The sequence below is a fragment of the Centrocercus urophasianus genome, unplaced genomic scaffold (genome assembly GCF_019232065.1).
Source record: "Centrocercus urophasianus isolate 14NV4802_14NV808 unplaced genomic scaffold, USGS_Curo_1.0 seq_23, whole genome shotgun sequence".
In the NCBI taxonomy this organism is placed as follows: domain Eukaryota; kingdom Metazoa; phylum Chordata; class Aves; order Galliformes; family Phasianidae; genus Centrocercus; species Centrocercus urophasianus.
This window is the reverse complement of record NW_024884789.1, coordinates 6,697,907-6,838,425: the sequence shown is the minus strand read 5'-3', so window position 1 is coordinate 6,838,425 and position 140,519 is coordinate 6,697,907. Positions and strand designations below refer to the sequence as shown.

At 49.4% G+C, this 140,519-nt stretch overlaps 4 protein-coding genes across 6 annotated transcripts; 2 read left to right on the top strand and 2 right to left on the bottom strand.

The window, feature by feature from the left end:
* Positions 1-51,704: 51,704 nt before the first annotated feature.
* On the bottom strand, positions 51,705-54,224 carry LOC122163300 (apoptosis-enhancing nuclease-like). The gene is made up of 4 exons (XM_042824470.1): positions 54,145-54,224; positions 53,241-53,848; positions 52,639-52,839; positions 51,705-52,345 (listed from the first exon to the last, which is right to left on the bottom strand). Exons 2-4 carry the CDS (start codon positions 53,823-53,825, stop codon positions 52,145-52,147), a joined length of 987 nt encoding a protein of 328 aa, XP_042680404.1. The 5' UTR covers positions 53,826-53,848; positions 54,145-54,224; the 3' UTR covers positions 51,705-52,144.
* Positions 54,225-69,443: 15,219 nt separating this feature from the next.
* DET1 (DET1 partner of COP1 E3 ubiquitin ligase) lies at positions 69,444-82,935 on the top strand. 3 transcript variants are annotated; one of them, XM_042824598.1, is made up of 5 exons: positions 69,444-69,528; positions 70,133-71,244; positions 74,166-74,356; positions 76,011-76,202; positions 79,923-82,894. In XM_042824598.1, the coding sequence occupies exons 2-5, from the start codon at positions 70,162-70,164 to the stop codon at positions 80,110-80,112; spliced, it is 1,656 nt and encodes a 551-aa protein (XP_042680532.1). In that variant the 5' UTR covers positions 69,444-69,528; positions 70,133-70,161; the 3' UTR covers positions 80,113-82,894. The 3 variants fall into 3 exon arrangements, with proteins under 3 accessions (XP_042680532.1, XP_042680534.1, XP_042680533.1); XM_042824600.1 differs by having other exon boundaries at positions 69,446-69,528; positions 70,136-71,244; positions 79,923-82,935; XM_042824599.1 differs by having other exon boundaries at positions 69,482-69,566; positions 79,923-82,935.
* A 7,970-nt stretch (positions 82,936-90,905) lies between these two features.
* MRPS11 (mitochondrial ribosomal protein S11) lies at positions 90,906-94,363 on the bottom strand. Its single transcript, XM_042824003.1, has 6 exons — positions 94,308-94,363; positions 94,100-94,192; positions 93,891-93,980; positions 93,199-93,328; positions 91,707-91,772; positions 90,906-91,248 (listed from the first exon to the last, which is right to left on the bottom strand). The coding sequence occupies exons 1-6, from the start codon at positions 94,358-94,360 to the stop codon at positions 91,141-91,143; spliced, it is 540 nt and encodes a 179-aa protein (XP_042679937.1). The 5' UTR covers positions 94,361-94,363; the 3' UTR covers positions 90,906-91,140.
* A 65-nt stretch (positions 94,364-94,428) lies between these two features.
* On the top strand, positions 94,429-115,178 carry MRPL46 (mitochondrial ribosomal protein L46). The gene is made up of 5 exons (XM_042824522.1): positions 94,429-94,647; positions 94,910-95,105; positions 95,669-95,842; positions 104,711-104,874; positions 114,900-115,178. The coding sequence occupies exons 1-5, from the start codon at positions 94,429-94,431 to the stop codon at positions 114,915-114,917; spliced, it is 771 nt and encodes a 256-aa protein (XP_042680456.1). The 3' UTR covers positions 114,918-115,178.
* The last annotated feature ends 25,341 nt before the right edge of the window (positions 115,179-140,519 follow it).

Below are 140,519 nucleotides of genomic sequence, written 5' to 3'. Positions count from 1 at the left end.
CCTGGCATATCAGCTTCACAACTTATGAAGATTTTTCCTTTTGCTCCAGGTAGAAAAAACATCAAACTAGCATGGAAAATCACAGAACAAACCTAAGAGATTTGAGGGGAGAGCTAGATTTCATGTGGCATGCATGGTTTTAGGGCCTCTGCAATAACTGCATTTTGAGTCATGCTAACGACAAGGAGTGTGATCACGTTCCTGGTTGGAATCATTGTAACACTGTGCGTAGCTTTGGCTTGCATTCACATGTGAATATGCACCACATGTAGGATATAAAGGCTGCCGTTACCTCCTATCTAAGATACCTCCTTTTGCTGTTCTGCAGAACATCATGACTTTTGCTGAAACCATCCATGCTGTAAATGCACACAGCTGGTAACACCAACCACCCTCACACCACCATCCCACGGACACAGAGGTGACAAGTGGGCAATCACTTCCTATCTGGTCTTTGCTTTACAATGCATTGCATACCCTTGGTGCTTGACTGTGGAAAAAAACAACCTCCTATCCAACCTGGAGGAAGAGCTTCTAGCTTCATGACGGGTTCAGTCTTGGCCTCTTTTTGCTCCCCATTTTCTCTTTCCAAAGTTGGCACCTGAAAGTTTTCTCTGCATTAATTCCAGACATTGTGTAAACACTGTGCTTAGATTTACTTAAATGAGGCTGTTTCAGATCTAGCCTTCTTCCCAAATAGATTTCCTGTCTCATAAATTCAAGACATGCACAGCTTAGTTTTGCTAGGAAGGTGGAATCTCGACTTGTTCCTCTCTTGGAGGTGATCTAGGAGACAAAAGGGCAAATGGCATGGGAGAGGGCCAGGGACTTTCTGCTTACTGGCTGGGAAGGGGAGAGTCCTCCTACGAGCAGTGCAAGAAAACATTACTACTTGCCATAAACAATCTGCAACTTTTGAAATCTAACAGTTTCTTGGCAATTTTTTTTCCCCAGAACTCCAGATTTATTTAATTTTTTTGACACAAAACACTCTCTTCTTCCTCAGCAGATTGGTCTCATTTCCAAGGGAGGGAGAAAAGATTATTATTTGCTCCCGCTTCCAGATGCTCCAACACTTTGTGACTCTTTAGAGTGTGTATTCCTTGTGCAGGCAAGCAGAGAGTCTCCCGGGAGAGAAGGAGCCCTTCCTCTTTTATTCACAAGCCTCTAATCACCAGCTTACACCAAAGACTTCAGATACCCTTTTCAACAGCAACACGAGCCCCCAGCCACAGTGCAACCATGGATTTTGCTGCTGATGATGAAGGATTTTACACACCTCTTCCTATGCTGCAGAGGCTTTACCAACATGTTGGAGCAGGTTTTCACTATGAGCGTTAGATCTGGAGGCTCTGGGCCTGCTTTGCCTTCCAGCTGACAAATGGTACTGAGACCACAGACCTCACATTCAGACTGTAAAGATGGGCTGAGAGGTCAGGAAGAGTTTGGTGCTTCTGCTAACACTGGCCCTTAACTACTCACACATCTCTCCATGCTAGAAATGTCACCTTTTATATCAGGTCTCTTATTCCTGTAGCACAGCAGCCATCTAAGAGGTCTTTTGACAAGAGCTGCATCACCAAACCAAAATGCCTGCGATGTTATATAGATAATCTCTCCCAGGCACTATATGGGGTTTCCTGAATGGATGTTGAAAATCTGTTCAAATCTCCCTGTGCTGTGTCTTCACCCAGGTTCTTTTTCCTTTATATTGACCCAATATCCAGCTGACACCATCTCACAGCTCCTAGTTGCCCTTCGTCCCTGTACAGTTCCTTCCTTTTCTGTATGCTCAAACCTTTCACATACCAGGAGGCTGTTCTGGCATGCAGTGTCCTCTTCCCTCCCAGCCAAGACATACAGTGTGTGTTTAACTCAATTCACCTGGCTCAGTCAATAAGGGCTCTGTTTATAGCTCTATTCCTTTTGGGGAATGGAGCTATCTGCCCTGTCCCATCATAACAAGGGGATTTCACCACACTGGGGACACCGAGGGATGCTCAGCTCTCTTTTCTAGGAGCAGTCCTGCTGAACAGCATTTGCTTGTCAGGTCACTTAATCCAAACGATAACTCCTGCCTTTGGTTCAGCCTGGTCTGTGCTTTTGGGACAGAAAGAAACTGGGGATCCAGGCAGAAAATAAATCTTTCTCTTGGTTTTTGTTTGTTTCTACGTCAGTGATGCTTTTGAACCAAGCCAAACTGCACGGCAGAAAACAAAAGAACTGAAACAAGGATAACAGGAAAGTAGTTCCCAGCTGAGCAGTGTTGCCTGGTCCATGTATCAGAGACCTCAAAAGGCTTCAGTCCTTCCTCATGAAGCTGATGGGGAGTTGGAAGGGAAGGTGCAAGGTGACGAAAAGTGGAATTGTCCTGACTCTTTAGAAAGGCGCATGTGAACCTCTGGGTGATGCATTCATCCACCCAGCAGAAAAGAGGACCCTCAGTGAAAGGGAGGAATAACGAGCAGTGGGCTTCAGTTCCCTGTCTGAGATCCCCATTTTGGGGCAGTTGAAAACCACTCCAAGAAAGCCCTTCAAAAAGAAGTTTCTGAAATTAGCAGCAAAGATAAAAAGATTAATTTTTAGTCATATGGAACTTAATGTTCAGTCTAGAAACAGATCAAACTGTTTTGTTCTTTTGCTGAGGGAGATTTCAGCATCTTTCAGAAAACTGGCCACAACGAATGGCCTATTCTCTTTCAACACATGGTGAAATTAGCCTGAAGAATAGGAACATTGCCCTTTAATAACAGCCTGACTCTGTGACTTGAATGTATGTTGTGCAAATAGAAGACGCTCTCTCAACACACGGACAACGTCTTAATGGGCAGTGGGATGGTGATACCTCGGAAGCAACCATGATGACATGGCACTGAAAGAGAGAGTAAAATGGAGACAACCGGTCTCTCCAAAATTAGTTGCAGGCTGGGGTCAGTGAATGCATATCAATAATCTTTTCATTATAACTCAGACCTCAAGGCTCCACTGAATTGGCCCTTCACCGAGAGACAACAGATCCTGCCCAATAATCTTGCAACCTATAAAACATGCTGCTGACCAAATCTACAGAGCACAAATGTGAATCTGGGAAGACCACGAGAATCCTGAATCAAAACAAGGTTCTTACACGAAATATAGAGTCATTCCGTGAGGTGCAAGCTGTAGAAAGAAATTTAACCATAACACAAGTCACAGACATCCGGAGAGACAATGCTGTTAAGTCCAAATCTAGTTTGCTATGCAAAGTCCATACATCATCCCTTCAAAAAGAGAAAGTGAGGAATGGAGGAAACCAGAACAGCAATTAAATGGGAATACAAAGTTTTCTGAGAGGCAAATAAATTCCTGTGTATGAGACGTGGTTGAGAGGAGAGCCAAAACGTTGCCCACCATTTGGTGAAGCATTCTGTAAAGGCAACAGAAAATGTTGTTTTTCCAGAGGTATGTGGAACAGTTTGAAACCAACGGTACCCACATGCTGGGGGAACCGAAAGGCACCAACACAGATGCCCTTGTGGGGGAAATAACTGCCTAGCAAAGTGTTTCGAACCAGCAAACACGCTCAGACACTGACGGAACAGCATGCTGCACCATATTTTGTCTCAAACACAATGCACTGGCAAGAGAAATGGCAAAAAAGTAAAGCTTGTTTTATACTTTCGGTGTAAAAGACTCATTCAGAGACAAGTAATGATTATGATCTATCTTAAACAAGCTATCTTCCAATTTTTCCAGTAAGATGGGTAGATAAATTATCTGGTGGATGGATTCAGTTTCCACTGGACTCAAGAGAAATGTTGCCATTTAATCCTGAGGTTTGTGACATCAAACTGGGGTTCTGGTTTTAAAGCCTAGTCTAGACATGTAACTGCATGAAACAAATAGACAACAGGGAGAGCACTTGAGAGGAAGTCCCAATCCCCACGACTTTGCACAGAGCACTCGGCTTTCAGACAGAAGAATTAATTCCATAAGACAACACATCAAGGAAAATCCTGCTTGGCTCTTACACACTTACACAGTATGAGAACTGGATCTAATCATGCATAATGTTTGGCACTGTCACCAAGCAGTCTGCAGATTGTGGCAGTTCCGTGGCTGTGACAGAAAGGCGTTGTGGCATTAATGCTCATCAATCCATACCATTTGCATAAAGGAGGCAATGTTGAGTAAGACTAGCTGTTGAGCTTCATAACGAAAATATTCTCTAGCACTGAAGATGAGCATTCTGGCAAACGCAATCCTGCTTCAAGTTATGACTAAAAGGAAGTGTAATGGGAAGGTGAGGGGCAATGGCTGATATAAGTTCTGATCCCAAAATATCAGTCCTTGCAGACCCCAGCCTTGTCCAGCCAACATCTGGGGCCTCCACAGCTCTATGCTCTATGCAGCACTGAGGATGTTCAAAGCCATGTTGGATTGCTCCCCTTGGGCTGGATGCTCCATTCTTGCTCTCTCATATCAACGCATTTCCTACCATAAGGATGTTGCAAAAGGCAGTGAAAAATGTAAGTATTCCAGAGAGTGAAAGAAACATGCACTGCTGGCCATTAACAAAATTAGCAAATAGCTGAGCTTTGAAAGATATTGATTGTAAGTTTTGACAAAACAGCAACAGATGAGATTCTTACAGTGTGTTCACCAATAGTTGCCGCAAGATTTCTGGGAATGTCCAAATTGTTGAGTAAAAGTCTGATTACCTGATTGCCAAATCATCCACCGTATCTCAGAATTTAAAGATGCAAAAGGATGAGTGAGGAGCTTAATGGGATTTGCAGAAGAGCTTCTCTTTGTCTCTGGGCACTTGGCTGCTTCTGCAAAATGTGGCCTCGAGTCCCTAAAGCTACTTCTGGAAAAGGACATAATTTTATAAGGGAAATAAATCCAATCAGTGACACCATTCCCAATCAGTTTCAAAATATTATTGTTTAACTACACTAACAGCACACATAAGAGAGATATCAGTGAAGTATGGGGCACCACAGATCCAACAGAAAAAGTCAGCTGCATGTGCACTTGCAGCAGAGTTGGAGAATAGGAGAAACTGGCAACACACTATGCCAGAATTGAAGAGAAGATGCCAACCACTGTATCTCATTATCTTCTATTTCCCCAATATAGAGGATGGAGGCATGAGAAGAGCTTCAGCATTACCATGAGAAAGATGCCTGCATTTTGAGCACAAGTAGGCCTCCACTTTTTGTCTTAGATGCTAAACTGTGATTCTGAAGCTATCAAACACTCGCTGCACAGCAACACACAAACAGACCTGGGCACCCAAGAAAGAACGGGCTGAACGTTTTATCCATAAAGTACATTGGTTTACTCTGTAGATGGAATGGTGGAAGGAGGGTTTGTATTAGCCAAAGAATCCCTGCTTACCATCTCAGTCACATGCCTTATGTTGGCTAAAGGAGAACATGTGGTAGCTCTAGCAGAAGGAAGGACAGAAGAGTACTAATTCTTTGAAATGGAGTCTCTACAGGAAAATATAACTTTTCCAATAGAGGTTGTGGGTGACAACTGAGGGTTATCAGCCCTTATTTCTTCAAAAAGTTTCTGCAGGTAATGCTGTGCTGCCTGTCACCTGCCTTGGCAGTGTGGTGTCTGCAGAGCCCATCTCACTCAAGAACCTATCTTGCTTCTCAGGAAGGTTTTGCAACCCACACTGAACTAAGTGCTGTCTTGGTTGGAGTGGTAATTGTATTGTAAGTCACTTTGGGTATGACAGTGGGAACTAGAAGCACAGCCCTGAAGATGAACTGAAGTGAAAGATGAGTGGTGGATGCCCCCATCCTCGAAGACATTCAAGGTCAGACTGGACCAAGCTTGAGGACCTGATTGAGCTGTAGGTGCCCCCGTTCAGTGCAGAGGAATTAGACTATGTGACATATAAGGGTCCCTTCCAACTCGAATGATTCTATGATTTACTTCTCAACCACTGAGATCTTCATGCCTAAAAGTCACAAGCCTACCTGCCCCAAACAGAAAAGTGTGAAGGGATGTAAGCATGCCTATCATTGTCTGATATGGGAATAATTACGGAGAAGAAATGAGTACATGCTGCATGCACAGTAGTCTCAGACACTGCACCCTCCTGCTGGTGTATTCAGCAGCATTAGCAGCCCAAGCACCCTGCTATCTGAGGGTATCGCTTGCTTATCAATTACTACAAGGCAGCAAGGTATTATTTATACAATAAGTGCTATAGGAAACAGCAGGGTAATATTGAGAGGGCAAATACAATGAAGAGGAAGGGTGCAATTTGTTCAGCAGCAAAAGGATGTTCTCTGTTCTCCAAAGTACCATGCAGAATCAGGGTGACACTGAGATGCCAAGTATTGCGGGAGGACAGGGTATTATTTAAACCCCAGATACAATAGTATGGAGAGAGTATTATTTACTAACCAGACGGGATGCAATAGCAGCAGTAACTGCATGGTATAATTTCCAACAGGGGAAAAGACATCATTTGCAGACCAGTCATTACAGAATGGGAGGGTATTCATTATGGTGCAGCACTGAAGTATTACTTTGAAGCGGAGCACCATAGAGGCACAGGGTATTATTTATACACCAAACACCAGAGAAACTACTTTTCTGGGGTAAGTAACAGTGACAGTTAATCGTTTATACAAAAGCCATCCTGTAATTTCCAATATGTGAACTACGTGATTATTTCAACCTTGAATCTGTGGCACAGATGATGTCATGTTAATTACACTTGGGTCTATGGCTGCTGTATCACAGCACTGCTAATCCAGAGTAGTCCTCTGAATACAATTAGTTTGTGCCAGCTGGGCTGAATCTGCCCTGCCCCATGTGAAGGCTGCAGTGATTGGGGATTTCCAGGGCTGTGCTGGGGGTTTACCTGTGACCTGTTAGGATCTCAGCAGGAGCAGCAGGTTTTGCTGTGCATTAAGGCTGTTCAGTGCCGAGCCCTGCTCTCCCAGTGGAGCTGTGAATGAGCTCCAGCTGGAAGGGTTACATACCACCATTTGTACCTCTTTATCAGCTGCTGGACTGTTTTCTTTGCACAACTCTTTCCCCTCAGTCCATGAGTCGGGAGATGCTCACTGCTTATTTACTCTTAGTTCCCCCTGAAGAATATCTACAATTTCTGGTCACATTATTCCTATTTAAATTTCTGTCAAGTCAAACCTGTGGCCATCACAGACAATTTCTTTTGTCCTTTGGTAATTGTCACTACTGCTAATTACACATCCAAGTCCTCTGCCCAGCACAAGGGCATTTTAGAAGCCAATAGCCCATGGAAACTGCCAGCCCAGCTGAAAACAGCGTTGTGTCCAGGCCAGCATCCTGTCTTGGACAAGATCTGTATCACTAACATCAGAGCAAAGTTCTCATCATCGAAAAATGGGAAGAAAGTGCTGAGGAGGAAGTTTCTTTTTAACACTCGGCATTTAGTGGTCGCCTTATGCCTTGAAGCATGAATATTTACATTCCATACCCTCCCACTAATGTAAGCGGGGTTTATTGGGCTTGTCTGCCTTCAGTCGGGCCCAGCTTGTGAGCGCGGCCTGCTCCGCCTGGCCACAACGCTGCCCTGCCTGACTGCTTCCCTGCGGCACAGACCCCCCTAACAACAGGCCCAGGACAAGCAGCACAGACCTTCCTTCCCCAAAACGTCCCGTAACCCCAATTCCACACGACTTGCATCTGTCACAGAGCTCCGCACCAAGGTAAGGCTCATGGTCTGCTTCACCACAGCTTGCATGGCGGGAACAGAGAAGTGGTGGCTTTGGGACTTCACTGCACGACCCAAGTCCCTGCCTTTCCTTCTCCTTCTCTGGTGATGGGACCGTGTCCCCATAACGGGGCTCCATCTGAAACCGTGATGTGTCTAAGCTCACCCAGATGATTGGGTTTTTAAAGCAGGGCAAGGGAAGCTGAGAAAAGTGGCCTGCTTCTCTGCTGCTTGGCTGCTGAGGGTATTTCAGCAGCTAAACCATATGGAGGCTGAAAGAGCTGGAGATGTTAAGCCTGGAGAAAAGAAAGCTCTGGGGAGACCTTACGGTGGCCTCTCAGTATCTAAAGGGGCTGTAAGAAAGAGGACAGACTCCTTAGCAGGGTCTCAGTGGCAGTAGAGAAATAGTTTTAAAATAAAAGAAGGGAAATGTAGCTTGGAGATAAGGAAAAAGTTCTTTACAGTGAGGGCAGCGAGGCACTGGCACAGGTTACCCAGAAAGGTGGTGGGTGCCCCATCCCTGCAGACACTGCAGGTCAGGCTGAATGGGGCTCTGAGCACCTGATCAGCTGTAGGAGTCCCTGTTCAGTGCAGGGCAGTTGGACCTGATGGCCTTGAAGGGTCCCTTCCAACTCCACCAATTCTATGATTTTGGGGTACCCCATACAGATCCTGGCCTCTCTCATCATCCCACCCACCCTCTTGCTCCCTGATCTGTACTGAGCAAACACTGGGAAAGGAGAATATCACTCAAGTGAGAAGTGGAAATTTCTATTAAAAAATGGGAAAGCCCATCATAAAGAACTCGGAGGAAAAATCTCACCGGGAAGCATCTCAAAAAAAAAAAAAAATTAAAAAAAAAAAAAAAAAATCAGCACGGTGAACATTACAAATCCCCCACCTATTCATGAGGCCAACAAAAAGCTTCTTGAGCTCAGCACTGTGAGCCCATTGAGAGCAGCGCGGGGCATGGCACACACCCTGCCTTGTGCACACAGCAGCGCCCGCAGCCCCGCCGCGCACACAGCCTGGGCTGTTCAGACCTCGCACAAGGAAACACTGAGTTTTTAAAAGTAAACTCTAAGGTTTCCGTTGTTGCACTGGGCTCAAGATTTTTTTTTTTTTTTTTTAATATATATATATAACAGCTCCCTCTCTTTGCTGTCTCTTTCACTCTTTAAACAGCCCTGAATGCAGCGGGCCGCTCTGCAGCCGTTGCACTCTGGCTCCGTATGTGGTCCAGAGCTGGGATGAAGACAGCTTTTGTTGCTGCTGCTGGGAAGCTGCCTGTGAGCAGCACACACAGCCCAGCTTGTTCACACGTGGAGGCTCTGGGGGGAGTGGGAGGAGGAGGAGGACGCAGTATGGGGAAGGCTGGGCTTGCGGTGGAGCAGCCGTCCCACTGCCAGCAAGGAAAAGGGAGAAACAGGGAGATGGCAGAGGATGGTGGTGGAAAAGATGTCTCAGGCAGCTAAGAAAGGTCCTGTTGATTTTTGAACTGGGAGCAGCTGGACCTCCACCAGTTCACGTCCTTGCTGTGTGTAAGGCAGCGTGGGGAGGCAGTGAGGTCACCAGACCTGGGCCATTTGTGAATGCAGAGAGCGGAGGAGAGAAAAGACCTGCAGTGGAGTGAGTTTTGGAGTCCCCGGGGCTTCTGGTCACACATGGACGACACCATAGCGTTGAACATTTACAATCATTCATTTGTCTTTTATGGGATACCATCCAATCTCTTCTCCTCTAGAACCCCTTAACATTCCTCTCCATGCAGGTCATGTTTTATAGTGCTGAGCTGCCATTTTCTCCACTGGTGCTAGGTCTACAGCTTTTATATTAACGTCCTTGTCTCATTTCCCTCTGCCTCCTTCACTCCCTCAATTTCCTATCTCCTGGGATCTCTTTGCCCACCTGCCTTCCAACCCTCATGCTGCTGTCAAACCCCACTTTTGTCCACAATTAGAGGAAACATTAAACAGGAGTTCAAGCAGAAGAGATGGAGTTTTTCCCCAGAGACCACTGGAGCTGCTGAGAGCACATCATGGGAACATCTCTGGTCCAGCAAGGGCAGGAGGGATGCCTCTCCATGCTCTGACAGCATCTCCAAATGTATCAGGGAGTGGAAATATCTCCCTCTAGCTCTCCACATGAGCAGGAAAATAAAACCCCAAAGAACCAAAGCAAAGAAACAAACAGTTCAGCTTTCAAAATTTCCAACAGCTCTTCTTGGTGAGGTCTGAAAACCCACCTAATGCCCACCTCAATCCCCAGTCCCCTCTGCTCAACCCATATCCTCTTTCTGGAGGTTGTAGAAGCAAAAAAGCAAAGTGGTGAGGAATGCTAAGAAATTCCTCTCTCCCAAATGTTTCGTCATGGGATATTCCCTCCCTTTCCACATCTGGCAAAGTTATTTTAGAAAAGTAGGAGAACTTTTCAAAAGTGCATTTTTTGGCTCAAAAGTTTGGGTTAAAACGCACACTTTCTGCTACGTGCAGAGGGTAAGCTGCTACTTGGCACAAGGTTCAAGTGAAAAGTCTTAAGAAATGGTGAACGACCTAAAAGGAGATATTTCTGATGCAGAAAGGACAAAACTTTTTGCTCTGCCTGCTCTTGCAGAAAAGCTCAGCTATATGCAAACCACTGCTAAAAGCACAGAGGAGGAGGGCAGGTAACAGCCGGTGCTGGGCTCCTGATGCCACCCGGCAGGTCTGCCAATGCCGAGCGCTGCTCGCAGCCATCCACACACACGTGCTCCGCTGTCAGATCTCCCGGATCCCATCCCTTCTTTTCCTCCTCCCTCTGAGCCACCCTCTGTGTGTTCTCAATAACGATGCAATTACCGCGATCAGAGCAATAACCGGGAGAAGCATCACAATGCTTTAGGATGTTTGCAACAGTTCAGTTCAGCAGCAAGATGAGAAATGCCACGGGCAGCAGCAACCCATCACCCCGATGCACCGAGAGCTCAGAGCCGGGGTTGGAGGACAAGAAGAGGGGCAATCCCCGCTCTGTTCTCCCCACTTGTAGCACGGGCTGCACACTCTCAAGTCTCGTGGCTTGCTTTCCCTCCCTTCCCAAAGAAAAGTGAAAGCTCCATGCATAGCCCTGGTCCTCAGTGGTGGGTTTGCATTCTGCAGCCTCACAGCAGGGCTGGGGAGCACGCCGCAGTGCTGCTGGCAGCACAGCCCCATCACCCGGGCTGGCTCCTCAGGCAGAAGCTCTCTTTGCAGGAGAGCAGCTCTGCAGAAAACTTGCCATCAGCCACTGCACAACTTTTGGCATGTTTCTCCGCTCAGGGCAAGAACCAAAGCACTCAGAGCCTGCACCCCTAAAGCAGTGAGGAAAGAAGTGGGAAAGTTAGGCAAAAAATACTGAAGAGAGAGGAAAACACACCTTACCTTTAACAGTTCAGTGCAGTGCTTGGAGAATCTAAGTCCCATACACCTGGCAGAGAAAGTAGGTGTTTTTCGGTGCTCAAGATGGAAAGAGCTTTGCCACTTCTTGCTGTTGCTGTATGTCTTCTTTGCTATCTCCAGAGGACTTTTCCTGCCTTTTTTTTTTTTTTTTTCTCCAGTTCCCCAGAAGAAATCACAATTCCCTGTATGGTATTTCAGGTCCTTTCAGGCAGTGGCAGCAGCAGCAGGCTTGAAGAGTAAGTGCTGTGTGTGAATGGCAGAAAAGAGAGAGAGGGTTTCAGACCACATTAACTGCCACTGGCTGCAAGAGAGACCATCAAACTCCTGTCAGCCTCCTTAGATACCTCTTGAAGAGCTGGCACACTAAGTGTATTGGATCCTCCTCTGGATTTTAGAGGAAAGGTAGGCAGGCATCCAGGGGGCAGGGGGAAATAGGAGGGCTTAAGGACAGAAAAGGAAGCCCAGCCTCTTGGAAAGAGGGGAAAAAAAAAAAAATAAAGAAAAAAAAAACAGAAAAGAAAAGAAAGGGAGGGAAAAAAAGGGAGGAAAAAAAAGGCATTGCCAAAAGAAAAAAAAATGTACTGTAAATGGAGAAAGCTGAATGGGGAGTGGGGGATTAAATTTAGCCCTCTGGTTTGGAAGCAAACTACACAGAGCACCACAAGTGGTTGAGAGAGAAGAAATAGTTTATGCAATAAAAAGAGAGCACGGTTTATGAAAACTAAAATAAGATGAAGCTAATTAAGGAACCTGGGCAAATTATGCATGTCTGCAATGCAGTCAATATCACTGCAGTCTGAGTACAAATGAGCACATGTACTGGGGAGCACAAAGAGAGCAGAGAACTTAAGAACCAATCCTCTGGGCTCTGCTGGCTGTGGGGTGCAGAGGAGGGAACAGGTGGTGGAAGCAGTCCTGATGTGGGAACAGGGAGAAGATGCTCAGCGTTAGGAAATGTAGGACACCTGGTGCTTATGGATAACTGATATGTGATAGAAAGGCAGAGGAAGGAGGCTAAGAGATAGGGCTGTTTGTAGGCTGTGCGGGTAGAATTGTAGAAGGACTTAAGAGCTGGTGGAGACTGAAACAACCACCCCAAAACCTCAAGGAGAATCCTATAATGGAATTCTCAGCAGTTCTGGTGCTGTGGGGAGCTGCTGAAGAGGCTGTTCTGATTTTTTTTTCTTTTGTGGAGGGTGCTGCTGACTTCTTTGAGTAGAAGAAGCTGTGTTGGAGGAGAACGCAGTGTGTCTGATGTTACAGGCCTGCTCCTTGGCTTGTGAAGGAACTGGGGGAGCTGGGAGGAGGTGGGGAACAGCTGAGACCATACACTTGGGAAAGCCTACTCTGATTGAGGAACACTGCATGTCTCCTTTGTGAAAGCTGAGCATGGGCAGAGGACATGGGACTGAACCTGTGAGCAAAAGTAAAACTTGCACGGTGCTACATGGGGGAAGACCCCCATCCTGGCCCTTCTCTCCCTGACACAGTAGGGATGCTTCTTCTGAGTGTATTGTGCTCCAAAGCCACGAGGTGGTTTCAGGGCCCTGAACCTGCCTGGAACAGCAGGCATACTTCTGTTGGCCCTGCTCCATGCACCGAGCCTCACACCTGTCCTCTGCCTCTTTCCCTTCTTCTCTCTTTCAGTATGATCTTTAATATCTGCGCTTCCATCTCTTTTCCCGGTGCCTATGGGCTGACCTGGCCTGTTTTCACTTGACACTGGTTTATGATATGCTAGATTTCCCACCCTCCATGAATTATTTTGATACCATGTCTCATTTCATAGTCTGCTTCCTTGGCTGTTTCACGCCTAAACCTGAGGTTCATGAGCCTCTTGCTGCACTTATGCCCTCTCATGAAAGCAGGGCATCCATCGTCCTGACAGCAGTGCTCCCACAAAGCAGTGTAGGGACCCACTTCTTCCCAGGAGGACGTTAGAATCATTAAGATTGGTGATGTCAGTGATCTTTTCCAAGTCTGACCTTATTCCACCTTAGGAATTCACTAACAAATTTTGGTTGTGAATCTTCCCTTTGGATTGCTCCTTTCTTCAGATGTGAAAACTCAGTATTAAATCTTTTCTAGTGCTTCAGTGGTAGAAGGGCAGCGAGGGTAAATTCTTTGTGACCGCGAAACAGGGCAGGGCGTTTGCATCCCTGTCCCAAATTCCTGTGCTTTATTTCCTTCTGCCTTGCATGCCTTCTAGTGTAGAAGAACACTACCTATCAACATCAGATTTAATATTCCATCCTTTAAGGTCAAACGAGGGCTCACCACTGATTTAAAGGGCATTGGGACTGACTCAGGGGCTGCTGCCATCTCAGGCTGTGCTGGAGCATCGGCTGCCTGGGCAGCATAAAGACAGGCGAGGTGTGCTTCAGACAGAGCATGATGGCTTGTGCTTTAGGCAGGGCTCGGTATTTCCAACTGGGGTGAAAAAAAGGCACGTAGACAGGAGCTATAAAATGTACCCGGAGTGATTTTGTTCTGACTCATGTGTGCAAAGGACTCTGAAATATCTCGCGCCTTACCGCAGCCCTTTCTCCGAGTAACATAAAGTTCTGTTGGGAAATGTATACATTGAGCTGTTTTGCTGGGGATGGACTGGGAGCCCCGTGTACCCTCAGCTTCCACTGTGGTTTGGCAAAGAAAACCCCATGTGAACCTTTAGTGAGCTGAAGCCAGGGAACAGAGAAAATTCCCTTTGGGGCTGACCAGCTAGGAAAATGTGATGCTCCACACAAAGTGGTTCCTTAGCAACTTCGGGAAAGGGACAGGCATGGCTCAGTACCTGCTGGCTGTGCCTGTTGTGTGTCTGCATCAGGAGCGATTGGAAAAACAGCTCGAGACGTGCAGAGAAATTGTGATTCATAACCTGCGATTGGAACGGGTGGTGTTTGTTTGTTTTTAGACTGAGCAGAGGCTGCGTCCAAAAAGTCATATAAGTGGCTTTTAGTTTTTGTTTAAAGCAGGGGAGTGACAATTCAGAGGTCTTTGGAATACAGGTGACAAACCAGGGAAGTGCTTACAGTGAAATAAAGCTGTTACGTGTCATTATGAAAATCAGAGGAGACTTGTGTCTGTTCCCAGTGAGGCTCAGCCTTCAGGGAGAGCAAATATTTGATCAGAGAACAAACCCTGTGCCCAAGGAAGGGTGAATAATAGATTTGCCTCTTGAATATCCAGAATTTGCATGGTAGAAGCAGTTCTGGATGAAAACAGGCAGGAAAGGAAATAACACCAGACAGAAAAAGATTGAATCGGTATGGCTGATTACTATTTGCAGTTTTCCAAGAGCAATGAAAGGCAGGCTTGGTGGCTTTCCAGCCAAAAAATAACCCCAAGAACCAAAAAATAAGGAGAATAAACAGGAGAACAAAGAACAGTCAGAGGGATAAAGAATAAAACCCTCAAAGTGCATTTAAAAATGGTGAGACCTACCCACTCAATGTGATGAAGTTGCCCCTTCTTCACAACCACCAACTCAAACCATCTCACAGCCCATAGCTCAAACCTTCGTGTGCCCCTCGGAGTGAAAAGGAGGGCTTGGTGTCCTAGAAACGTTACTTCTAGAATTATTTAATCCTATTTAATGCTAACCAGGCACTTAGGAACTAGCAGGGGCGTGAGAAGAGGGTTCAGGATCCCGACTGATCCTTGAGAAGGCAGCTGAATGGGGCAGTGCACAATTTAAACATCTGTGCCAAGACCTCAGGAAAAGGCACTGGAAATCTGAGGGTAACCTGGGAGCTCTGAGCTTTTGCCTGAAAAGTACTGCCCATGCTTTTACAGAGAGCATCTGAAGGGCTCCTAGATCAGCTGTTGTGAATTCCTTATCTGTAGTGGTATTTGTTGCAATTGTCTTTTCTGAAGGTATGGTGGGCAGTGATGCTTGGGGTGAAGCTGGAAGTCACTTTGAATGCTCAGCTGTGTTTTGGTTCAGGTGGATAGAAGCTCTGAGCTCTCCTTTCCTCACAGTGGGGAAGCATGGAGTGGAGGATTCAGTGCCCAGCACTAGGAGGAGGAAATCTCTCTGGAGCTGCTGCTGGGGCACAGCAAGGACTGCTTTGAAGGGAACAGACTCTTTAGGAGGCTCTGTTGTGATAGGACATGGGGAAATGATTTCAAACTAAAAGAGGAGGGGTTAAAAATGGATATAAGGAAAAGGGTTTTTATGGTAAGAGTGGTGAGGCACAAGTTGCCCAGAGAAGTGGTGGGTGCCCTGTCCCTGGAGGGGAACAGGTTGGATGGGGCTCTGAGCACTCGATCAGTTGTAGGTATCCCTGTTCAGTGCACGGAGTGGGACCAGATGGCCCTTAAGGGTCCCTTCCAACTCAGATGATTCTGTCATTCTATGATTGCATGGGGCAAAACCTGAATGTCTCTTGTCCAGGTGCCTCACCATCAGTTTGGAATGGCACGTTTGGGTCCTGCGCTTATTCAGAACATGGTCTTAGGCTGGGGAGAGCATGGTGTGATGTATAAGGGTCTGCATAGCCCATGTCACTGCCTCATGGGTGGAACATATGGTCCTACCCTGGGGTTGCGTGGCAGGATGAGCAGCCAGAGGGATGGAAAGGCAGAGCCAAAATCCTGTTAGGTAAAAAATAGGAGGAGCCTGAGGGCTCCGAGGAGACGCTTTGCCCACTGAGAGCATGGGAGGGGGCTGAAAAGTCAACACTGGGGGTAAAAAGGGCACAGAAGAGCCTCCCCCAAACACAGCACCTGTGCCTCTCTTCCAGAGTAAATATCCTCCCTTGTCGGCGTGGGTGGAAAATTCACCCCATCTTTAAAAAGCAAACCCCACGCTCACACACTGCTTCTCCCAACCCTGTTTGCATCCCAGCTTGGGATCGCTGCCCTTCCTGCGCCTCCAGCTGCACAAGGCACCCATTCAGCCTTAGTGAGTGGGACGCTCTCAATGGGCCGCCTTCTGCTGCCCCGTGCCGGCAGACGTAAACAGCTGGGCTCCCCCTGCACCCCCACCCCGATAGTGTGGTTTATTCCTCACCCGATAAAAATAGCAGCCCCGGCCCGTGGGTGGGATGGGGAGCACAGAAGGGGCTCTGTTTGGCAGGGAGTATTTTTTACGAAATATTTTCTTCTTTTTTGCTTCTCCTGTCCTCTTTTCGTCTTTCCGATTGCTCAGTGGTGTTGTGTGAAGGGGTGAGGATATCTCTGGTCATGTATTCAGTGTTGAGATCACGTGGATGGGGCGTCTTGTCTGTGTCCTAGCTCCTCGTTTCTGTGCTTGGATAGGTGCAACTGGGGTGTACGGGAGGGTGTAATGGGAGGAATGGGCTCCAAAAGTGTCTGTGCCTTTAGTGTGTTTGCTCCCCACCCACCAAAGGGCTGCACAGCAGCATGGAACAGTGACCCTGAGAATGTACCCCTATGTGTTGGGCTTTTAGGGTACAGGATAATGGTCATTTTCCCTGCAAGAGGCAGGAGCAGCATCCCAGGACCACAGCCTGATATGGGGTTGTTAACTGGGATGCTGTGGGGTCTGGCTTCGTGCATGGCATCCACACTGCGGATTGGGAACATGACTAGTGAGCATGATGGTGATGGTTGGACTTGACAATTTTTCCAAACTTATTAATTCTATAATTCCTTGCACAAGGGACCTGTTGTTCCTTAATCCACTCAGATCCATGCTCCAAGTGTGCCATCTGTGTGACCCTTTCTGGTCATCTCTGGATGACAGTGACATAGGTTTTGTCCCAGAGGATCATTCCCTTGGCTGAGTGATGCTGTGTGCATCTCCCACCCATGAAAACTCCTCTCCTAAAAGCACCTCTGCTTTTTTTTCCCTTTGGCATGTGTGCATGCCCTCACCTCACCTTGTTAAACAGCTGCTTGGGCTGAACCTAGCTTTGACCCCATCCCTAATGGAGAGCTGTAAGGAAATGTGGGAGTGGGCGATACGCACAATATTTATACAATGAATGAATGAAAACAGTGCTATTTTTATGTTCCTTCCAGCCTGGGATAGAGCAACATGGGAATACAGCACCTTTTGTGCTGGCAGAGGACATCTCCTCTGTTTGCTTTCCTTCCAGAATGCCTCCCCTGACCCAGCACCATACAAACAGCTTGCTGTTGACCTTGGAAGCTGGTGGAGGGATTACGTCAAGCGACGCAGGCTGGCTGGGCTGGATGCTTTGCTCTCCATCCCCTTGGCCTTACCTGTGTAGGTTATGCACCCCATGCTCGTGGGCTCAGCTGCTGAAAAGGGGGCTGGGGGCTTTGATGGCTATGTGCACGGGCCTTCTCCCTTTGATTTCATCATGACATTACTGGCAGACCCATCAGGGTTCCTCCACCAGGAGGTGTCAGTCCCATGCAAACCCAGGGGAAGGGAAATAGGAGGTTTCTGCTTTTCTCAAGGGCCAGCCAGCACCCCAGTGAGGAGCACTATCACAATCCCTCTTCTGCCTTTCAGGTACCAGGGTGCTGTGGAGAAATCAGGGGACATGGACTGACCTTTTCTTCCCTATCCCCATTGACTTGAGATGGGTAGGTGCCACAGAGCATCTCTTGGGAAGCCTCAGGTGGCCACTCTGGTAAATAAGAATTAAGAAAAGCAGGCACAAAAAGGAAGATACTTAGGAAAAAGCCAAGGACTGCCTTAGGCACAGTTTCCAGCTTGCCATCCCCCTGCAGAGGATGAGGCCAAGGCACTTGTTTTCACTTTCCAGGAATCCCCCAAACTAAGCAGTTTCAGCCAATAAACAAAGGGATCATGGACGGATGGCCTGGTTGGCATGCAACAACCCAGAGGTAATTTTTTCAGTAGAAAGCCCAAAAATACTCACAGCAGGCAGTGGGCTTTTCTTGCTGCAGTTACATCCGATTTTGCTCTTTCAGCAACAGAGGCAGATACTTGTCTTTGGAGGTCAATCTTTTGTCATCCCATTTAAGGCCACGTTCCCCCTGAGCCTTTTAACCCCCTCAGACCTGTCCTGGAGTACTCATTTCCTCTTCCCCATTTATATCTCTGTTTTTTTTTGTTGGTGAGTAAGAAAAAGGTGTAAAAAAATCAATCTGAAAACCAAAACCCCACTGAAAGCCCCACAGTCCAACAGTATGGACCCACATGTAGCAAATGCGGATGTGGGATCACTGCTAGAGCAGCTGGCTGCCACCAGACCTTCTTCTGGGGTGATCAAAGCTCAGACTTAGATGGAAGGAGAAATGTACAAGGGGTTTCTCCAGACCTAACACATGAAGAATTCTCCATCCACAGGCTTGAGAGTGAGTGGGTAGTTTGTTCTTTCTAACCCCCTTATTTATTTATTATTAATCTCAGTTGTGAAACCTCATCCTTCAGTTTCCGTGTTTCACTCCTTGTTTTTCAGTCTTCAGTAAATGCACCTTTTTGTTTGACACAGAAGAGTGATCCATTCTCTGTCTGGGTTGTAGGGTGGGTGGATGGAGCTGGAGCCCTAATTCAGAAGCCCAGAAATAGCCTCAGGGTCACTACAAATAGCATACATCATCTTTTTCTCTCAGTGGAAGATCTAACCTGCCTCACCTTTCAGCTCTCAGATTTCAGAGCACCAGATCAAAACCTGCCATTTAAAACCCATGATTACGGGGCAGGTTGGGGCTCTCATGTCCTTCCCCCAGTGCAAGTGGATCTCAGAGGGGCATTGAAGGTTACAGAGGTACTCATATTTTTCTCCAAAACCAACCACACCTCTGGACATCCTTCTTTTTAGCTCCTTGCAGCCGAGCCTTTGGCCATGTCTCTGCTTCTCTGCGTACTGCTGCTTTAGAATAAGGACCTACAGATCTCTGCTCCGTTTAGCTGAGTCTTCTGCTGAGTCCAGAGCCTGAGCTTCTAGGCTGAAGTTTGAGGCCGAGTTGAGGCATATAGCTGGACTTGGTGGTCTTGCAGGTCTTTTCCAACCTAGGTGATTCCATGAGTCTGTTTCCATGATTCTGTGATTTCAAGATTCTATGATTCTTTGATTTCAAGATTGCACGATTTCATGACGCCATAATTCTGTGTTTCTATGATTCCGTGATTGTTTGATTCAAGTATTTGACTGCATGATTCTGTGATTCCAGTGTCCACAGGCTGTCAGTGCTGTATATACCCCTGGATTTTCCAGGAGTAGAGCCATGGGGGATGAGGGCCGTTAATATGGAGGGGATCAAACAGCTTCATGTGTTCTGAAAACAAATTAAACTCTCCTTCTCACCTTGGGTCCAATAAATGTATCTTGGCCTTTGTTCTTCTGCTCAGCAGACAGCATTCCCTTTGGCCTGTGAACATTCAGGTGGGAAAATAGGCATTCAGGGCTTTGTGATTTGCTTGACCCTTTCCTTTGTTGGGTCCTTTTACAGGAACCCAAAAGTGCTGTTGTGAAAAGACAGCAGAGACTGTGTGGACCTTGGTAACTTTTCTGAAGACCGTAAGACCTGCCAAACAGCCTGAGAGAAAGGATCTTACTGTGTTGATTTGTTTTCTTTGGTTTATGGGGGGAAAAAATATTTCACACATAATTAGAGCAGCCACAGAGAGATTGTATTAAAGGCGCTTTACTGGAAATTTCAAGGGACAGAACAAGGGAAACCTGTGTTAACACTAGCAACCAGGAGAAGGACCTTGCTTGCAAAATGGTGGGGAAGGACAATGCAGAGTGTTCAAGCTGCAAGAAAGAAACTGTTCAGGAGGGCAGCATGTGCATCGGGACTGGGATTAAACTAAGCTGCTGCGGGCTGTGATGCTCCCTGCTCACCTCCCCTGAGCCCGGTGGCTGGGCAGCCTGGGTGGCCAGGTGTGGGAGTGGTACCACACTGTGCTGGGAGGGAGGAGGGCTCCAAGAGCCTTGGTGCTTTCTACTGCTGCAGCCACCCAACTTCTGCCCTGTGACAGAGGGGACAACCAGCCCGGCCTTCTGCCTGAAGACCTCTCTGACATGGTGCAAGAACTCTTGCCTGCTTCTTCCACCCAGTGATGCTTCTCCAATCTTTTAATGCTTAAGTTGTTCAGCCTTGCCCGTGTTCTAGTCCCAAGCCCACCATAGATCTATCTCTCTCAGGACATCTCCATGAAACTCATCACTGCAGGCTCTGCAGCCTCTTCAACTTGGAGTTTTTGTAGCCTTGCTACATCTCTTTTCTTTCCTTTCATACACTCTCTGAAGAGAAAGCTACATATGTGGGATGTGACCTTACTTAGGTGGAGCTTTTCACTGTTGCTGGGATTTGGGGATTATTTAGGCTCAAGTGAGAATCCTGGAAATGAAGATCTCAGGTTTCAGTTTTACTCTAGTTTCAAGGAAACAGACTGTCGTGCCCTTGAGACCTGTGTTGCTTCTGTATGGCATGGCAACTGCTGTTGAACCATCTGAGCTCTCCACACACATTGGTGACATTCAGCAGTACCATCATTTCTGCTTTAAAAGTAAAGCGGTGGAACACATGGTCTTGCCAATGTGTGATTGAAGTTTTTGATTTAAATATATTTAGCTGCCTACAAATAACATCACAGTAGCCCTGTGCACTTGTTACCAGGCAAGGCAATCAACGCTTAGACTCACTTGCAAATCCTGCTCTCTCCTATGAAAATGAAGCACTTGCTGCCTGTTGGTTTGTCCCTTTTTTGTTGCTGCTCACTTTGTTTTCCAACCTTACATCATCCTGTGGGCAGCAGTGTCCGTGTGTCTCACAAGAGCCACTCTTTCCCGGGTTACCTGAGGGCACTGCGAGGGCTGAACAGCAGCTCTACAGACACAGTGAATATACTGTGGCCATTTATTTCCTCCTGTATTTAGGAGATGAGGGAAGCATATTTGTGGTAGCTGCTATTAGACATTAGGGAGGAGCATTGCCTGGTGGTTAGCATAGGGACCGACAGGCAGGAGTCCTGGGCTATATTCACTGCAATGCCACTGGCTTTGAAGGCAAGGTGACATGACCTTGTCTCCTCATGCAGGAGGCACTGGTATATTTAGCATATTAGTATTCAGTGTATTTAACTACTCCATGAGTGGTGCAGATAATTCAGTAATCAGTATGTGCTGCTTTCTTTATGCCTTGCCTGGCTCAGTGGCCACAGCACGCAGCTCTGGCTATATGGTGCTTGGCTAGAGGACATACAGAGAATCACAGAATCATTAAGGTTGGAAAAGACCACTAGGAGCATCTAATCCAAGCACCAACTCATCCCCACCACGTCCCTCGTGCCACAGCCCCGCAGTTCTTGAACACCTCCACAGATGGTGACCCCAACACCTCCCTGGGCAGCCTGTGCCAGTGCCTCAACACTCTTTCAGAGAAGAAATTTATCCTAATACCCAACCTGACCTGGATATTAAAGTTAGAAGTGTTAAGCACTTACAGCCCATGGGGGACTACGGAGAGAAGCAAAGCACACAAGTTCTTTAGCACTATGTTTAAGCTGTGCCCATCTCTTTTCTCAGATCTGGTCTCCTTTCCTCTTTTCCTCTTGGACTCTGACCCTTTCTTTGCCCAATACTCCTTGCTGGAATGTCCCTGCTGGTCTCTGCCCCATCTCCTCTCCAGAAGGCCATTTCTTTGCTCCCCTCTGCCTTGCACCCCATAGCTCCATGTGGCCAAGGGCAGCCAGATGTCCTCCATGCACTACAGTGGAGCCCCAGGAAGCTGTTGGGAAGCTGTGTCCCAACCAGTTGCTGGAGACCAGGAAGAGAACAGAAAGGAAAGAAAGCAGAGAAGCAAAACCCAGATAAAATCTCAGTTGTGACAAGGAGGAAAGCAAGTGGAAAGGTGCTTAAACTGAGACAAGTGTGAGGCTACACTGGTACCTCTGGGTGTGAATTGGAACTGAGGAGGAGGGCATGCCTCTGGCCTCTGCTGGCCAAGGACACCTGGGCACTGGGGATTAGGTAGGTAGGTGAGTACTGCTGCCTGATACAGAACTATTGCCTGAAACTAAGGATGCAGGTTAATTGAAAAGCAGTACCAGGAGGCAAGGAAGGCTTTGGGACAGTGTTTACAGCCCTCGTCTTCAGTATAGTGTAAGGGTGGCCAAGAATAACCTCTCCTCACACTGTCAGCAGGGTGAGCTCGTTGGATTTTTCCACTTGTCCTGTGTGTGGCTCTCATCTCTGTCCCCTGGCGCAAGCCAGCCTGGTTACACCTAAACAAGCTTCTCTATTCAGTGCTGCTGGGCCTGTGGGGAGGAGGCTGTGGTGGAGGGAGGACTGCAGCATCCCAGGAGCCCTTGGGACACTTAGGGGTGGCCGCCTCTTCCTCGCCACTCTTCCCACACTATTTACCTCCACGTCTGGGTGCTGAGCTGGAGGGCTGGCAGGCATGCAGCACCCCAGGGCAGCAGACAAAAGGTGAAGAGGGAAATGGGGTTGTGGACAGCCGGCCAGGGCTGCAGCGATGTTCCTTTGATGTGTACTCCCTTGGCTGTTGGAATTATGCAGCTCTCTTCCCAGCAAATTTTCCACGTCCCTTAGTGCTGAGGCTGGTTTGCGACATTGGTTCTTTTCTTGCTGAGGTGGATGAGCGTGCTGCTGGCATGTTTTTGCTCTACAAATGCCAATGATGCAGTGCTTTTGCCATTGCTGTGTGGCAGACCACAAGCAATGGGAGTGAATGACAGAGCAGGAGGCACAAGTGGTGGGAAGGTTGGGAAGATGAGGTGTCCCAAAAACAGGGCAACAAGGATTAGGAAATCTGAGAGAGATGTGAGAATGAGAACAAATGGCCATTTCTCAACATGGCAATATTGAGATGATGTGAGAGATGGGATGGGAGATTTATGAAAGGAGATGAAGGAGAGGACTGCTTCTAGCTTCCCAGGCAACAGAACATTTGCCTCCCCAGTTTGGACCCCACCTCTCCTGAGGTCTGCACTGTGGCAAGCACCTGCTGGGATCCCTCTGGGGTGCTGGAGATGAGGAATGAAGTTTCCTTTGGGGCATGGTCATGGGCTGAGGAGGAATGAAGAGGAACTGGTTTGTTAGAGCTGAGTCCTCCACACAGCTCAGGGTAGGCTGATCTCACACACAGCTCTGAGGAGCAGGGATAAGAGTTGAAGCAGTAGGGTACACTTTGAGGGACTTGCATGAACCTAGCCAGAGCTTCTGGTGCTCTGAACTGGAGTTCCTGGGACAGTTTCCTTGGTGTCTGCATGGTGGGGGTGATAGAGGGATACAGCAGTGACCCCAACACAGCATTCCTGCTTAGGATTTGAAGGTACCAAAGAGAATCTAAAGCCAGGTCAGTCTTAGTGGCAGTATAGATCGCATCACAGCCTTCACGTAAAAAGCAGAGCAGTCTCATTTAAAGTCATTCTGTACACCAGAGAGCAATTTGTGCAGCTCTGTGATTTGAGGAGAGAGGAGGCAGCTCTGGTCACCTTGTCCTGGTGCTCCAGGGCTGACGACCGCAGGCGTCTGGCAGGGAGCTGGGCTCTGCAGGACTGGGAGTGCTGCTGTGTCCATGCACAGAGCGTCCTTGTTCACAGGGCTCAGGTATGGCCCCGCACCTCGCTGCACAGCTTGGCTGGACAGCTGTTCTCTCCCTGCCACCTCCCTAAGTCAACAGGCTCCTGTGCCAGCTGATGTTGTGTTTTTCCCTGCAGAACGCAGCAGGTATCTGTTGCTGAATCCTTTAATTGCAGAAAGCACGAGGGGCCAGGGTGACTTCTGATCATTGCCATTACCCTCCCTGTTGGTGGCTGCACCCTCTCAGCAAGAATTTCCATGCTGGAGAAGCAGAACTGCACAAGGAACTTGACTGACAGCAAATGGAAAATCAACTGTCAATGATGCTAAGGTCAGAGGACAAGCCGTATTATGGTATATGGTGCATGATATCTACTAAAGTGCTGACCTTACGTGGGTTACCTACATCCTGGCAGGAGGCAGTATGCTCTGTTTAATACTATGACAACCTGTGACTGTTTTCTTCAGCTCCCTGTCTTGCTGCTCAGGGTATGTTATGACTTTTTTGGCAAGTCATGTCCTCTCAGCAACTGGATTTCCGACCATAACATCAAGTGGCAGAGCTGCACTACCTATACATACTACTGCATATGGCCATGCCCTTGCAGACCGGAGCACTCAGGTTGCCTGATGGTGGTAGCCACAGAAGTCGTGAAAACTAAGGAATGAGTGAAGTTCTGACTGCCTACCACCTAGCAAAGTCAAAACATGCACTGGTGTAATAAATTATCACTCATGCAGCAATGCAGCTCTTTGCCTTTCCCTGCTCTTTCCTAGAGAGAGAGACTGAGGTGTCTGAGGATGGCGATGCAGAGCACAGAAGGGATGCTAATGGCAACAACTCACAGGAAAATCACGGAGGAAGCTGTTCCAGGCAATGCTGTTTTGGGTAGAGAACACAGGAACTTCCACCCTCCTTTGGAATAAGGTGGTTTCTCATCCCACTTACCAAAGCATTTGCGGACCCCTCTGCACTTTGGGACAAATGGCCATGTGTAATGAGCCAAGAGCTGTTCTAGATCTGAAGCATTAAAACTGGGAGCCCCTCTAAGGGTGTTAAAAGGCAAGGAGGTAGTGTGGATGCATTCACTCTTCTGATTACCGACAAATGAAGGCAGCAGCTCTGACTCATGTGCTTGTGGAGGAGAATTATAAAGAGATCTCTACTCCCCATTACTTCTTGAGCTGGTGGGAAGGAGCTGGGAGCTAATGGGCAAATCACCAGAGGTGGGGGGAAGCCTCTCCTCTTCCTCTGCATCGCTGCATGAAGCCCACAGACATTGGATCTGAATTTTCTCATTCCTTATATAGCATCAGCTTAAGAAAATATAGGCTGATAGTCATTGGCATGCACTGCTTGGCATGATTGTGGCACTGGGATGAGCCTTAATGTAGGGACTGATCCATGCCATGCTGCAAACAGGGCTCAAAGCTGCTCATCTACTGATCCAGGGAAGCGTTTTATGAATCAAGGCAAAAGAAATCTTGTTTTACATAGCTTCCTCCGGTTCCTCTCCTGCCTGTTGACAGGGAGGAAATGCTTTTCAAATGCCAGCTGGTGACACTGCTCCATCATAAATCGCTCCCCTCCTGTTTTGAAGGCATGACTGCAAAAAATAGAGAGCTCTCAGAACTCTGTCACCTCCAGGGCATCTGCTGGTGCTTGGGCATGCAGTTTGGTAAAAATTGCCAGCGGCCTCAACTTCTCACCTTGTACACAGGCTGAACAGGCTTGGAAAACTCAGTGCCGTCTAAGCAACCCCTCCTCTTTGGGTGCTGGGGTGTTGGGTCAATGCTGGGTATAGAGTCAGCCTAAGATCCACTTTTCATACCATCTTCGAAAGGATGGGGCCACTTGGTCTTGTCTCCAGTTCTTTTCCACCTTGGAGCTTTGTAATGCTGCTTTAGTATGCTATCAGATCCAGCTGACAGTGCTGTGCCATTAGCAGCAGCTCCTGGTGAATGGCAGGGTCCAATGACCCCCCCAGTTGGAGCATGCAGGAAGGAGTGTCCAGATTAAGGCAGCCTAGTGCCAAAGACAACAGCACAGTTCACATGTGTGTGTGCATGGTGCATGTATGCACAGTGCATGTGAGTGCACGGTGCCTGCAGAGCCTCTCTCCTGGCTGCACACACCGGTACTTTTCCATCTTCCCCTGCAGGCTGCTGCCTGCTGAGGTGGGAGCTGCTTGTAGGGCTGAAGCCAAGAAATGCCCATGACGTTGCCAGCCCTCCTTTGCCAGAAACCACCTCTGCTGCAGCAGCATTTTCTCTGCTCTCATAGTCATCCTTATTTTCGTTTTTCTCACCCGGCGAGGCAGGGCAGGGCAAGCAGCCAGCAAGCTGGTGGGGATGGAGATGTCAACTGCATGGGGAGAGGCAGGAATTTAGCAGCCCCTGGGCAAACCCAGCACATCTGAAGGCCTGGCTGCAATTTGCACACCTCTGTGGATTCCAGGCCTGCTGCTGGAGTTTAACTCCTCCACCGCCAGATCCTTGTTAATTGCAAAGGGCTGGACTGAGCCGTGACATGGTCTAGCAGGCATGGTGGCAGTGGGTTGGTGGTTGGACTGGATGATCTTAGTGGTCTTTTCCAACTTTGATGATTCTGTAATAACAATTCTATGATTCACAGCCCAACTGAGATGCAGAGCACACTGTGACGACAGCCACTGCTTTGGGGCTTAACTCCTTCAGGTTTCCTTTCTGCCTGGCATGGCACTGAGGTATTTTTTGTCCTTGGGCAATCCCTTATGCCCAGCTCTGAAAGGGCTTTTAGCACAGACATATCACAGCCTCTGCATTTACATGATGAGGCAGGGAGTGAGCCAGGGCCAGGCTGCCCCAAGCGAGCCGCATTTCCTGGAGAGGGCAAACAAACCCAACCACCAATGCTCCATTTACCACTGTGCCAGCACCAGTTTATGCACGCGCTGCAAGTGGAAAGGAACAACAGTGAGTTTTGTTTGCTTGCAGGAAAAAAAATAATCCGAACCAGCTCTGGATGGAAAACCCCACTGTGAACAACATGGCATTGTGTATTCAGACTGGCAGTTGTGCTTCCAAAAAACACGATGTTCTTTGGAGTGGACAACTGAAACCTGTCTGGGATGAGCAGTTTGGCCAATATGGGAGAATAGAGTGAATGTCTCTCCCAGCCATACCAAACTGAGCTTCTCCTTCAGGAGCTGTCGTTGCAGGGAGAGCCCATGTCATCTCGCCAGCACAGGTGTTATCTGTGTGCTCTGACCTTTCTTTACCAGCCCTTTATGCTCTTGGCATTGAACGTCAGTGTCTGGCCCCTCGTTGCGCGAGATACGTTTTCAAAAAATAGTGCAGTAACAAAGTGCTTCTGCTTACGTTTTCATCATAGACAGGACTTTTTGGAGCTGTGTGTACAGTCATCAGACTTGCAAATATTTGTGCAAACTCCCAGTGGCTGAAAAAGTGTCTGTGCACAACAAACAGGACCCTAAATCACAGCAAATGGGGCTCAGTGCCTTTCTGGGAGAACAGTTGTTCACCACACAGTCAACACAACTACTGAGAGGGGAAGCAGCAGTGATCCTCCTCTACTTTGACATTGGCCATATCCAAAAACCATTATGATCTGGTCAAATTTTTGGGCATGTGAGTTGGGGAATCCCAGTTTTGCCATAGCTTGGCTACTCTGGTAGAGAGATGGCAATAGGATCAAGGTCACCCTGCATGCTCCAGAGCATTTCCTGCACATCCATCCAGCTTAGCTTTGAGTTTCCAGCAAGGAAAAAAAACATAAAGGAAAATTGTACGCTTACATCTGTGTCCATTCTGTAGCAGTGAGTTGAAGAAGCTGGCTTGAGTTTTAGGGAACCACCAAAGAAGATGTCTCCATTATGCTCTTAAAAGCATAAAAACTAGCATCTCTTGTGTAAATATCCATCAGGTAAAATAATGTGGGCTCTAGCATCACTTGGGAAGGAATGAAATTGTTTGAATAAACGACCAGCATGGGATTCACGCTTCTCTAAGAAAGCATGTTGGCCCTCCTGGGGAATTCCTTTAGCAGTTGGAAATCCTTATGCTCAAAGATAAAGGGTAAATCTAAATCAGGGTAAATACATTACTTTTTGTTCAGCTTGAAGATATTATTCCTTTCCTTGTGTCACCCTCTTTCTCTTATAGTACCCCTGGCTTTTCTGGTTGTGTTATCTGCATAGGCAGAGGAAATAGATCTAATCAGAAAAAGAGAGGATGAGATGAAACAGGCAGAATGCTGGTTTTGGTTAAGGTTTGACAAGCACAACAACCAGCTTCGGGATGGCTGTGGGGCAGCTGGCAGAGCTCAAGGCAATGTGGTGCTGGAGCAGGCTACAGCATGTCCACGATCGTTTCCCATTCTGTCTTTCTTGATGGTAAACCAGATAAAAAATACATCTCAAGGACACAAAATGAGACTGCCTGTGTACATGCAGTGTTGTGTCGGGAGTGGGGCCATGGGAATGGAGCACCACATCTGTGCTGTGCAGAGCTCACACTGCTGCTGCCCTGTGTGCTGCTATGGGCTCCATTGCAGCCATTAGCATGAAAAGGAGAAAAAGAAAAGCCTGAGGGATGTATTCTAAGCATAAGAAGTGTAAAGGCTAGCGAGGCCAAAAGAGATTTTCTCCTGCTGGCAGCCTGTTGTGCTCTCTCTTGTGCTGGCAGAGGGCTTGCAGGCTGGAGCCACAGCGAGCTGAGCGCCTGAATGGCCCTTTCACTGTGCCTGGGAGGAAAAGCAGGATGGAGCCCAGGCCTGGGCAGAGGGATGCATAAATACAGAGTGCAAGCAGCCGTGTTTTTTAGTGGGAGTCAGCCCTGTGTGTTTGAGACTCACCTTGGATAACTCGTGCTCGGGGTGAGACAAATCTTCCCATCCCCATCCAGTGCCCAAAAGTGAATGTTAGATTTTGGTTATTAGACCAGGGTGGGACCCACGTGCAGGGCAGTGTGAGCACCCAGCCAAAGCCTGCCATGGTGCCATGCTGTCCTGCCAGGAGCAGCGAGGGGACAGCTTCATCAGGTGTCACACGGAGTGCCTTGGACAGGCAGAGGGGACCTTCAGCCTCCACTGCATCTCCAGCTGTTCTCTAGCCATTTCTCCCCTGAATAATTAAAACCAGAGTGCTTAATTATAGAAGATTCTGGCTAACATATTTTGTACTCTGAGTACAAAAATTGTGCTTAAAAAAATCTTTCTGTACACAGAAAGTTACAGAGAATTCAACATAAAATCATTATTTTGGGCTTGTCTTCCTGTGACAAATGTCTAAAGCTGGTGAAAGCAAGGAAAAGATTGTGCTTGTTTCTGAATTTTGTCACGTAGAGGAAGGGCTACCTGATGGCAGGAGGGTGTCTGCAGCGTGGTTGTGTCAGGGACTTGACTCCAGTTCACTGCGTCCCTTTCTGGGATGAAAACCGAGGGGAAAGATAAAAAAATCCTTTCCCCTTAACTTAGGGGTAAAGACATGAAACAGCTGCAGAGCGGTCTTGTATCATGCACTAGCTGATGAAAGGAGGAATGGACAGAAGCTGTTTGATTCCCCTTGCTGTGCAAGCAGCAAGGATGGACAGGAGTGCAGAAAGGATGGACAGGTCTGCTTGGGAAGTTTGTACCATGTCCTCTTCCCATCCTCCTGCACTGGACTGATGCATCCTGCTGGCAATGCCAGCAACCAAGGAACTGCACACCTCTGCAGCCACCACCTGAGAACCTCCCAGTGAGCATCCCTTGCTTAGGTTCCTTCTGTGAGCCCTAAATTCCTTCTGCATGGGGGTCCTGGGGCTGGAAGTGGGTGGGAGCAGCTGGAAGCTGGCAGCTAATGGCTGGAGTGCAAGCATCATGTCCCGCTGGGATCCAAGGCTGTTACCCACTTAATTGCTCCATGTAGGGCTGGTCAGATCACCTCAGTGTGAAAATTATTCAGGGAGCTTTATAGCATTTTTCAAATAAACATACAAGGCAGACTATGTTCATTACTTTCCCAGCCTCCTGTAAAATTTATCAACAGAGTGCTTAGGAAACACATTAACCCTGTGTGCCTGGCCTGGAGAACTCTGTGATGAGCCGGCTGTTGACTAATACTTCCAGATCCTTTTCCATCGTGCAGACTCCTGGCCACTCTGCCCTGAGCCTGTAGCACTGTATAGAGTTGCATGGCCCTCAGCCCATCCATCCAGCCTATCCAGACCCCTCTGTAGAGCCTTCCTATCCTCAGGCAGGTCAGCGATTCCTCCCAGCTTGGTGTCATTGACAAACTTACTGAGGGTGCACTCAATCCCCTCAATCCAGAAAAACCTTTCCCAAAGAGAACATCCCTGGGATGGAAGGGAAGGTCCTCCTGGCAGTCAAAGAGACCATTTCATCTCAGTGTGAGTCCCACTGCTGGGGAGCAGCACGGGGTCAGCTGGGACCTGAAAGGATTCAAGCATCCCCAGTGCATCAGGGCAGCTCTTCTTCTCATGGGACCGCTTAGATTACTTTACATAATGTTGAAAACACCCATTAATTAGCACTGCCTATTCCTCTTTGTCCATTCAGTGACAAAGATCTGTTCTCAAGCCTCTTCCCTTTCATTTCTCCCCATTTCCTCTCCCCAGAAGTCTTTCTTCTTTGACGTGCTTACAGTGCTGCCAAAACCACCAACAGGGCTGAATGCGGGAAGCAAAGCTTGTGTAGTGGCTGCCATCCTTGGCACGAGGGGAGATGCTCCAGCAGCCTGCTTGGTGCAGGAGTGGGAACCGGTCACCATCCCACCACCTCTGCAACAGGCAGATGGAGAGCAGAGCTGCCCTCAAGGCCTCCTGTCCGATAGATACCTTTCTCTGCTGCTCTGAGTCAGCATTTGGCTTTTTGCTTTTCCTCTTCCCATCCCAGCTAGGAGAGTGGAAGAACTGGATTTCCCAAGTATTTAGTAGCTAGTGTGACTGAAGAATAAAAACAGTGATTCATGCATGTGTTTGTGAGCCCTCAGTTTGAATTGCTGCTATTTACGGGTGGTGGAGCGTTGTCTGCTGGGTGAAAATATTTGCAAAACCCTGTCATATTTAAGCCTTAGCGATCATCTGTTCACACATCTGTGTCGTACAGGTGCTATTTTTTGTTGTTGTTCTTTTAGACTGATTTCCTGTTCTCCACTCAGTAAGGAAAAAATTCAACCCACAGACAAAACCAAGCCCAAACCCAAATCAAAACTGAGCACAGTTCTGAATGGCACAGCACAGAGAACAAAATTACCATCAAATAGCTCTTATTCTAGCAAATCATTGAAGAGAGGCTCATTGCTGGGTGCTCTGGAGCAGCAAATAGTCTCAAAGAAGTTGGGGTCACTCTGGTAGCAAGCTGAAAGTGCCGTGCCCTAACAAATAGCTGCTCAAGGAGGAGACAGCTGCTCCTGTGGGAGCTCCCAGCCTATCAGCCTCCAGTTTTTTCCTATAATGAGATGCTCCAATAAGCAAATGTGATGTTTCTGTCATGACTGACGACTTTTCCTTCTCCACAAGCATCCAGCCTTCAGCTCTGACAGAACCCAGTCACTGTGCTTTTTGGATTATTTGGGTTTTAATAAGAAGGAATACTGAGCAACTTGGAATGTTTTTTTCCATTAAGGCTGCTTGGTGCAGTGATTTCCCTTCTGTCTCTCCCTTTGGAGAACTGCCTCACTCTCTATCCACATTTAGGTTTAGGACGTCAAGACGTCTGGGCCCAAGTGGTTTGGGAGCAAACAGGGCTGATGGAAATAACTCTGGACAATGGCTCTATATTTAAAAAAGAAAAAGCTATATTTACTATGTGTCAGGCTATTAACAGTGTCCTTGGCCACACAAATGAATACAGACACAGAGCTTGGAGCACATGCTGTTATTAGTAGGTTTCTTGACATCTTTGTGATGAATCCTGCAAGGAAGGGCTGCATGGGAGCTGCAGTTTGTGTCAAAGAGGGCAGAGAGCTCCGCCAGACTGACCACAAGCCCTGGGATGGATGGCGTAGGCACAGGCCTCTGAAGGAAGAGCAGGTTTGTTCCAACTTCTTCCGACGTCACCGAATTATTCTTGTCATCGGTGGACACAGATGCTACGGTCCGGGTGGGAAAAGAAATAATCAGATTTATTGAATCCTTTTGTCTCTTCTGAATTTACAGTTGGCCTTTTATTCATGTCTCTTTCATTGGTATTTTCTTGGCAGCTCATGAGGGGTTTCTTTTTTTTTTTTTTTCTTTTTTGAATGATTGAGTTTGTTTTGTGCCAAAGGAGAAAAGAGAGACAATCGTTCTCCAAAGCTCAGGAAATGTGACATCACCCAAAATGCAGACCCAGCTTTTTGGCGGCCAGGTGGTAAAATGAAATATTCTCAGCCGTCTCAGCATCTCCACTGCAAGGAAATTAGAAGCAGAAAGTTGGGATGACAGCCTTTGGCAGCTCTATTCAGCTTGGGGTTGGGACGCTAAAAATACCAGCTTGGCAAAGCTGCTAGGGAGGATTATAAAAGGGCCGAAATTTTGCCAGAACTGCAGATTTCTGCTCCACCGCCGAGCAGAAGCTGTGAGCAGTGACTCACACCCTGCTTGACACAGTCTGGCACTTCGGTAGCTCGTCAGCCTGGAATCACACACAGAGCTCCCATTATCCAGGCCAAATCGAGCCACATCTCAGGGCTGGCAGATAACGGGCGCTTTCCTCTGCATGGAGACAGGCATCGAGCATGGGACCCCACAGAGCATGGCTTCTCATCCTGTGATTCTGTCACAGCCTCTGGATATTATGAGCCCATCTCGCTGGACATGTTCCTGAGGAGATGTCAGCTGTGACACATGGAAGGGCCTCCATTCCTTCAGAGCAGTGATATTGGTGCGTCCCTTTCCTGCAGAATGAGGGAATCCTCCAGTGGGGAATCCATTGCAGTAATAAGATAGGAACCATATGTGCCTTAAGGGGATTGGCATTACCCAACCTGTTCTCCAGGCTGCACGCAACCAGGGAAAGAGCAAACAGTTTTGGGAGGAAGGGATGGGCTCAGGCTTTTGGCTGCAGTACCATAACCCCATGCAATGTGGCACAGACCTCCCATAGTATTGTGCCTGTGCAGTGGATTTAAACTTAAAAAATTTTTTTTTGCTAATGCAGCTGCAGTAGCACTACAGAACCAAGGCAGAATATCAAAAGCCAGGTGTGTGGCTAGTGCAAGCAGCTGCATTAGCTGCTGATGCTAAACACTGCTCTCCAGCTGTGGCTGGACACAAGTGGAGACTGTCTTGGAGCCATTCAGAGCTTGCTCCATACTCAATTTTGGCAAACTGCAGCAGTCCTGGTGTCCAGTTGATCTACTGAAGGACCAAGGCACAGGGCAAACTGCTCTTCTACAGCTCCATGGCTGCTTTTTATATAGGGCTGGCTTTGGTCTTGCTGTGTTGAGGTCATGGATGGAAATGCTCTTCTCCTCCCCCCAGGGTCTGGTTCAGTGGAGGAAAGCACTGAAAAAAAGCAAAGAGAGGGAGGAAATAAAGAGCCCAGCTCCCACACACGTGAGAGGACCCGAAAACCAGGTAGAGCCTTCCTGAGCTGAGTCCTTGAAAGCTTCATTGTGGTGCCTTTGCAAGAACATATTTATTTTGTTTCCTGAGCCGTATGAGCAGGGCATTGTATCTGCTGGATTAAGGCAGCTCTGTGCTGCTCAGAGAACTATGAAATCCCTCCTCTGTCAGCCTGATGTGAAAGGATCCCATTCATCGGGGCACTCCCGCCCAGTGGGGTCTGCTTAGCATTCATCCCCGCGTGTGACCGAGCTCCTGCTGCTGGCTCTGGCTCACGCCGCTCCTCTCCCACATCCCCCTGCCCCACATGTGCTGGCAGCCAAGGAAAAAGAATAGGGAAGCTCACTCCTGTGCCGCCTGGCGCTCATCGACATTCAGCAAGCATTTGCCCCAGTGCCCTACTTTGAGCCAGGAAAGGCTCTTGGCCCTGCTGTGTGCCAACGACGTGCAGAGCAGCAGATCCAAGGGCCGGTGACGAGATGTGAATCAGCATCACCCCATGGCATGGGAATGGCTGGGCTGAGCCGAGCCGTGTGGGGTATGGGGATACAGGGTGAGTGTGTGTGAGTGGGTCTGCGCACATATGGAGAGAGCTGGAGGAGATGCGAGGAGATGGAAATCAGTGTGGGGCTACACATGTGCTGGGGAGATCAAGGGCTTGGCCAGCTTCTGCTTTCTTCTCCCGTGTTTGCTTTAATGGTGACCGGCTGTGGGGTTTTTGTTCATAGTTTGGATTCCTGATATGAAGCCAGATACTATTTATTTGCTCTAATTTTTCATCTCTAATATCTGTCTAGGGCTGAACTTATTTCTTTCCATCTACTAGTTAGAGACAGTGTTGGAAAAAATTGATAGGACAGCTCTTGAGAATGAAGTGTGGTCCAAGCCAGACACAAAGCTACTTTTCCTTTCTTGCCTAAGCCCTGTCCAGATGAGATTGAATCACTGAATCATCGAATCATTAAGGTTGGAAAGACCAATAAGATCATCTAGTCCAAGCATCAACCCATGCCTGTGACTGTAGACTGGATCAATGCCAGAGCAATTTTTCTCAATAAAACTCCCATATCACTTGTACCTCAGAGATAAAAACAGCCCTAAATCAGCGCAAATCACAGAGGACGTAGGGCTGAAAGAGCAGCCCTTGCTCCGGTTGGTTTCTCCAGCTGAGGTTGGCCATTTCTGTCTGCACATGATTTTCCAGCTTGGTGAACCGACCCTTGGCACTGAGATTTGAGGTTTCGGTCTCCGATCCTGCAGGTCAGCAGTGATGGAGGGAGGTGGAGGTCTGGATTAGGGTCAGGGCTGGCTGGGGTAACAGGGCTCCTCCTGGGGGTTTTTCTGCCTATATGTGTGGCCCCAGCAGCAGGAGGAAGCATCCAAATTCTCCTTGGGAAATGAGGAGTGTAGAGACAGTGGAGGAAAGCAGCCAAACCTCACAGTGTGTGGCCACATCGAACCTCAGCTTTGCCCCTCAATAACATCATTTATTGTTTTCAGAAGGCAAAATATACCTTTGTGAAAACAGCATTTCTCAAGCTGCTTCTTCAAGGAGGGAGAGCCAGGGGTCTGCGCCTGGCTGGACGGCACCGCTCTGCTGCTGGGCCCCTCCGGCGGCGTCGTGTTTCAGTCAAGTTGTCATTTCTGGTTACACTCCCAGCGCTTTCTGTTAATGACAGGCAAGGAACAAGCAGCCCTTTCTTTCCAGCACTGCAACAGACGTGGTGCAAAGAAGGGGCGGTGGGTGAGAGGCATCGCATTGTGCCCTCCTGGAGCAGTGTCCCACCAGATTGCCTGTGCAGCCAGGGAGCGACTGAAACCCCATCTTGATAACAGAGTGCTGACCTTGCTGGAGACATGACATAACCAGCAAGCTGTGGGAGGAAGCCCTGGAGACTGCTTAAAACACTGCTTCCTTATGCCTGGAACAACACTCACAGTCTTTAGCCTCTAGAAGCTCCTGTCTGTCACAAACCCAGACTGCAGGATGCTGCTCAGGACTTGTTGGGGTCTGCGATGTTCAGGGGAGCAGGGCCATCCTCACACCCATAGGGACTTCTCCCCAGTGTCACCTACAAGAAGCAAACAGGCAGCTTGATGGTGATTTGTTTTTGGGAGGGGGGAAGCAGAGGAAATCTGTATATCCCAATTCCTCCAGTAAAGAACAGGTCTTCATGAAGTTATAGGAGACATGGAAGTCTCGTGGCAGCTAGTCAGAAATCGCAAGACTTAGGTTAGGTGTTAGGAGGAAATTCTTTATTCAGAGGGTGGTAAGGCACTGGCACAGGTTGCCTTTAGAGCTGTGAGTGCCCCATCCATGAAGGTGCTCATGGCCAGGCTCAGTGGGCCCTTGGGCAGCCTGAGCTGGTGGGGGACAACCAGCCCGCAGCGGGGGGTTCAGAGTAGATGGGCTTTAAGGTTGCAACCCCAGCCATTCTAGGGTTCTAAGATTCATTCTATGATTCTGTGGTCAGGCAGGCTCTGCTGAACTGAATATGGTTTCTGTGCCCATTAATGTTTTCATCATTTGTGTGCATTCAGATGGACATTGGATCAACAGGATAAAGAGTGTTCCTAGTGTGGAGGTCTGCTGGCCAGATCAAGTCTATTGGTGAAGGTGTTCCTTCAGATGGCTTGGGTGAGCCCCAGCAGGGAACACCATGGGGGCTTCCCCACCCAGCAAGCATGAGGTGCTATGCACACACTGGATGGCATTCCAAGGAGAAGGCACCCACGGAGTTTCTTCAGTCACTGTATGAATCACACTTTGGCAAGTGTGAATCCATCCTGCCTAGCGTGAGCTGGGGTGGGCTGTTGCCTCTTCTCATCACAAGAAGGCTGAGCCTGGAGACAGACCAGCTCAGAAGGGGATCTAGAGACAGAAGGGCTTTGATGAGGAGAAAAAAAAAAAGAAAAAAAAAAGCATCCAAGAGGCTTTTCTCAGTCAGTTTTGCTAATTATGAAGCCATTGACTCCTATTCCCAAAGCCTCCCTGTGTGAGGGAGCTTAATCACTGATGACAATTTTCTGGCATATTCAGAGTTGTCACTGACAAGAACACACACCAAACACCTCCACCCAATATCCGCCTTGACAAAGCAAAGCTTCCACATTGCTCTCAGTGCCATCACTCATCTTGTCAAGCTCTGCCTTTACCCCGCCAGCCACACCGTGATGTCATTTTAAGGCAGCAATGGATGCATCCCAATTGTTTACCTTTTTAACAAACAATACAAATATCCTCTCCTTTCAAAGAACACTTTGTTGTCCACAGTATCAACAAGAGGAATGGGTGAGAACCAATTTCACAGAATCACAGAATTGTAGGGGTTGGAAGGGACCTCCAGAGATCATCGAGTCCAACCCCCCTGCCAAAGCAGGTTCCCTACAGCAGGTAATTTGTGGCCATGTTAGACTGATTAGAAATACGGATTTATAAAACCCTTGATTTCCCAAGTTGACCCTGCTGGTTTGGTTGTGTAGATTTTGAACATAATATCCAGTCTCAAGAAGAATCATAGAATTATAGAATATCCAGAGTTGGAAGGAACCATAAGGATCACAGAGTCAAACTCTTGGCTCCAACAGTCACGATGGGCAAAAAAAAGCACTGCCATCTACAAAAATGAAAGAACCATTTGCCACAGGGCTGGGAACTTGGGGTGAGCTGTACAAAGAGCAGTGGTGCTGTGAATTCATTGAGGATACACTGAGATTTGCCTTTTTCAGTGCATGGAACTGTTAATCCTATTTTCAGTCTGATCAAGATTGTCCATGAACTCAATTCAACTGGACCCAGCTGCACTGGAGAAGAAATTACTTAAAAAGGGTAATAGACCTATTGGGTCAAAAGATAAAGCAGAACTCTTTAGCAGGGTCTGTTGTGATAGCACAGGGGGAAATGTTTTCAAATGAAAAGAGGGGAGGTGTAGATTGGATATAAAGAATAGTTTTTTTATAATGAGGGTGGTGAGGCACTGGCACAGATTGCCCAGAAAGGTGGTGGGTGCCCCATTCTTGCAAACACTGAGGTCAGGCTGGATAGGGCTCTGAGCACCTGATCAGCTGTAGGTGTACGTGTTCAGTGCAGGGAGTTGGACCAGATGGCCTTGAAGGGTCCCTTACAACTCAAACAATTCTGTGGTAAATTTCCTGTGGATCACACAACAGTCAAGAAGGCAGATGTGCAAAAACTACCATTTACCTAGGGGATGCTGTAACAGAAGATATGGGACAGATCACACCTTGATGAGGGCAGGCACAACTGAAAGCTTCTCCTAAATATCTCAACAAGGCACAGCAGCAGTGCCAGCAGCGAGGGAGGCTCCTGGTCTGAACTCCTGCTGCATCCCAAGGCACTGCCTAAACCCCTTCCCTCTCAAGGCAGAACCCTAATTGCCAACGCTTGGCAGCCACTCCGTCACAAGCAATAAGGGAAATTCATATTTTGTGTTTCAAATGTGTTTATTAGCCAAGAAGTTATCACCTGAAAGTGGATGCTAGGGCATGTCCAGAAACCTCTTTCCCCAAGGTTCCCACCAACAATGTAGGCACTGTAACATCTCATGGCAGTTTGGTACCAACTGCATGGCTGCTGGAGCTGTGGAAGAGCCTAGCGAAATCCAAGGATCTTTTTAATGGCACAAAGTAACTTTTTGAATGGCTAACTCAGAAGGAAGGTTTTTCTGAGAAACTTTACGGTCACTGGAGGAAATCTGTGAGCTGTGCTGTGTGGCCATTTGATGACGCAGAGCACGTAAATCGTCCTCTGGGGACGGAGCTGGCGCGCCTGCTCTCTCTACGCTCGTGACCCGGTGCAAATGCACGCTCTGGTCTTGCAGTGTGAATATCCCACTCATATGACTTCTCCACACCCGCAGTTAATTACAACTCTGCGTTTCCTTAAAGAACCCCAGGTGCAAATAGACAGATTAGAGGCGGTTACAGGAATAGGCCAGTTGGCTCGTGGAGCTGAAAGGTTATTGTTGCTTCCACGGAGGTTTTATACACTGTGCGTGTGTGTGTGCACATATATTTATATTTCAATTATATTTATGTTATTATTTCAATTACAACCATCCATCTCTTCATAATGCCTGATTTCATTCTGCACTGGGTTAAACCCTGGTTGAATGCCAGCTCTGAAATGGCATGAATGAGTCCTCAGAGCACGAGGAACCTTTAATCGTGAAGGTCTTGAAATAAATGTCACCACTGCTCTCATCTCTTTCTCTGAAACACTTTTTTGCCCCATCCCTCCTTCCTGTTCGCTGAGGACACTATGGCACTGTGTTGAGTTGTGAAGAAAGTGGCTCTTCTTGAACAGTATACGTGCCCTTCTGTTCGAGGGAGCCTGGAGACACGGACCGTGTGTGCTCTGCTGTCCCTTGAGATGCCATGACAAGAATCTTGTCTTCTCAGCCCAAACACAAGTAACTGAAACCCATTATGGTTTCTCTCCAGCTCAAATACAAAATGAAGACACGACATTTTTGTTTCACTGGAAGGCAAAATTACCTGAGCCAACTCTTGACACCATTGATACCTCTGACATTGCATGTCCTACCTGCCCCGGGATAAAAACGTGTCTTAATGTTAGAAAAGGTGAGATCGCTCATCCTTGCCCCTTCACACCAGCCAGAGCTGGTAGACAGAAACAACACCTTATCTTGGAGCCATAAACCTTGGTGGCCCTTTGGGAGGCTTTCAGCTGCCACTGGAGGAGCTTGCTGTGGGCAGGACTGGGGGTGTCACAGCTTCGCCACCTTGTCTTGGGGCATTTTGTACTCTAGAGTGGTACTTAGGAGCAAGGGATGCATAATCTCCTGAATGCCAGGATGTACAAGATGAGAATGGTGTGAATCATCGTGTGGAAAGCCACATCTGAACAATAGTCAAATTCCCGAGCGTTCATACTGTTGGAGCTTTCAGCAGCACCCGTGCCAAAAGGAGGAAGTGCACTTCAAAACGATACACTTTGAAACCCGTCTTCTAAGGTACTAAGGACCATTTCACAGCTTCAGTCATTCTCACATGCTGCAGTTACTGCCTCAGTAAACAAACCAACACTGAAAGCATAAACTCCTACAACGCCAAGGCAATACCCCAAACACCAACAAATGGATGAGCTGCGGTGACTGCTGGTGGAATAAATCCCAGGCTCCTGCGGGCTCTGATGATTCAGGCTTTGCATTCTCATGGTTTACGACTCCACCAGATTTCCTTGATGCAATTATTTTCTTGCGACTCTGCAGTCTGCAAATCCTAAATATAACGTTGCACATTAAATAATACCCTCATTCCTGAAACAGTCACTTGCCCAAAGCCCTGCCAAACAGACGCTTTTTATATTACATTAGTCATGAGCTGTGGCTGACAACAAGTTCCTCTTTGGAGACTCCTCCCAGAAATCTTGTGGAAAAGTCCTTTCTTTTTTTATTTAAATCATTCCAGGCTCGCTGAGCGTATCAGGCAGGAAAACGTTAACATTTTCCAGAAGTGGCTGATGGCTCACGCACCCTTTAACAGTTGGTCCTTTAACAGACGTGTGGGAGGGATGTAAGTGACTGAGAGCGAGGAAGTGGTGTCATTGCTCAACACCAATAAAGAAACACAAGGCCATGCTTTGAAAATAGCTTTTATAATGTAGAAAAGATGTGAGTGAACCGAGAGACCCTCTGTGCTGGTTAGTGCTGAATGTGATGTTCAGGCTCCAACCTCTTTGTCCCTTATGACTTCACAGCTTTGGTGATGGCCATAAATGCTCCTGACATCGAATAGTCCTTCTGAGCTCCTCCAGCAAAGGGTGGATGGAGCTTGCAGTGAGTGGTGGGACAGCAGGCTGTCTCCTGGTCGGAGCTGTGAATATCCATGTAGGCTGGGGCCAACTTCATCTTCACCTCCTGGCTACTCCTATTCCTGGTCACTGGAGCAAGGTGGGAGCCTGAACTGCAGGTATGGCAGAATCAGTAATCGAGTCACAGAATCATAGAATCACGGAATAGCTTAGCTTGGAAGGGACCTTAAAGATCACCCAGCTCCAACCCCCTGCCATGGGCTGGTTGCCACCCCCCAGACCAGGCTGCCCAGGGCCGTATCCAGGGATGGGGCACCCACAGCTCCTCTGGGCAACCTGTATTCCCAAATGAGGCAAAGGAAGCTGGCTTTGGCAATATCCTCCCTACACAGGGATAAACAAGCCTTTTCCCCATCCCCATTTCCAGACAGGGAAAGTAGCAGCGGCCCTTAGATCAACGTCGCTTGGCACTTTATACACCTTGAACACCAGGTGCTCTCTGCATGCCCACTGCTGAGCACAGACGGAATGTCTCCCAGCCATCCCAGGGTGAAGAAATGGGATTGGACCAATTGGGTATCTGCTGCTATAAGGCAGACTGGGATCAATCTTTTTTTTCAAGTTCTTTTCAAAGGGAAAGAAGGGAGAGGAGGTGCAGGGTGTGGAGCTGCACTGCAGTTTTCCTAGTGGCCAAGCCAGTTGGAGTTCACGTCCTGCCAGCGTCCAGCTCCTCGTTCCTCTCTGCTGTGAGGCAGCAGGCCACTCTGCTCCGCTGTGCCAGCTCAGGCTAACTGGGTCAGAGTTTTAAAAGAGCACTCGAAAATAAAGCAAAGTTTTCTTATGAACCTTGAGCACTTCATTGTCCATATCTGTTTGGCCACCAAGCCATTCATCCCCGCTGTCTCTGCTTCACCAAGCCCTTGCTGTTCTCAGGAAGGGTTTTTTCAGAACCCACCACCTGAACTAGTGGCTCGTAGCTAAGCTGAGCATTTCCCACACTCTCCATCTCCCAGATGAAAATCTTTCAAGAACAGCTTGTTCCTTTTTGGACTCAATATTAGGATTATTAAATGAAACTTGGATCTAACTCTTGAAGCTTTCTCCCAAGATGCCGTTTAATTAAAGCTGTGGAAATAAAAGACCAGTCCAAATGTTGTAACAGTTTTAATTAGTGAAACCTTTGTTTTATTTGCTAAAAAACAAGATCATCTCTAAGTCCATTAAAATGAGTCCTTCGTTGAAAAGCTTTGCAACATGTGTGAAAGGGAGATTTAAAGGATGTTAATGAGGGCTTAAATATGCCAAAATTGTTGAAGAATGATATTTTTGATGGAAGAACTTAAATAAACTCTTGTTCCCATTACACTGAGCATGTCAGTTTCTGTGCTTAGGCCTTTGAAACGGAATAAATACCTGAACAGGCACACACTTGCCTTTATCCAGACCCTCTCGTCCATCCATCCCCACTGCCTTGGGGAACCAAAGTCCTTCCCCTCTAATTCCTGAATGATGAGATGTTCTCTGAAACAGTCAATACGTTCTCAATTCATAAATACTTCAGCTGCAAGACATCCTATTTACAGTCCCATGAGTCATTTACTGCAATGGAGGACTTTGTCCTATGAACATTGCTCAACATTTCCAGAATGGGTTACTTTCACTTTATAGCCCTCACTCACAGATACGAAGGTACCAAAGTCAACTCCTAAAAGCCAAAGATGGTGCCAAAGTTGTTTCTTCTCAGACAGGCCGTTGAGGGATGTCTGCTAACAGGGCTCACTGGTTCTGACTTAGCACATATGCTTCCTTCCTTGGGAATCCTCCACATGCTTCAGTGATGTCTGTAGGCTCTCCTTCGTAATCATCTGGCAGAGGAACCTACTCAGAAGAGGCAGCGTTTGTGTTCCCCCCACTTGTGTCTCTAGGGTCTGAACACCTAGGAGCTACCACAGCTCTACCATTGTGAACAGACGCATAGACATTAACTGACCAGGCAAGAGCAGACTGCTTGGTTCTTTTGTCCATGATAATCTGATCTATTTTTGTTCTTCCTTTTCTGTGTGATCTTATATGGCCTCTTGTTACTGCAAACGGAAGATCCTTGAAGAGACCTATGTGTTGGCCACACTTTACTGATAAGCTACTTTAATGCCTCAGGCAGCTGGAGCAACTTTTTCATGGTAGAAAAGTCCAGTGACCAAATGAAGAGACTGATGTATGAAGTCCTGAAACTTTTGCCATTGTGGAAACATTCCTGTCCTTGGTCGTAATCAGATGATTTGATTTTAGGATTCTTGACCACATAGCTTCATTGCCCACCTTTTCTCAAAGACCACATCCACAGGCATCTTCCCTTGGAGGTTCTTTTAGCTTCAGACCATACTTAAGCCAAAGCATCCTCCTGTTTTCCAAGGCCAGTAGCATAAACCAAACCAAATCAGGGTTAATCCATCCAACCAAGAGCCTGGGTACAGGGAATTGCAATGCAGCCTTCAAAAGGCCCTGGGGCACATCTCCAGCATACCACAGCCCTTTCCCCACAGTCCTCAAGCCAAAAGAAAAAACTCTTCCCCCTACCCTTGAAAAGTCCTATTCCTCATGATAGTAAAGAGTACTGATTACTATTAAAAACCAAAACCCTGCAGGAAAGCAGGGAGGGGGAGTTTATGGCCATTGACCTTTTAACTCAGGTTGGTTTATAAAGAGCTGTCTTTCTGTTGCACCACTGGGATTGTACGAGTTTCTTGGCCATGAATGGGAGCTTTGTAGGATTCTACTGTGTGGTCATTCATGGGCAATCTGTTGGTCTTTTTAGAGACGTTTAATAAAAAAGAAAACCTATCTGAAATACAGGAGGAGGGTGGTGAGCTGAGTATCAGCTAGCGGCCCAATCAATGAGTGAATGTGTTCGGGTCTCCTCCCGGAAGAGAAAGCTTGTTTTAGGAATTTAGCCTGGCACTCTCAGGGCTCTGTTTGTATAGCCCTTTCATTTAAAAAAATACATGCAGTCAATTAAAAAGAGATGGCTTGGAGCAGGCACGGGGAGAACAGACAGGGTGGGAGGGAAAAAGGGAACCAGGAGAAAAAGAACAACTGTTAGAACTGAGAAGACCACTAAGATCCTCTGGTCCAACCACCAACCCACCCCCACCATGCCCACTGTCCATGTCCCTCAGTGCCATGGTTCTTGAACACCTCCAGGGATGTTAGTGGCACACCAAATTGAAAACAGCACAGACTGAACATCCAGGCCCCCAGAACTCTGCAAACCAGCATGCTTCATTAGGAAGGGCACAATTTGGAACTGAGAATCATCTGCTAGGATGGACAAGGCCAAGTTGGATCAGGCCTTGTTCTAGTGGCTGGCAATGCTGACTATAGCAGAGGGGTTGAAACTGTGTGATATTTACAGTCCCTTCTGACCCAAGCCATTCTACGATTCAATGACAAAAGCTGCAGACCTCTGCAAGTTCCATAAGAAGCTGTCAGCACAAACCAGTTCTTCTGGAAAGACCAACAAGCACACCAGAAGAGGCTGCTTCTGGCAGTCCTTGGTCACTTAAACGTCCTCCTGGCACCTGGTTCAAGGAGTGCATCAACTCTGCCATGCTAGCCAGCCTCTAGTAAACCTGCTTCCCAGCAGCTTCACTGGATCAGGGCACTTTCCCTTTCAGGTTGTTGCTGTGAAACATTAAATCAGCCACCCCCATTTATCCATGGCATCATACAGCTTGATAAACCCCGCTGAGTTTCTTGTGTGATGAAGGCAAGTGCCAGGCACAGCCATTAACTGAGCTCATTTTCTCCCTGTGTTTGTATACATATTTTTATACATGTATAACATGTACACATAAATCTTTACATAATTCATCAAAATGTTGGTCTGTGTAATTTCCACCTTGCAGCGTGTGGCTTGTTAAATTCTCTGCAACACCCTGCAGTGATCAAAAAGGATCTGAGCTGTTCTCTCCTCTCTACCAATAGCCCTTGCTATCTATAATCTAACTTGGCCTTTATTCCAAAAGAAAATTAGGGACTTAATCTGTGAATAGTTACTAAGAACATTTAAGGATAAAATAAGTATGTAGCCTGGGGATAAGAAACGTTCACTGTTCTTCGCTGAGGCTTTCAAAGAGCTTAAAGAAAATACCTCCCACCAGCTGGTCTACAAAATGTGTGACTTGTACATTTGTAAACTTGAAAAGTCAACAACCATATATGTTGTTAGGGTTTGCCAGCCAGAACCCGCAAGTCATATACAGAGATCGTTGCTCTGTCCTTGCTAAGTTGAGGACTGGATTTCAGAGGAGGAAAAAAACTGCCTGGTGGAGGAAAACTTTCTGTTAGCATAAAGCCAAAATCATCAACTGGCTGGAGGTGCCTTCACTGCAGGGCACACCAGGGGCAGGAGGGAGGGGGCACAGGGTGTCCCATGCTGTGTGTCCCTAAATCAGACCAATCCCTGGCCAGTGAGCACTGCCACGGAGGGCCTGGGCTGGAGATAAGTAGCTACGAGGTCTGTGTGCCCACAGCTTGGAGAATGGGACGTCAGCTTCAGGAACATCACTGCTCTATGTCTATTGGGTGGAGGCCATGGAAAGCCGAGGAGGAGCAGGCAGAAGAATGAGGCCAGTCCTCTTACAGATCTTAAGTACGTACCAGCAGAGCAGTGCTGCTCAGGTTCCAGTCCTCTGTGCTGCCCCGTGCACAGGTCGGGTTGACCTGCAGGGATGGGAAGCGAGGGGCTCATGCTGCATGGAGGCACATGGCTGCCTCAGGTATGGGCTATGGCTCGTGCCAGGGTGCAGCCAGCCCACAGTGAGCCGGAAAGAGCCCAGGGATGACAAAGGAGCTCTCTCTCCGCATCTGACTACGGCTTTTGTGAGTCAGATCATGTTTGCATAAACTGGACCTGGTTGCTAGCGACAGGTTTTCCAGCCCATAACCACCATGCCTTTTAAGGCTTCTCGCAGTGCCATAATAGGGATTATTCTTGGCAGCTCTGTCTCTGCCTTACTGCGGGCGCATCCTGGATGGAGCAGCCAGTATGTGATAACACCAGGGAATAGGATTATTTGGGCAATTTTTCTTCTTTTGACAGCACTTGAACGAGAAGAGATTCCAGTAAGAGAAATTACTGGCAGAATGGACACGGAAAGAGTGATTTTTAAGCAAATATTGGAGAGAGTGTTTGGAGTGAGAGATTCAGCCAGAAATTTGACTCGTGTCCCATCAGAGCAAACAGTGCTGCTCCGACACCACAGACGTCCTCCAGTCCCACACCTAGGGAGCAGAGGAGTTCAAGTAACTCGTTTCAAATAAACACACCTCACAGAAGGCTGTTTTCTTTTCAGCCAGTGGACAAGGGGAAGAGGCAGAAGTCTTCAGCAACCTCTTGGCCGACAGGTTTCTCCCCATCCCTACTGAGTGAAGGGAAGATATTCACCAACATGCCTTATATGCACATGAGCCAGGCTCAGCTCTGAAGTTCTGCCCTTATTTATTGACTGAATCTACTCCAAGAGCTCGTTGAGTTTGGAAAAAGCCCTCTTTGCAGTGCACATGGCAGACCCTTTGGGTGAGCCCACAGCATGGAGCTTGTGGAATACAGTAGACCTCACTGGGCTGGTCCGACCCACAGCAGCACACTCCAGCTAGCAAGAGCAGGTATTACTTCCAATTTTAAAATGCCTGTTGTTCTTGTTACGGTGCTCAGATTCACCTTCTTGGGGTAAAGAATGTGAATGGCCAGAGTCAGGCTGCACAGCTGACATCTCACTGCTTACAGTAAGGAAGTGCAGCTGCCAGGGAATTAGTGCTGGGAAAGGTGGGGCCTTGGAGGAAGGCAGAACGCTGGGCATCTGTCTGTTGGAAAAGCAGTGTCAGAGCAACAAAAGAAAATCCAGATGTTGCACTTGCACGGCAACAGGTCAGCAAATTGGAGACAGCCCCACCCTAGCAGCTTTGCATTTCCCTTCCCGTTTGCCTGTAAACCAGCAAGTTCTGCAGCTGAAGGGGAAGATTCAGCCCCTCTGATTTACAGCTATCTGCAGCTGGCAAATCACAGCTGTAGAGCTGTGAGTGCTGCTGTGCTCTGAGTGCCATAGCAGTGCTGCTTGTGCTGCTGCTGCCTCTGGGGCTGTTGCACCGGGGAGAGCCCTATTGAGCTGCAGCTGAGGCAAACTTACTCCCACCACTGCACTCGGTGTATAAGCCCAGCTGGGCTGCACTGCCTTGGAAAACTCAAGGTAAGAAGGCTTGTGGGACAAATCCACTGTGAAGCAGATTGCAGCATTCCCAGCAGAAGTGAGCTAAATGAATTTCAACTATTCCTGGAATTTCTGCTATGTTGATGAGCAGCTGTGTCCTGCAGCAAGGCACTCAGAGCACAGAGCTGGAGGGAGGCAGGCTGAGAGCCCAGTGTGGAAACAGAGAGGGAACAGCAGGGAGGGGAGACTAAGCCTGGCTCTATTTTACAGCATCCTGCACACCTAACGGTCACCTTGTCACCCTACCAGGGCTTAGAATCACAGAACCATAGAATCCTTTGTGCTGGAAGAGACCATTATAGGCCACCTAGTCCAAGTCCCCTGCAATTAACAGGGACTGTTGATCAGGTGCTCAGAGCCTGGTCCAGGGCTTCTGCAAGGTCCCTCTAAAACACTTTGAGAGCACCCCTTCCCATAGCAAAGCTGTACATCTTGCTCCTGGGACCACTGGAGCTGCCCTGGTGCCGCAGCAGTGTGTGCATGGCAGCAGGCACGTAAGCTTGATGGCTCAACAGAGGAGACAGCGCTCTGCAAGGGGTGGAACAGGCAAAGAACTGATCAGTCCCCTTCCAGGTTTGCAGTGGTGTAATAAAAGTCCCTGTGTCCTGCATGCCAGGGAGGTCCAGGGGAGGGGGGAGAGGGCGAAAGTGAATTAAATGGCCCTTTCAGGAGCAGAGAGAGCACTTCGTCCTCTCTCATCCATTTAGTGCAGATGCTGTTGAAGTCTTCCCCATCTTAACAGCCAGCAGAGCTTGGCTCGCATTGTCCTTTGCAGACACCGTGCAACCCCAGAGGAAAGCAGGCAGAGAGGAATGGGGCAGGAGGGGAAGGGATGTGCTGCGGGTTCATAGCAGTTCACAGCAGACATGCAGGATGAATCTGGGAGCACAGCGCGTCCTGCACACAGGGACAGCCAGCACCTCACCCTGGGATGGCACACGGTGTTCAGAGCAGATCTGTGTGCTTCTGTACATATTCCAGAACATCTGTGAATAGGGTCAGTTCCCCTGAGCATCCTGCTGTGCCCCAGGTGCACGTCTGAGTGCTTACAGCTCTCCGTGCCAGCACTGTACCCATACCATCAACACCACCACAGCACAGCTCACAGCCACGGCTGTGCACAAATATCTCAAGAACATCAGCATCCCTTAGCAAACACATTCCCAACTCAAGCTTCCACCTGTCTCCGAGGAGGAAAAATCCTTTTTGTTTAAGGATTTGGGTAATAGGGGAGGGAAGAGAAGTAGTTTTTATTAGGCTGCAGGCATATGAGCAGTATCTGTAAAGCCAGGGAAGATCACACTGAAACGCTGCAGAGGTGAGGAGTGCTAGAAACACCTTTAACAAAAAAAGTCCTCTGATTATGAAGACTTAAAAGAAAACTATTCCTTAAACAGTTGGCAGCAGCAGCCCAGGGTCAGCAATGCCTCTACCTGGGGCCACGTGAACTAAGAACGTTAATTGAGCCTCCTGGGTATGTAAGCCTCTTATCTACTTACACACAGCGCTTTCTCTGAGCTCGAAAAAAATGAGATTATTAGTTATTTTTAATGAACAGCAGCAGGACGTGCGTGCTCACCTGCTCCTCACTGTGCAATGCTTCCTCTGTCTCTCTCTTTAAAGCAGTGGGGATAGGAGCCACAGTCTGAAAGGGAGGTGGGTGTCACGGAGGGGACAGCTGCTGTTCATCCCGTAGGGGCTGAGGGTGCTCTCAAAGCTGCGGTTCAGCGCCTTAATCCCACAGCTGCTTTAGGTGCTTCAGATCTGCCACCTCAAAGCTGTCACGCGAGGCTCTCGCTGCATCAGATGGGGAGCGCAGGGCCTCAGCTCCTGGGAGGGACATGTAAAGGCCATCTGGTCCAACTCCCCTGCACTGAACAGGGATACCTACAGCTGATAGGTGCTCAGTGCTTGCTTCTTGCTGGGAAAGGCTTCTGCTTCACACTGAAACACTGGGGGTGTTGGTGAGAGGCAAAGAGAAGCAGCAGTGAGGAGGCTTCCTTCCAAACTTATATCTGATTATAAAACCCCCACTGACCCCTTCATGTCCTCACATTCCTTTGACTGATGAATTCCCGAATTCATGCCTCGTTAAACATCTCATGCACTTGGGAAATCTGTCCAAGCACATCAAATCCAGGTGGGTTTCAATATTTTGTAGCCCATCAGTGAGAACTCACTTGCAGAAGCAGGCAGGTAGAGAGGCTTGTTTTTCTGCTCTGAGTTTTCTCTCCTGAGCTACAGCCCAACATGGAGAGCACATTCATGCCAAAGGCAGCTCATGCTGCAAACACAACCCTTTATCATCCTTTAGAAGAGGATGCTGTGAGGTCGACACAAAGATAGATGACAGGATGGCTGGTTCTTCCTGACACTGTACTTAAGGGATAACCATGGGCTTTTATTTGCTGGGCTGTAGTCAGGGAGTGTTGGTGCTCCTGAGGGTGAGAGGCAATGGGGAAAGACATGCCCTGTACCAGATGTGTGACAGACTCGTGTCCTTCCCAGGCCGGGTATCATTTAACCACAAACAGCATCCCCAATGGAAGGACCTGGGGTTTTTAAGGTTGGGAGTTTTTAAGCTTGTGACCTTCCCCAAACCCATCCCCACAGCTCCAAACATCGTCTGCCCGAGGGCACCACCTAGTGAACGCCGGCACTGCGCACATCCGCGACGAGCAGGAGTGCAGAAAAGCCGGCGGTGTCGTTGGGGGGCTCAGCCCAGAGGGCAGAAGCACATTTTTGCTTTCCTCGCTCTCCAGTCCGGTTATTTTCCAGCTTACTCCGTGGCGATGAGGGCACGGTGGGGATGGGTTGATGGTTGGCCTGGTTGATCTCAGCAGTTTTTCCCAACCTCAATGATTCTGTGATGCCCGGCCCCATCATGCACTTTATAGAAACCTTCGCTGTGTTCCATCCATCACACAGCACACTACTGTTAACCCGTGCTCAGAACAGGGTCTTGCTGCCTTCCAAACACTAACACTTGCTGCTCTGCCCTGTGCTGGATGGCCTTGGGAAGGCGATAACGTATTGCTGTTATCCAGTTTGGAGAAAGAAACAAACATATGGTGGCTCATGCATGAGTTGTTTTGCGAGGGGATCCCAGAGAGGAGTGCTCTCGATGCTCTCTGCACTTCCCATAAGAATGGCCCTGACCTCCAGGCGGCTCCAAACCCCACTTTTGACTCAGAAAATTGAAAAAAAACACCCTCAGCAAGAGTGCATCTGCACACGAGGTGAGCGGGGATGGGGAACAGCAGGCTGGAACACCACGAGGATGGTGCAGAGCTTAAAGCTCCCATCATCTCCTACCAGCGGAGAAATGACTTCAGAGCTGGACCTGTTGCCAATGGGGCCTCGCTGGGAGCCCGCTGCAATGCTGGGAGCCCTGACACTGGGAGGGTTTCTTCCTAGCCCACCCCATGCACCCCACAGCTCCAGTGTGTGGGATCGGGGTTGCGGGATCGGCGCTGGCTGCCCGCTCAGATGGGGCACGGGGAGCAGCGCCGTCTCCTTTCCTCTGCAGCGAGTCGCAGAGCTGAAGTGGCTTGTTTTTCATCAGGGAACAGCTGTTGCTAGGCCACACTTGTCCCTGCATTGGCAGGGAAGGGATTTTGCAGCCAATCGGCACCCGCGCACCCCTCCCGCAGCTCAGTGCTAAGCGACCCGCAGATGTGCCTATTCATTGCTGGATCGCACCTATTTGCCTCTTCCGGCCAGGTAGGTTAATAGGGCTCTGGAGATGTTAATTTAGAGCAGGCGGCTTTCTGCCCTGTAATTCCCACTGCGGGTGGAGAGAAGGGTGATGCTGGCGCTCGGGGTGCAGGCAGGATGGTTCCCCCTTTTTGCAAACCGGTTTAGTTTGCAATGAATGGCCGCAAATGGGGGCAGATCATCTCTGTGTCCCCACAGCAAAGCAGCCCCAGTGCAAACTGCCCTTGGATAGGGGCATCTTTGGTATCTGTATCGCTCTGTGCACGACCACACTTGGGGACCATGACCACGTTGGGGATTATGACTTGCTGTATGGAGTGAGAGATGAATCCCTGTAGTTCTCCTGCTCAAAGTGCTGTTGTGTACCAAACACCCTATGGGCACCCCATGGCCATGCAGGAGGAGCAGAGCCCAAGAGCAGCCTCCAGCATCTCCAGCCACACGGCCAACACAAGGCAGAGGTGCCCCAGCTTCGAGGGCTGCAAAGCCCCCAACCAAAACCACCAAAACCATGCAGGAAATGGGACAACCCACCCTAGACTCAGTTTTGGAGGGTCCCTTATGATGAGCACCATTCAGGCGGATGGTGGGGAAGGGAAGGCTCGATAACAGCAGCTCCAATTGTCTGCTGCTCGGGGAGAAGCTGTTGCTAGACAGAAGAGAAAGCCGTCGCCATCAGCTCCCATTGGCTCAGCCCCACTCCAATGACGAGCTTATCAGTTACCTGCTCCTGCAGCTGCCTGAGAGAACTCATTTGACAATGTTTTTCCTCTGATAAAAAAGCCCCGAGTTCCCATTGCTGGATTCGTGGGCTCTTGTTAATCATTATTCAGGGTCGTCGAGACGACAGACGGCTTTTCTGCCCTGTCTTGAATAGTCACGAAATGTAACATCACCCAGGAGCTGCCTGGAGTTGGCTCCTGCTTTGCTCTGCTCTGCTCTGCCTGCCCAAGGATGCTCAGCACCACCGGTGTTGGTACAGCACAGCACACACCAGCAGCTCCCTGACATTTAGGTAATATTCACAAACATCTGTGAAAATCCTGATTAAGTCCTGATCGGTTCACTGGGTGGAAAAAAAGGGGGAATATTGCCATTACACTGAGCAAACCCGATGTCAGCAGCTCTATCCTATCATCTACCCCAGGGCTTGCTTTCTCATCTGGATCTCCCTCCTGGAGCTTTCCCAAAGGACCTGCAGGGATTCTCCTCCACCACATCACTGCAGTTGTGCCTTGGGGACTCGTGGGCTTCCCAGCACATGACGTTTGCAGCCCTTCTAAGCCAATGGAAATCCATCCCGACCCCCAGTTTGTGTCCCACCTTCTCCAAGAGCTGGGAATTGCAGCACAGAAGCAACGCTTGCCCAGGTACTGCACCGCTGCTTTCAAATATTGGTTGAGACTTCAGAAATGTTCTGTGCTTTTCTTTTTTTCAACTGCTCCTGTTTCTTCCCCGTGCCCGACTGCCGTGCAGGATGAGTCACAGCTGATAAACACCCAGCTCTCCACCCTGGTGCCACCAGACAGGACCTAGAGACAGCTGGGCGGGCTGGACTTCCCAGCCCAGACTGAGTCAATCTCCTGCCCTCCATGTCAGCCATTGCAGATGTCCCAGCAGGAGTCTTGGAGCAGAGGGGACCATCCCACAGCCCCATGAAGCCACCCAGCACCAGGATTTGTTTATCCCAGCCACCATCAGACCACCGAAGAGACATTTTTTGATGTCAGGTATGTTGGATGTGCTGGAACACAGCACTCAATCACACCAACACACGCAGGAGGCTTTTGCAACAATAATTTTTAATCCAGAATTGGACAAATATGACAAAGTGCATTCTAAGCTGTTGTTCATGTGATGTAGAAACTGATTAGACCTGAACTTCCTTTCCAGGCTTCACTGCAAAGAATACAGGGGGAAAAATGGTGGTGTAACACCAGCCCCGGATGCTCTGCAGCAACCAGGCAGCAGCACAGCAGCTCTGAACTGCTGTCACAGGGCCACGATGTGCAGCATGGAGCACAGAACCTTCAGAGAAACCACTCGCCTCAGCTCTCCCACCATTAGCAGCAAGATGACAGCAGGGAGGGCATCCCCTCGGAGGGCAGTGGAGGTGCCCTAAGAGCCCCACTCCACCACTGTGCTCCTCCAGGCTGGCACCACGTGTCCCTCCACACCTCAGGTGTGAAGGCACAGGGATGTCCCCGACACCACGGACAGAATGCCGTCCCTGGTCAGAGGGTGCCCACCATCAGGTCCTGGGGCCAGTACTGGTCATCCATGTACTGATGGCTGTCAGTGATGGGGTCTGTGGGGCTGGGGGGCCGGGGGGGCTGGCTGCGAGCCAGCTCTGCCTCCCATGGCACCTCCACCAGTCTGTACAGCTCCATGGCCGTCCGTGCATCCTCCACTGATGAATGCCCTCTGCAGCCCACCTGAATGAAGGGGAGAAGCATTGTTAGGGAGAAGATTTTAGCAAAAATCACCCACGGCACTTAGAATCATAAAACATTATCATAGAATATCCCGTGTTAGAAGGGATCATAAGGATCATCAAGTCTAACTCTTGACTTGTCTTAAGAACAAGAGTTGAGGGTTTGGATGCAACACCGGACACATCTAGGAGGTGAGGGTATCTCTTTACCAACTGCATGCAACTGTCTCTGCCTCCCCACACTGACCCAGGACCAGGCTGACCCCATAAGCTTGTACAAACCGTGGGGCTCACCTGGATCTTCTTCTGCAGCAGGTGCCTGGCCAGGCTCTTAAGAGAGGCATTGGCCCCAGGGGGCAGCCCGGCCCTCTGGTTGAGCAGTGGGATACGACTGGTGTCCCGCGTCCTCTCCTTTGGGTGGAAGTACTTCAGGGCCTGGAAGTCATTGTGGATGGCGTGCCCAACCACGATCTTATCCTTCAGGATCTTCAGGATCTGGAAGCATCAGAGGGGGTTAGATGAAGCACTTTAAGTATAGGACAAACCGCTTTGCATTCAATACAGTTTCTTCACGTCTACTTTCTTCAGCTTCCAAGGAGTGAGAAGCAACAAGTGAGACCCATTACTTAGCTCACGTTCTTCTCAGAAAGAGCACTGATGCAGTGGCACAGGCTGCTCAGGGAGATGATAGCCACCATCCCTGGAGGTGTTCAAGACACGAGAAGCTATGGCACTGAGGGATGTGCTCAGTGGGCATGGGGGGTGGGTTGGACTGGGTGATCCTAGTGATCACTTCCAACCTTAACAATTCCATGAAATCACACGCCAGACTCACTGTGCAAAGCTACCACAAACCCAAACGTCAGCCCTTAACTCTCGCAGTGCCAGGACCTCACCTCCTCCTGGGCAGCCCGAAATTGGATGGCGTTCTCCATGTGCCGCTTGGTGATGCCGCTCCAGCGGGTGCGAAAGTCCACGATGGGCAGCAGGGGCAGGACATATTTGTCATAGATGACGTCCCCATCGTAGCTAACGATGGAACAGCGTGCCAGCTCGCTCTGCTTGCCCCGGGGGCCCGTGCCCACCATCTCACAGTCAATGGCCACGTACTTGTTGGGACGCGGGAGGCACGGCTGGAGCCCTGTGATGGTGTTACCCACTGACGTCCCGGAGCAGCGGCCCACAGTGCTGTCCGGGGAGGTGGATGGTGACACGGACAGCCCCAGCTTGGAGACCTTCCAGCCACGTGGTGTCACACTGCTGAGCCCGCCCGGGGGTCCCTGAGTGCCCAACCGGCGGCGGGGTCTCAGCAGCCCCTTCTGCTCCAGCAGAGCCCGCCGCTCCATGAAGCGCTGGTGCCTGCGGCTCTTCTTCTTGCTCCCGGGACCCTGCGGCATCATCCTAGGGCTGGGGGACCCGGCGGGAGCATGGGTGCGTTTTGCAGTAGGCACAGAGGCTTTGGGAAGCAGCAGCGGGGTCATCTGGCCTTTTCCTGGAGACAGGCCTGCAGGGAGCACAGGGCTGTGAGTGCCCCGAAGCCCCGGAACGGGGCCTCCTCCCTAAATACACTCTCTGATTACCTATCCCGTTTCCAGCCCCTCTGTCCCACCTCCCTATCACGGCGCACCCCCCAGGCTCCTGTCTGCCTATTGCCGGGCCCCAACCCCCCCAGTTCCCCAGCTCCAAACCCCTACCCGCCCCTTTACCCAATCCCAGACGGTTTTCTGCCCCGTCTCCCATCGCAGGGCCCACATCCCCTCCGTGCCCCCCGCCCCTACCCGGCCCGCACCCCTCACCCACCTCAGGCCGGCACAGCTCCCACGTGTCCGGCCCGGAAGCCGCCGCGTTCACATGCCCGGGCAAGTTCTGACGTGACCCCGCCCCCTATGTTTTTCCATTGGCTGCGTATGAGATGTGATTTGCATACGAGGGGCGGGATTGGTGCGTCACCGCGGAGGGGCGGGGCTTCCCACTCCCCGGTAACATGGCGCTGCGGTGCAGCGTGCGTGCGGTGTGCGTGCTTTGGGTGTAGGGCGGCCCGGGCCATTTGGCGCTTCAGCTGCGAGGTGTTTTGGCTGCAGCGTGTGCCAGCTCCGGCTTAAACTGGCGTCCTTGCTTCTGAGGGTAACGCGGACATTGGACCGGGTCTCTGCGTACGAGCTGTGGGTGCCCCGTCCCTAGAGGTGCACAGGGCTGAGCTGGCAGCCGGGTCTGATGGGTGCCAAGCGGTGCGTGGCAGCGGGTTGGAACTTGACTTTAGGGTTCCTTCCGACTCAACTGTTCTGTGCTTCTGTTTGGCTGCAGGTTACCCTATATGTGCCCTATAATGCAGGGAGCTGCTGTAGGGGATGGTATCAGAGCTGAGGGGCAGTGATGTGGGGTGCACGTCCTTGGGGGCCCTTCCCAGCAGCGGGGCAGCTCCAACTGCAGCAGCAGAGGTGTTTCAGACCGACCTCTCGTTGCTTTGCTCTGGGTTTTCACCAAAGCAACGTTCGAGGTGATCAGAAGTGGGGAAGGATCCAGGAGCAGCCCAGCCACTGTCCTCACGTTGGGGCTGGGAGACTCCTGCAGCGCCGGAGAGGCCGTGCGCCCTAAGGCAGACTGTGACTTGTTGTGGTGGGATGAGCCATACAACAACAAAATCACTAGTCTTCCAGAGGGCACCGCGGCCATCCTCGTCCCGTAACCGCCATTGTAGGGATGTAGGATGAGGGTCCTCACCCTCTGCCTCCTTTCTGCTCTGTTCTGCCTGGTCAGGAAGGTAAGATTGAAATCGACATTTAGTTTTTCCTTGTACTTTTATGGCTTTCATTCCGGCTAGCAAACCTCTTCCTCAAACCCCTCCCTTCGTGTTTTGCCTCCCTTTCTTCTGTTCCACCTGCTCAGCTAATTAATTCCCTCTAATGAGAGCAGCTGGAATGTCCCAGCACAACTTGTTAAGGAGCCTGGGCAGGTGTTTTTGCAGAGATTTCTGCTCAGCTCAGTTATTTTTGGTGGAAGTCCAGTGCAGTTCTTGAGGTTGGCTCCTTGGTGCTTTTGGGGTCTCTCAGCTCGGTGTTCACCCTGTGGCACCCTGCAGCCCCAGAGACTCTGCTGCTGGATGCCTGATTGAGGCTGGAGCACTGGGATCCCCCTGTGTCTGTCAGTGGGGGTGGCTGATGGCGTCTCCTCAGGACATCAGTGTTGTACATAGGGGCCACTCAGCCTGGTTTTCCTCCAACATCACCATCCACTGCTGCAGCCCTTGCTCAGTCAGCTCCTTCCCAGGCTCTGTGCTTTGCAGGGTGTGTATGTTTTGCCCTAAAACCCTTGTGCTCGTGTTGAAACCTCGGTAAGAGCATTAAGGACATTTGGAGAGGAAAAGAAAAGCATTTTTCTTCTGGTTTTACAGGTCAGGTTGCAGGTGAATTAGCAGCACCCTTTGTCTCCATCAAAGCCAGAAAAGTCAAAATTGCTTTATATTGATCCACACGAGTGTCCCTCCAATCCCACTGACCCCGGGTTTGCAAGGGACTGTGCTCACCCCACAACACAGAGGGAGGAAGAGTTGCAAAGGAGCAAAAAGAACTGTCCAATACAAGGGAGAATATGGGAAGCCAGGTGGGAGGGAGATGCTGAGGGGAGCTCCCTTGGAGAGTTGTGGTGCGGGGCACAGTGCTGCTGGCACTGCTCTGGGTGTCGCAGTGCTGCAGGGCACGCCGGAGCCCAGGGATATTTCTGCAGCATTTGTGCTATTGGAAATAATAACAAAATCAGTAAAACTCGGGACGGATCACGGAGTGAATAACAGGGCGAATGTGCGGGATGAATAATTTACGAGGCTGGCCCTGCTCCAAGCCTGGGCTCAGGCTGAGCACCGGGTGGCTGTGTCCCCCTCCTGCTCCTGCAGGAAGAGCCTTTGGGTGGTTCTTTGGGCAAGGTGTTCTGCCCTGCCTGTCCCTGCCCATGCCTGCAGGGTTTTTTGCTGGGATCCCTTTGAGAGGATTTCAGTGATTTGTATCTAACTTGGGGCTTTGCAGAGGGTGGCTGCAGGCTGACAGATACATTTGTCTGCTGTCCTCCCCTGTCCCCAGCCGTGTCCCTGCTCGCATGTGGTGGCTGCAGGCGTAGGGATGGGGTGTTTGGGATGGGAGCTGAGTGCACACCAAGTCCCTGCGCTGGGAGGCGGCAGCGGCAGGCAATTAACGTGATCATGTTTATGAATGCGAATCAGCAATTCCAGGTGAAGTCCCTGAGCGTCGTGCTGAGATGAACAAAGCTGCTCGCCCAGCCAGGACCCCTGCCAGCACCAGTACATCCCTGCTGTGACTCTGAAATGTCTCATTTCCCAATTCCAGCCTTAACGTGTCTCCGTTTCTCCTATTAACCACCTGCGTGCTGCTGGCTGTCCCTATTCCCTGCCCTCTCCCTGGGGTTGGGGACATCCTATGGCCATGGGGACAGCAATGGGGAGCTCGGGGTGATGCTGCTGTGGGTCTGTGGGACAGCAGGAAAACAAACCCAGCCCACCCTGCTTTGCTGGCTCGCTCCCAGGAGAGCGGTAAGCAATTAGGGGCTGCACGGAGGCTTCATTATAGCTCTGTCATGGCCTCGTTTGATGAGACATTTTATTGCCAAACTTATTAAAAGTGAAACGTGCAGTTTCTGCGCAGCAATTTCCTGTCTGTGGCGATAAGCCAGGCTGTGCCTGCTGTGTAATAAACTGTTATTTTTATGTATGGCCCTGGCTGGGGTGGCAAGGAGGAGAGAGGGCCTGTCTAGTGTTAATTGCGATGGTTAATGAGATCTATTTTGGGACTTAGGCACGAGGTGGTGCTGCCCTCCCCTGCTATTGCTCCGTGGCTGCGGTGCCTCCAGTGACTTTGTGCTCTGGGTGTGGGGATGGGGTCAGCTTCCTCCCTTTTCACCCTTTCTTCTCTTCCTCCTTCTCCTTCCTCCCCCAAAATGGTCCTGACCATCTCGATGCACCCAGCCCCAAACCCTTGACTAGAAATTATAGAACCACAGAATGGCTTAGGGCTGCCCAGAGCCCCATCCAACCTGGCCTTGAGCACCTCCAGGGATGGGGCACCCGCAGCTCTGGGCAGGTCACCCATCTGCTGTGAACCCCCTGTTGTGCACTTGCACTGAGTTGTTCTATGTAGTCAGGAATTGGATTCGCTGATTCTCATGGTTCCCTTCTAATCTGGGATACTTTATGATTTTATCCTATGCTTTCTGCATGGGTGAACAAGGAGGTGCTCCTAGAGGGGATGTGACTCGCAGTCCCAATGTCCCCTGTGCTACACCACTGGTCCTACCAGAGTACCCCAGCGTCCCCCATCTCCTAAAATGCAGCACCTGATAAATGTCATTTTGCACTGTCAGAAACAAAATGTCCTCTCCAGGTGTGCACCTCTGTTTAATTGCATCTTTTTAGTATGCTCTGAATGGAAACTTTTCTTTAAAACGGAACATACTGAATTGAGTTTACAAAAATGCTGATTACTGTTATTTTTTTCCTAGCTGGCCAAAGATACCCATTGAATTCGACCTGGGGCCGCTCCACTTTTCCTGATAAACAATTTGTCAGAAAAATTTCTCTTGGCTCAGGGAGTCCTGCGAGTTATTTGTCAGCAGCCAAAGCCCTGTTGGGTGTTTCCCATATGACTTCTCTTCTTAACAGCAGCTTTATTGGTCTGGGAATTAACGATAGAAAACGCGATACTTGCTATTCATTGCAGCCATCCAAAATGCCACTCATCTCATCAGGCTGCAGAAGCAAAGCAGAGCGCTCTCAGAGCTCCCACATCCCTGTGTGCCACCGCCATGCAGCAGCGTCGCCCCAATTTGCTCCCCCAGGTTGAGAGACTGCAGCAAGTTCCCTGTCCCCATCCCTGTCCCCATCCCTGTCCCCAACCCCTTCCCAGCCCCTTGCTGGGTGAACTCCCTCCATCGTCAGCCTCGGCCCTCGTTAATTTGTATTGCAGCGTGTATCGTGGGCTGACGTGTAATTAGAGCTCCTGAAGCCTGTCTCATGCTGTAATTGCCATGACAGGGGCCACAGCATATCCGCTTGTTAATTAGTAAACCACAATATCCCGGGGGCTCGTTGAGAGCTGCCTTAATTGTATTTCAGCTGGAACAGAGGGATAATTACCCTTCGCTAGCGCTGCCACTTTTTAATACTTTAGAAATGAATAAATAAATAGGAAGAAAAACCCAAACTGAGCTCCTTTTCCTCCTGGCAGCCTCTTCTCCACCCTTTGGAACACCCTGACCTGGTTTTGCTGCATCCTCCAAAGCGGCGGTGCCTGGGTTTCCTTTAGCAGAGTTTGGCCGTATGTGGGCTGGATGTCACCAACCAGCATTGTTGTCAGTGCAAAAACTTCAGGAGGATCCAGGCAATGGGATTCCTCAAATGAAAAAAAAAAAAAAAAAAGCATCCCCTCTGTTTGCACGTGCAATGGGCTGCTCAGGGTGCTGCTGCTGCAGCTCTGCCTGTTGGGACTGTGCTGCACCCATGTGCTTGCTTGGAATGCTGTTTACTGGGAATTTCATCCTGACTTGCGTTTCACATCCTCAGTGTGCTTGGAGTGCCATCCTTGTGGAGGACCTTGGTGCGCTTGACTGCAGAGCTCCAGCACTGGGGGATCCTGGAGGTGGATCACCTTCTAAACCCTTTTCGTGGCGAATCTTATCTCTTCATTCAGCTGACAGCCTTTTGGGACCTGGCTAAAAGCTTCTCCATCCTTCGATGCGCAGGGTGCCCTGTGGGGTACGGAGGTGCTGAGGCTCAGCACTGCAGTCAGCTCTTGGCTGCTCCAGGGTGTTTGGGGAAGGTGAATCCGAGGAGCGACACTAGCATGCAGCATCCGTGCTTTTCCTTCTGCTTCTCCCCCAGCCGACACAAAGAGCCCGGCATCAGCAGCCCTGCGAATTCCTGCTGTTCAAAAAGTTACATAATGGGCAACCGACCTCTGTGAGACGGTTTGTGAATTGGTTGAAATAACAGGCCTGGCTCTCTCCTGGGAAGCTGCATGGAGGTCAGCCTTGAAGAAAAGAGCGGTACAGCAGCTCCTAGCATTAGCAGGAAGAAATAACTGAAGCAGAGAGACTTGAACGTAATTACAGCCTAAGAGCTGCGATGGGAACTCAGCGACCTGAGCCCATCTCCTGGACTTCAGTGCAATCAACAGATTGACACCACCAGCTCGTGAAGGCTGGTTTCTGGAAGTCGTGCAATGGTGCTGAATGCCAGAGCAGGTGGAGAAGCAGCACAGGTGGCTGTTGCAAAGGCTGGAGCTAGGAAAGGGTCTCAAATGCCATGGAAGAAGCAGATGGAGGCAACCACTGGAACGCTCTGTGCTTAATTGAGGGCACCTTCAAGGGTGAGCACGAGGTGGCTGCCCACCACCGGGATGCTCTGCTGCTGCCATGTGAGCCGCTGTCATTAGACCCAGGAATGGAGTTTATAGCTGAGTAACCACAACAACTTCGCACAAATTAAACAGCATACTGCAGGTTAATTAGATTTCTTACTGCTGCCTCAATTAACTTAGCCCTGTCATCTGCTGTCAGAAGTGGATGGAGACCCTTTGAAATTCATGGGCTCTATCGTTGAGAGATGGAAATGGGAAAACCTCTCCCTGAGCAACCACACCTGTGAGTGATGTGTGTTTGCATGGATGGGCAATGCCATCTTCTGTGCTTGGAAACCCCTTTGTGTGGCAGGGGAGAGCAGCAGGAGATGCATTTGTCCTCCACCAGCATAGTGACCAAGGAGGATTTCCCTTCTGGTGTTTCAAACTCACCTTGTCGTACAATATTTAAAAAAAAAAAAAAAAAACCATTTTTGGAGAAAAAGTGTTTTTTTTTTTTTTTAATCATTCCACACAACGCTGTGTGAATGCAAATAAATAAAAGAGCCCCCTATGAAAACATCTGAGAATGCTGGTTTGTATTTTTAAACCAATTTCCTTCGACTGTGTCAGGGCCTGTTTTGTGTTTGCTCGACAATTATGTGGCTAATGAGGACAGCCACAGCTACATTAGGCAGGATTAGGAAGAATAAGGCTACAAATGCTTCAGTGTTTAAGACAACCACTGACTAATGGGGGGTAGGAGGGCATGCCCCTGGAGCAGGCAGCTCCTCACAGGGTTTCTTATGCTGCTTGGTTGGGCAGGAGGGAAGGGGAAGAGCAGGAGTGACAAGGGGGGCTTCTAGACCCATCTGCTGGGGGCTGACCATGCCTGTGGGATAGGAGGAAGCTCAGGGTGCAAAGCAAAACATCTCATCCTCAATGCCCTCCTCACGAAGAGCTTTGTGGAATGGCTGGGACACAGACGTAGACCTGGCAGAGGCTGTACTGAATGCTCACGAATCAACTCAAAAAGTGAGCAGCTGTGGTTGTACCGAGAGCCCTGCTTCTCCAGCAGCATCATGGGCTTGGGTGTGCTCATCACAAGAGGAGGGAACTGGAGACACCTCTCCCTGACAGTGGTACTGGAGGGCACAGCTCTGCAGAATGGTTGAGGTGGCACGGTCCCTGCTCTTCCTCCCTCTCTTTCCATTGCCACTGTGATGCCTATTGCTAATCTCCAGCTGCTTAATTGGCCCCAGCGCTTGGTCTCAGTTGCCATGATCCCGCAGTCTGTAGGGTGGCACTAATCCTCCAACCGAGGAGAGGTGCCTGCAGCTCAAGGAGACCCCACAGAGACCCCAATCCCATAGGGCTATTTTCATCAGCTGCAGACCGTGGTACCTTGGGGGCCACGCCTGCCCCTACTCTGCCCCAGTGTGTCCACAGTGCCTGTGCCTGTGAACTGAGCTCCTGAAGAAGATGGCACGGGTGCTGAAGAGCCTCCCCTGAGTGCAGCAACTGAGTTGCACTTCGGCAGACTAATTTACGCCCTAATTGGTGTGGAAACGAATGCCAGAAAGCGCTGGAATATCGAGAAGTGAAGCTCTCCATCTTGGCTTCCTTCAGGGAAATGGTCTTAATTAAGAGCCTGTCTTGCAAAGAGAGATAATTTCCAGCTCTGTGTTACGATAGGAGCCAGGATGAAGGTTGCAGCTGATACCATCTTCACTGGATCCACTTGGCTGTTGCACAGCGAGAGCAAACCTGGGTGCAGGTTTCTCTGACAGCTTCATCTTGTGCCCAGCACTCTATGCATGCCATGAACTTGAGCGCCTTCCTCGCCCAGTGCTCTACAGTCCATCCCTCTGACCCTTATGGCTGCATTAGGGCTCCTAAAGAACCCGTTTGTCCTCCCATCACCAGGTCCCATCACAAGAGGCTGCACCAGCTGCACAGGATCACTGTAGCAGCCCAACCCACACCGGCTCTGGCATTGACTTCATGCCTACAATCTCCACCAATATTTGCACTGCGGTTGTGCAAACTTCACGCCATTCATTGACAGCCCTCGGGCTGCAGCGGGGCTTTTCCCTGCTGTATTTGCTCTGGTTCCCTGCTGTATTTGCTCTGGGTAAGCAGTGGTTTCCCTCTCCCTATGGCCCCTAGCCGCCTTCCAGCCTCAGCACCGCTGGTCCCATCACCGCTGCCTGCAGAGCACGGCTGGCACAGAGACACCCCAGCCCCTTCCCCATGGCCCCGCTGTGCACAGCTGTTCCCTTAGAAATAGCTGTTGCCATGGTTTTTCCAAAGAAAACACATCTCCCCCCACACCCCCCTCCCCGTTCCCCACCGCCACTGCTCCCCACCGCCTTAACCTTGTGACAGCAGCTATGACGCGCTCCCGCAGAAAGGCCACTTGGTGTAGCCATGGTAACAATTAGCTTTCTCTTGCTTTTCCCTCGGGTGATGGGTGCGAGGCAGACCCGTGGCTGCTCTCCTGCAGTGAGAGCTCCCCCCAACCCCACATTGGAGCATCCTAGCTGTGTCCCTCGCTTGGACACACGGACATCCATCCGTCTTGGGTGCCGTGGGCATGTCCTACGTAAGTTCTAAACATCTCCTGGGGTTCCACCAACCGCTGCAGGAGCTGAATGCTAGGAGAAGGGGAAAAGCACCTCCCGAGCATGGGAGAAGGAAGGAGGGAGGAGGATGGAAGGGGGCTCCAAGGGAAGGGGCATTGCATGGGAAAGCTGGGAGCTGGCCAGGATTTTGGCCATCCATTTGGCCCAGGGTAGGATGCATGCTCCAATTTGGTGCTTCCCAGCAGCAGTTGGATAAACACAGTACAAAGCTGCTCCCTGTGTATAGCAGAGTCACAGCTGCTGACTGCAGCAACTAAAATAAGCGTTTCCCTGCTTTTTATTCCTCTGAGCCCGGCAGAGCCCACTCAGCCCCAGGAGTGGAGCTGGAGTCTATTCTTAGCCCTGCAGAGCCTCACAGAGCTGGGAGGGAGAGGGAGTCTCTGCGTGGAGTGGGGACCACTGTTTTAACACCATCCTATCCCCAGAGCCCGGCCTGGCCCCAGGAAGGCACTGAGATCCATAGGATGCTGATGTTTGGTCAAGGAGGATTTGGGAAGAAAGCAGCAGCGGGGATACCCCAGCACAACTCTCAGCATCGCTGCAGGATTCGGCATCCCCAAGGAGTGGCTGCAATGCAGGTGGCTTTCAGAGGGTGCTCGTGCAAAGCTGCTTTTATTCCCACTGAAATGGGCACGAGGGGAATCAGAAGAGCTCAGCTCACAGCTGTCTTTGCCCCCAGGAAGGGAGATTTAAGGGGAGTTTTGTGCAGTCCTCACTGAGAGTCACCCCTCTGCCCGGACATGTTTTTGTCCATCCCGACCCTCCTCAGTGATTTCAACGTGTGCTGCAGCCCATGGCACCTGGAGGATCACTGCCAGCATCGTGTCAGCCCCCAGCATCACACCCACATCCCCCCGGGCATCGTGCTCTGAAACGTGGGGTGGTGAGGGATGACTCCGTGGACACAGGGCACACAGCTGGTCACACACGCTCCAACCATCATCCATGGGGACAACCCTCGGGACAGGAGCAGGGATGGGGAAAAGGCAGGGATGGGGAGAAGGCAGGGATGCAGGCGGTGCTGGAGGAGAAGCCCCAGCTCCATAGCAACAGGTACTCGCCGTGTAATGGAGTCTTTTCCGCTCGGCCTCCGCAGCCGTCAGCCTTATTCGCATGGCCATAAATAATTCAATTTTCTCATTCACACACATGAATGCTGCGGGCCGGGGCTCCGGGTGCACTCAGCCTCCATCTGGCCAGGGGGGAAGGGGAAGGCAGGGCTCGATAATAGACTCCGGCGTTTGTTTAACATGGATGAGTGTGGGCAGATGGCCTGGGGATGGGGAGGAGGTGGGGGATGCTCCGTGGCATCCTCAACGTCCCCAGGTTTAGCCCAGTCCCTTGTGCTAGGTGAGGAGGAGAGGAGAGCAGGGACCTGGTGCATCCGAATCAGCATCTCTGTTAGAGACAAGCGTGTTTTGGGTGGGATGGTGCTAGGTGCATTTGGATTGCCTTTGGAGCATCCCACTGGGGAGATGTCCTAAGGATCTGAACATCAGGGTCAGCCCTATCCCTGGTGGTGCGGGTGCAGGAGCTGCTCTCAACATGAGATATGGTGTCTGGAGATGGCATTGGCCATGCAATGGGGGATGTTCTGTGCCACAGCTGCTGTTCCACACCATGTCCTGCTCTTTGGGCGGGCAGCCCCAACCCCTGCCTTGGGCACAGAGTAACCAGAGCCCTGGAGAAGGGGAGCAGCCCAGCAATGAGCGAGCTCCATACCACCTTCTCCCAGGGAGCGTGGGGAGGCCTGATGAGAGAAAACAATATAATTAGTGGGTTCATTGGCTACACACATGCCATGGGGGGCTAAGATGTGAGGGACAGTCATCACTGCCATCGCCATCTCTGCAGGTTTAGCATCACCCGGTCCAATGCGTGCCACAAAAACGTGGGTTAAGAGATGAGACCATGCAACGACATCACTATCGGCCACCCACACTCCGGGGTCCCTCTGCAGGAATGGTGTCTGCAGGAGGTGGTGGGATGGAGCTGGCTGACGCGCGGATGTGCTGAGAGCTGCCACGTATTTGGGTACAGCACGTGTGCATGGATGTGTATTTGGGTGTGCTCACACACAGACACAAATTCTCTTTGGGTTGCACTGGGAATGGGCTCTTGCAGATATCAGCAATTCTGGCCAGCCTGCACTCCACCGCTTTCCCTGCCTGTTGTGTTTCCCCTACTTGCTCCATGTATCCACCTAGGCAGACCACGGTTATTTTCAGCTCAACTCCGGCCCCCTGCACAGTTAAGATTATGTCCACACAGCACACGCCTCATGCATGATCCCAAGTCTCCCTCTGGCACCCCAGCACCATGGGGTGGTCAACCAGGCAGGTCAGTGCCCCCTCTGTGCTGCTCGCTACACTGGGAGGGCAGGCACTGTCTGCTCCATCATGCCACCTCCTTCCTCTTATGCATGGGGGTCTCGCCCTTCCCTGCACGGTGCAGCTGTGCACCCTGCTGTGGGGCGGACAGATGTGCAAACACCATGGTGCCATGCCTTGAGGTTGCCACTCAGTTTCTCTCTGCCCAACAATTAGCATCGTCTCTTCCGCACCAAACCCAGGCCCAGCCCAAGCTCTCACCATCTTCTACCATCGCTTCTCTGCATCCCAGGATGCAGGGAGCCAACTTCTCTCTGTGGGGTTCATCCTTGGATTTGGCCCCATTTCTCAAGACTGGACTGTAGAATCCCATGGTTCCATTCCTACCCTGCATAGTTCCCATCCCTTCCTGCCCGGAAGAATTTGTCCTGTGCCCTCGCTCCCATTATGAGGCTGCTGGCTCTTTGGTGGTGGGGTCCAACACAGCCCCCATGGACTTGGGATGTGGGGACCTGCACAAGCCCTTGATAGGAGCTGCTGAGGAGCAGGACACGGTCCCAATGGGTTACATCCCATGGGAGGAAATGAACCCTTCCTCTCCCTGGGAGTAGACACACTGATCTCCATGCACACATCTCCATTCTGAGCTGCTCCCAGACCCTTTTCCTACCCCATTCCCTGCCTGCACATCTGAGTGACACCAAAATCTGCAGCCGTAACGATGGCACTTACCTGCTGCTCACCCTGTTGGGGCTGGGAGGACTGAGGGACAGACACTGGGGACAGGTCCTTGCCCCCCAGGGGATGGACAGCCCCTCTCTCCCTGCTCCTTTGCCACGCACCGTGATCCCTGCAGCACCCACCACCACCCAGCAGCACCCCCTCTGGGTACATGGCATCAAATAGGATGTACTGAGGACTAGGGGATGCCACGCTGGAGACACTCACTTCCCACATGGGGGTGGCATACAAGGAAAATGGGTGCCCAGACAAGGGAATGGGAAATGAATTCAGTGGTGCTCTGGGAAAGCTGGAGTGGAGGTGCTGGGATCCTGTTGAGCCCAGTGCTGCCCCAAAGCAGAAGCATCCCAGTGCTCGGTGCCAGCAGGGCTCTGTCCCCACAGTGGGAACCCGTTGTGCCAGGGGTTGCCGTGTCTTCTGGAATCATCCCCATGCCCTCCCCAAAGGCAGCAGGAACATCCCCAGGACTGGATCGCAGCAGGTGCCCAGCGCTGGGTGTCCCCACCACCTCCCCTTGGTGGCACGGAGCGATCCCTTTGTCAGAGCCGGGGCTGCAGGGAATGGATGCAGAGAGGCAGGAGGGACCGTGGGGCCACGGAGCGCAGCCTTACCTTGGGGGATCCACTGCGGTGGTGGGAGGTCGGCACAGGAATGGGCACGAAGCGGCTCGGAAAGCCCCGGCACAGCGGGAGCTGCACGGGATATGGGGACAGGTGGGATGCAGTGGGATGGGATGGGTGGATGGATGGGATGCGGTAGGATGGGGTGGATGGATGGATGGATGGATGGATGGACGGATGGATGGATGGATGGGTGGTCGGGGGGCTGCAGGTTCCCTCACTCCCAGGTGCGCAGACAATAGCCAGGGCTCCTGTTGCAGCTGCAGACTGTCTCTTTAAACCCCTCACCAGCCCACAGGTGGCCCTGTCACCACCGTGGTCATCCATGACGTCATCGGGAGGGAGGGATGGAGAGGAGGAGGAAGGGGGGGGAGAAGCGCGATCCCCCTCCACAGCAAAAGTCCCCGAGCGCCCATGGCAACAGATTGCAAATGTCACTGCGCATCAGCGGGAGGGGCCGTCACCCACGGGTGGCACAGCGGGGACGGGGCCGTCACCCACGGGTGGCACAAGGCGCTACTCGCCAGGGGTCCTGCATGCTCTCTGCGTTGTGTAAAGGTCGGGAGAGTTTGGGAAGGTGCTGAGGGCAGCGATCAGGCGCTGGGGACAGACTGGGGGGGGCTGATGGCAGGTGGGGTCCCAGCACCATCCTTCTAGCCTGGCTCTGGGTGGCTCTGGAAAGGGTCGAAACAGGAGCCGGGGGGTTCTGACGGAGACTTTTCTGTCCCATTTTATAAAAATGGATGCCCGAATGCCCATGCGAATCTGTAAACATGAATGAATTCTCTCCCCCGGCCCCGGGGTAGAATAAAATATTGAGTTGGATCTTATTTTTTTCTTGGAAAAAATGAGAGAAATTGGAGTTGGAATTGTCATCTCAGGGCTGCTCTCTTGGCTGCATTCTCACCCCAACTGTGTTCCCAACTGAAGCTTGCTGCTCCTTGGGGCACACAGGATACTTTGCCCAAAGGAAAGCCCCACAGAGGCTGCTCCTTTCTGAGGGCGAGGAAAACACCATTGGAGATTTCTCCTGGAAGAAACCCCCCCCCCCCTATATCCAATCCACAGAGAAACACCTCCAGAAGGGATTTCCCCATGGTTCCCAAAGCACCCAGCACCTCTCCTACTGCACGTGGGTGCCAGCAGCCGTGCACATTTGGAAAGAGCACCCTGTGAGAGGGCAAAGCCTCGAGCAGGGCTACCTGCACCAACTTTGCTCTCTGCAAAGCCTGGGCGATGTTTGTTTTTCTCTCCTCCATCAGCACAGCGTGGATGGGGCCACAAGAGGGGACGGCAATATGCAGGACCTGGAGAGGGTTTTCTTTCCCTGCAAGTGTCCATGTGAGGAGATGGCCGGGGCTGTGGGCTGAGGCAGGGTGGGAGCAGAGCATCCTTCCTTTCCTTCTTCAGTCCCCAGCCTCACTCATCCCGCAGCACTTGGTACGCAGCAGCAGAAAGGACCTTGCTTCAGCAAACCCCCCAAAACATTCCAAATGAGCTCTGCTTGTTTTTTTAAGCCCCCATGCTAGCTGTGGGGATGGATGGGAAATACCTGTGCAGCACTGGGGCTCATCCCAAGGGAGCTGTGATGAGGACACAGGCATGTTTGAGGTTTGGGGTGGAACAGGATGGTTTGCATAGGGGAGCTGATGCTGACAGCCATCAGAAAGGACAGACGATGTGCAGCTGGGAGCAGAACTGCATTGTTTGTGCCTGAGATCCATTGGGCTGCGCTGGGAATGGCACTGTCACCTTCCCCAGCAGCAAATGGGATGGCTCAGAGCAAAGCCTCATGTGTACCAACCGTTCTGCCTGCAACACTCACCTGTTTTCTCTGGGTGCTTTCCACCAAAGCCTCCCCCCAGCCCACCTTGAAGCCGTCTGCAGCTGAAGAATGGACAAAACCCTTCCTAAAAGCAGAGCAACCAGCCCAATTCCAGCCAATTCCATCCCATTTGAACCCTCTGAGCGTCTCACCAAGCTCCCTACTCCCAGCCCTCCCTCGCTGAGATTTCTTAAATCCCATCAGCAAACCCCTGCAGGTGAATGAAAACAGAACTGTTCCCACAGAGGTCTGCTGCCCTGAGCCCCAACACAGGCTGGCCACAGGGATGGAGTTATTAGCTCAGGAGCGCCGATGGCTGCTGTGTTAATGGCTCTTTTGTCCGTTGAACTGCCTGTCTGTGTGTGTGCTGGGTGGTTATTTTCCTGCCAGCTGCCGTGTGGTTGGATGCTCTTTGGTATTTAGTTTTATCCTATTAAGGTGGATCCCAATTAATTACATAGAAGGGAGGGAAACAAAGGGAAGAGCCGAGGCCATTCATTTTCAGCTTGTCATCGTGTCTCCTGCTGTGAAAAACACTGGGAAATGGGCACGGACCCCCAGACCCATGGAGTGGGTTCTTTCCTCATGTTCCCATAGGGGATGCTGCTCCTCTGCTTAGCAGGGTGCCTCCTTCCCACATACATGTATAGGGGCACAAGGTGAATGCTGGGGTTATATAGGGGTCCCCAGGGCTATAAAGGTCCCCACTGTCCTGGCACCTATCTGCCACCCCAATGGGGTGATGTCCCCAGAGCTTTGTGGGAATAGCAATGTCATGGAGTGCTTTATGGAGCTGAGGCCCTTCACCCAGGGCTGGCTGCAGCACAGTAACCAGTGTGGGTGAGCATGTCCCCAGCTCCATGGCACTAATGCCACCACCTGGATGCTGCTGTCCCCATCCCTGGGCTGTCAGAGGGGCTTCTGGGGGGCAGGAATAGTCCTGACTGTCCTACACACCTGGGGAGCTTATGAGACAGAGGCATGCCCCAAAAACATACAGAGCATCCCTGGGGTTGAAATGCAGGTTATGCAGGTGCAGGTTTATGGGTGTGCAGGCTGATAGGAGCACAGGATGGATATAGGCTGATAGGGCCACAGGGATGTAGTTCTGAAGGGGTGGAGGATAAGTGCACGTTTATGGGGTTTCATGATTATGGGTTTCAGTTTAGGTGCAGGGCTATAGTGATGTTTATTTATAGGTGTTCAGGGTTATAGAGATTATGGGGTGCGGAGCTATAGGGATGCAGCATGTGTGCGGGCTTCTAGTGGTAAGGGGCTACTGGGCTATAGCAGTGCAGGGTTATGGGGACGCAGGATGGATGCACATTTATAGGGGTGCGGGTTTATAGGTATGCATGCTTACGAGCAGCAAGATTATAGGGGTTAAGGATGGGTGGAGGACCACAGAGGTACAGATTTGTGAGGGTTCAGGATTTTGGCCTGGCGGGGCTGTAGGGGTGCAGGGCGCGTTTCAGGCGGTTCCCGCTGTGCGCGGACGCGTCCCGCAGCGCTCCTCCCTCCGCCAGGGGGCGCTCTCTCACTCGCTCCGTGGACACTCTGGTGCGCCCTGCCTCGCTGCTCCGCCCACCGGAAGCGGAAGCGGACAGTGAGGGTGACGCCTTCTCGCCGCCGCTGTCGCGGTGCGTCGTTGTGTGGTGGCGGAAAGATGGCAGCGGCCATAGAGTAAGCGGCGGCGGCGGGCCCAGCGCCGGGCCCCGGTGGTGAGCGCGGCCTGCGCCCTTTGTAGGCACCGCTACGCCGTGGCCTCCACGCCCGGAGGGTTCCGAGCTCCTCCGTGCCCCCAGGGCATGGTCCTGAGCCGCGGTTTCCTGCGGAGCAGAGGGAGAGCGGCCCCCCGTCCCCAGCCTCCAGTCAGGCTTCTCCTTGGAGCTGCTGTCCCCTCGGTGGCCCACAGGCTGCCCCGTTCCCCCTGCCTTCATGCCCTCCCTGGGCTCCCTCTGTCTCAGCTGCAGGCTGCCCCTGGCTGCTCTCACCCGGTTCCCGGTGTTTGAGTGTCCCTGTGGCATCCACGTACGTGTGCTGCCTTCCTCAGCTCGATCCTTTCCTGTGCCCTGCTCTTCAGCAGGCAGCTCTGCAGACCCCATCGCCTTGCTGGGTTCCCTCTGGGTACCTACCACTGTCTCTGTTACGTCCCCACTGAACCCTCTCTCCCAGCCTCTCTCCCGAAGGTTTTCAGCTGGCCCCCTCCCTCAGGGGGTTGCCCAGAACTCCCTCTCTGTAAGCAGCCTTGGTGAGGTCCCACAGTGAGTGTGTGTGCCGTCTGCAGCAGGGTGAAGATGAAGTAGTGCTCTGACCATGGACCATGATGCCCCCACAATCAAGCCCCGCCGCATCCAGAACCAGAATGTCATCCACCGCCTCGAGCGCCGTCGGATCAGCTCTGGCAAGGCCGGCACCCACTGGCACCAGGTCCGAGTTTTCCACCAGAACGTCTTCCCCAACTTCACCGTGGTCAACGTGGAGAAGCCGCCCTGCTTCTTGCGCAAGTTCTCCCCCGATGGACGCTACTTCATCGCCTTCTCCTCCGACCAGACATCCCTGGAGATCTACGAGTATCAGGGCTGCCAGGCGGCAGAGGACCTCCTGCAAGGCTACGAGGGGGAGATCCTGGCTAACGGCAATGACCAAAGATCTGTCAACATCCGAGGGCGGCTCTTTGAGCGCTTTTTCGTCCTGCTCCATATCACCAATGTGGCCTCCAACGGGGAGCACCTGAACCGTGAGTGCAGCTTGTTCACTGATGACTGTAGGTATGTCATCGTTGGCTCTGCTGCTTACCTCCCCGAGGAGCCGCACCCGCCCTTCTTTGAGGTTTATCGCAACAGTGAGTCGGTGACCCCCAACCCTCGCTCCCCTCTGGAAGATTATTCCCTGCATATCATTGATCTCCACACGGGCAGGCTCTGTGACACGAGGACTTTCAAGTGTGACAAAGTCATCCTCTCTCATAACCAGGGGCTGTACCTCTATAAGAACATCTTGGCCATTCTGTCTGTGCAGCAGCAGACGATTCACGTCTTTCAGGTGACACCCGAGGGGACTTTCATCGACGTGCGGACAATCGGCCGCTTCTGCTACGAGGACGATCTGCTGACGCTGTCTGCGGTGTATCCCGAGGTGCAGCGGGACTCTCAGACGGGGATGGCAAACCCCTACAAAGAGCCCTTCATCAACTCTTTGAAGCACAGGCTGCTGGTGTACCTGTGGAGAAGGGCAGAGCAGGACGGCAGCGCGATAGCAAAGAGGAGGTTCTTCCAGTACTTTGATCAGCTGAGGCAGCTCCGCATGTGGAAGATGCAGCTTTTGGATGAGAACCATCTGTTTATCAAATACACTAGTGAAGATGTGGTCACACTGCGGGTAACAGATCCTTCACAGGTACTGCCTGCCACCTGGGGCTCCCTGTTGCTTGGGGGCAAGTGCTCTCAGGCAGGTTCAGTGCTGTTCCGAGCAGCATTTCCTAGCTGAGCCTGTGATTGTTCACTGGATGTGCTGTTTAGGACCCCATTACTTCATTCTTGTGTGAACATTGGACACCCTTGGTATTGAATAACTTCAGTGTCTTTTGCTCTCATGACTTCACCACATTGTTCATAACTGAAAATGAGACAGAAAAGATCTTAGGTGTTATTGAGTCCCCTTTCTCCAGGGATTGTTCCCTGTGCTCACAAGTGCTTCACGGTGCTCTTTCCCTCCTAAATCCCCAGCTGATTTTTTTAGCTGCTATTTCATGTAATGCACTTGCATTGTAGAGGTAGTCTCTCCCTTTTCTTCTGCATCTTCAAGCATGTTTTTCAAATATAATATCTCCATTTTTCACCAGTAGAATTACCTTTTCTATTCTGCCTACGTACTTACACTTTCAAGCTTCTGTCAGAGCTAGTATTTATGATCTCTCCAAATTGAAGTAGCAGCTCTTAAATCTAGCTAATGTGCCAATTGCTTTTCCTTTCTGTTTAGTACTAAAGAAGTCAAATTAGAGTAAATGTAGCTCAGACAGTGCTGGGTCCCTCCAGGCTTTTCACCATCCCACATGTTGATCATCTCTTTTCACCACTGTTGCTGTTACTCAGTTTTTGAGCTATGTGAAGCTGAGCAAGACATTTTTCACGTTAACCTACTTCAGTCTTAATCTGTGCTTTGTTTTTGTTTGTTTGTTTTTGGCAGTATTTGGGAAAAATAATTAATAAATCTCCTGCTGAAGTTTGTCAGGTAGTTCCCTAGATGTTTGTTTATCCTTCCTATCCCATCCTTCCCATCTTGCTGGTTCCAATACTTAGACCTTAATGAAACGAGCAATAATTCTTTGTGACCATGATTTCTCTTTTGTATTTGTTTTGGGCTAATTATTTTGGGAGAGAATAAAAGAGGCTAAAACTGTTTTACCCACTGGTGTAGAATGGAATGGCTGTCTCAGGAACACGAAAGCTTTGTGGATGTGGCTTGCAGTGTGTAGCTTGTTGCTTGTATCCAGAGTGGTGTTCCTGATCCAAGCCGCAGGCCACCCCCATGTGAGTGTCTGTGGGAGTGTCAGCTCTGCTCCCTGCTGTGGTTACCAAGGTCTTTGTGCCTGCTTTGCCCCAACCTGTTCTTGACTTGCTTCACCTGAAGGTTACTTTCAGACGCAAATTGTGGCTTGTTTGCACTCTTCCTCAGGTGATGTATTTTCTGCTGAAGGAAAGCATCTTATTTCTTCTTTCTTTCAGCAGAAAATTCCAGCTGTGGAGCAGCCTGACCTGCCTGAGTTCAGTCTTGGTGTTGGGGCTTTGTGAAGAACACTTTGGTCACAGAATACCTAAAGCTCCCATTTTTTCTTTCACCTATCAGTGCAGGACGTGGGTTTGGTCTGATTTCAGGATCTTTCTTTAGGCTCTTCTGTTAAGGAGGCTGAGGAAGTTCCTGTTTACGCTTGCAGGTTGCCTGTGCATTGCTGTGTATGTCTAGTTTGGGGGTTGCTGTTTTTGGCCTGTGTTCCAGCTTTGCCAGCTTTGCTGTGTGCTTTTTGTAACAGCTTCTGCTGCCTGTGCCACACTCGTGCTTTGTCTGCATCACAGGTGCTGCTGAAATGTAGGAAGGAAGATTTCTGTGGTTGAGGGCATCCTGTGTTAACCTGGCAAAGGAACTTCTTTGTTTAAGGTTGGAGGAGATTCCCTGCAGTTTTAAAAGATGTAAATAGTTTCTACTTCTGCTGTCTCCTCTCTGCTTCAAAGCTGTATTTCAGAAGGGCTTTCCTTTCCTCAGGCAGTCATTCAGTGAGTAACCTCATTCAGTGTGCTTCATTTGAACGTGTGGGGGTCGGGTTGTACGATCACAGTTTATTTTGGGGCTGTCAAACAAGTGAACCTTGTGATATTTACAGATGGATGAGGTGGGCAGAGTGCCTGCCGTCATCGCCGAGCATTGACTGGGAGCGGGATGTGAAGCATTCACAAACTGTGTTTATGAGCAGAAGACTTACCCAGATCTGTGCATGTGCCCAGTGAATTAGCTGCATTTGAAGCAGGGATGGGCTTTGTGGTGCTGGAAATCTAGCCCTATCCTATCTAATGACAGCTACCTTTGGTGACCAAGAACTGCCCCTTCCTGGTGAGCTGGGAAAGTCCTTTCCCTTTGTTGCAGTTGTGCTGGTACAAATGCGGTGTTTTTCCCCACCTCTGCCTTGTTGCTGCTGTGAAGCACTGAGATTGCCAATGTACAGCACGGTGCCTGAGCCTCCTCGCACGAGAATGATGGCATTAAAAAGAAGTTGTTCATGTCTTTCAGATTTTCATTCCTGTGTCAGCAGGGTATCAGGAGGGTCCAACTTTTTGTAGGCAGTGGTGTGGTGCACAGCGCTCTGAATAGGCTCATCCCTGTGTGGTGGAAATACTAAGAAGAGAAAGCAAATAATTTCTCTGCATAAAGGAAAGGATGATTTGTTGCCAGCTAGCACTGGGTTTAAAATCATTTTGTCAACAGGAACGAAAATTAAATTTGGCACTTCAGAAAGCATTTTGGATTTGGTGGAGGGCAGAGAGGAAGAGAAAACAGAAATATTGACATCCAGTTTGAGAAGAAAAATTGGAAGCCCATTCAGTTGTGGTTTTTTTTCCATAAATAACGACATGGCAGTAAACAGGTGGATAATTTGGTGCCTGTTGAGGTATTTGAGTAGCAGAAGGGATTAGTATGAAGATGTGGGATTCTCCTGCTCTGCAAAGACGTTTGGGTAGGATTTGTGGCATCACATGGGGAGGAGGAAGGGCCAGCTTCCCTCTGCCTGCTCTCTGGCTAACCCTCACCTCTGCTTCTCTCCCCAGCCTTCATTCTTCGTCGTGTACAACATGGTGAGCACGGAGGTCATAGCCGTGTTTGAGAACACGTCCGATGAGCTGCTGGAGCTGTTTGAGAACTTCTGTGACCTCTTCAGGAACGCCACTTTGCACAGCGAGGCGGTTCAGTTCCCCTGCTCTGCTTCCAGCAACAACTTTGCCAGGCAGATCCAACGCCGGTGAGCCATTCGGAGCATGCTTTGTACCGTGTAGACACGCTCAGCCCCGTCAGCTGAAGGCCAGTATCAAACAGCCACCCTGAGAAAAACAGCTCCTGTGGTCGCTGTGTGATGCGAGGGGCTGCCTGGGACCTGCTTCATCTCGCAGCCTCGTGCACCTGGTCTCATATTCCACAGTATGTGTCTTTGTACAGCAAGGAAGAAGGCAGTGGTGCAGTTCAGTGCTTAGAAGAGAAAGGAATTTTAAAAGCAAGATATTGCTGGCTCTCTTTGAGTGGTACCTCCTGTGGAGTTCATTAAAACAGTACTGCCCAGTAGCTTTGGGCCCCGTAGATAAGATTTATCAAGATGCTACATCGTCTAATTGGATGTATTTTGCCAAGTGGCCTTCTTTAAATTTAGTGTGCAACAAGCTGTGTTCTGTAACAGCAGTAAACAGCTTGTGATTCTCACTGAACTCTGCTTGGAGAAAGGAAATGGATCCGCCTAGACTTGTTGTGAAAACTGAGCAAAATATCAAAATATCCAGGGTTTCCAGAATGTTCTTTAACAGTCAAATGTGGTTTTAATGAGGCAGAGTGTGTTATTTCTGTTGGAATGTATTTTTATGTGACTCAGGGTGTTTTGTTCTTCTAGTGACTTGTTTGACATCATCCAAAGTACTTGGCAGTCACTTATGGCAGTGAAGCTTCGGCTGATTTTAGTTTCACATCCCCTAAGTAAGAGGAAGCTGACTGTAGCATCGTGGAGCTCCCTGTCACAAAATCCCTATTGCTTAGGGGGAAAAAAAAAGAACGAGGGAGCTCAGTGCAGGCACCTAAAGAACAATTTCTGCATTGTGCTGAAGTGTAGAGGAGAATCTGTTCATCCACTCGACTGTAAGAACGTGTAACAGGAATGTTTAACTTAAGTAGCCGAGTGTAATAATGCTGTATACACAGCAAGCTGGCTTTTGGCTGAGTGTTTGTGTTCAAAGGGAAACAGTTTACTGACTGTGGTGTGTGACGTTCGTGCAGCTGATCTGTCTGTTCTTGCTTGTGGAAAGCTCAAATTTTATTTGGAATGAGAAATCCAACCTGCGTTTGTCTCTTTACCTGGAAGAGCTTTGAGCTCGCTGTGGCTTTGAAGCGCGTTCTGCTTCTCTTCAAGGTTCTTCCTCATCTCAGGTTTCTCCCTCTATGTGTTTAAAACACAATGGCTAGAGAGGGAGGGGGGGATTCTAGAGTCAACCTTAAGGGCTCAACTGTTGCTGTGAAACACGCTGGCTTTTGCTTATGCTGTTTACAGGCTTTGTGGCAAAACTTGGATTGACTGATAAGCTGCTAATCCACCTCTCCCTGTTTCTGATCCTGTTCATTTCCTGTACTGTGGTGCAGCTGAGGCCAGACCTTGTGGATAGGCACGGTCTTGTCCTTCTATCAGTTTGGACTTTCAGAGCAGAAACAGTAATGATGAGGGAGGATAAAAAGGTCACCAGAGCTGGTTGATGGTTGAATCACTCTGATACATCTTTGGAAGCGAGCTGTTCTAGTTCTTACACTGCTGCTGCTTTTCTTTCTCTATCAGTTTTCCTCCTTTTTTTTTTTTTTTTTTTTTTTTTAATCTGTTCACCTGTGGCCTTTGTGAGTAAAACCTGCTTCTTGGTTTGCTTCAGGTTCAAAGACACTATTGTGAATGCCAAGTACGGGGGACACACAGAGGCCGTGCGGAGGCTGCTGGGCCAGCTCCCAATCAGTGCCCAGTCGTACAGTGGCAGCCCGTACCTCGACCTCTCCCTTTTCAGCTATGATGACAAGTGGGTGTCCGTCATGGAGCGGCCCAAGACCTGCGGTGATCACCCTATAAGGTACGAAACAGGTCAAGAAGCTGTATGTGAGGAGAAAGGGGAACTCTAAATCACCTGTGAAATTTGCAGAAAGAACAGACATCGGTGCCTTTCTCTCTCCACGTCCTTTGGCCAGGGGGTTTATTTCAGTAGTTGCACAAAGCTTGGCCAATCTCCTCGTGATAAGTCTCACCTTATATGTGTGGGAGAGCCCTTCAGGTTTTGTCACTGAGCTGCCTTATGGAAGACTTGGGTGGTAAAGAGTGAGCCTTTTCCATATGAATGCTCTTGTTCCTCCTTCTAGAGCAGTTCAGCCCCCCTGTGTGGGCTGCAGATATGTTTCTGGGTGCTTGCTATCCTTCCTGTGCTGGAAGGATTCTTTCTGAGCACGTAGGGTTAACTGGTAAGGATCACCTGGTTTGTCCTGTGACTAAAACATTGTCTGGCTTAGGTGTTATTCATAAAGCTTCTGGTATTGATTTTGCTATTTTCAGACTGCCTTTTTTTCCCTATTTACGTTTCTCACCCTGGGAGCCGTACTCCTCTTCATGTCCCTCTTCTGTCTGTGATCTATAGGAAATTTGTTTCTGTAGTAGAAGTTTAGCCAGGTGTAAAAGCCATTCTGTGCCTCTTATGTCTGAGTCTTCATTGCTGGCAGAAGGAAGAACTCCAAGCCTTAGAATAAGGATGTTTGCAGAGCTTCTTTCAGAAACGCCGTGACTGTTTACTTCTTTTTGTTGGCTGCAGCTATGGTGGCAAGCAGTAGTGGTTAAAAATTCAGCATCCCCTGCCTGAAAGGCTCAAATCATTGGGGCTGAGTTCTCCAGGCAGAACAGGCTTTCCACTTACACTGTTGCAAAAGAGAAATGAACCTACGCTCGAAAAACAAAGAGAGCCTTCAATGTCTAAGTGCTTTGTTTAGCAACTGGACGCGTGTTGGGGGCTCTGACAGCCTCAGGAGTCCATTCTGGATGGCTTCCCAAATTTATTTTCATCAGTGCATCCTCAAAACCTGATTTCATGTCTCCCCTGACTCTGACTCAGGTGCTAGGAATCTTCTGATTATTCCTGTGCTCTCAATTCCCAAATTATGTATATTTAATTGATACATATACATTTTTTCCCCTGCCCTTATGATTTGGTTTAATCTCCAGCTCCCATGCTATCTGCAGAGAAAAGCCTGCCCTTTCCCCCTTGTCATGCTTGACGTTGGGAAAACTTGCAGGGCAATGGTTGTCTGCCAGCACCGACCTGCGCAGGGCTCCTGCAGACAAAAGGGAGCAAAACCTCAGTCATTTGCTGTGGTTACCGTCTTTGTAGTAAACAAAGCAAAGTGCCACCTTTCCTCCCTCCCTTGAGCAACGCGGCATTTCAGAGCCAGAGCTTTGAAAGCTCAAAGCTGTGCAGTCAATTAGGACTTGAATAGGGCCTGGGAGCAGTGGGGCTCCTGGTTTTTGGGAAGTAAGCAGAAGACCAGGCGCTAACCTTAACCATTGAGTAGCTGAAGTAGCACTGCTGTGTTTCTCACATACGAAACAAAGGGATTAATAAAATAATACTGCTGCCCGTTGTGGTTGGAAAGCTTGGAAATGAGGGGCGGCAGTAATGTAATGCTTGTAATGTAAGTCCTCTGAGTGGCTGCAGTGCAGAGAGCTTGGGCAGCGACGGGTGTTATGGACCGCTTGTATTTCCTGGCAGGACATCTGTGAGATGAAGGCCTCTGTTTTACTCACCAGTTTCAGCACCTCTGTGCCTGGTGCTCTTTTGACCCGTGCTGCTTTTCTGTGTTCGGCAGGTTCAGCCCTCTGGCTACTTGAGAGGCCAGTAGTGGTTTGCTGTCAGGCGGGAAGGACTTCAGGTCCCCATCACTGCCATTTTCCAATATCTTTTCAGGAGGCTTGAAGAAAAATTCAGTGGGTGAAATGATGGGACTTGTGAGGAAGAGGCTCTAACACAGCTTTACCTATAGCAGGGGGTCTCTAAAATCCATCTAGATGGCTAATAAGGAGCCATTTAACCAAAAAATTGGTCTGCAGATAAATCTTCCATTTTCATATGGTTTGAAAAGGCTGGTCTTGCTGTTTCTGTTGACATACAATTTTATATTGCAGTGCCTAATTTATCCCCAGAGTAAGAGCCCATGGAAATGGCCTCTGATTGCAGAGCACTTTTAAAAATAGATTTAAAAATACCAAACTGAACACATCTCTGAGATTACAGGGAGCTTCATCTTGAGTAGTAAATTATTGTGAATTGGGGAGAGAGAGGAGCAGACCAGGGACTATGCTTTATTTAAAGAATGACCCTCCACATACCCAGCCTTGTGTAGGAGGGAGAGGGCTTTTAAAAAGCCAAATACCAAGATTGTGACTCTCTTGCTGAGTTCTTGTGTGCAATTTTCAGGCAGAGCTGGCTGGCGCTTTGATTCAGAGGAAGAGAGAGGAGAGTGGCCCTCCAGGAAGAACATGAGGATCTCAATAGGCTGTGCTGTTAAAATGTGGAGTATGTCTGCTCCTGAAACAGCATTGCCTGTATCTGTCATCACCTGTTCTTTCCAGGCTGAGAGCTGAGTGCATTGTATTGCTTGCCAGAAGTGGGGGGAAATGTGCTCTAGTATTAAAAGCATTCTCTGTGTTAAAACCAGAGGAAAAATGCAAAATGTCCACGTCCGCAAAGCGATGGTGGAAAAGGAAAAAGCTGGAAGACAAAATGGCAATTCTGTTCCCGAAACTGAAAGGGCAGAGAAAATGCTCTAAGGGGATGAGTTCTTCAGGTGAGAACTTGAGTCCTGTCAGCTGGAGCTCAGCTGCCTTGTGAAGGTACCAAATCCCCCAAACCTCCGCTGTGTTCTTGGGAAGAGTGGGATCGTTGCAGAGAGTCCCCTGTTCCCACAGCAGCTCAGAATAATGTGTAAGGTGGGCTTATATCTGCTACAGAAAGTGAGCCAGTCCTCTGGTATGCAGAGAAGGTTCAAGAAGCAAATGGCTTTCTAGACTTTGGCTTTTCACTGCATTGCCTCATCCCCTTGGCAGTGCTGAAGCTGTGTTCCAGAGCTCGCCTATTTGGAGACACAAATGTGCTTCCTCGGACCGACAGCCAGATTTATGGGCACCAGCAGAAAAACACATCCATTTGCCTTTACCTCTGCCCTTGCTGTGATTGTTAAATGCTGTCCACCAGACACTTCCTGCTCAAACTGTCATCTTGGTGATTTTTGTTGTTGCGTTTGGAAATCTATCAGGATTTGCAAAGCCTAGTTTGAAGTGTAAGGTGGAATATGGCACCGTGGAGCCAAACTGGATCCAGGTGTTCACCTTCCTCTGTTGAACAGCGATGTAACTAAGCACAAGTGCAGCAGCATACTGACAGCAGCAGGAGAGGGAAGGGTTGGCCTTACAGCTGGAATGAAGGCCATTGCTAAGGGAGGCAGGCTCCATCCTGTACAGTGTATCTGCCATAGGCATCAAGCGGAGCAGCTTGCATTAAGAGAGTATAGAGAGTCAGCACAGAAGACAGAGTTTTCTGACTGAGAGGAAAAGAAGTCTTTTTCTAGACAGTGAAAAACTAGCTGCCCCAGGAGGGACTCTCCTCTGTCGCCAAGAGCCAGACACCCAGCTGAGGATCTCCTGCCACTGAGGGAGTACCAGAAACTGAACAAGGCACTTGTCTCAGATTGTGAAGAGTCCAGATGGCAAAGTCAATAGTCAGGAACAGCCGTAATTGACTTTCTCTTCCTTTCAGATTTTACGCTCGTGATTCTGGCCTCCTGAAGTTTGAAATCCAGGCGGGACTCCTGGGGCGGCCCATCAATCACACCGTGCGACGCCTGGTTGCGTTCACCTTCCACCCCTTCGAGCCCTTTGCCATCTCGGTGCAGCGCACGAACGCGGAGTACGTGGTAAACTTCCACATGAGGCATAGCTGCACGTAGGGCAACGCGTGGGCAGGGCAGCTCTTCTCCTCGGGTCTGGGCCTCTGCCACAGACAGACCAAAGCCGGGCACTCACACCTTCTAGGAAACCAAACCATCGATCGCGTCGAGAGGTCTGACCTGGGAGCTCCCACCTGCCGGCATCTCGCAGTGCCCTCAGCTGTGAAAAGGTGATCTGTTGAAGTCAGACCTGCAAATATTTCTTCTCACTCTTTTCGTACCGCAGTGGTTCCCGCTGCGTTAAGCACTGCTGTTGTTCCTTATTCCTGTTGATGAACAAAGTGTAGCTGAGGTTTGTTTCTCGATTTCCCAGAGGCATGTCTGTTTTCTCTCCTGTTGTATGTCTTAGGATGGCAACCATGGAGCTTTGCAACATATTTGTGGAGCGCTCCCTTCTGCACTGATGCTTTCCTACTTTGTCAAGACAAACAGCCTGTCCTAGAGGGAATGGATAGAAGCCACGGGGAGAGCTTAGAAATACAGCTACCCGTATTTGTATCACCAGTATTACTAGGGAAATGAAATCCTGTTCTCATCCACACCATCTACTCACACGATTTTAATATGCAAGAGGTTAGGAAAAAGCTGTGAGAAATCGTTGGAACTGAGAGAGATGAGGTGTATTCCTGACTTTTATGCAAGTAATTTAATCTTTGTGCCTTAGTATCCATAAAGCCCCTAAGTGGAAGGTGGTAAGATAGTACCACAAACCTGTGCAGCTGATTGCGTCTCTGATGCATGAAAAAGTGGGCAACAAGGAGGGAGGGTGGCTGGGAGGAGTTTGGAGAATAACAGCAGCTCCTTGCTCTTGAAGGGTTTCTTTCTGCAGTGTGGATGAATCCTTATGGGCATCTGCAGGCTTGCTGCTGAGCAGAAGGGAGTCCCAGCTGCTGGCACCCTTCTGTGTGCTGGAGAATGACCGTGGAGAACTAATAGCATTTGGGTTTTTCCAGGAAGGAGGGAGGAGACCTGAATTACTGTGCATTGCTGCAGGTTTGCAGTTAAGAGATGAGTTGACTTACGTTGCTTACCTATCCCTGTTTGATACGCTGTTCTCTGTGAGAACCCTTTTGGGTATTCCCAGGCTTCAAAGCACAGCTGGCTGGTGCATCATGTTCGGCGTGGTGCTGAGTGGACCACTGCAGTGTCTATGCTGCCTAGAAATTAAGCTCCTAGGTGTAATACTGTTTGTCCTGTTAGTTGGTGTGGCCTGCCCTCCTCTGTTAAAAGCGGAATTCTTGGTTGCAGAGCAGCATTTGTGTTCTGCTGCACACAGACTTGTGACTGTGTGCTATCAAGCATTGCAGCCATCCCACGTGAGTTACAGAGGGGACATCAGAAAATTGGTGCTTGTGCACGGGAGACACCTGCTTTAAATGACCCTGTTGGTGTCATCTTTGGACCAAAGTGGGCTGTGGGTGATGTGTTGTGGCCACATGCCTGTGAAGAACAGTACTGATGTCAAACAGTCATTTTGCATAGTAAAGCATAAGAAAATAACTTTGTGTGTTGATGGTGCCTGCATGAAGCATGAATGTGGGACCTTGCAGGGGAAGGTGGCTGAGGATCTTCAAGTCAGCCTTTAGTCTCTGTTCTATGGTATTTACTTTCCCGGCCATGCTAAACTTAATTCTAGGACAAGATGCTGTATTTCACTGCTCTTTTTCTGGTTTATGCACTGTGGGTTTCTCAGGTGTTTCAGGAATGACTTCAAGGTTGGAAGACTGCTAATAGAGGGAGCATCAGGCCATGTGTGCTTTAGGTCTGGGTTCCTCTCCATCTAATAACACTATTTGTCAAGGTTTTAGGTTTTATCCTGTGATCTGTTCCTCAAATATTCAATTAAAGCTCCAAGTGGAGAATCATTTGCACATAGTAGATCATGGAATTATCTTCTTCCTGCACCACTCTCACGTTTGTTCACACTTTCAGTATGAGACTATTTTTGTTTTCTCCAAAGCTCTCAGCAGCTCCGTTCAAGACTGGCTTTATGCCTTGATGTCAGCCTGGGAGGTCAGTGCTTATTAAAATAGCTCCCAGGTCTCCGTTTAAATGTTGTTTGTTTGTTTGGGTTTTTTTTGGGTGGCAAAAATATAAAGCATTTTTATATTAGCATTTCTGCAGTAGGGGCTTTTGCCAGATTCAGGCAGTCCTGTGTGATGCAGAGAGCATGGCGTGGGTTGTTGGACTCGGGGCTGCGAGACCAGAGGTCTGCTCTTATTCTGCTATTAAATTGTTTTGTCACTGAGGGCAAATCTATTCCTGTTCCATCCGGTGTTTTCTTCTCTGTAAATGAGGCCAAAAACATATTTTCAGCTTTTGTAAAACGCTTTGAGATTCATGGACAAAAAGTGCTGGGTGAGTGCTAAGTATTTTCTTATTATGTTTGCAGACAAACTGATTGATTCATTCTGGGTACTAATTGCCTTTGAGTAGCATTGCAGATCCTCTGGTCGTGGCTGCTGCATTTTATATCTACAACAGAGTTAATTTTATTACAGAAATGCATTGGAAGAAAAAAGTCTCTCATACTTGAAATTTTGATTCTTTATTCATTAAAACAACAAAAAAAAAAAAAAGTGGGGAGGGGGGGAGGAAAGGGCAAATATTTTCTACCTGATATTTTTCCTAGGCTAGGATGAAGATTTGTTAGCAGCACAACACAAAAATGGAATAAACAGAATTTGCTGTAAGAGCTCGATTGATTGTTTTTGTTTTCTCAGAACCTTAGTGGTGCAGCCAGGAGTCCCATTGTTAGGAAGAGATGGTAGGGATGTGTGCTGGGCTGTGCAGAATTATTACCCGCCAGTTTCTGGCCTCTTCCTGACGTCTGGAGTAGCAGTGTGCTTCCTACCAAGGGCATTTCTGTAGTTGCTGCAGATTTCTCCTTCTTCCCTCCAGGAGAATGCTGGGGGAGGAATACTTGGCCTTCGGTTATGTTTTCCTCTTTTAATTTTATTGCTAGTCCGTCTTGCACTCAGACTCTTCCTTTAGTCCATTTTATAGCACTTGCCTAACCTTGTGGCCATTTTCTGCTCGTGCTCCGTGATCAAGAGATAAAGGTTGAGCTGTACAGATTGCTTGGCAGAAGTCATCACCTACCCATTGCTTGTTAGGGCACTTGCATTTTCCAGCTGTGTGCTGCTTCAGGCATGAAATATCTTTTGTACAACATCATGGCTGAAAATTTGCAAACGGTTCTGGACTGGGACTCTCTTGTAACCCACTGCTGCTTTGTGACCACCCAGCATTGTGCCTGTGTAAATTGGTTCCTGTACGCATCTGCAGTCTTGGCCCTGAGAGCTTCTTTGAACCTTCCTCTATTTTGGTGTGTGCAGTTTTCTGTTGCTTTCCTTTGGAGACCTTGAGCATGTCAGAAAGCTCTTGAGCCTGCGGCTCTTCAGAAAGGTACTAAGTGACAAGGAGATGCTGAGATGCTTGACTTTAATACCATGTTTGTTAGGTAGTGGAATCCCATCTTTATTACTTCTTGTGCTGCCTTTGCTTTAAAAAAAACTATGTAATATTTCTTATATAAACTGCATTAGTCAGCAAGCCACAGAAATCCCAATAGAATCAAATCTGTGTATCCGTTAATGGCGTGTTCCTGCTTCAACACTCCTTCTGGTCAACCCTCCAGCCCTGAGCTGCTGTCCCTGATACAGCACCCTGATTTTCTCTGTGTTTTTGTTTTCTCAGAACCTTACTTTTGCTCACGTGCTGGTGTCTGTTATGCTTTCTTTGTTCTCTTTTGACCCAGCTGGAAGAACCAGATTTCTGAAGCTTTATTTCAGATTTCTGGTGCTTCCATATGTTTTTTTTATTGTTTTTCATGTTTCTGTCCTCTGATTGCTTTTCTGCCAGCTCTTCCTGCAGGATCTCTCAGGACTTTGGAAATGGAGATGATGTCTGGGAGGTACTGGGACGCGTGGCCCTCCCAACAGCTTTCCTCCTGGTGGGAGCCTTTATTAGAAAAGTCAGTCCTGTGGGCAAGCAATGGGACAGGATTTTGTGGGTTTGCTTTTGTGTTGCTTTCATAGTTGTTAGTGTCCCTGAATGCTTGTACTTTCCTGTCTTGTTAGTGTGGTTGTAAAAGCTTTGCTGGCCAAATACTTCCTTACGAGGAGGGAATGGTGAAAGGGCTTTTATATACCTTTTTTTCTTTTTTTTTTTTTTGTAGCCCCTGGGCTGCGGGGGCTGAGCTGTGCAGTCAGTCATTGTAGCAGTAACAGCCTGGCACTGCCTGCCAACTAGGCTGACTGCTCATCAGGCAGCAGCAGCCCCTGCTAGAGCTGTGTTCTGGCTGAGGTCTGATTAGCCTGTGTTTCTTTCAGGGTAGCAACCAGGGAAGAGCTGTCCTTATTGTGTAAGGAAATTAATTCTTAGAAAAATACTGATGTGGAAAAACCCTGAATTGCATATTCTTTTCCTGATGTTATAACATAAAAATACCACACCGGCTTTAGACTAGCGTTGTGGAAATGAGTAACTTGTGGGTGACTGCAGTGTTCCTACCAGAGAGAACTGAACAGGAGATGTTAGAACAGGGGCAGAGTGTCCCTGGTCCCAACTATTTAGGGCTGGGGTGCAACATCTGGTTAGTGTTTTGCAAAGATACCGTGTGCACCTGTGTGTTAGAGGGCGGTTTTAGAGGAGATGGGACTGCTTTACAGCAGAGTGGCAGGGAGATGCTGGCTAGATGCAGGGAGAGGAGCCTGCTGGGGAAACTTTCTGAAAGGAGCAGCAGCACGGCGTTTGGCTGCCATGGAAGAAAATCCTACAAGAACTGCAGTGGAAATTCAGGGTGACACGGCAAATTCATTTTCTGCATTCTGCTTTGTTCAAGTACAAACTGGTGTCTTTGGAAGAGTTCACCTTCTGTAGATGACAGAATTTAGCCTTTTTAAAGCTGTCCTTATCTTTCTTTTTTTCTGTGCCAGGCACGGACCAAAGCAGTCCTGGCTCTGCCCAGAGGATTCCCTGAGCCCCAGCTCTAGGCAGTGCTTCATCTCGCCCTGAAAACTATTCGCAAGCCAGTTCTCATCTGCCATGACCTCCATCCATCCCAGCGTGCTACAACATGAGGAGGGAGGCAGAGCACTATGAGGACACATTGGATGCCCCAGGACCCTGCCTCCATCAACCACATTTCTTGTATACGGGTCTGCTGAGGATGCACTGGTGGTGATGGCACTGAGCACGGAGCCTGTAGGACAGCCCAGCCCTAGGGACGGTGGCACTATGGCTGTGTCAGCAACTGTGAGGCGTGAAGGGAGAGCGCTCCATGGGAAGCCCTGTCAAGGGCCCTGTGATGTGATTTAGGGCGTGAAGAAGAGCGGCGGGCCCGTGTGTCCACCCAGAGCCTTCCTGCTGGCCATTTGATAGCTCCTCAAAGGCGCAAAATGGCGTGGGGCCGGATTAGATGTACCCTCAGCCTGAGCCGGGAGATATGGCGCTCGCCCTCCGCCTCCGGCCCTCTGGCACCAGCGCCGTCACCATGGCAACGGGGAGAAGCAGCCATCCGCATGGAAACGGCCTTGCTGCAACATGCAGCGAGTCGGGGGGAAAATGGTTCAAGTGGCAAGTTTGGAGGGGAGAGGGGCCCTGCTGTGTGGTGCTGGCCCCGATCGCAGTGCTGTGCGGCAATGGAGATCTCTCCTTAAGCTCTGGAACTGCCCCAGCACGTGCCCTCGCCATAAGGATGGCTTTTGTTGCCGCTGCCCTATTTTTTTTGTGTGTGTCTAGTCCTGAGGTCAGGGTGAGGCCCAGATGAGCTGTGCTGATAACCACGGGCAGTGTAGCTTAGTTACTGTTTCAGCCCTGGCTGAGAGTCCTTAATGCCAGCAAAATCCCTCTCTGTAAGCAGAAGGGGAAGCTGGCAGCCAAACAAGGTCTCCTGTAACATAGGGCAGAGCAATGTCACGGCTGTACGGTGCAGCTCTGGGCAGCAAGGTTGGAGCTAATCTCTCCCTTCCTCCCTCTCACTCCTTATCCCCCAGACAATGGCCCTGCCCACGCCAGCTCCATCCTCAGAGGGTTCCGATAAGGGCTGGGAGAGCAGCTCGGCTGCGAGGCTGCTTGCACCCATCTGGCTTTGTCCCAGTTTTACACCGGCCCCTGGGTGTAAGCCCACCCTCTTGCAGGGATTTCCACCAAAGGAGCAGCTTTGTCCAACATGTCTATGGGCAGATTGTCTCGCACCATCTCCCACCGCTGAGGCAGGCTGCTTCCCTGCTGCGTGCTTCACAAGGAACCCAGCAGGCTGCTCAGCTCTGCCCGTTTTCTTCTGGTGTTGGTTCTGACAGCTGAGGAAATTAGAAAATTTACTTGTGCTGTGGATGCAGCAGGAGCAAAATGAAAGGCAGCAGCCAGGTATCTGCAAGGGGCGGTGTGGGGGCCATTGCTGGCAATTAGGAGAGTGAGTTGTTTGCCTGCGGGTTGCTGTATGGAGAGATGAGAGCTGTATTTCACCACCTCAGCTTGGGGGCTGCTGCTGAGAGGCTGGAGGTGAACATATGTCTTTCTCCTGCCTGGCCCTGCGTTTTGTTACCTATGTGCAGTGGGAAGCCCGCTCTGCACAGGAGCAAGCAGAGGGAACAGGGGCTGAATGCTGGAAGCAGTAGTGATGTGGCTGTGAGGTATAGTGGATGTTTGTTCGACTTTTGCAAAATGAGCCATGAAGTGGTGTAGCACAGAGAATAGATTTTGGAGTGCCCTTCTTGTCTACCTCCAAGGTCCCCATCTTTGCTGGTTTCTGGGCTGGCAGATCTTGGGGAAGTTTTTCATGCTGTGTTTTCTCTTCCTGTATTTTTGTCTCCTCACTCCTTCTTTCTTGCCCCACCTTTTTGCTGCCCACACACCCTTGCTTTGCTCTCAGCCCCTCACACCCAACTCTTTTTCCTCCTGCCCGGCTTCTCTACCAAACTGTAAACTGCTCCCCAAGCAGTAGCTTTCGGGGCTCCCTAGCTGAGAAGAGGTCCCAGACCCATGCATATTCCTGCTCCTAGCTGTGGGGCATAGGAAGCGAGTTGTGAGCTCCAAGGGAACAAAAGGACCCCGCAAAGTGGCAGCAGCAGAACGGGAGAGCATCGCAGAGGAGGCGTGAGTGGTTTCAAAAAAAAGAAATACAGTGAGGCTGCATCTCCCCAAGAGGACCCTGCAGCCCTGCTCCATCGTGAGCCCAGGGACTTGGATGCTATTAGGCAGTTCATTAGTAAAACCTCTGAGCCGTTCCCTCTGCTGTTGAGTACCTATTAATGCCTCTTGAGGGGAGAGGAGAACAACGTGAAAGCACAAAATCTGAGGGCCCTTGATCTCTTTTTGGGCTGAGAGGTTGGGGCTGGGGCTGAGGGGCAGCTGTGGGGAGGAGAGGCTGTGCAGGGACGCGGGGCGTGAAAGCAGCAGCTTTGCGCATCCCTGATTATCTTGAAAGTCTGAGTGCAAAACATAACCCGACTTGAACTGCAACTTCTCAGAGCCTCCCGAGGGGCACGTTGGGGTTATAAACACCTAGTCAGAGCCCTGCTTCATGCCGAGTTCGAGCCAGGTATTCTTGCACCGTAGGGAAAGCAGGCAAAACCTGCACAGATGTCCCTGACAGCTGCAGCTGGGCTGCGGTAAGCCACCCCTGCTGCGACAGTTTATTAGCACTGCGGGGTCTGTCCCCTTCTCCTTGCTTGTGTATACAGTCAGCTGTTAAAGGACACTGACATCACTTAATTAATGGTTTAATTGAATCTCACAGAGGGATCGAAATTGGCTGCCTGACTCCTGCCACTGAGATGCTCGCGTAGGAAATAGTAAATCACCAATTCAGCAAATAAAGCTGCGCTCTAGGTAGAAAGTCCCTGTTGTAGGGGCGAGGGGAATAATTCCTCTTTGCACAGTAATATGCTATTAGAGATAAGTCTGGGGCTATTTTTTTCAAGCCACCAGGTGTCATCCCTGGCCAAGGGAAGAGTAACTGGGTTAGACTATCTCCCCAAGGCACTCATTAATGGGGAAACAGACCTGAGGTAGCGCTTTATCTCTAAGTCAGAACACTGTTTTGTATTTCACCCCCCGTATAATGGAGGTACATGGTATTTTAAAATGAAGGGCAATACTCAAGAAAGGCCATGGTAGAACTGGGATGAGGCTTTGCAGTCAGTAGCACCTTCTGAGCTTGTTTTCAGGAGGGAAAAAAACAAAAGAAAAAGCTTTTTCTGAGAGTTGGGAATCAAAGATGAGCAGGAAGAGGAGGAAGTGGAGAGAAAAAATGTCCTGAAGCAACAGGAAAGCCTAAAGGGGGAGGATGTGACCCTAATGATGGTGCTAATGCTGTGGTCTTACTACTCCAGTAATTGCTGCTCAGGAGGAATGCGAGCCAGTAGAAAACAGTATTCTACCCAGGCACCAAGAAAAGCAATTAAGACTGGTAAATACCAGTGGTTGACTAAAACTAGGCCTTTAATTAATAGTTTCATATGAAGGGTAAGGAAATCATTAAGTGCTACTGGTGTCTATTAATTCCCTGCAAGAGGAACCACAATAGAGGGTTTTAAGAGTTCTTTCACAGTACAGTGTGTGCGACTGAGCCCTTGCATGAAGGGGGAGATCTTGCTTTGTGTAGTTGTGCTCTCCCGTATCACTGACAGCTGCCCCTGAAGCCTGGATTTGCTGTGAAATAAACAGCTCAGACTGAGCATTTAGCTGGGACACAGCTTAGGGGCTGCTCTGTCAGGGCTGGAGTGAAAGCAGCTGGAAATGTAACCAGTTAAAAGGTGCACAACTGAAGCACTGTGCTGGAAAGCTTAGGGAGGATACACGAAACTGGAGGTTCAGAAGACAGATATTGCTTGCTATTGCAAGGACCTGGTCACAAAAGTGCGAAACTAACATCCATCCCTTCTATTCAGGATGGAGAGAGCTAAATGAACATCAGTTGGAGGAAGGAGTAGAGATAGGTACCCAAACCAGGCAGAGTGAACAGGGAGATACAACACCCGCTGTCCTACCGGTGGCTGCGTAATCAGATATTCAGAAATACTCAGAAACTAAGGATGTTACAGGGCACAGCCTTTATTCTAAGTCTGGATAAGAGAAAGATTTGCTGTAGTTCTCTTTGATTCTCAAGGCATCCACCTACTCTTCCTTGAATTTCAAGAAGACCACGGATCTTTTTGTACTCTTGCTTGTTCAATCCATTCCACTGTATTTGTCTAACATGGGCATTTCTGCTGCACTGATGCAACAAGCAGCTTGTGGTACAGAATGGTAGTGTTTGGTTTTCTCAGTGTGTGATGCAGTGCATCACTGACAAGCCTGCCAGCACTGACTCGTGCTCCTCCTTTGTCAGGGCCACTACAGTGCTGTGCAGAAAGCAGTCTGCTGCGAGGCACTCCAGTGCTCATGGCTGCCTTTGCCAGCTAGCTGCCCAGAGAGTCAGTTAATCTTTGTGGTTCATAGTATCTTCTCCTTAAAAAGAGTAATATGGAGTCACTAGAAGCCCAGCCATGTTTCTGGAGCAACGGGGAAGCTCTTCTAGTCTGTCAGACATCTGTGAAGAATCTCTCTTCCTTGCTGTCAAATTTGAGACAGCTCAAGGAACTTCCCTTCAAGATAACTTCTCCTCTATTCAAATTCAGACAGTTGGAGTAAGGTAAGGGATTCATCTGGATCTTATTTTATTCTCTTCTGTCAAATGCAACTCAACAGGCTCTTCTAAGCAGACTGATTTCTTTCAAAACCTGCTGTATGCCATTCAGCCCCATGAAGGAGGTTCACTGCCTTGTTGCCATGGTACCCTTTCTCTAAAGAGAAAGAGAATAGTTAATTATGCAATTTAAGAAACGAAGGAGGAACGACAAAGAGAAATAATAGAAAGGAAGATTCTGGGTTTGTGATAAAACTGCTGGCTGCACCAGAATACACTGTTTACAAGTGAAATGTTTGCCCAGCGTATGCTGGATGTAGCAAAGGATTGATTTTCTGGCAGCATGGATTTCAAGGAGCTGCCCTATGCTAGGCACTGTGCTTTTGCCATCCAGGAGATCAAGCCTGTAGTCAGTTACTGCTGTTACTTTCTTTGGTTAACGTTCCGAAGAGACTCAGACATATTTGTTTGGCTGCAATTCTCTCTGGATGGAGGTAGGGCAACAATAATACATCACAAATTCATGACAAGCCCATGCTGCCCGTGGATATACAGAAGCACAGTTCAAGATGAAAATGTTTTAAATCTTCTTGGCAGCAGTTTGTTGTTCTCAGGCCTAACCCCCTGCTTGCTTACCCCAGGAGCTCTAGCAAATCCAGTTTGTGGTGCACAAGGCAGAACCAAGGGGACTGCAAGCAGCAAAACTGGCACAATCCCAGCCCTTTCGAAGGACTGGCATTTTCCATTTGCCAGCAGCACCGACAGGCTGGCTACAATGTGACTGCAACAAAGCACCACAGCAGACCTTTGACAGTAATGGAATCTGACTGTGCCGCTCCACGCTGTGCGAATGGTGAGAGTCGCTTCACGCACACCACAATAAGCTCTGCAAGCCAGGTGGAAAAGTGTTACCCCATGCTTAGTTTCCAAATGTGTGCAGTAAGGGAAAGACAGAAGGAAGATGAAGTGACCCCATGCAGTTGTTTACTACAGAAGACTGAAGGAGATCGGATTTAGTACATACCTAATGTTCCCCCTTGTACCTAACAAGAACAGTAATAGCACTGAAGGCTAGACAAGAGCCACATACTGTGGAAAGAGGAAGAGAGCAGCTGAGAAGCAATAACAACCCAAAATACTTCTAGAAACACAGCAGGAATGACTGTCAAAAGACCAACATTTTAATCAACAAACTTTACACACAAGAGGCTTCCCACTAAGGAATTACACGTATTCCTGCATTTACCACCAGCTTCTTCTACCCCTTGGGCTTCTAAGGCCCAGGATGGTCTTCTTAAACCTTCTCTCATCAAAAAATTGCAGGGAGGATGGCTTTCCAACCCAGCCCCTGTTACAGAGCTAATACTGAACGCAGTGTCTCTTCCGTTCCCTTCTCACATCCGCCTGGCTTTCCGAGGGCGGCAGCCGTTGTGTGGAACCGGGGTGTTGTCAGTGATGGAGATGACCTCCAAACCTCCCATAGTCAGCCCCTTGATGGCAGCCTGGAACAGAGCAAGGCAGCAGATGATATACTGTTATCAACACACTGCAGAGCACAAAAGGGAAGAGGCTGAGGGGCAAAAAGATTGGTCCCCTGTGAAAATCAGCTTCGCTCAATAGTTCTACTTTGGAATTATCTTGTAGTATTAATATCAGAAGGAACAATTTAAACCTCTCTCTCCACTCCTTTCATCAGAATTCCCATCAGCATTGGTGCTTAAGTGGCAAGAAAACAAATACAGCTTTTATTCTGTCTCCAAAGGAAGTGATTCTGAAATTTTTATTATTCTATGTTTTCTTCACTAAGCATTTCAGTGATGAATTCTTTGTATCACCTTCAGAAAAACAAATCAAGTTAATCGGTATTGTCATGAGACCAGCCTCAATTTAAAAAAGAAAAAAGACACAACGTGGATGATGTCTGAGAAGGAAAAAAATACGAAAGGAAACTGACACCTACTTTGCGTCCTGGCCCCAGTCCTTTCACCATGACTCGTACATGCAGTACACCTTTTCCACGTGCTTTCTGAGAAAGGAAGAACTGGTCAGTATTCTCTTTGACAAATCTGCCGCTGTTCTGCCTCCCCTGGGCTCCTTCATTCCCTTTTGACCTTCTATCATAGTATTCTTTAAGTAAAAATAAAAAGTAGGTGGTAATGGATATGGAGAAGATAGATGGGGATCGCCGCACAGAACAAGACACCAGCAGAAAAGGAGCCTTGGATAAACAGTGGCAGTTTGAAGGAAACTTGTGTTAAGCTGTCAACTCTGCATACAGAGAAAGTCTGACATCAAACTATCCATGACCTAAAGACAGGACAGAAAATGACACATCCATGGATACCTGACTAACAAGGAGCATCTCAAAGCTGTTTTCCCTTATCTAATGCAGTGACTTTTATCTTGTGATCAGTGGATTCCTTCTAGAGGGTAAATGAGAAAAGCAGTCAAGCTTTATATTCACTGTGCAGGAGTCCACAGTGACAGTGTAAAAATGCTAGGGGCTTGCAAATTGAAAATGAAAAACACCTGCTGTAAAGCAGAGCAGTGCTGCCACCAAGTGGAGCTCCTCTGGGTCTCAGTTTCTGTATTCAGGTGCAATTAATCTACTACAAACTTCAACAGGAATAGGAACAAATCTGGCCAACCACTGTTATGCAGCTTTTATGAGGCTCCAATGAGCAAGGCCTAATAGTGGAAGTGTTCTTATATTCCCCTGAATCAACCATAATAAGCTGTTGGCCAGCAGTGGCACAGAACACCTCTGACATGAAAGGTTCCACGTAGTTTAGGATGAGGATTTTCAGTCTAACCTTGCCTTACTTTGCTGTAATGAGAACTGTAACACAGCCAGCCTCATTTTTTCCTGTCGCCTGGATACCTACATAGTTTTTTTTTTACATTAAATTGTATGCATCTGGAAATTACATCTACGTGGACATCACCTTCTCTGACTAGAAGTGCTGGCAGAAGCTCATTTCTCCTGTGGCAGAGAACAAATACAAAAATTTCAGCCAGTAATTACAGCCACTTCTCAATTCCCTACAGCACGAATTTAAACTGCTGCTGAGTCAGGGGCTTATATTTCCAAAATGACTGAGGTGTGTTCCCTTTCAATGAAAGAGCTATGAAACGAGCTAGGAAATGATAGGCTACAAGTTACAGTCAGCGCTTGCACAGCTAAGCTCACTTTCTGAGCATTTTTATCTGATGTTTCAAACAGACTTTGCCAGTGTGAAGATGCTTGCTGTCAGCAAACGGCAGTGTGCTGCTTGAGTGTTAATGAGCAAAGGTCTGCAGTGCTGCTTATGAGCAAGGGACAGCAATGTGAACAAGAAGCAAATTGTCTTCTGCCCTGCTCTATTCTCCTGAATGAAGCTACTGCACTTGTCCCCCATGGACCCAGGTAGCATGGGGATGCAGGAGAGTGACAACAGGCAGTGCAAACTCACCGTTGCTGCCGCTATGCCAGCTGTCTGTGCCGCAATGGCAGTTGCCTTCTTGGCATTCTGGAAACCTTCAGTGCCACAGGATGTGTGGGCAAACGGCCTGTTGTCAAAGCTGACCACTTGGATGTGGGTACTACAGCAAGAGAGGGACAAAAGAAAGAAAGAAGCTCGAAGAGGATTTTACTGTCATAATGCATGGCTCCACCACAGAACTCGGCTCCCTTCTCAAAGCCATAAGATCTCTTTCAAGGCACATCAGTTCTACCCACATGGACCTCCCAGCAGTGAACTTCGGGGTTATGGTGGAGAATCCAAGATGGCAGAACCTTTGTGGACAGCCCGTTCCTACTGACTGTCCCAAAGATACAGCCAACCCTTTCACACACACTTCTCACAGCAAGCATTTTACCTTTTCCATTTCACAGAATCACAGAATGGTTTGGGTTAGAAAGGACCTAAAAGCCCACAGTGCCCCAGTCCCCTACTGAGGCTGGGTGCCCCCACCAGCTCAGGCTGCCCAGGGCCCACCCACCCTGATCCTGAGCACCTCCAGGAATGGGGCACCCACGGCTCTCTGGGCAGCTCAGGTTTACATTCTGTGTCACGAACTTCCCTGTTTTGTTTTGTTTTGTTTTTTCATTTGAAATGCAAAGCTTGAAGTGCATTGCACAGAACGGGAGAAGCTGTCTGCTCACTTGTTGTACGTGGCTTTGATGTGAGCTATCGGGATCTCTTCATACGTCTTTCCATCCCACCTCATGGAGTTCCTCTGCAGGATTAAGGGGCTGAGGAGCAAGACGACAGTTGTCAGACACCGGCTCTTTCCATCTGGGGAAGGAAAGAAGGGACGCAGCGACGCCAGGAGCCCCGTATCCCCGTGCGAGGCCGACGCCGGCCGGCTCACCTCAGCTCGGTGCCGCTCAGGCTCTCGGCCCCTTTCTCCGCCAGCTCCTGCAGCCTCCGCACACCTGCGTGCACGCCGCGGCCTAGGCCGGCGCTGCGGGAAGAACGGGAAGCGTGGGGAAGCGAGGGCGCGAACGGCGCCCGGAGCTCATCCCGAGCCCACCGAGCACCGAGGAGCCCCGGACGCCGACATCCCCCCCTCCGCTCACCCGCAGGCCGCCCCGCGCAGCCGTTGCCGGGCGATCGTTAGCACGGTGTGCATGGCGACCCCGTCCCGCCAGCGGCGTCCCCCCCTCTCCGCGCGAGGCACGACGGGAGCTGGGAGGAAAGATGGCGGCGCCCAGTTCGCGGCTCTGCGGCTTTCGCCAGAGCGCGATGGCGGCCTGCGCGTGGCGGGCTGCGGGGTGCGGCCGGAGCTTGAGCACCGCTCCTCTCGCTGCTGCTCCCCGGCCGTGGAAGCTCTTCGGGGCTCTGTGCCTGCTGAGGCTGCCCCGCATCACGCAGCCCCTCCGGAAGGAGGAAGAGGAGATGGCGGCCCTCATGGAGCAGGTAGCGGGGTGCTGCCCGAAGGAAAATGGCTGCCCCGGGGCTGGGGGGTCCGCTGGAGGCACCTCGGGTCTTGCGGTCGGTTTTGGGCTCTCACTGCAGTCAGACCGCATCCTGGAGGTGTTCGAGGATGGGAGATGTGCAACTGAGGGCTGTGGTTAGCGGGCACGGTGGGGGGTGGTCTGGGTGATCCTGGAGGTCTTTTCCAACCTCAACGATCTCTGATTGTGCTGGTGGCCGAGTGGTCTTTATGATGCCCTTACAGATAGAGCTGGAGAAAAGCCACTATTCCGACCACGAAATCCGCAAGCTGGAGGAGGAGGAGCAGCTAAGAAGGAGGAAGGAAGGCTTGCATGATGATGAAGATGAAGAGCTGGGCAGAACGGTTGTTATGGCTCAGGACCTGGAGGAGAAGTGGGAACAGAAGCTGCTGCAGTTCAGCCCAGCCCCGCGGATTACAGGTACCTGTGGAAGTGTTGTGCTCCAGTCCTCTGCCAGGCACAGCTGAGGGCTGTTTGATGAAGAAGGGCATTTTTTGAGGTTTTTGTTTTTGTTTTTTTTGTTTTGTTTTGTTTTGTTTTTAATCTTGATGCTGTGGCAGCGTGGTCAACGCATGAGAAGTTAATCATCTGTCAGTGGAATCAGTGTTAAGAAGATGCATGTGTTCATACAACCTTAATGAGAGTAAAGTAGGTAAAATGGTGATTGTTTCCACATAAGAGAAACCTTGGTTCTCATGCTTTCCCGTTGCTCTTACTGTTTTTTTTTTTCAGAAGCTGGAGATCCAAGCTTCTTGCCACAAATTCCCTTGAAAATGGACTAGGTGGAGTGTGCTTTGGCAGTAGTATTTTTCTGAATCCTGCATTGGCCTTCAGAGTGTCTGAGAGTAATTCTGGCTAGATTCTTGTCTTGTTTCAGATATCTGTGTCTGTGTTGTTGGAAGGATATAAAGAGAGGTGATGAATCATAGCGATTCCAGTGTGGCCAGGAGATTTTATTTCCAGCATGTGTTGTTTTTTGGCAGAGGCTGATAAAAAAAACGATCGAACATCATTGAACAGAAAGCTGGACAGTAACCTGATGTTGCTGGTGAAACAGAAAATTGGTAACCAAGAGCTGTGGCTCCTGCCTCAAGCGGAATGGCAGCCTGGAGAGACTCTGCGAAGCACAGTTGAGCGAGCCATGGCTACGTTTTTAGGTATGTAGTCTGCTGTGTGCCTGTCTCTCGCTCCTCTTTGTCTAAGTTGTTTTTTTTCCCTTGCCCTACCTAAGAGATATTCACCATCTGTAGCAAAATCGCCTCCCATCTGCTGGGAAGAGGTATTTCGTGGCGTAGAGATATATCCAATGTGGTGGGGTTTCTGGCAAGAGCTGTGATCCTGTGCTCAGCAGCACTGCATTGTGAGGGGCTGACGGAGCCAGCAGGCTAGGGGCTGGGATTTTTGACTGCCAGCAGCTGCAGTGTGAAGCTCTTGCAGTCTGATGTTTGAGTTTCACTAGATGTCCCCTGAATGGTTGCTCTAAGTGTGCAGCTTCTCTTTCAGTCTTGTTGCCCTGTATCAGCTTTTGTGGCAGATGGGTGATAGCAAACCTGCATTTCCTTGCTTTTTGATGTGTGTTGGCAGAGTGTGATGCTCTCTCCCTTGTTCTGCAAGGACTTGCTGAGCTTCAGACAAGTCGCTTTTTCATGAGAAGAGACTTAAAATTGGCAGTATTTCTGCTAGAAGAGAGAACAGTCTGAACCAGATATAAAGTCATATGCTGTGTGTCTGTGACTATGAAAGTGCAATTACTATTGCTCTGTGTCTTATGTTTTGCTTTCTGTTTCCTTTGCTGGGGCCTTGCAGGCGATCACATTCAAGCCAAAATCCTGGGGAATGCACCATATGGGATTTACAAGTATAAATTCCCCAGGGCCATCAGGACTGAGGATAACGTGGGAGCCAAAGTATTCTTCTACAAAGCCTTCCTCCAAAGCAGTGATTTGTCCCAGGCAGAGCTGAAGAAAGATTATCTGTGGGTTACAAAGGATGAGCTGGGAGATTACTTGAAGTCGGAATACCTGAAAAAAATCAATCGATTCCTTCTGGACTTATAAGTGATAGGCTGTGCTCAGGCAGATGGGCAAGATGTGGAATGTGACTCTGGGGAGGAGCACAGCTGCTGCTTCGTGTGGTCTGTGTGAATGGGATGTTAAGCAGGACTCTGGAGGATAAACTGCTTTTGCCTTATTTCCCAGTTCTCTTCACCAGGCCTGTATTAAATAAATATTAAAACTTTATACTCCCAAGTGAAGCTCTCCTCAGGGAGTTCTTTGCTCTTGTTGAATCCTCCTCCACCTTTTCTGGAAATGTGTGTTGTGATCTGTTCTTCTCCAAGCATGTGGTTCCCTGGGGCTGTGGTACCCAGGAGGCTCCTCACCAGACTCGTGTTGTGGTCTGGAGCTCAAATGGTTTCTTCTAAGAGATGGCCAATGCTCATCTCTGGCAACTGCTCTTAACTAAGATGAAGCCTTTTTTTTTGTAACTAAGAGCAGTGCTGGATAGTTACATTTGTTTCCAGCTGGCAGATGATGTTCTTAGGTGCAAGAGGGGGGTTAGCCAGCTAGATAATGGGAGAACTGACAGGGGAGTGATTTTCTTTGGCATCATTCCAGCCTCTGAAACTGTAGTTTTCTTCCGGGTTGTTATGTTGCTCTGGGGAGGATATGCACATTGCTCAGTGCAGCAGAGCAGCAGTCAGATGCTTATCCATGGGTTAGCTTTGCAGGCCTGAGGCAGCTCCACCAGCGTTTCCAGCAACACTTTGATCTCTCTGGACACGTTGGCTGAGCTCCTTGTGTGATCCTGGGGAACTTCTCCAAAGGTAAGCAGTTCGTTGTCCCTGCTTGCTGAGATTTCCTTACAGTGTCACCCATGGATTTAGGTTCCTCTAGCCAGAAACAAGACTGCTAGTACTGGATCACAGGCAGCAAGTAAGGGCTAACAGGGCTGGGCAACGCATGTTTCTGGGGAGCTGGAAGCTGCAGTTGTTCAATGCTTTGTTACATTTTGTCCATGTTGGAGCTGCGTTTGGCCCCAGAAAGACCTTGAGTGGAAAGATGCATGAGAAACAGGCAGTAGCTCTTTAGATGACTGCTACTTTTCCACCTACACCACTGTCCCCTTGGGTCTGAAACTCTGAAGGGGAGAACTATTTGATCAGCAGTTCCTTCTGGGCTGAAAGGCTAACTTTTGCTTGCAGAGGAAAGGCAGCTCTAGTGTTCCTACTTCCTGTGAGCAGCCTCAAAGGTGGCTTTGATTCTCAGCTCCTGTTCCCAGTGTACTAGGGCAGCACGGCTAATGCAGCCCAGCTGAGTCTGTCTCAGGTAGCCTGAACCTATTCCTCCAATTTCTTTATTGGAAGGGCTATCTTATGCTTATATGGCCCAGTCTCATCTCTCTGATCTGGTTGTGTTTCTTGAAGTGCTTTTTCTGGTTGTGTTACTGTTAGTGTAGTGGAAATGCTAAGTTACAGCTTGAAACAGTGATTGAGCACCTGGTGGGAAGGCAGGACCAACCCAAGGGAACTCATATGTATGCAACGCAATGCATCTGAGTGACTGGAAGGGGTAGAACCAGGATCCACCCCTTCCCAGACCTCATTTGAGGGTTGGCAGTGGAGGCAAGGGGATCCTGATGGAGATTCCTGCGTACCCGAGGCTTTCCAAGGGTAAGCAGATTTCTTTTTTCTTTGTTTCTGTGTCCACAGCTGCTGCATTTGAGCATATTCTCACTTCCTGCAACATAAGACTTTGCTATTCCACTGTCATTGCTGTGTTTTCCTTCACATTACAGCGTTACACTCAGAATGTGAGCCCAGCACTGGTTAGACTTTGCAAAGAATCTGCCTTTGGTGGCAGGGAGAGGGAGGAAATGGGTGTTGTTAATCATCTGGAAAGTGTTTGTCTTACAGAGGTGGAGCTGGAGATTGCTATATATATTTCATCAATCCTTTGAGAGCTGCAGACCTCAAATTAAAGCTGTTCTTAATCACTCCATGAGCCATTGGGGTTGGGAGTAGCTCAGTAGCCTCATTTTCTAATGCTGGGCAGCTGAGAGCTGAAGGCTTGTCATAAACTATAAACAGAACTTGGTTTCTTGAAACACCCATACAGAACTGTCAAAGGAGGCTGTTTGCAGTGGAGGGCATTTACAAAGAGGAGGTAAATGTGGAGTAGAATACATGCCTGCAAAACTGCAGATGTTTTGGCCGCTGTCTGGAGGTCAGCGCTGCCTTCTCTGAGACTTAAAGCTCCTGTGGAGGGGTGAGGTGAGTCCTTCCCCTCAGGCTGTGCCCCTGGAATCCCTAGCAGCCTGGGGCAATGGATGCAGGCAGCTCTGGATTCTGCTGTTCTCTGCCCCCATTTCAAGCTATTGCTAGCTCTGTAGCATGCAGCTTCTGAGCAGAGCTTTGTGGGTGCAGGCTCGGTTGAGCTCCTTGCCAAGTTCTCTTCTTCACTTCCCATGCCAAAGGCAGGTTTTGTGGTGTGGCATGAGACTTTCAAAGTATATAAGATGGTATTTAATCAGTGCATTTTTAATCTCAAATCTAAGTGCACAAAAGAGAGAAAAGGCTGTACAGGAAGCTTGCTCATCTTGAACCTGGACAACTTTTCTGGCTTGCTCAAGCAGTGAAGTCTCTGAGCACTGTCTGTACTGAGAGGAGTAGCTCCCTCTAGCAATGGACAGGTCAGAATCAACAGCTCTAAATTTTGTTTCTTTCTTCCTCAGGATCAGGTCTTTGTTCTTCTAGGCAGCGGGTGCACAGGAAACCGAGTCTCCTCTCAAAGTTGAAACTGTTGCTTCCTCAGCACCTAAAACAAGAATTGCTGCTCCCAGTCTACATAGGAACATAGCCTTTTATTTTTATTTTTTCCCTTGCAGTTTATTCTGTTTAAAACCCTCAGTTAGTTGCTGTAAACAATCCCTGATCCCCTTGTTTGGGTGCTTTTGCTCACTTCTTGTTCTGTGTGTTGCCCTTCCCGTTGGCTTCTGTGAGGGGGAAGGCAGCATACCATGGAGATTTCCTAGGGGAGAGGAGATGTTTTTTGCATATTCTCTCTACTCCCAAAGGTCCTGTAGCAGATCACAGTGGCAGTTTCAGAAATCTGTGGCTACAAATTAATTTTTCACTCTGTGCAAACTTACACATACTCCTTGTGAAGCTGCAGAAGTCTGGTCAGGTAGCTGATCTATTTTAACTATTATCTATTGAAAGGCCAGCACAGCACCTTGGGGCCTTTTCTGAGAGAGCCCCTCTCCCTGCTGGAGCTGAAGAAACCTCTCAAGTTGTGGCTAGGAGAGAGCTGCCTTGAATGCAGCCCAGCACAACGAGTAGGGGAAGCAGATGAGTTATGCTGAGCAAAACACGTGAAGTTCACCTTGCAAGTGTGACAGAGAACTATGCAAGTATTTGCCTGTTTGTTTGGGAAGTTTGGTGCTCGTTTGCTCCCAGAGCCTCAAGGTTTTTCTCACTTTGGCTTTGCCTCCTCATGAGCTCTCTCCATCAGCATGTGAAGCAGCAGCAGCGGATAGCTGGAAAGGCACCAGGTTTGCTGTAGCTCTCTAGTGCAAGGCACTGTCAGATCAATTGAAGAGCTCTCCTGTGAAGTGTGTGTCAGAGAGCTGTGTTTTGGAAAGGGCCTCCTGTGATTCCTCACTTTGAGAGCAGCCGTGTGGAGCTCAGCTGAGAAGTCCAATGTGAGATTGGTACTGCAGCCGCCAAGGCCATTATTGGAGTGTTATCTTCTCCACACTGCACAGCCTGGGGAGAAAGCTGCAGAGTGCTGACAGACTGCAGAGACTTTCTGCTCTTCAAAGCCATTTTCTGCACAGAGCACTCCTGTTCGTGAGGGCAGTACACAGAAGTCGGATCATTCTGCCCTCAACACAGAAAGATGCATATCTGAATGGAGGACCTTTCCTTGGTGCAGTGCAGTGTAGCAGCCATTGCAAAAAACTCCAGAAGCAGAAATGAATGTAAGTATCAACTGCAGTTTGAAACTCCTCTGTTACTGCTTCAGTCACTGTGTTGGAAGAGAGAGGTGAAGGCTTTCTTTGTGACAAATTGGATGCTAGCTGTCCTCTCCAGCAATGGAGAGATAACAGGTCCTACTAAAACCACTTCTCAACTTCACAGGAACAGATTTCTGCTGCTTCCCCTACAAAATAACTTCCTTAGCTGATATCCTGCCCTGTCAGCAGGAGTTTTGGGAGTTGGTGGCCTCGAAGCAGAACCACCTTTGCATGTTTTGTGATACAGTAACACCAAACTGTTCAGAACCGTATGCTTTCTCATGTAAAAGGAAACTTATTTTTTTTCTCCTTCTGTCTGGCTCCAAGCAACTAAAATACCTCAGTATTTGGAAGATAAATGCATTTAGAGCCAGGAGAGGCCTCCAGAGCCACAGGCTACACTGCTTCCTGCTCTCTGAAAACCTGAATGAGGAGAGATACTATTGCTCCCAAGTACAGCTCAGAGCTTGTTAGAACAGGGAAAGCTGCCCTGTTTGGCCCTTCCTGCAGGGGCAAGGGATAGGCTGGCTTAGGTGAATGAGGCCATCCCAGCTTCTGGGTTCACCCCATGTTTTGTCCCATAGGATGAGGGATCTTCTGTGGCTCCACCTCTCTTGTTCTGCCTAAGCTTCCTGTGTCTTGGAATGGGTCTGTCTCTTGGGAAGGAGTTTTTCATCAGTTCCCAGGGTTTCTGTGAGCACTGCATAAGCCTTCATGGAAAACATCATGGGATGCTCTGCTCAGGGCATCTAGGAGGTCCAGCAGAAAATGGCATGGGAGGTCTGGTTGAGATAAGGTCACCAGTGATGTGGTTGGGTTATGTCTCATCTTTCTGTTTCAATGATGCTTTTCCCCTCCTATTTCTGGATGAACACCGAGTGGCACAGGCAGAGTGCTGCACTCCTTTGCAAAGATAAAGACTGGTATAAAAGGAGGAGAGCTACTGGAAGTTGGTAAAATTGCTCCAGAAACTTTGCTGAGACCTCAACGCCCAGCCCACAAAAAGCAAACCTGGGCATTTGTGAGGTAAGCACAAAATGCTGGCAGCAGGAAGCCTTTCAGGTTGTTCTGGATACAGCTTCACTGTCGAGGCTACGTTTCCATTACAGATTGTGGGGTGTTATACAGTCCTTTGGCAGGACTTCATAGGCAATGCTTGGAGACACAAGGACACTTCTTGATTGAAATAAGAAGGGACTTTGAGCTGACGTAAAACTTCTTCAAAATCCAGGCAAGGCAATAAAGCCTTTTTGCAGTGGGTTCAGGACTCATGGCCTCATCAAAGCCCCCTCCAGAAGCAAGAAGAGTGCTAGAAGGAGCCGGCCCCTTACCCAGCCACTGTGGTCATCCCATCTTATAATTAAATGAGACAAAGCTTGCAAGATTTCATAGGTAAAGGTTTGCCCCCAGGGGCAGGCTGCTGCCTCCTCATGCTGCATGCCAGCTTTCTGCATTCTCTCATCTATCAAAGTAATTATGCCCATTATGTTTCTCCTTTCAGGTTTCACCCTCCCATATGTTATTCCTCTGCATTAAACCTGTGGGGGAAGTGAGTTACTGGGGAAAGTAACCAGGTATAATCCAGGTTTAATAGACACACTGAAAAAGCATGCTGGGCTGGGAGGGTGGTCCAGCCAGCATTCTGCTTCTGCAGGCAAACAGAAACTTGTCTTGATGTGTGTATGTATCCAGCTTTGTGATCTGTGAGCTCTTAATAATTGGTTTGGTGACCTGCCACCAGTGTTCTCTCTCTGTAGAGCTTTCTCCAGTCCCCGGTTAATACAACAGGTCACAAATCCCATTTGCTTTTGAATTCTGTGTAATCCTTTCGTTAATGTTGCCTAGTGCTTTTTTGGAAGCATTGAAGGAAATTGGAGCCCTGTGCTAATCAGTAACTCTGGCTCTGCGTGTTTGTGAGCTGCTGCCCTGGCTGGCTTTTCCAAATGACCGCTGCAGCCTGTTTATGTCAAACACCAATGTGTGCCTCCACAAAGCAGCAATTGCCTCTGAGCTGTGGTATTACCCAGGGCACGGGCTGGGAATGTTGGCTGGGCTTTAGGAGAGCAGTGAGGTGTGATGGGGTGGCTGCTGGTGCCACGTTCCTGCTGCAGTGGTTTCCCATGGATTGATCTGGTCGGGAAACTTTACTGGTGTCTTCAACACCTACAGTACCTGAATCGGTGTCTCTTAGTTTTGTTTCTTAATTTTTGTCCCCTGCCTTTTTTTCTGTAGTTTGTCCATCTCCACGTTGCTGACAAGCATCACACCTTACCCCTTTCCCTCACACTCCCTATTCCTAGTCTGTCTGTGGCATTCCTCACACAATGTGAGCGCGCACCGTTCTGCTTGGAGCTGCTGACAACAGCATTATGACCTTGAGGATAGCAGCACGTTGCAAAGCAGCATGTATTGCATTTAGTTACCTTGCTGTAGCTGGGCATTGCACTTACAAGCTGCTATTGAGGCCCCTGCACATCAGGCTTGTGCTGGGTGCTCTTGGGCAGGACTGTGCAGTCACCTCCCTTTGCTTTGGGCCTTTTTCCTTATTAAATCCCTCCAGGATTTGGGCTGTTTGATTTCCAAACCCTTTCCCTGGTGCAGAGGGAGGAGCAGGGTGGGGAACTCCCTGCACTGGGAGCACAGTGATCGCATCGTGGCTCCAGCGTAAGAGAAATTCCTCCAAGGATGGGGTTGCACGCTGCTTGCTGCCTGTGCTCTGTGCTGGGCACTAGATGGCAGACAGTGACTGGGAAATCCCCATCGTGGAGCTTCCCATTCCTTCCCCTTAAAGTCACCCGCTCCAGAGTGGGGAACCTAAACCTGGAACAGGGATCGCTAGTTCTTAACGTGGTGGCTTGAACTCCAAAGGGTCCCAAGGACCAGCAGTGGGTCGCGTTTGTTCCACGGAGGCTCAGTGGGTAACCAGATGCTCAGTGGAATCTCTAGGACAGGCAAATGAGGCAGGGATCAGGCAGCTGGGTTTGATGATGTAGAATGCTTGGGGCTGCTGGGCTTCCACGTGTCATGAGGGGGCAGGAGTTGCAAAAATCCCTCCTTACTCTCCCTTATCGCCCGGGGTTCTGGCTTTGCCAACTGCTGCCCCTGACCCTACAGTGCTAAGGGTGAGACGGCCCCTGCAGTGCCAGGCAGCTGCTTGTCCCCCCGGGCATGGAGCTGTGCAGCCGCAGCCCCTCGCTGGGTGTTGTCGCTTCCCCTAAGCACCTTCCAACAAAAAGGGGATTATCTATAGCTTGTTAGAGTCCTTGCAGGGAGGGAGAGTAAGGCTCTTTGCTCTGAAATGCTCTCTTCCCTGGGATTACAAGATAATGCATATGAAACGACATTAGCTCAGCCAGGTTTATGGATTATTTGAAAATCAAATTCTTTTAATCTCATCCACCATCTGGCACCGGCGGAGCAGCCAGCTTGCTGCCACTTCCACCCTGCCTGTGTCAGAGCAAGGGGACACGGTATCCATGCACCCTGGCACCGGTGCCAGCCTTGTCCCCGTTCTTCTGACAGCATACAGGTGACAAGTCCCAGGAGCCATGTATAGGGAGGGGGTGAGGCTAGGTGACAGCCTTGCCTTCTCCCAAGGCACAGCCAGCCCCTTCTGCTGCTTGGTTGTATCTTGGTTGGTTTTCTTTTTTGGGGAGGGATGAGGAACAGGTACACTGCAGCACTGCTCAGCTCTCGTGTCTGTCATGAGTTGCTTTGCCCTCTTTGCTGAGCTTCAGCAGGACCATCCATCTTCCCTGTCTGCTCCAGAACACTGCTGCACCTACTAGCAAGGAGCGTTATAATCTCAGTGCCCATTTAACAAGAATAAAAAGCCTTCTGGGACAATAGGTCACGGTTATACAATTTAGCTCAAGTAGAAAAAGGGCCTTTATAGCTATGAATATATGAATACTTAAAATATATATGTAACATTGGTTAACACCGGGACACGTAAGCATAATATATATATAGCGCTGGGCTAACAGTTTGCTCCTTGGCTCCCTTTTCAGAAGGCTGTGCCTGTTCTGCCTGTCAGCTCCATCCCAACAGCAATTTGTGGCTGGAGTCACAATTCTGCCCTGGTACAGAAGTGTTCATCGTGGACAGAGGGACACTGAGCAACTCAATGGGGATTGGGATGCAAGCAGTGTGGATGCAGTGCCTCTGCCTGCAGGTAAGGGATGGCACATGGAGCCAGCAGCTTGTGTGCAGCAATTTGCTGTTGTGATTTGCGTGCCCTGAGGATGGTTACATGCAATAAAAAGGGAAAAACAAACAGCAAGAAGAAAAGTCAGTGGTTTTAGAGACAGAGAAACATGGTTTCTGTAGGTGATTACTAATTACACAATTACAATGTTGTCTGTATCATTAGGATTATTTGTATTTAGTACATTGTAGTTTTAATTAAACAAATCCTTAGATTGTTTTTACCCTCCTTTGTAATGAAAATCCTTTTTTTTTTTTTTTTTTTTTAATTTTTTTTTTATTAGTGCCAAAGAATAAATTAATTGTGTAATTAGTGACTATTACTTTGTCACTTCTGGAAGGGTTGTTTCCAGGTTGTACACATGTGGTTAGCTACAAAAGGGTTGTAAAAAGCTGTTTGGTACCAAGACTCCCTGGAAATAGCTGTCTGTGGCTGGGGTTGCTGCTGGAGGTGTGGATTTGGCAGCACAGCCAGTGAGAGGAATGTGGAAAACCTCTGCCAGGCTGGCGTGGGGGGAGGCTGTCAAACCTCGATGGTGTCCCCTTGCTTACTGCTTGCACATAAATGTGTTTCATTCTGATGTAGAAATGCCTTCAGAAAGCATCCTCAGGCTCTCCATAAACAAGAACTGGTGAAGCTGTGACTGCTTCCACATGCTCCTGCTGGTGGTGCAAGTGGAGCTGTAGGGTAAGATTTCAGCGTGTGCCATCCATTGTTGCTGCTGGTGGCACATTACCCTGTGCCCTGCCATGCACATGTAGGGTACATAGCAGATTCCAGGCAGGAAAAAAAGAATTTAGCACGCAGGGAGTGATAGGGTCTTAATAGATCTGCACTTATTATTTGGGGAAAAAAAAAGAATCAGGATTACAGGCTTATGAGGGATTAGCAAGCATGAATGCCTATTTCTGCATATACTGCTCCTTTGTAAATCCATTGTGCCACTACACTGATATAGAGTTATACCATTATAAGCATGATATCAGTGTATCTGATAGCCTTGATTAGAAGATCCAGCAGCTGTGCTAAGAAAAACAGCCCTGCAGGGCTTTCCCACTGGTGTTCTGATTGTATCCTGCTTAGGGCCACACATATGACCGGAGGGATGAACACCTCCCCTACAAGGACAGGCTGAGAGCTGGGGTTGTGCAGCCTGGAGGAGAGAAGGCTCTGGGGAGACCTGAGAGCAGCCTCTCAGTATCTAAAGGGGCCGTAAGACAGAAGGGGACACTCTTTAGTAGGATCTGTTGTGATTGGACAAGGGAAATGATTTCAAACTAAAAGGGGGTAGATTTAGGCTGGATATAATGAAGAAGTTTTTTGCAGTAAGGGCGGTGAGGCACTGGCACAGGTTGCCCAGAGAGGTGGTGGCTGCTCCATCCCTGCAGACACTGCAGTCAGGCTGGACGGAGCTCTGAGCACCTGATCAGCTGTAGGTGTTCCTGTTCAGTGCAGGGGAGTCGGACCAGATGGCCTTGAAGGGTCCATTCCAGCTCATGATTCAGCTGTGAAACCACCATGATTTTCACTGCACAGGCACCTTGTGAGTGTCACCCCTGCTCCTGTAGGGTTTGGATCACTTGTTGAAGTGATCAGATTGAGGCTTGCAGTATCCCAGCTGCCCTCTCCTGGGTGGTTTAAAGCAGCAGAAGGAAAATGAATACATGGGGATCCTCAGGTGTCTCTGTGCTCAGATGTGGAGGTAGAGACATTGGGCTGTCAAGAGGTGCTCAGATCACTCGGGTATATATGCAAATGTCTTTCAGCTGTGGCTGAAACTGTGCTTTTAGGCATGGCTAAAATATGAAAAGATCCTCATAACTGTGGTATGTCTGTTGGCTCCACATACTGCATGCCCTCAAGTGTGTCTCAGCTCTTGGAGCCATCTGGAAAGGGTAAGAAATCAGTGCAGACCTGGGCAGCTTTACCACCCTGTAGCTGCTGCCCGCTGTGTCAGTGTGGACAACCTAACCTCTGGCTGTGGGCTTACCTAGAGATGGTTGTTGTATGCAGAGATGTGCTGAACAGGGTATGGAGTCTTTATGGTATGTTGAGGACTCCATGCGCACGTGGATGTTTGGTTTTTCACTAAATATTTTTCTCTCTAATTCAAACATAATTTTTTTTTTCCAGGGAAATGTAATAATAAGAGGCTGTGTGTTTCTAACTAAATAGCAGCCTTTGCTTGGTAGACGACCCAGTGTTTGGTTTGAATGGGGTTCCTGCTTTGCTGACTCTGGGAGTCACACGGCAATAAAGTGAGGGCCCCTTGCTGCTGGAGCCAAGGGCAGCACGACCCCCCAGCTGCCAGCAGGAAGGAGGTCTCTGAGCTCTCAGACCTGGCTCTGTTCCCTGCTCTCTGCCACTCAACCATCACTGTACAGGGCAACGTCCCAGGAGTGATCCCAGCACTGGGGACAGCTGTCCCTCTCTACAGAGTCTCCTCAGTGCTGCTGCTCTCGTGCCTCTTTGTGATTTCAGCAAGGAAACTTAGATGCCCCCTGTTCAGACTTGAATGCTTTGGAATTCTATTTATCCTGTATTGTGCCAGGCTCCTGCCACTTCCAGTGCTTAGATCAGTGTTGAATGTGAAATTCCAACATCACTTAGAGTGCTTGGGTAAGTGCTGTCCTATTTTCCTCCCCCTAGGACTGTATATCTGTGGGCTAGTTTGTTGTTTGTTTGTTTTTTCCTTAACCATGCTTAAAATTTCTTTTGGCCGTAGTCTCTTTTTGTGATGTAAGTGTTCTGACAAATCTGACTCTATGTTGCACAGCAGTTCTGCATGAATGAACCAGGTAGGTCAAGCAATCTTCCTCTCTGCTTCCTTCCCCAAAGTTGATAAAAACAAAAGAATGACCCCATAACAACAAACCTGGTGTGCAGGACCCAGTGTGTGCTGGAGACCCTACAATAATAAACCTGTGTGCACAGCCCAGTGCTGATGAGCACTGACATAGCTTCAAATGTAGTGATGTTCCTGCTGATGTGTCCCTTCTGAGGACATCAGCATCAGCAATCCTTTTAGCTGTGAAGCAGGGAGGATGACTCATGAACCATCCCGAAGCAAACAGTGTCAGTACCTTGATGGTCCGTCAGGTTTCCAACTTGCGTCAGCAAAACCGGAGGTGAAGAGGGAAATGAGAGCGACAACCCAACCTGAGTTTGAGGAGAGGAGGGCAAGTGCTATGGAAAATAAAACTCCTGCTGAGCCAGTGTCCCCACTCTTCACCGGCCCCATCCTGCAGGGAGAGCCAGCTCTCAGACCTTCAGGCACACAATGTTCCTGTCACTTGTAGACATGACGGATGTTGACTCTTGACATATTCTCCAATGGGCTCCAAATTCTTTCTCTGCCAACAGCCTGAAAGCATCTTCCCTGCCTCTCTGCAGAGGCTTTCCGTGCCTGGTTCTCCAGGCACTGTGGGACCTGTGTCCTCCTGAGTTGGACTGGGAGTTTGTTCTCTTTGCAAATCCCTCTCTAGAGTCCCATTCAGCCTCCAGTGCCGCCCCTTTTCCCCTGCAGTCCCTCCTTGGGGACCTGTTGGGATGGTCCTGCCCTGGCAGGTGTGGCAAGGTTCTCTTTGAGAACAGCACAGGTGCCTGAAGAAGTTCAGTTTGCAGCGAATCATGGGCTGCTGGTGCAAGAAACTCTCCTTTCATCAAGGCCAGAAGCAGACCAGAAGTGGTGAATGTCAGAAGGCTGCTAAGAGCAAACTTCAGATGATGTGAATGCACTTGCAATAATTAATGGCTCTTTTTATCTGAAGGTGCTTAAAAACTGACATCTTCTAGAGCCATGAGAGTGAGATCTTTGGGATAAACGAGGAAGAGTGTTTCTTTTTTTAAAGATGTTTCAACTGATGTAAGAATTTACCATATCCCTGTGCGTCTCTCCCTGTGTGAAACCCTTAGGAGAAGAAAAACTGGTGAGAGAGAAAGGGCTTGGTTTGGATCCAAAGGCAGCTGGGCTGGAGCATGACCTGTGATTCAGATGTCACCTTTGCTCAGTGCTGAATGGGGTGAAGAGCCCCCTGTTCCTGCTGCAGGGAGCTTCTAACACCTGCATCCTTCCATCCTCCATTTCTGCCCCAGTCTGGTGGGATACCCTTCCCCCAGGTAGCAAACCTGACAGAGCTACAGGGAGGACAGGTGAATATTGAACTGGAGCTGGGCTGTAATGATCCTAAAAAAAACAACCTAAATCTGGCTTGCGATGCCCCAGCTGGACCTTAAAAAGGGTTTCACTGTTCCTAAAGCAGAAATGTAAGAGAAAGCTCTGCATCTGTTTACCATGCAGAAGGGTCAAAAAAGGCTCTTTCCCCCCCCAGGGTCCCTGCAGTTTCTCTAGCAGAATTAAAAGGCACATGCAGAGCTGTAGCAGCAGGGTGAGGAGAGAGCAGAGCAGAGGGAACAGAAGCACCAAGCCTTCGTTTCATCCCACCTGCGCTGCGGTGCTGACTTGCCCCGAAGAGTCGCATGAAAATCCTGTGTAAATGGAACATAAATGTTTTATGAATTCAGCCCTGGTGGAGTAAATTAAAGGGTCATTAATGGCCTCATTAAAGAGCTTTGCACTTTGTTCTGAATTATGAAAGCTATCATGCAATGTTAAACTAAATGGAGTTTTCGTCGAGATTTTGAAACTCTTTAACTAGTTCTCCCCCCCCCCTATTCTTTTCTTCCCTTTTTTTTTTTGTTGATGAGAAATGTCTTTTGAGGGAGCCGCCTGTAGTGCTACAAACTAGATTTCAATTATAAATCTTCTTATGCTCCACTAATTGCCCAGAATTTTTCTCGAGAGCTGCTGAGGTTAATGCTGATGAAGAAAGAACCCTTTTGTCTTTTCTTGAACTGGGGCCTCCCTCACTGCCTCTGGTGAGCCGTCGAGCTGGGAATTACCTCCAGTGACACCCAGATGGTACATGGAAGGGACAACAGATGAGTTGTTGGCTTGCTGCGGGCTGGGGAGAAGCCTTCAGATTCTCCTGGGCTGCCAGCTGACCTTGGCCCGGAGAAGTGTTAAAGTCCATCTCCTCCATTTCGCTTTTCCGCTCCAAAAGAGTGGCGGTGCACTGGCACAGCTGCCCAGGGAGGTGGTGGAGTCACTGTCCCCAGAGGTGTTCAGAACCGTGGGGATGTGGCACTGAGGGATGTGGTCAGTGGGCACGGCAGGGGTGAGTCAGCAGTCGGACTAGACGATCTTAGGGATCTTTTCCAACAAGCCCTCCCTGCCCCACTAATGCTCATTTCTTTGACTTGTTGACTTGCCCTCTGCAAATTCTTTGCGCAGCGACGTGACAAATTAAACCCCTTATTAACTAATTAAGCTATTTCTCCAACCAGGCAGGAAGGCGAGAGGAGGTTGTTATTCTTTCTATTTTTAAATACCTGCAAGAGGCACACGTGTCTGAGGTGCGTGGTGGACGGCTCCAGCTGGGCTGTACCATTGCAGCTTGACACCTCTACAACAAACCCCATCAGGGCTGGAACTTGCTTGTTTTTGTTTAGTTTGCACATCTGGGAGCAATTTCAGTGTCCGGAAAGGCTTCCTGAACCTCCAGATGTTGAAGAACCACAGAGATGTGGCACTGAGAGATATGTGGTTAGTAGGCATGGTGGGGATGGGTCGACAGTTGGACTGGATGACCTTAGAGATCTTTTCAGCCTTGATTCTATGATTCCTTAATGGACCTTTAAGCTTGGGGCGGGCACAGAGCTCAATACTGCAGCCTACAAGCACACGTTTGCTTTGAAGTTGGTGAAGTTTTCTGCCGTTTTAGCAAAATCAGAGCTGAGCAGCAACCTGCCCTATGCCAGGGATGTCCTCTTCTGGCCTCCTTGCAGCTCCATCATCCCTCTTGCTTCTGAGCATGGCACCATACACGGACCCGAATGCAGGCAGGTGTGACCCTCCCTGGGTCTGTGGGCTGGAAGGGGCTTGGAGCTGTAATGGTCACGCTTGCAGAGGGTTTGGGGTGAGTGCTGTAGTGAGAGTGCCTGCAGAGTGTGCTGTGGCTTCAGGGATGCTGTGTGGCTGGGAGCTGGGATGGAGGGCTTTGTGGTTTTCCCATGGAAAGTCCCTAGCTGGTGGCATGGTGGAAGGGTTCTTGGGAGAACGCAGCACAGCTGGTGCAGCCTTGGGTGTAGAGAGCATCATGCATTTATCCTGGTCTGCACAGATAGGAGGCGTGAGGGCAAAGGGAGCTCAAAGGCTCCTTGGGCAGAAAGATGGCTGCAGGCACACCTGGGGAACCCCAGAAATGCTTTGCTGTGCTGTTTTCAGTGAAGTGACTGACGGGGATTGAGGGAGGAGGATGGATATGGGTGGGGAGTGGATTTAGGAAGTGATTTCATCATTGGTTAAATTTTCTATGTGCTGAGACTTTGCAGAGTTTGGGGAAAGAGCAGCGAAAGGATGTCACCAAAAGATCCCATTGTCAGCTGTGGCTGAAGGGAAAAGAGATGGATCTTGTCAGGTCCTTGGCCATGCAAAGCCACACTGGAGAACGTGGGGCAGGGACAGCAAATCCCACCTCGTCCGTGCCTGAAAATCTTTCCCCTGTCTAATGCATTACTGCATGCTTATTCCTATAACAGATAACTGAGTCAGCGGGAGAAAACCAAATTCAATTTATGTCTCAGTCCAAGCAAATAGCAAAGGCTGCCAAATCCGACAATAAAAAAAAAAACAACACAGTGATCTCAGATGTTTCCCTCCTCTATATTAAGAGGGAGCAGCACAGCGTTTGGCTGAGGTGCCGATACGGGGGGGACAGGAGCATGCAGGAGCCAGCCTTGTGCAGCACTCTGCAGGGTGTGCTGAGGGGTGGAGGCCTGGGAAAGAACACCTCTGCACTGCTCCCAGCCCAGCTGCAGGTGCACCATGGCACCAAAAGGCGTTCTGCTGTGCAGTGGCACGGAGCTGATGTCCCCACCATGTGCCTGTCCTGACATAGGTGATGCTGAACCTCTCCGGGTTCCCAGCAGTGGTAATAGATGGCTGAGAGGGATTAAAGGAAAGCTACGTAGGCACTTTGATTAACTGCTTTCCTAGAAGAAGGCATTTAGTGAGCACAACTGAGCTATAAATACCCTATAAATTTGCTCTAATACATGAAACAAAATAGTTGACTTTGAGCTGGAATGAAGTTTTATTGTTTTCTCTGTTCATCACTGAGCTGTGAAATTCCAACTTTGTAGGGTGTGCATTTGGTGTGTGCTGGGTCCATGTAGAGAGCAGGGGAATAAGGTGCCAGGGCCAGCTTTCCTTTAGAGGTATGCTTCATTCTCTTATTTGCTTTTTGGCCATACGAACCACAGAACAGCAAAAGGGAAAGGAAGGAAACATTATTCCTGGTCTGGCCTAGGAACAGTTTGGTCTTGTTATAATCTGATTTCACCTGTTACTAATTTTCCTCTGGTTGTGAGGGCTTGGAATTATTTGTTTGATAAATGAAGAGGGAAGAAGAGCTGTTGGATGTTGCTCACTGTGAGGTAATGATGGTGAGGGCACTCCAGGTGACCTGAGTGGTGCTGGAGGTGGGAGAAAACTCTGACCCCATGCAGTGCCCTATGGGGTTCAGAATGGGGCAGAGGGCATTTCCATTGCCTCCCATCCCTGCAGTATGAGTGGGGCTCCTTACTCCTTTATGGAGCTGTGCTAGGGAAATGGGAAAGCACAGGTGTATGGGGAATTCCCAACACGATGCCAAGTCCCCACCCTACAAATCAGTATGCGTCCTCCCACTGCTATCCTTCTTAGTGTAGTCCCATTGCTGTGACAAATAGTTTGGGTGATGTGAGCTGCTGAAAAGAAATGACTTTATTAGGCGAAAACAGCCTGTGAACCTCCTGGAACAAGCAGACTGTTTAAGTGACTCCAGATTGCACGGGAAGGCGGCTGCTCCCCTAAATCCCACAGCGTGCCTCAGCCGGGCTGCAGCATTGCATGGCACAGAGCATCGCCCTCCACGGCACAGCTACTGCCCGGCTTTGGAGCGAGTGTGAATAAATCCTCAGCGCCAGAGCTGCTTTAGCATGCCTCTAATTGGAGCCATAAAGTTAAACCTAGCCACTTAGGGTTCTGCTGGGAACTGGGGCTTCCATTTGCAGGCTCCCCTGTGCAGCTAAAGGGCACCACGCTTGCTAATAGGTGTTAAATTGGAGCATCACTTTTTAATAAGCCTCCTAATGGCATGATGCAGCTCCTTGGCAGCTCTGGGCTGCCTCCATTACGGTACCCACATGCTGGGGTGAGTGATGGAAGGCGGAGGTGGTGCCAGGTACCAGGAGGTTGGAGATGCACAGAGCCTAGGGATGCACCCAGCTCCTGTGCTCCCCTGTGAACTCCATCATCTTCATTGTCAGGACTGCCCCTTCCATCAGACCAACCTCATCATCGGGACCATCCTCTTTGTGATGGTGCTGTTGAGGTGTCACATCAAGGGTGATGCTCCTCATGTGTGCATCACCATCCCTGCTCTTGGGCTGTCAGAGCAATTCCAGATTTTGCCTTTCTCCTGCTTGAGACTGAGCAGGATTTGAAGTGGTGCCCGGCTGAGCTCAGCCCTGTCCCTGGCTGCGGGAGGAGATGCCTTGGGGATGATGCTGCTGAGCCCCATGGGACAGGCGATGGGTCCAAGTGCCTGCCTGACTGCTGCTATTTCTGCACAGTATTTCTGCTTTGCTGTGCATGATAAGCTGCATCTGGGATGACTCAGACTGGAGAAGATGAGGATCAGGGGAGACCTTATCGCTCTCTACAACTCCCTGAAAGGAGGTTGTGGCCAGGTTGGGGACTTCTTCTCCCAGGTAGCAGTGATAGGATGAGAAGGAATGGCTTCAAGTTGCTCCAAGGGAGGTTCAGATTTGATATTAGGAAGAAATTCTTCTCAGAACGAGTGGTGAGGCATTGCAACAGCCTGCCCAGGGAGGTAGTGGAGTCACTGTTGCTGGAGGTGCTCAAGGAAAGGGCAGCTGTAACACTTAGGGATGTGGTTTAGTGGGCAATGTTGGTGGTAGGTGGGCGGCTGGATTAGATAATCTTAGAGATCATTTCCAACCTCAAGTGATTGTATGATTACCAAAAAGTGAAGCCTATCTGTCCCCCCCCATTCCAAAGGGGTTCCTCTGATCCTGGTTGCTAACCCATAAATGACAGTGGGGATGTGACTGAGAACTGTCCTGGCAAACGCAACTGGCTGGATCCAGGAGGGAAGTTTCCAGGCTGCTTTTGCAGAAAGGGCTGGGTTCCCAAGGAACAGGCTTTATTTTTATGTAATCCCTCTGCTTTGAGGAGTTGGAGGGGGTTTGTTGTTAGTAATTCAGAGGAGGGTGTCTAGAAGTGCTGTGCTGGCCTGAAGATGAGTCTGCCCTCAGCTTTAACAAGAAACACGCACAGGCACAGAGCATTTGCTCAAACTCTGCTCCCTTCCTAGGGATGGGACAGGGCAGGACTCAGGATGGGATTTGTCACCTCCAGACCAGCAAATCAGAGGCCAAAGCAGTGGAAGGGAATGGATGCAATTTTTGTCAGCTCCATCCGCGCCGGCGAATGCAGATCATGAATTACACACCCGCCAGATGACAGGCTGACATTTTAGCTCCAAACATTCTTCTATAATTAGAGAATCTAATGCAATACAGGGAATGGCTCCATTTTACACACACATTATCGTAATGCCTTTAAATAAGATAATTGATTATGCCTCTGCATAAGAAAGTAAAATATTCGGTGTAATTAAAACCGACATTCAGATTTTGGCATGCTGACAGGTGAGGCCATGTGTCATTTCATAAATCCTTAAAGTGATATTCACACCCACATTCGAGTTTCTGAAGTTTAGGGAAAAGAAAAGAAATCCTCAGTGCTGAGTTGTGGGTTTTTTTTGTTTGTTTGTTTTAATCCTGAGTTCAAATGTGTTTTGGAAAGAGGGATTTCTTTTTATTTTTTTATTTTTTCCTTCTGCTCTCATTTGTCTTCATTTCAGCCTCATATCATCAGCTGACAAAGCCCTGCAGTCATGCTGCTGTGAGCAGGGATGCCCAATCCTCTGAGGAGATGCAGGTTTCAGCACCAAACCTCTGCCTGATCCTGATGAGCTCTCATGGAGCACAGACCTTCGTGTTGGAGGTGGGAGAGCACCTTGTGGTGCACTAGCTGCCAAAGCCCTGACATCCCAATGAGGGATGGATGAGAAACCCCATCCTCGTGTCATGCGTGAAGGCATGGGCCAGCCGAGAGTGGGGTGACATGGGGATGGGGCCCTGGGGACTGCTGCCACTTGGGTTAAGATGCTCCTGTTCCTTCTTTATAAAGCATTTATGCCAAGGAGTGAGGATTTGTTGCTTCTCCCATCCATTTCTGTGGCTGGTGGTGCCTTGTGAATTGTACTTCTGAGACAACCAGGTGCCCAGAACTGCTCAGGACCATTTGTGAAACCTATGCTGCTGGGACTCCATCCTGCTGCTAATGGAGAAGGTTTGTTAGACGAATCCCCAGCACAGTGGGGTCATGCCTCCTGCAGTCACTGGGTTGGTGGTAGGGCCAGAGGTTGGGATTCTCAGTTGTGAGAAATCCTCTAAGTCAAGGCTGATGTTAACCTGCTGCTTCAATATTTGCCAACCGCTGCATCTTGAAACTTCGTAAACAGAGCCTTGAATACTGTCAGCATATTTAAATCTATCCTTATTGTCCCATAGCATGTTTCTGGTGAGATTTGGGCAAGATCTGGGCAAAGAACCTCTGTTCTTTCTGCTTTGCATCCATCCCTGTCCTCTTTGAAGGTGACATGCTGCTGTACCAAGGCTGTGAACGTTTAAACTGACAGCTCCCAGCCTCAGAGCTGGCTGTAGAAGCAGAATCCAGCTTCCTCCATACCACTGCATCTTGACTAGCCTGGACAGGGTGAGGGCAGGGGTTGCCCATAAGCACCACATTGGAGAACCCTCCCTGGAAGGATGAGAGGTAAGAGGAGGTGCTTCCTCATCTCCATCCTCATTCATATTGCCATTCCCATCCTACTCCTACCTCCATCACCATCTATAACCCCAGCCCCTTCCCCATCTATAACCTTACCTCCCTCCCCATCCTCAGCTTTATTCCCATCCGTAACTTCATCTCCTTTCCCATCCCTATTCTCACCCATAACCGCATTCCTATCCCCAACCCCATTTCTACCTATATCTCCCCAACTCTGTTCTCATTCCCATCCTTATCCATAACCCCATCTTACCCCTATCCCTTTCAATCCCCTTTGTGCAGGACTCTGATGAAGGCAGGAGGAGGAGGAGCTCCGCTGCCATTAGCGATGCGCTCTGCTTTCTCCCCGCATTCAGGCCATTATTCCAGGCTCACAGGGCTGTGGTTGGCAGTGCGGGCGCCGGGCCCCGTAGGGATGCAGGCCCAGCAGCCAGCCCTCGTGTCTTCCTCCGTTCTTAAGTGGGCTGGTAAAGGAAACCACCCCCCTGTGCCTGGAGAGCAGAGCCATGTTAAGCCGGCTTGTTTAAAAGCACTGCAGCTTTCTTTTGGCACTGTGACAAGCGGGGACGATGGCAAAAGGTCTCTTTTCTCGCTGCCCCATCATTTCTTATTGTGTGATGCTAACAGGGCAGCGCATCGGTGCAGCCCTCCCCACGTACCCAGCTCCTCCAGGTCAATCATATGCATAAGACCCTGGTGATGGCATCCCGCTGGCAAGTGCCACTTCCCCAGCTCAGCTGCTGTCCCCCGGTGCTGTCTCACGTTTGGCACCTGTGCTCCCCATTTCCTCCACCCGCGCCCGCTCCTCACCCTCGCACACCCCCAGTGATGATGCAGCGCGCGGAGGAGCAGCATTAGTCACCGTTCCGTAGGAAGAAGGCTGTGAGCAGAGGAGGAGGAGAAGTGCAGCCACAGTGCGGAGCCAGCAACCATCCCTCTACACGTGGTTGAGGCTGAAATAATGGCACTGGGCTCAGGCAGTGCCCTGGAGCTGGGCAGGTGGGAGAATCCAGCTAGGATGACCCAGAGAGGGGGGGAAGCAGTGTGGAAGCACAGGCAGCAGAGCTGCTGAAATACTTCCCCTGGGATGGAGCTGTGGATTTTTTCAGCATCCTTTCTTCAGTAGATGGAGCCTGTTGGGGAGAGAGTGGCTGAAGGAGATGGGCTGCCCACAGGACAGTGAGATGCCTTGGGGGTCTGTGGAGAGGTCTCCGCAGAGGTGTCTCCTGGCGATGTTCCCAAAGCCATTCTCTGCCTGGCCCAGGGCCACTGCACGTTCCTGGGTGAGAAACATGAAGCTCAGCCCTGAGGTGAGCTCTGCTTAACAGCCACTTCCCTACTTGCAGCTTCGAAGTCCTGCAGAGTGTGTGGGCAGCAGACTGGAGGAGAGATCAACCATAGAACACCATCTCCTTCCTTGCAAATAAGCCTCAGTCCAGCCAGCAGCAAAGCAGCAGCTGCCCTATTTCCAGGGCTGGTGGGAATGCAAAGCCCTCTCCTCCTCATATTCATCGTTTTCAGCTGCAGATTCTGCTGTAGCATCCAACTGCATCTAAGTCAGGACTGTGCCATGCAAACGGATGGGACTCAGAGAGCATCCCTGCACCGTGAACTGCTGCCAGGACCTGCTCTGTCTTTTAATGACACACATGTCCATGCGTCTGCATCTAAGCCTGTTCTTGACTTGCCCAATACACACAGGGATGCTGTGCTCCATGCTTTATGTATGTTAACTTTTTATTGTATCCAGACCCTCTTCCATCACATGCATCATCAGGTTGCAAATTGCTTTCCCCGTGGTGGGCTGGAATGTGAAAACCATTGGGCTACCAATGTACCCATGGACCCTGGGACAGCAATGCACTGGTGGAGTGTTAATGAATCACAACATCACTTATGCATTCACTTCTTTGAAATGCAAAGCATTCCCTTGATATTTCAGCATTTTCCACCCGGTCCAAAGCAAAACCCAATAGGTAGAGAACAGTAGAGAGCTGCACAAGGTAACACTTCCACCTTGTGTCTGGTACAACGATTGCATCAGCATTAATTACAATGGAACTTGCTGCCCTTTAAAGCAATTCAGCACATGCTGTATCCTCAGCTTTCCTGCTTCTGATCGGCTCTGCACTGAACTGCTTCTTTGCATGCATTCAAAACAGTTTGTAATTAACAATCACATTGTTTTCCTTTGAACATCAACAGAGATACAGAAAACAGAGATTGAGAGCTGAGATGTTGGTACAACTGGGTATTATTCTGCTTTCATGAAATGACTTTTCCTATTTTGCTGCAAATTTAGTGCTGATGAGAAGCTGGGCCAGTGTGCAAGCAGCCGGGAGGCTTTGCTCACCAGCTCATGGACAAAATTCTCTCCTATGGCTATGGGGAAGCAGGAAATTTGAGCTTGGATGCCCTGTTACCTTTGCCCATGCTGAATGCATTCTGGACACCACTGCCCCATTCACAAAATAAACTCAGCAGAAAAACCTGCAGAGAAGGAAAAGCAAGACTGTGCAGGCTCCTGAGCTACGCAGCGTGTTGGAGCAGAGCGGCTGCGTTTGAAGCCTTGGCTCTGTGAACAAGAAGCAGATTACAAACTTCTTCAGTTCTGGTGCAGAGCTTGGATGGGAGGATTGCTCCCTCCATCTGTTCTTCACATAGGCAATCTGCCTTCAAAAGCCATCGCTGCTTAAGTATGGAGGAAGCGTAAATGCAGGAGCACCTGAATATTGTTTAACAGATGGGGACACACATTTTTCAGGCAGAGATTTCCTTTCCATTGCCCCACTTATTTCAGAGGTGTTTTTCAGGACCATCCTTCCAATGCCTGGGAATAGGATCCCAGCCTGCAGTTTGTGGCGATGGTAGTTAATTTTCAGCAGCTAACTTTGCTGTGTGAACGCTCTTGTGACATTTGTGAAATTTGCTTTCATCTTCTTCCTTTCCAACTAAGCTCACATTTTTCATCCAAGCCTTCCAGGAGGATCACACTCTATGCCCCACTTTCCACCCTGGGAACGAAGAGGCTGGAGTTCATCCGTGCTGTTCTGAAACGGTCAAGCAAACCAATAAAGCACGCAGCCAGGCTGCAGCCCATGAACGCCTCTGCCCACATGCACATCTTCTCTCCCTGCAGGAGCTGCCCTCCTGTTGATGATGCTCACTTGTTCTCGCCCCTTTTGCATCAATGCATACAGCACAGTGGCTTTCAGCTTCATCAACCCAAGGGCAACTACAAATCTTCCAGTGGGAATGCTGTCGTAGACTGCCGAGTGGCAGAAAGGAAATTGCTTTTCTTTGCAACTTTTTGATGATTCCGTGCAAACAGATGGTGGACCCCATACCTCAGGGACTGCACATTGAAGCCACCACCTCACTGAGTTGGTGAAACCAACAGAAATGTGTCATATGGACCCCACAGAGCCCATCTACTGGGAGAAGTCGCAGCTGGCAAAGAGGAGGAAGAAAGAAGTGAAAATATAGGCACAGAGGATGGACCTCAAATTTCTCAGTTTTCATCTCACTTCCCCTTCCCATTCTTTAGTCATCATATTCTTTCCGGAAGAAAGTGGCTGTTGGAAAACAGAGAGAGAAGACGACAAACACTGCTGTGGAATTATTTAACGAGCCAGAATGAATTGCATTTGAAATCATTTAAATGGGATCTGGGAGTATTTAACTGCAGCACAGGAACTTAACAAGAGTGGGAAAGGATTTTGTGCTAATTGCTGGCAATGATATACCTACGGAGAGAGAACATGCAGCAATTAGTAAGCAAGGCTGTAATTTCAGCCTAAGGTCCCTGCCTGCCTTGGAATATGGCATGGATTATCTGCTGAAAGGAAGACAGGGGCCTTGGAATGCATGTGACCAAAGGGCAGCAGATGAGGTTCTCATTAAGAAGTCATTAGCCAAGATTGTCACACAAGAGATGGGTCTGCTCAGACCCCACTGCACCTTTCCCAACCTGACTTGGCTCAAATTGACAAAACTGAAGGAACCCCAAAGCCCCATCCCAACACCTGCTGTGCTGCTTTGTCCCTTCCTACCTGCAGGGACTGATCCTGCCATCAGCCCTTGCTCCAAGCTATGAGTCTACGCAGAGCACAGTGGGCTGAGGACCAACTTGACCATTGCTTGCTGGGCAAGGAAGCCAGGGCATCCTTGGTGCTTCTAGGTTTGGGAAGCAGGGTGAGCAGGAAGCTGAGCTGGAACAAGGACCTGTCCTTCCTACAGAAATACCCATACAGTCCAGACTGTATGATGCCACTGTTCCGAACCTGCAAACCTCAGGCACAGTCGATGTTCACCAACATGTCCATAACCCCAACCCCAAAAGAACTGTACAACACAGCACCAGGTGAGACCAGGTGTTCTCACTATGGGCTAAGGCAGAAAACTACCCTGCCTGGCTGAGCCTCTGCCACCTGACTGTGGCACACAGCCTCTGACAGCCTCTGCTCATTGTTTTCTATCTCTGTTCTCTCCCCACGATGCCTCCGTCTTTGGTTTTTGTCTTTCAATCAGTTTTCATCTCAGTAATTCCCATTCAATGGTTAGTCTCTGATCTTTCTAATTGAGATCAGAGCTTCATGTAATAGGGAGGGGGGAGGGAGACTATTTTTAATTTGCTACGTTCCCATTAATAACAAGTTCTAATTAAAAAACCTCCATCTTCCATCCTCCCAAGTTCAGAAGAAAACTCTGCGACTTCTGTTGGAATCTTCTCCTGATAAATTGGTACCACAGCCTCCTAGAACAGCTGGTCCTCTTTAGCAGGCATCGTAATTAATGGGAATAATAAATGCATTCAAAGCAGGTTCGTAACCTTCCTTTCTGTGCACTCAGGCTTCTCTTTGCATTGTGAGAGACACACATAGGCTTCACTTCACAAACAGGCCCGGCAGAGCTGCCTAATTCTAAGAAGCCCAGGTGCCAGTGGTAGCCACTGGGCCATCACAGCCCCTGTGATACCCTTTGTGCAGGGGCTCCATTTACACCAGCTGCTGGCTGGGGCTGCCTTGGGGTGCAGATCAGCTGTGCTAGTGATGGACAGACTCTTGCTCTCCCTCTTTGCTTTTGTTCATCGCTACTGAGTTAATGGATTTGTCTCAGGAGCAGCCAAACCGGGAGCCATCAACACAGATATCCCCAAGATGAGCAATCTGTCCTGAGCAGTGATTTCAATTAAAGGGTCATTAGCGTGAAATCTTATCCCACCCAGCTCCCATTTGCCAGCAGGAGGTCCTTCTCCCCATCCCAAGCCTGTTCTGCGGTTAGAGCGCACTGCTCCTGCTGGAGCCCTCCCGTTTTGCTAAAACACAGCAGCTGCTGCTAATAAACAAACATATTGATCATAGAGATATGGGCTGTCAGGGACTTAATTCATGAATGAAATGTGCTGGGGAGTGCCTGGTAGGAGAGGACTGTGCTTGGAGAGCTCGAGGTCAAGATGGTGCCTGGAGGTGGGAGTGGAGGCTGCTTAGCACCGGAGCTGGTGTTAAGAGTTCGAAGGCTGAATTTGTTCATGGCACAGAAAGGAGCAGAGCAAATTTCTCCTCTGTCGTTATGGGCCATGACTGACAGGGAAGGATGAGTTTTGGGGAAGGGCTCCAGTTCTTTCCCACTGAAGCATCTGGGTCAACCCAACCATTTGGGGCTAATTTAAGAAGACTAGAAGAATATTCTCCAAAAGCCAACCGTAAAGTCCTAGAAGGATCTGAGGCTTGGAGAGAAATAGGAGCTGCCTGCCTGCTGAAATCTGTGATGCTGGGATGACGGAGCGTCACTTCAGGAACTCCATCAGTACAGAGGAGAGGGGCAGAGCTGCAAGCTTCCAATTTTTCTACCGTCCTGATTTGGGTCAAAATTTCCCTGCACCTATGGACAGCAAAACTCTCCTTTTGTGTGAGATTAGGACTGTGTCGCTGAGATACTAATGGCTGCCATTGTTTCTAAATTGTTGTTATTGTCTAGCATCTTATCAAAACAAGGTACAGTCAACTCACAGGTGGATTTCACACAGCCAGGGGCTGTAATTACAACAGGTGTGTGTTTGAATATAACCTTTACAGGTGCAATGAATCACACTGAAGCAGTCAAGGATGGAGGTTGAACTGTAACAGGCTGCCATACTTTTGGTATTAGCCACACCAAAAGCTGTCATTAAAACAGGCCTCGGTATTTATGGTTCTGGGTAGTGGAGGCCTTGCTAAGATTCTGATGAATGAACTTCCAAGGACAGGAATAGCTGTCAGCCTGAAATATTTATCAGTCTGAACTCTCTCTGCGATTCATGCCATGGTTTTGCTACTTCCATTTTTCTTCCCGTCTGCTTGCTTTGAAGCTCAGGTTCCCCGGGCATCAGGTATTCAGCACTGCTGAGTGCTGTGCCACCTCCTGCCCCTGGGGCCACGTTTTGGGGCTCACCAAAGGAATTCCTGCTCCCTGCACTGCAGGAGATGGAGGCCATGTCTAGATGACTTCATGCCTCCCCCAGCATGTGTCCGGATGCTGCTGCTGCAATGCCTTTGCTGTGGGATTCCCACATCCCTCTGGCTAAGGAGAGGTCAGAGGAGCTTCGGGGCACAAATATGATGGGCGCTGCAGCCTTGGTAGTAGATCCATGCATGAAGGAAAAGGAAGGTGGGTTTGTTGAGCAGGCTTCCGAAAAGCCTGAGAGCCAGGATTTCTGTGCAAAGGCAAAGCCTGATCTCACCAACTGGGAGTTTCCAAGGCACCCAGAGCTTGCAAGTTAATAAAAGTCTAAACATTATCTTCTGAAAGAAGGGATGAAAACTCCCAGTGAATCACCTGCAGCAAATGCCAGCAAAGCACGTTTCCTTGAGGTTTCTTGAAGCTACCTCTGAAAGGTCAGATCTCTCAGTGAGACAAAAAGCTCTCTTCTCCCTCCTAGCTGTTCTATCAATACTTGTTTTTTTGTGTGTGTGTGTGGTTTTTTTTTTTTTCCTTCTCCATTTATTTTTACCTTCCTGTTCAGGAAAACATACATAAAGAAAAAAAAAAAAATAAGCTGCTTCCCATGACAGCAGCTAAGTTCAAAGCTCAGTCTTAGGCTAAGAGCTCAGCCCAAAGACCCCAACAGGCTTTGGGAGCAATAGAGGAGGTGAGGAGACCCTCGTGATGATCAGGGCAAGGCAAAGTCAGCTGTGAAGTTGGCCGCAGAGGGGCCAGCCGGTATCTCCAGTCAGAAGCAAAGCAAGGCTCTTGTCCACACATGTTCCCTTCAGCCGCGGCACCCGGCTGGCTCCCAGCACCGATCGGCTGCGGGCCGCCCTGTTCGTTGCAGGGGAGCTGCACTGAGGGCTTCTCCCAGCAGCCAGCTCGCAAGGTCTGGGCGCGTGGAAGGGGAAGGAGGCCCCACCTCGTGGCCAGAGAGCGGGAGCTCTGCAGGGCGGACGTGGCTCCGCTCTCTCCCTCGTGCGCCGAATGACTCTCTACTGAGTTAACCATGCGGTACGGTTCAGAGTGAGATTCCTAACCGCAGCGCTGCGGCACGCCTCCACCTGCTGACACCAGCCCTCCTTTTCCCCATTCCGCCTCAGTTCTCTCTCGGCCGTTATGGCCTTTGTCCAACACAGCACTTAAGCAGGTGTTTCTGAGCAGTAACCCAGCCTTGTTCACGCGGTGAATCCGGAAGCCCACGCAGGAGGCATCTGGTCGCCTCTGCCCTCTGCACACCTGGGTTTTTTTTTTTGGTGTAGAAAAGCACTGGGGCCACGGGCAGAGCAGATGGAAGACCCTTGGCTGATCTTCTCGCTGTGTTCTGCAGTCCTGACACCTGCTCGTGTGTGACAAGGGGAATAAATCACTGAGGATTTCCTGCCTGGACTTAGGGAAGACGAATGCTGCTGAAGGCTGAGGTCCTTCGGTTTGCTCAGCCCAGAGAAGAGGAGGCTGAGGGGAGGCTGCATGGCAATCCACAGTTCCCTCATGACCTACAGCTTCCTTCTGACCCACACCTTCCTTGTGGCCTACATCCCCCCTCATGGCAACCAACGGCTTCTTCATGGCCTGCATCCTCTCCGTGGCAGCATACAGCCCCCTCGTGGCCTGCAGTCCCCTCATGGCAACCTACAGCTTCCCCAAAGGGAAGAGAGGGGCAGGCAGTGCTCTCAGCCATATGGTCTGATTTTGGGGACTTGATGATCTTTATGGGCCCCTTCCAATTTAGGATATTCTATGATTCTGCGCTTCTATAAAGTGCCCGAGCCCTCCATGCAGAACATGATTCTTGCTACCAAAATGTCTCCTGTATGGCCAGAACCAAAATCTCTGCATTTCACCCCAAAAGCACCAGATTTAAGGTTAGCTCCATGCACCAGTGCAGTATCTCTGCTGCTCAGCTCGGTAACAAGCCGCAGATAAGACAGTGGGGCTTACATTTCAGGACTTAAATATTCAATTAATCAATGGAATATTCCATTAGTGTAATAATCACTTGGCATTGGCTGATCTATAGGTACATCTCAGCTGGGCCTCGCAAATTGATTTCTGATGAAGTTCTAATTGACTGCACAGGCAGAAGAGGACCTGTCTGAGCATATTGAAGCGGGGTCTGTGGAGGCTCTGGCAGTACCACCTCCCCACAAGGAAGGGGAAGGAGAGGGGTAAGGTGTGATTTATGCCCCATTTATCTCAGCAGCCTCTACCCTATCCTGTTTTATTGGTCCCAAGTGAAACATGAGAGCTTACAGCTTTAATGTGGAAATTTGCAGGCAGCTGGAGACCCCCGTGAGCTGCTGACAGCTGCTTGTCACTTGTGCACTGGGTGCCGGGGGGACCTTAAATCCTGAACCTCTCAACATGGGATGCAGCCGTGGATCAGGTCACATTTAAAGTGCTGAAGTTTCCTTCAGAACACCCCGCTCCCCATAGAGCCATACCAGCAAAGCCATGGGTGTTTCTTCCCTGCTGATGTGACTCAGTTCCTCTGGGGTACATGGAGGGGGACAGCATGTCCTCCTTGGCTGTCCTGAGCCCTGAACCCTGTGTTCTGCCCTCTCTGAGCCTGGTAGTAGCATGTCTCCTTTGCAAAATTATGAGCTTTGTCCCCAAGGTGGGGAGACCCCAATTCCCACCCTGGCAGGAGAAGGCTGCCTGGAGATGTGTGTTACACCAGAGTATGGTTCTTCAGTGAAGGTCCATGCAGCCTGATTGACAGCCCCATTTTGCTTCTGAGAACATCTCTTGTGACCTACTGGCTCCTTCTGAGCTCTCCTGGTGGGAAGAGGTCACTATGCCAGGTCGCTGAAGCATGCCTCACTCTGCTTCTCCTTCAGCACGCATGGAGACCTGATGGTTGAGCTGGGCGTTAGGAAGGTGATGGATAGTGATTTCATGAAAACTGAAAACAACATCATCAACAAAACCAATCAGTGCATGTATGGCTGGCTGCTGAATTTTAAGAGAAACAGCTGCGTTTTTCAAAGACGCAGAAGTGACTGTAACTTCCTCTCCATCCTCTACCTACATTAACTTAAGAGAGAGCCAGGTGCTTAAAGGTTACTTGGTAGGCAATGGCTGTTCTGTAAAGGGCTACTCATCTCTAACAGAGATAGCTTTTCTTTTATTGAACATCATCCAGAGTGGCTGAAACCTGATAAAAAAAAAATCCAGAGTGATAGCTTTCTTTTTTTTTTTTCCTTCCTATTTCCAGTGAGGAATAATAAGCAGCAAAATAAGAAGGCAATTGTCTCGCTGTATGCACTGCTTTAAGCAAAGGCTTTCTGTGGCAGAGTTTGCAGCTTAGGTAAATGTCCAATTAGAAAGATTTTGAAGAAAGACCTTGTCTGAACATGTCCCCCCCACACCATTTCCATCTCCAGTATTTCTAACCTCATCTATTTGTTATACGGGAAGGAGATTTAAAAGGATGAAGCTGCATGTGTGGGGCTTAGGTGGCAGAATTATCCTTGGGAAAATCAGATTTGGGTAGAAAGTGGCAACATGCAGGGAAATGGCTTAGTGGGCAGTATGGTGGGACCTGGACACTTGGTGATTTCAGAGGTCTTTTCCAATCTAAACTATTCTGTGGTTCAGTGATTTGATGATTCTATGAATTTGGTTTTGTGTGGTGGTCTCTGGGACATGGAGATGTGTGAGACGCCTTAGGTTGATTCTGCTTCCTTGCTGCAAGGAAAAATACACTGAGATTTATGAAAAAGGGGTTTTTCTGGCTCTAAAAAAAATGGAAGTAAATTCTACATGGGGATAATGATTCCTCTTCACCTCAAACCTAGGGTGACAAGCTGGGAATCAAAGCCTTTCTGTGGTTGTAGCTGCGGGTTGCTTCAGAGCAGTCTTGACTGATGAGGTTTGACTGATTCCTAGTTTGTTTGTTTTTGTTGTTTTCCAAATGACTGTTTCTAATTACTCGATGAGCAGAGCCAGAAATACAACCAGCAATGGAAATGCTTCTGAGCGGGGCTGCAAACGGGGTAGACGAAGCCCAACGCTTATGGCACGTGGGGACCTTTCTGCACACCACATTCATCTGCACAGGAGCCTCATTTCTCACCACTGCTTGGGCACCACGAAACGTAGAGATGTGATGCACATTGAGACGAGTCCTCTCCAATCCTTAGAAAATCCACCAGGATTAGATTGGGCCATACTCGCGAGCATCTGGTACATATATCTGCTATAGAAAGAGTAGGCCCTGATCTTCAAAGCTGTCAGCCCTATTTTTACCCACAACATGAAGTTCAATTAAAAATTACATTCTATGTCTCCCAGATATGTGTTTCTCTCGTCTCTCTCCTTTTTCTTCAAGCTGTGCGACATATGGGGCAACCGCACTGCGTGTGCTCAGAAAGCATGTCCAGTCCTCAGCATGGCATAGAGTCCCACACAAATATGGAGGCTATTAAGTAGAAGTTATTAAGTGTCACTGCTAATATACTGGAATGTGACAAGGAAGGATTTATTTTTACGCTGGTGCCTCGGCCATCAGAGCAGTGGTGGGTGCGCGGTTTTTCTCCACTGTTGGAGCTCAGCAGAATGGATTCATTGACCTCTGCCTCCCATTTGGTCCCTGCTTGGGATGTTCTTGGGCTGGAACAAATGACATAGCGTGGTTTAAACTTGGAAAAAGTGACACTGAACATTTGAGAACATCAAAACCCGTATGGAGAGGCAGATGTGGCCCAAATGCTCATCCTGAATTGAAAGAGGACACACGGCCCAGCTGAGTTATGGACCAAGGCATGGAACCACTTCTGATAAACTTCTCAACTTCTCAACTTCCATCTCAGAGATGGGCAAAATGGTTTGTGTAGGCACCACAGGTTGTTTAATCCTTCCGTCCCCAACCCTACTCTGATTGAAGACCATGCCTGGTATCAACTTTTCTTGTCAAAAGCTGAATTTCAGTCTTTCTAATAAGAACACTCTTCTTCTCCATGTTCTGCACTGTTTTCTGGGTGATGAAATGCAGTTCCTCTCCTAAATGAAGCTATAGGCAGTTTATTAGCCTGCCTAATTAACCCATAATCAGCGTTTCGTTCTCCTTTAATCACAGGCTGCTCACACCCTCGGTTCACAGAGTGCAACCATGCTACAGCACATGTATTTATAAAGGGAAAAAAACATGAAATGTTCCACATGCCGTGACCTCTCTTTACAGGGATAATGTCAGTGCATTCAGGCACGTGCTGTGGCTGGGGGTGGAGTGCTGGGGCAGCTGCAAGGCTGACTGGCTGCATCCGGGTGGCAAATGGCTGGCTGTCAGTGGTGGTTTGGGATGTAGGCAGCTGGGGACGGAGCAGTGCCTCCTATCTCCACCCCTGCACTGTAGGACTGTCTCCCAGTGATCTAGCCTTCTAGCAGTGATCCTTCCACAAATCTACACCACATTTGCTGAGAACAACATATTCCTGAGACAACACCTGTGGCTTTTCATTTGTTAAGCCTTCCTCTCCTTGCACACCCAGTGCCACCTCCCTCAGCACTGCCTCCTGCCCTTCCAGATCCTCATGGGTGGATGCTCAGTCCTCCGTTCTAGCCAAACAAAATAGACTCAGCTTTCTTAACATTTCCTTGTAAATCGGGCTTCTGATTATTGCTGCTGCCCCCTGAACTCCCTCCAATTTGTCACTCCATTCCTGATGCTGCGGTGCGCCGACCATGGAGAGGCAATGTTTGAAAACATCCTCAACCCAGGCGACGATCTAACGAGGCAGTGTATAAAAATATCGTTACTTGGTGAGCTGAAGGCATTGTGCAGCTCTGTAATCATTTTCAAGATGGTAAAATCATTCTGCAAGGACAGCCTGTCTCCACTCTGATAAAATCAGGGCCAGAAAAGCAGTCCAGCTTGGAGGAACAAATTGCAAACTTGTTTTTTTTTTTTTTTTTTTTGGTGAGAATTTATTTTTAAATAAGGGAGCTGTCATAAAGTGGGACAGCTGTTGAGAAGATCAGGTATGAATAAAACCATTCCTTCCAGCCTGCTCGCCCTCTACATATCCACAAGATCTGTTCTGTACAGAAGGAGATGGAGAAAATGCATCATGCCATGAAGATGGCCAGAAGATGGATGGTGACATTTGAGCCTGGGGTACTGCAAGAGTCATAGAACCACAGAACCAGTTGAGTTGGAAGGGACCCTTCAAGGCCATCTGGTCCAACTCCCCTGCACTGAACAGGGACACCTAGGGCTGATCAGGTGCTCAGAGCCCCATCTATGCCTGGTCTGCAGTGTCTGCAGGGACAAGGCGCTCACCAACCTGGACAACATGTGCCAGTGCCTTGCCACCCTAGTTGTAAAAAGCCTTTTCCTTCCATGCAATATAAACCTCCCCTCTTCATTTAAAGCCATTTTCCCTTATCCTATTGAGATGATTCCAGCTTGACATCCTTCACTTTGCCCATCTCTGGGGCACCCAGATGTTAAAGGCTTCACAAAACAACCTTAGCATCCTCCCACCCTGCATCCTCCCGGCTTCTTCCAACTCATGTGCTCTGTGTGCTTTGCTTCTCTTCCTCCCCATTATTCTCCTTCCTTTCATCATTCCTGCCTCATATGCCGGGAAAAGGTGAATTTAATTCTAGGCTAATGAAATGCGTAATGTATTTCTTGAAGAATTGCAGTCTGAGTGAACAGGGTATGCTGCTGCCTTTCTAAACCTCTTGTGGTGATTTTTTTTAATCATTATTTTTTTTTTATTTTTCTCTCTCTGCCTTTCCCTTTGTCCCTGTAAATGCATGTTGTGTGAGTGCTTCCGTGCTTTTACAGAATGCTCAGAGCATTGTCCTCAATGGCCGCTGTTTGGGTTAATCGGTGCTGCGTTGGGCATCACCGTTGGAATAGATCCAAAGTCCTGGTGATGTAAATCTTCTTGATTAAAAAAAAAAAAGAGAGAGAGAGAAAGAGAGGGAGAAGAAATTTTTAAAAAGAAAAGAAAAAAATAAAAATGTAGTGAATCCCAAAGAGAGAAGATTTCAGGACGTTTTGCACCCGTTGCTCGCTGCTGGCGAGGAAGGCTGGGATGATTTGGGGTTGGGTAGCACAGACCTTTCATCTGTTTGCAGAGAGAAGGAAAATTAAATCTCATGGCCTGTTTGTGAGAGGAAATTGCCCAGAATAGCTCTGACAGAATAAGCTATTCCACAATAGCTCCCCATGCGGACACTCGAGCCACTTTGTTCCAGGCTAATTAGTGTGCTTCCAAGCGGAGTAATTACTTTGGAAGGGAAATCTCTCTTCTCCCACAAAGAGTGTCTACACAGAGGTAGTAGCTATTTGGGAATGGCACGAATGAGCCATTGCTCCTCTGTTGACCAGCACTGCCTTGTTGACACATCCTGGGCTTGGAGAGGTCCCACCTGCAGTGAGGTGCTTTGGAGGATGTTTGGGGGAAGGAGATAGCACTGTGGTGTACCTATCTGGTTGTCTAGGTGAGGTGGGCTTGTGGAGTCCTCCAATGCTTTCCTATGCATCCCAGAAGAGATGATTCAGAAATTAGAAAAAAATAACACCGAACCTGTTGTTTCACGTCCTTTTTTTTCCTTTTTTTCCTTCATTCCACAGCTTTACGGCCGTGTTATTAAACGTCTGCTCTAAGGGCTGATTTTTCTCTCAGAACGTCTCACTTTTTTTCTAAAAGCATTTTTTTTTTCTCACCTACTTTGCTACTGACTCGCTGGAGAGACTAGATTTAGTCTAAACGTTTCTCAAGGGACCTCCTGCTGTCTCACATGGCTCGTTCCTCGTAATTCATAGGGAAGTTCTGTTTATGAAAGATGAGGAGGAAGATGCAGCCACGTTGCCAGCTTTGGTGTCGAAGCCCTTGACAAGTTTTGGTTTCCTGGAGATGGATGCTGACCTTCTTGCTGCTTCCACCAGGTTGGGTGGAGGCCGACTCAGCTTATGCCAGGGGTCCCAAGAAAAGTCTCGCAGTGGTGACCAGTGCAAAAACATCTTCCCCACCATTTCCCCTGCAGCAGATATATATTGGCACTTGCCTTGTTTTTGAGTTTGGCCTGGCAAAATATTGATGCTAAGAAGAATGGAGAACTAATAGAGGACACCTAATTTACAGATATAGTTTAGTAGGCATGGTGCTGTTGCACTGATGGTTGGACTGGATGATCTCAGTGGTCTTTACCAACGTTAATGATTCTGTGATTCTATGATCTTAGAGTCCACCTCCAGTCTCTCCAGGACCCTGCTTATCTTCAACACTTGATAGCTGTTACCCAGACCAAAGCAAACTCTCAGTTACACTGTTCTCTTACCAGGAGCTACTGAGGGTCTCAGCCCCAAACTCTTGCCCCTTGCACATTATTTTAGAGGGTGGCGAAATCCTACTCTGCTTTTCTGGAATTTATGGGCCCTTACTACTTGCTTCCTTTCTCCAGGGCTTAACCCAGAGAATATGGTGCTCTGGAAAGGATGGAAAGAGACTCTAGGAGGGCTGGATGATCCATGCTACGTCCTTCTGCCCTGGAAAAAGTTCAAAACAACTTCATAAGCATTTTAGTGTCAGTTGGAGAGAGTCTCCATGGCCATAAAGCCTGCCACAATCTGTAATTACACATGATCTGCCCACTCTGGAAAATTGATATTTACATGGTCCACTGGGCCCTGTGTCCCTGAATTGCTGTCAAAATGCAGATCAGCTATTCCCAAGGGAAAGGTGAACTTTCCTTCCAGAGAAGCACTGAAAGAAAATAGCTGGGAACTTTTTTTTTTTCCCCTTTAATGAGAACATCTCCTCAAGCTCAGACTCCATCGGGTCCAAGAGAGACTTCGTGATGGGAAATAAAATGGATTCCCCATGTACCTGGCTGAGAGAAGTTCCCTGCTACTAGGAAGCCTTTGGGGCAGGCTCGTGAGGCACAAAGTTGCTCAGATGGGAATGTGAATCCTGTGCTGTGAACTCTATGGGTGTGCAGGGCTGGGCAAGGGGCGGATGGAGGGAGGTGATCCGAGTCACCGGCTCAGAGTTGCTGCCTCATCCAGTGGGATCTGGAGTCCAGGCTGGGCAGTGGGGCAGGCTCAGGGCACATATGGAAAGTTTACAAGCTGGCATCCCTGAGGAGAATGTCCTCCTGTGCTGGCAGGCCCAGGGTTAGAAGTTACTGTGGCAGGTAACTAGTTGCCGCCTTGCTAAACCTGCTGTTCCCTCCAACCCAGTGGTTGGAGGACCCTCTCTTCAGCCAGTGGAAGAGACAAAACAGGGGAAAACAACTGCACCAACAGAATTGAGAGAGAAGTTTGTATCAGCAGTAGAACCAGGCTACTTGATCCACAAGGTTCTCTCCAGGGCCGCATGTCTATAGGGACTGGTCATACACCATACAGCTGAGCTTCTTGTGTCCTTTCCTAAAATGAAGGCAAGCCACAAGCTCACCAGCCTGCCTCTCCACTCCCCTAAGCCTCAGGAGGGACGGAAGCTGTCTTGAGTGATGGAGATGACCATGAGCCTGGAGTGGAGCAGAGGACCCTGCTGCAGCCTTGCTGGAGCCTCCAGCCCTCCATGGAGCTGCTGGTGCCAGGAGGGATGTCTGCCTGGAAGCTAAGCTGAACATTACACAGCAGGCTGTAATGAAAACTAATTCTCACCAAACCTCCCCATTTTGTCTTCACAGCAGAAACACAAACCAGGCAGTAAAGAAAAGAAAGCCATACCAGAGCATGCTTGGCTTGCTTCCCACCATCAGTTTGCTTCCCTCCATCAACAACCAACCAGGACAGGAGTATCTGCACCTCTCAGCAGGGCTCACCAGCATACTCTCTGTACTTCAACACAGAAGGCACCAGATTTTGCCTCCAAAACTGTTACCAATATATAAATCTTAGCCAGATAGTGTCAACAAAACCCTTCTATACTTACTTTCTGTATAACTCCATCAAACCCTCGGCATGCTCAGAGGATCCCAAGCTGACATGGAGATTATTGTGATGCCCAGGAAAGTCTCTGAAGAAGATGAGCAGACATGTAAGGAAAAATTTCTTTGAACAGTGGTGAGGCATTGGAACAGGCTGCCCAGGGAGGTGGCGTGGGCATCCGTGGAGGCATTCAAGGAAGAGATAGATGTGGTGCTGAGGGCATGATTAGTGGGCATGGTGGGATGGGTTGATGGTTGGACTAGACAATCATAGTGGTTTTTCCAGCCTTAATGATTCTATGATTCTGTTCTATTTCTGCTCTTGGAAAAATCAGACCTCGTCAAACTAGGAGTCCTCTTCATTGCTGCTGGGCAGGGATTGGAGAGACATGGGACATACTTGGTGCACAGACACTAACAGCCTTGTCCATGCTTCTTCTTTCTTCCCGCTGACAGCTTGACAACCTAACAGGAAAAATGAAGTCAGTGAAGGGAGAAATGCTATCAGGAGCCCCGTGCTAAGAGGGCAGACAGGCCAGATTGGAGGAAAATGAGAAGCTGTCCGGACTAATGCAATCATTTATCACATAATCTTGCTCAGCAGTTGGGCGGGGAGCCTGGCAGTGCCTGGCACTCAAAGAAGGCTCTCTTGGCCCCCGGTACCCAGCTCCAGTTGGTGAGGGATGCTCCTCCTGGATTCTCCAAGGCTTGAGGTTTCCCTTTTGCATCTTGTTGTGCTTGTCAGGCCCTCCTCCTTTTGCTTCCTGTTGTCCATTGCAACGTTTCCCTCCTCTCCAGAGCCAGACTTTGCCCATCCCTGCTACGGGCTTGCACTGATTCACATCAGGCTTGGGTTTTTTCAGAAAATACGGCATCTCATCAGGTCATTTCTTGTGCTGAGACATTTCATCACCAGGCGATTTTGGCTCCGCTCTGTGTTAGCACAAGCCTGGAACTGGGATTTACTGCTTCCTCATATCCAGCCATAAAGAGAGGCACTGCTGAAACACCGCTGCAAAAAGGGGTCAGCGCTAAAGTGTTACCAAAAGGAAGCAGCAAGGGAATTTTGCTCCCTGATCATGTTGCATCTTCGAGTTTGCTCTGTGTTTGGGCCATATGTGATCCGTGCCCCAGGGGAACGGGCAGATATCAAAGGGCGATTTCTGGTGAGGATGAGCTCATTCTCCCCTGCTCAACCCTTGCTTCAAAGCAGGGGGTGGGAGCTCCATGTCCACGTGGCTGCAATGTCCAGACCATGGCTGGTGGGGTACAGACAGGGAACCCCACAACCACTGCACTGTGCAGTCGCTGGAGCTGGCTGCAGGATAAGAAATTTGACTTCATCACTGCTCCCAGCCTTTGGTGCTTGTTTGCTCTTTCTCCCAGGACCTGGCAATTCCAGGAGGAACACTACATTCCTATGACAAAGGACAGATGTGGGTCACGATGGAGTCTCTCAGGGCTTTCCAGCCCTGGCTGTCTGCTGAAGCAATATTGGTTCACATCCAAGGCAAGGGGGGGATTTTGCACCCCATGCTGAGGTCCCACCAGGCATATAACAACAGCCACCTGTTTCCAGGCTTTGCAGCAGAGAAGTAGAATTTCTCAGACCGTTGTCTCCTCCAGGAATAGGGAATGTTAATTATTATTAATGGCTCCCTGTGTCTTTTACTGTTACCAGTACTAATTAATTGGATTATTACTACCTCTTGGAGATGTTTAGGGGTGGCACGTGCAGACAACAGACATTGCTTTCAGTTTGGAAAAGAAGCAAAAGGGAACCCAATGCTATTTAAATAGCACGAAGCAGCAGGGATGGGCAGAGATCTGGGAAACGTGTTTGGGAGGAGACGGAGTATGAGATCAGCAGTGCCAGCCCCAAACACTTCTTGCTTTGATTTAATGCTTTTTTTGCTAATTTCCAGCAATAAATGTAGTCCTCAGTCCTTGGTCCCGGACACCTTAGCTTGTTCACCCTGGGTCTGAACCAATGATGAACTTTTCCATATAGAATCATAGAATATTCCAAGTTGGAAGGAACCTGTGATGATCATCAAGTCCAACTCCATTGTCCATGCAGGACCGCCCAAAAATCAGGCCATATGGCTGAGAGCCCCTTGAACTCACAGCTCAGTGCTGTGACCCACTGCCCTGGGAAGCCTGTTCCATGCCCACTGCCCTCTGGCAAAGAACCTTTTCCTGATATCCAGCCTGAACCTTCCTGACTGGCCAGAAGGCTCCTCAAAGTCAAAGTCAAAGGCTGGCACCATGGCAATGGCTGTGCCTTTGTCCCCAGATCTTGGTCTCACTGCACTCCATCATCGTCCCACGGAGAAACCCATCACAGTGGCTTTCCCATGCCCTGGACTCATAATGAGCCAGCCTGCTTTGTGATGAGATCCACCACTGAACGTATGGCACAGCACCAATTAAACAAAAATACCTCCGAAGAATGAAAAAGAGGAGAGGTGTGTGTGCAGTCAGGCGTGCCCCTCTATGTGTCCACAAACCCATTTGCTGTATAGGTGTCAGAAATAAATTTTACCACTGGAGTCTGCAGCATCTGATTAGTGAATTATTCAGTTTGGAGATTGCCTTCTCTGTGACCTCATTAGTAACCCCGAGGTGAGCGGGACGCATTAGACTAACCACCGGGCTGTCACTGAGGAGCAGAACTGGGGCATTAAAATGGATTAAAGTGCTTTACTAAGAAGTGAGGCACAACTCGTAATAAAAAAAAAAAAATAATAAAAAAGACAAAAAAGACAAAAGGGAAAGCAATAGGAAGGGGGGAAGAGAAAGACCAATAAAATAAGTAAACCAAGCTGTTAAACAGGCAAACAAGCATAGGGGCACAAAGTCCCAGACTGTTGGCAGAGCATGAATCTCTGCTCTAAAGCTGGGGCAGGGCTTTGATTAGGAAGAGATACCTACATGGTGCAACCAGCCCTTAGGATCGCAGCCAAATTGCCCTGGATGCCCAAGAGAAGCTCCTCCGTGTGATCCCCACCCTGCTGACATCCAGTCTTGGAGCTCCTCCCCACTGGGTTGGGTTCTGTGGGGCTGCAGGAGGGTTTGCAGTGTCGTGGTGAGGTGTGGGGCTGCGGATGGGGCACTGCTGCTCAGATGTGAACGGGGATGGGGAAGAACTCCCGTCAGGCAGGGAACAGTGGGGCACTGGTTTCTGAGTCCTTGTTCCAGGTGGATGGGCCTTCTGTCACCATGTGTGACACTGGGACATGAACAGGGTGTCCTGGGCATGCACCCAGTTGGTACATCCAAAAGAAACAGGCTGGGAGGGGAACAGCCCATCTGCTTCATGTGGCTCTTGGGTGTATATTTTTCAGGATACAGCATAGTTCAGCCTTCTACAATTTTGTGGAAAGGAGTGCTCCTTTTTCAGCTCATTCTTCGGGACTGATGGATCTAGTCTCTAAGCATTGGTACCCATGATGGGAGCTCCAGTTCTTCCACATGGGCTGTTCTTAGCTTCAGATAGGAGCATGATGGGAGATGTGCACATCTATCAAACCCACCTTGCGAGTGGGAGCCACTCTGCTGACACGAGGAAGAAGATGTGGTCTATGGTGACACCCTGAAGGGGACATGAAAGCGGGAGGGAGTTTTGTCCCTTCTTAACAAACCGACAGAAGGGAAAGGGGGATGGGTTTACATCACGCTCTCTCAGGGTCAGTTATTCTTCCTACCTAGGGGGGAGGCATGGCTGATATGAACTGCTTTCATCAGGGGATGGGCCCAGTGACTGATGTGGTCTCATTTGTTTGCTCAGCAGCAGTTGCAAATAATGGATGCTAAAAGGCTTTGTGGTTCATTGACGGCCATGCTCATAACCACATGCTCTTCATGCAGTGCTGGGGAAGAACTGCAGAACACTCCTTCCAACTTCCCAGGTCCTAAGCCCTGCCTTAAACATGGCGTGTAGCCTGGTTGCCCTTGCTGTGTGCACAAGAGACCCTGTTTGAAAGAGATGGTCCCAGGTGGTGTCTGGGAGATGATCACTCAGTGGTCTGCTCCTTCCTCCCAGCGATGCAGTTGCTGGAAGTGTGGACATGCAGACGTGGCACAGCACCCAGACTGTTATGGGGCCTTTGTAAGGCATTCCCTGTTGCTTTTATTTCCATCTCCCTCTTTTTTAGTGACTGTCAGCACTGGCAGTGCCTTGCTGCCAGCTCTCACCAGGGCCAGTCTTTAGGAGGTGAACACTATGGAATCCCTGTAAGTTATTTGGTGCTCAGAGGCATGGTGAGCTCCCAGTTTTTTTCAATGGAGCCAAGTACTTCCTTTACATCTAACTTCAGTATTTCAGCTGGAATCTGTCCTTAACCACGGAGACCCTATTTAATACTGTCTGCATGTTTCCTATTAATGGCTCTCCGGCTTTCCCAACCCACCCAACTTTGGCCATCTCTGCATCTGGGCTGATTGCTGGATCATTGCAGGAATGGCAGCTTGTTGTCTGGTTGGACTAGATGATCTTGTAGGTCCTTTCCAACCTTGGGATTCGATGATTCTATGGTTCTTATCCTTTGTATGTTTTGGACATCTGGGACTGTTCAGATTAGAACATCTTGGCTGATCCCTCACACTGAATCCTTCAGGCATGCCCTGGCCTCTCATGATCTTGCGTAAGGAACAAGAGGGAACAAGGAGGGTCAAACACGGCTACTTGAGTTTTATTAGGTCTAATTGTCCCTATTTTATTATACCTGAATGCGCTAGGAATCTTAATTGAATCAATTTCAAACAGTCAGGGCAAACAAGCCGCTCAGTAGAGACTGAGAAGGGAGCAATTCAGGCTGTCAGCTCCCTGGGTCTTTCCTGAATCCTCCAGCCGTCACCCACCAGGCTAGTACGGGAAACTCATTCATTTACTGCTGTTTAATAATATATACTTCTGCACCGTCTATCTCAAGCTGTTTGCATTGTCAAGTCATGTGCATTGACGTGGAAGCTTTGCTTTCCCTTGTGTTGCTGCTGGTGTCATCTTTGAGCCTTTGCCTAATGATGACTTGACGAAGTGAAGGGGAAGATGTAGCAAAACTGAAAAATGCCTGGGAGAACCAGAGCAGGGATCCCTGTCACTGCTCCAGGAATTGCTGCACCGTGTGAACTGAGCATCTGGCAGGGGCACATACAGCAGTGCACCTTTGCCCTCTACCCAGATAGAAGCATCCCCAATTTAAAAATTGTGACATTGGCTTTGTTTTGGGGACCTTGCCCAGGGCTATCAATGGTTCCACACCCGCCTGTGGGTCTTGGTGTTGCTTGACTCTTGCAGAGTTTGGAGACAAGGCTTGCAGGGTGAGCATGAAGATCAGATGACAGTGAAAGAAGCCTTCTCTCCCTTCTGTTAGCCATGAGTTTCTTTCTTCAATCATGTTTTTCCTGTGGGAGCTGTTTGCAACCCACATTTTCAGTGATAAACAGATCTGCACATCACATCTCATCACAAGGCTTCTCCCAGATCCTATTGCTTAATTATTTGGAGCAATCCTTCCATTGCTGCAGGTTGGACAGCTGTAGCACACAGCCTGCCACATCCCAGCTGTGTGCCTGCTTGTGGGACTATGCTCATCCTCACAGCTGGGCAAATGCAGATGTGAGAGCATCCCTTGTGTTGGCCAGATGCACCCTCTCCCCTCCTCTTGTCACTAAATTAGTGGTAATGAATGTTAGTCATCAGCACAGATGGATTATCCACCGAGCTCAGGCCAGAGCTCCGTCAACCACTCATTAGAGATGAGAACGTAGCAGAGGACCAGCCCTAAAATCAGTGTGAGACAAGTGTGCACATACATATATGTGCATCCCAGCATCCTCCCTGCAGTGGGAGCCCCTCGGTCAGCGATTGATACCCAGCCCGTGGAACCCCTGCTCTCTCCACAGCAGCCAGGAGAAAGTGGCAGAAATCCCTGCCTGTTTTGTACAGCAAAGCTTGGGTTTTCTGTTGGCCATTTGCTGAACAGCTGGAATGCTCCCTGTATCCAAGGAAACCTGCCTTAACCTGCTGCTGATGGGGAGCCTTCAATTTGGCAAGTTCCTTGGCAGTTCCCTGTGCACCCAACAGGAAGATGGCCCCTCCTGGGCTACCCAAGCTCTCCTGCCATCCACCTGAATCTTTCTCCTGTGTTGCTCTGCAAGGCAAAGCCTGGGAGCTATTTTTCTGCTTCTATTTTTTCTCCCCTTTCTTTTTCCCTACTCCTAACATCTCCAGTGGGCGAAGCGCAGTGTTACCGCCCACCCTGGAGATGTTCTGTGCTGCATCTCTGGCTGGGGTCGTGTGCAGGAGCTGTGCAGCAGCAGGAGATGAGGGCTCAGAGGAGTAGGGAAGGATTTGAACCCAGGAATGCTGGTGAGGCTGGGAGATCTCTGTGGGTTGGACTGTGGTCATGGCTGCAGCACAGCCCTTCCAACTCTCCTCAAAAGCAGAAAAGCATCAGGGAAGCAGAGAGAAGAAAAACACTGATTTTTTGAAGGCATTCTCTCTTTCTCTACTACTGGTGCACATTCACTGTCTGGGTGGGGCTTTCAGAAGCTCTGTGCCTAGTAAGCTGCTCTTGCTGCCCTGATCCTTCCCAAATGCTGGATCCAGACAGAGCCAACTCTTTGCCCTGCCCTGCAGCACCTGAGCTTCCCATCCCATCCATCTATCCAGTGCATCCTCCTCATTCCATCCATCAATCGTATCCACCCCATCCATCCATCCGTCCATCATATTCACTCCATCCCATCCATTGCATCCATCCCATCCGTCTAATATATCACATCCACCCCATCCCATCTCAACCCATCCATCCATCTATCCTGTCTGTCCCACCCCACCCCACCCCATCCCACCCCACCCCATCCCATCCTACCCCATCCCATCCCCTCCCATCCCATCCCATTTCATCCCATCCCACACAGCCAGTATCTCCCTTCACAGAATCACAGAACCACAGAATCATGAAGGTTTGTCAAAGTCCTCCAAAATTACCTAGTCCAACCATCAAACCCGTCATCATCATGCCCACTAAACCAGATCTGTCAGTGCCTCATCCTTGCATCCTTGCTGTCTCAGTATTCTCTCCAAGCACCACAGATCCCATTTTGCCATCTGAGAATATAATTTTCCAAAAAAAGACCCAACCCCTTTTCCTTCCCCATTTCCACTGCTGCTGGGAACTGGGAGCAGGGATGAATGTGGGAAGAGAACAAAGCTCTATGGGGTAGACCCAAGAAGCTGTGCTGGGGCTGCAGGATGGGATGATGGTGAGAAAGGGTGGAGAAAGCCCAAGGAATGAGCTTGGGGAAGGCAGTTTGAGCAGAGAGGGGGTGGAGACCATGCCAGGTATCTCCATGCATGAGCAAGGAGAAAAGTGCATCTGTCCACTCCTTGTCTCCATACAGTTTGGTCGGCCCTTCCCCTGCCCACAGCTGGCATTTCCCCATTGCCCCACAGCCAGACACCCTGGCTGTGCCACCAGTTTGGACCCAGCACTGCTTCTTTCCCTGTTGAGCCTGCCAGAGCATCCTGCAGCATCTTCAGGAGGATCAATGGTGCGGTGGGAGTGGGAAGCTGCCTCTTTGCTCCAGCAAACCCATAACATGTGGTGGTGGTGGCTGCACTAAAAGCTTCTGCCTGTGCTGGAATCCCAGAGCTGGGTTAATGCAGCAGCAGCTGCAGAGTGCAGCCGTTAGTGGGGTTAACACACTCGCACTCCCAAGCATCCCTCACTGCGTGGAGGTTAAACTCCTGCCTCAGCCTTGCAGGAACTGGTTTTTAACACCAAATGCTTTGCAAAAGCAACCAGCATGCTTGCTCTTGAGTTTAGCATTTCTTTTGCTATCCCTAAGGTGGCAGTACGAATCCCCTTGCAGCAGCATCCTCCCGCAGTTCAGGTTTTAAGCTCCACAGTGTCCTTCCATCTCCTAAAAAGCTTGGTGTTAATTTTGGGGCTCGCTCCTCATCTGCAGCCCCCAGCACCTTCTCAGCTTTTGAGGGAATAGGGATGCTTCAGTGGTGTGCATCATGGGATGTGAAGGGCCCACACCGGGTCTGGCAGAAAGAATTGCTTGGGGAACGGCTGGGGCTAGAAGCTCAGGGTCTGGTCAATAGGGTAGGAGATGATCAAGAGGTAGAATGAGCTTTAAAAAATCCTGGTTCTCTACTGATGAGGAGAGAAATGAAAATGTTATTGCTTTGTATTGATGTGGGAAGCTTTGAAAGGTGATAAGAGGGTGTCAGAAAGCCTTGAAGGCAACAAGA

What these genes read in the sequence shown, in the direction of transcription:
- MRPS11 (XM_042824003.1), bottom strand. Translation starts at nt 94,360, where the DNA reads ATGCACACCGTGCTAACGATCGCCCGGCAACGGCTGCGCGGGGCGGCC. An exon ending in CTGCGCGGGGCGGCCTGCGG is followed by an intron (nt 94,193 to 94,307) that starts GTGAGCGGAGGG and finishes TTCTTCCCGCAG; the next exon opens with CGCCGGCCTAGGCCGCGGCG. An exon ending in ATCAAAGCCACGTACAACAA is followed by an intron (nt 93,329 to 93,890) that starts GTGAGCAGACAG and finishes CTCTTGCTGTAG; the next exon opens with TACCCACATCCAAGTGGTCA.
- DET1 (XM_042824600.1), top strand. Translation starts at nt 70,162, where the DNA reads ATGGACCATGATGCCCCCACAATCAAGCCCCGCCGCATCCAGAACCAG. An exon ending in GCCAGGCAGATCCAACGCCG is followed by an intron (nt 74,357 to 76,010) that starts GTGAGCCATTCG and finishes GGTTTGCTTCAG; the next exon opens with GTTCAAAGACACTATTGTGA. An exon ending in TGCGGTGATCACCCTATAAG is followed by an intron (nt 76,203 to 79,922) that starts GTACGAAACAGG and finishes TCTTCCTTTCAG; the next exon opens with ATTTTACGCTCGTGATTCTG.
- LOC122163300 (XM_042824470.1), bottom strand. Translation starts at nt 53,825, where the DNA reads ATGACCCCGCTGCTGCTTCCCAAAGCCTCTGTGCCTACTGCAAAACGC. An exon ending in TTCGGGCTGCCCAGGAGGAG is followed by an intron (nt 52,840 to 53,240) that starts GTGAGGTCCTGG and finishes TGATGCTTCCAG; the next exon opens with ATCCTGAAGATCCTGAAGGA. An exon ending in TGCTGCAGAAGAAGATCCAG is followed by an intron (nt 52,346 to 52,638) that starts GTGAGCCCCACG and finishes CCCTTCATTCAG; the next exon opens with GTGGGCTGCAGAGGGCATTC.
- MRPL46 (XM_042824522.1), top strand. Translation starts at nt 94,429, where the DNA reads ATGGCGGCGCCCAGTTCGCGGCTCTGCGGCTTTCGCCAGAGCGCGATG. An exon ending in TGGCGGCCCTCATGGAGCAG is followed by an intron (nt 94,648 to 94,909) that starts GTAGCGGGGTGC and finishes ATGCCCTTACAG; the next exon opens with ATAGAGCTGGAGAAAAGCCA. An exon ending in CCCAGCCCCGCGGATTACAG is followed by an intron (nt 95,106 to 95,668) that starts GTACCTGTGGAA and finishes GTTTTTTGGCAG; the next exon opens with AGGCTGATAAAAAAAACGAT.